This window comes from Cynocephalus volans, chromosome 12 (assembly GCF_027409185.1).
Source record: "Cynocephalus volans isolate mCynVol1 chromosome 12, mCynVol1.pri, whole genome shotgun sequence".
NCBI lineage: Eukaryota > Metazoa > Chordata > Mammalia > Dermoptera > Cynocephalidae > Cynocephalus > Cynocephalus volans.
The window spans coordinates 49,638,010-49,759,905 of NC_084471.1; the positions used below are offsets into that span (position 1 = coordinate 49,638,010).

At 35.5% G+C, this 121,896-nt stretch overlaps 3 protein-coding genes across 5 annotated transcripts; 1 reads left to right on the top strand and 2 right to left on the bottom strand.

Annotated features, from left to right (window-relative positions):
* Window positions 1-26,107: 26,107 nt before the first annotated feature.
* Window positions 26,108-48,014, bottom strand: TMEM19 (transmembrane protein 19). 3 transcript variants are annotated; one of them, XM_063075948.1, is made up of 7 exons: window positions 47,996-48,014; window positions 47,344-47,494; window positions 45,544-45,657; window positions 34,728-34,865; window positions 34,085-34,339; window positions 32,954-33,163; window positions 26,108-31,530 (listed from the first exon to the last, which is right to left on the bottom strand). In XM_063075948.1, the coding sequence occupies exons 2-7, from the start codon at window positions 47,471-47,473 to the stop codon at window positions 31,367-31,369; spliced, it is 1,011 nt and encodes a 336-aa protein (XP_062932018.1). In that variant the 5' UTR covers window positions 47,474-47,494; window positions 47,996-48,014; the 3' UTR covers window positions 26,108-31,366. The 3 variants fall into 3 exon arrangements, with proteins under 3 accessions (XP_062932018.1, XP_062932019.1, XP_062932020.1); XM_063075949.1 differs by lacking the exon at window positions 47,996-48,014 and adding an exon at window positions 47,627-47,757; XM_063075950.1 differs by lacking the exon at window positions 47,996-48,014 and having other exon boundaries at window positions 33,113-33,163; window positions 47,344-47,552.
* Window positions 48,015-52,306: 4,292 nt separating this feature from the next.
* THAP2 (THAP domain containing 2) lies at window positions 52,307-64,873 on the bottom strand. Its single transcript, XM_063075951.1, has 3 exons — window positions 63,302-64,873; window positions 58,458-58,653; window positions 52,307-56,236 (listed from the first exon to the last, which is right to left on the bottom strand). Exons 1-3 carry the CDS (start codon window positions 63,370-63,372, stop codon window positions 55,847-55,849), a joined length of 657 nt encoding a protein of 218 aa, XP_062932021.1. The 5' UTR covers window positions 63,373-64,873; the 3' UTR covers window positions 52,307-55,846.
* ZFC3H1 (zinc finger C3H1-type containing) lies at window positions 64,009-116,977 on the top strand. Its single transcript, XM_063075947.1, has 35 exons — window positions 64,009-64,863; window positions 69,466-69,882; window positions 79,142-79,206; window positions 82,335-82,533; window positions 82,794-83,017; window positions 85,197-85,320; window positions 86,684-86,781; window positions 88,206-88,415; window positions 88,614-88,778; window positions 89,753-89,890; window positions 90,486-90,607; window positions 91,027-91,176; window positions 93,832-94,006; window positions 94,267-94,398; window positions 94,782-95,324; window positions 95,413-95,522; window positions 96,497-96,628; window positions 96,734-96,855; window positions 97,791-97,892; window positions 98,110-98,229; window positions 99,651-99,834; window positions 101,139-101,325; window positions 102,610-102,798; window positions 103,661-103,898; window positions 106,306-106,411; window positions 106,492-106,690; window positions 107,675-107,769; window positions 111,464-111,574; window positions 111,844-111,948; window positions 112,081-112,246; window positions 113,333-113,433; window positions 114,894-114,995; window positions 115,616-115,655; window positions 115,906-115,968; window positions 116,098-116,977. The coding sequence occupies exons 1-35, from the start codon at window positions 64,260-64,262 to the stop codon at window positions 116,233-116,235; spliced, it is 5,976 nt and encodes a 1,991-aa protein (XP_062932017.1). The 5' UTR covers window positions 64,009-64,259; the 3' UTR covers window positions 116,236-116,977.
* Window positions 116,978-121,896: the final 4,919 nt, after the last annotated feature.

The following is a 121,896-nucleotide window of genomic DNA, read 5'->3' on the forward strand; positions in this document are numbered from 1 at the left end:
TGAGGGAGGAGCGTTTACAGAGCAGCTGTAGTGTAGAAAATTTCTAGAGGTCACAAAACTTGGGTATCATTCTAGTGTCCGTCAGACAGAGTGGAGATACCTCATTGAATAAATGGGTCATTCAGTACCCAGATCCCAGAGGGTCCCACCTTAATACTGGAGCTAATATAGTTGTGCAGCAAAGGCTACATATACTCACCTTAAAACACTTAAAATCAGACCTTGAGAAGATGAAGTTGACCCAAAAGTAACATAACTACCTGCCAGAACAAAGTTCAACACTGTGTAAAGGAATACTACAAAAACTTTTAAAGGGATATTACAAAAAAAAGTTATGGAGGCAGAAATCAGAGTTCAGACAGATTGAGGCTGCTAACAGACTGTGAGATAGAGAACTGGAGAGTAAGAATTGCACGCAGAGAGACTTCTGGAGAATTATAGAGGGGTCCCCTCAAATATTTGACTGAGTACTGATTTGTGCATGAGTAAGAGGAATCTTGGAAATAGACACGGGAAAGGAGTAAGCAGAACAATTACTGGCATGTATACAGAGATCGGTTTGTGTTCCCACCAGTCAGAGTGGAGAGGACTCGTCACACACAGGGCATTGGGTACAGCCCTCAGAACAGTCAGGCGTTAGTAGTGGGGATAAATAGCCCAGAGTAAAGTCTTCTCTGGACCTGCCCTAACATGTTTAATAACAAGCCTCAAATAGATCAAGCTGATCCTCAGGACAAAATTCAATACTCTTTAAAAGATACAACAGAATTTAATACTCTACAATGTAAAGTTTACCATGTCCAGCAGCTAATAAAAAATAACTAGTCAGGGCCATCCCGTGGCTCACTTGGGAGAGTGTGGTGCTGATAACACCAAGGCCATGGGTTCGGATCCCATATATGGATGGCCGGTTAGCTCATTGGGTGAGCATGGTGCTGACAACACCAAGTTAAGGATTAAGATCCCCTTACCGGTCATCTTTAAAAAAATAAAAAATAAAAAATAACTAGTTATGCAAAGAATCCATGATCCATATCAGGGATAAAAAGCAAAATTTAACACAAGTTTATGTTTAAAACTCTCAGCAAACTATGAATAGAAGGAAACTTCTTCAATCTGTTAAAGAACATCTACGAAAACCTACAGCTAATATGATAGTGGTGAAAGATGAACTTTTTCCCCTTAAGATCAGGAAGAAAGCAAAGATATCTGTTCTCACCACTTCTATGTAACATTGTACTGGAAGTCCTAGACACTGCAATAAATCAATAAAAAGAAATGAAAGCAAAAATACTGGAAAAGAAGAAGTAAAACTGTCTTTTATCATAGAAGTCATGATAGTTAATGTAGAAGATCCTAAAGAATCTACAAAAAGGCTATTAGAATTACTAAGTGAATTTAGCATGTCACAAACTACAAGATTTTTAACGTCAAAATCAATTGTATTTCTGGAAATCGAAATTAGAAAACAATCTCATTTACAATAGCATGAAAAAAAATAGACTATAGAGGATACATTTAACAACATATGAGCAAGACCTGTTCACTGAAAACTACAAAGTATATCTGAGAGAGATAACACAAATGTAAACAGTGAAATATACGATGTTAATGTATCAAAAGACTAAATAGAGCTAAGAAGTCATATTTTTTCTTTCTTTTTTCTTTTTTTTGCAAATTGCTATTTAGATAAAGCATAACCTCAGTCAAAATTTTAGCAGATTTTTTTTGTAGAAATTGACAGGCTGATTCTGAAATTTTGTCATACAAGAGGAACTTTTTGTTTTGTTTTTAAAATTCAAATATATTTACCATTTTTCTTATGGTTTCAGAGTTTCCATTTATAGTTTAAAAAGGCTCTCCCACCACTAAATTGTACATGTGATCTCTTTTTCTCTTGCAATATTTAGAAAAATTAAGACATCTAAATCTTTATTGTCTTTAGAATTTGTATTTGAATATAGTAAACAATTGGTTAAAATTTATTTACTTTCAGATGGACAACCAGTTGTGCCACACCATTTAAAAAATAATCTATCCTCTCTGTGGTTAAAAGCTATTACCTTTTTCATATGTTAAGTTCATATATATGCGTATACATGCACACACTCATGCATGCGCGCAATACACACACACAAACACACACAGAGTGAGAGAAGAATTTTTCTCTTTTCTAGGTCGTTGATCTTTTTGTGTTTTCCTATTGTAATATCATATTGATTTGATAGAGTACTTGTATTAAATGTTCAAAAGCTCCCCCCAGACACCCGCAGCCAGCCCAGCGTCTACCACCAAGCTACCACAGGAAGTGCCCCAGGCTCTCCCAAGCTGGGGTGGTGGGGGGGCCAAGGGCCTTGGCCACACCCCTCTGACACGTGCAACAAGGCCAGCGATGACCACCAAGCCACAGCAAGAAGAGCCTCGGTTCCCGAGCTGGGACAGTGCAGGGCAAGGGCTTTTGCCACACCCCTTCACATCTGCACCCAGCCTGGTGATGACCAAGCCACCGCTGGAACTCCCCCAGTCTTCCCTGATGGTAATAAGGGAGGTGCCACAGGCCTCAATCCTTCCCCTCCTCCTTCCTCCATCTTCCATCCCATTTCCTTCCCCTTTTCCCTCTTCCTGTCCCTCCCAACTGCTCTGCAACAACATCCTAGAATGTAAAAAACATTTTCTTTAAATAAATAAATAAATACATGTTCAAAAGCTAATAAAGCAAATTGCACTTCATTGCTCTCATTTCTCATGATTTTCTTGGCTATTCTGCAGCATTTTATATAGATGTTAGGGTTATTTTGTCCAATTATAAAATAAATGTAATTAGGATGACAACTAATTAATATATTACTTTTGGGAGAATTGCCATTTTTATTGTATGTATTCACCTTACCAATTTCTTTTATTAATTCTACTAGTATTTTATTGGATCTCTTAGATTTTCTAGGTATACAGTGTCACAACAGAAAGAGATCATTTAAACTGTTCTTTCTGAACTTTTTGTTACCAGTTATTTCATTTTCTCATCTTATTGTATTCATTAAAACTTCTAAGACCATTTTAAATAAAGATGTTACTAATGAGATTTATGCCTAGTTTCTGGTTTTAATTTAAGTTGTTTACTTGGCTTGCCATTTAGAATACTATTTGCCACTATTTTTTGGTAAATGGCCTTTGCTATATCTAGGTAGTTTCCTTCTATTTCTATTTCCTTAGGGTTTTTATTAAGATGGCTACTAATTTAGTCAAATCACTTTTTGGCATTTGTTGATACCAACATATGCTTTTTCTTATTTAATTGTTACAATTAATTGTTAATCCATTGATTACGTTGGTACATTTCCTGAACATTCCTAAAACAATTCTTATTTGAACCTAGCTTTTATTTTTATCAATACATTGATGAATTCTATTTGCTAAATTTGGGGAGAGAATTATGCATTTATATTTGTGATTTTGGAGTACAGTTTTTACTGTTAAAAATAGATTTTAAATTTATTCTGGCATCCTAAAATAAGCTGGAAAGCTTTCCAATTTAAACAATTATTTTTTAAAAGAAACAGAATTACGGGCCGAGCCCGCGGTGCACTCGGGAGAGTGCGGCGCTGGGAGCGCAGCGACACTCCCGCTGCGGGTTCGGATCCTATATAGGAATGGCCGGTGCACTCACTGGCTGAGTACCGGTCACGAAAAAGACAAAAAAAAAAAAAAAAAGAAAAGAAACAGAATTACCTGTTCTTTAAGTGTTATGAATCCATCTGGTACCAGGGCCTTTTTCAAGTGATAGATTGTTTTTAAAAAATAATTTTTACTATTTGTCTTAGTCTGCTCAGGCTGCCATAAAAAAATACTACAAACTGGGTGGCTTTAATAACAGAAATTTATTTCTCTCAGTTCAGGAGACTGGGAAGACCAAGAATAAGATGCTGGCCAATTTGGCATCTTGATTTGGCCAATTTGACTCTCTTCCTGGCCTGTAGATGGCCATTTTCTCACTAGTGGACAGAGAGAAAGCTCTGGTGTCTCTTCTTCTTATAATGCACCACTCTTATCAGATTGGGGCCCTGCCCTTATGATCTCGTCGAACCTTAATTACCTCTTTATAGACCCTATCTTCGAATACAATCACATTGGGGGTTAGAGCTTCAACATACAAATTTTAAGGAGACACAATTCAGTCCATAGCATTCCACCCTTTGTCCCCCAAATTTATAACCTATTGCATGCAAAATACATTCATTCCATTCCCAAAGCCCCAAAAGTCTTAACTCATTCTAACATGAATTCTAAAGTCTGAAGTCCAAAGTCTCATCTAAATCAGATATGGGTGAGACTTCAGGTATAACTCATCCTGAGGCAAAATTCCTCTCCAGCTGTGAATCTGTGAAACCAGATAAGTTAGGTGCTTCCAAAATACAATGGCGGGACAGACATAGAACAGACATTCCCATTCCAAAAGGAAGAAATTGGAAAGCAAGAAGGGTGATAAGTCTCAAACAAGTCCAAAATCTAGCAAGACAAATTCCATCAGACCTTAAGGTTTGAGAATAATCCCCTTTTGTTTGATGCCCCACCTTCCAGACCCACGAGGTAGTGGCTCCACCTTCCAGACCCATTGGGGTAGCAGCATCACCCCCATGGCTCTGGAGGGCAGCCCTGCGTCCTGGGCTCTTCCAGGGACCTGCCACTACGGTTTTCAGTCACAGCCCCTTTCACATGGCTCTCTGCAAGGGACCCACTCTCTGAAACCCAGAAGGAAAGACTCTTGTCTCCTGGGCCTGTGGTGGTAGTGGCAGCCCTAATGATCACTGAATTGCCTTTGGGTCTTTCTTTCCTTTTCTTGAAGAATAGCACACATTTTCAGCTGAATACCTGCATGGTCTGTCCTACGGAATCCAAAAAATTCATCAGCTTTCTTGCATCCTGTTCCATCTCCATCCTCTTCAGTTCAGACTTGCAGCATTTCTGCTCATATACTCTTACTTGGGTGATAATCCAGCCACATCCTTGGTGTTCTCTTTAAAATACATTTTCCCATTTTTTGCAATATGGACAGGCTAAGAATTTTTCAAATATTTAAATAGTTGTTCCTTTTTGCTTAAAAATTTATTCTTCAATTCATTTCTGTCCTATCACATTTTACTGTAAGCACTCAGGAGGAGCCAAACTACTTCTCCAACACTTTGCTTAGAAAGCTCCTCAGCTTAATATTCCAATTTAATTGCTGGCAAGTTCTGCCTTCCACAAAACACTAGAACACAGTTCAACCAAGTTCTTTGTCACTTTTGTAGCAAGGATTGCCTTTCCTCCAGTTTCCAATAACATGTTCTTCATTTCCATCTGAGACCTCACCAGAATAACCTTTAATGTTCATATTTCTACCAAAATTCTATTTATGATTATTTTTGTATTCTCACAGAAGATGGAGGCTTTCTCTCTAGCTCTCCTCTTTTCTTCCATAGCCTTCACCAGAATAGCCTTTAATGTCTATATTTCTACTGTGAAGCAGGTTCACTAATAACCAATCCCAAGAGAGGACTCCCATTGCATAGAGGTTAGCAAAGAGCATCGCTGTACCAACCACCAGGAATAGGAATCTCAACACTTCTACTCACTGTACTCTGAGTTCAGTTTACAAATTGCCTGAGTCTGTTGAGACAAAATACAGTCACACACAATAAGTTATAAAAAGAAAATTTATTATTTAGAGATAGGCAACAAGGGACAAAAAGTGGTGTTCCACTGCATTAGAAATACCAGCATGATCCCTGGGAGGGCAAGGGACTCACTCTGGTCAGTGACAGAACAAGGTCCAGAATGGCAAATCCAATACTATTTCAGGTTTCCCATGGTGATCATAGATTGGGAAACCCTAACAAAAGTGTTATGCTTCCAGGCCTCTGCTGCCATGACCCCGCAGAAGGAACAGATTGATGGGGAAGTTTAGTGCTGTTCCCCCCCACCCCCACCCCAGGATCTCAGTTGTTCTCTACTTATCAAATAGGGGTTGAGCTGATTTGGTGTAGCCACCTAGTCTGTCTGCCTCTGTCCCAAGGCCACTACCTCTGCAGGCACCCACTGTTCTTATTGCTTGACTCAGAACTTTTGGCCTCAGGCATCCAGTCCAAGAAAGGAGATCACATCTGTACAAACTTGACATGTCTGATAACGTCACCCACCCCTGCAGGATCCCATAGAAGAAGCACCCAGGGAAAGAATCATCTCTAGTTAGAGTTAGGGAGCCCTGTCTAGGGTATTATGGTGGCCTGAATCATGAACCACTCACAGGACATGCACTCTAAAGTGAAAAGGAAGAATGTTTGGGACTGGGATTTCACAAGCACAGCCTAATCAGGCAGCTGTCTGGTCTACTTCCATCCCAATCAAGCTCAGTGTTTCCCATTAAGTGCTGCAGATCCGTGTTTTCCTTGCACTGGAGTGCAGTGTTTAGTGTCCATACTGCCCTTGTCAGATGAGGTTACCACCCCACTACAAGGCAGTCTTGATGCCCTTTCTTCAGTTGCTTTGTGAGTCGGCTGCTCCATTGGTCTGCAGATAACAAGGTGCAAGGAAAGTCCATCATATTCCATGAGAGTGTGCTTATTGTTATGTTGCTGGGGCAGTTAAGGATGTTCTTTGGTCAGAGTGAATTCCCATGAGGTTTCCAAAAACATGACACAAGTTGCTCTCAGAGGCAGCTATGGTAGTCCCAGTGTCCACATGAGTGACATATATTTGTTTCCTCTAAGTAGCAAGCTATTGCCATAGTCCTTGCTCCCACACAGGGGAGCCCTTTAATAGTCCAATTACTCAGTTGCCATTTTCCTGACCAGTTGGTTAGGCCATTGGCAATATCCCATGAGTTAGTAAAAGTGTAGCAAGCTATGGTGGTAGGGATGGCCTGCATGGCAAGTGCCCGTGCATGTAGTTCAGCCCATTCGGCAGATGTTCATGTTTAGTTTCAGTCAAAAGATGCCCATAACTTGCCACATGGCAGCACAGCCTAGTGTACCCCAGCTGCTTGCTGTTTTGCAGAGTTCTCAGTAAACAAGTTTGTACTATCAGTAGGCATATCTCTGAGTCTTGGGCACCAGGTGGCCACATGAAGAGCCAAAACATCCTTTATGGGTTGCTTGGTCCCTTCTGGAAAGCTAGCCATTTGTTCATAGAAGCTATTCACCCCTTGGGGTCCCAGATCAGCCCAATCTTGAATGTACCATTTCCACTTGGTAATTGAGCTCTGTTGAGCCTGTCCAATTTTATTGGTGGGATTTGTGATTACCATGTGAGAATGGGCAGCTCAGATCACATATAACACCTTGGCTGTAATTTGTTCAGTTTCCAGCAGTGTCCAATATCAAGTAAAGAGTTGCTATTCAAAAGGGTTATATCTGGTGGTGCCTCAGGCAACTCATGTGTCCCAGATCTGATAGGCTGGTACACCTCAGTGGCAGTTTTCTGTTGCCACAGACTCCAATCTAGGTGCATGAAGGTTGTGGATACCCATAATTTCAGAAGGCTAGCAGGCTCTACAGGTTTTAAAGGCAGTGCCTGGACTTGTTGAATAGCTTCCAAGGCCTGCTGCTGCAAAGAACCCCATTGAAAGTTGGGAGCTTTGCTGGTCACCTTGACTAAGGGAGACAAAAGAACACCCAGGTGGAGTACATGCTGTCTCCAGTACCCAAAGAAGCCTACAAGCTTTTGAGCCTACTTTTTATTAGTGGGTGCCAACAGGGTTAAAAAGTTTTGCTTGACCATATCTGGGATACTCTTTCTTTGGCTTCCCACCCAAGTGGCCTTGGCACTTAGCCTGTGACAGTCTGTTGTTAGTCTCTGTACCTTGTAAGTTTTTAACCAGCCAAACTGGGCTGTTACATAGTGACAGGGTGGGTTGTAATATTTTTGTCTGTAGCGATTTTTAAATTAACCCAATCATGTCTTGTTTTCCACTCAGTATGCAGAACTGCTTTTGTCGAATAACCCAGTGGAGGCTAGGTAGCTTAGGTGGCAAGTAGGAGTGGATATGCCCCCCTGTTAATGGCTTGAATTCTTAGTTATGAGGAAGCACACCCCATCAGGAAGTGGTGATGTACTGTGCCACAAGTGGCCAAAATATCTATGCCTATAATACACTTGGTGGTGGTGACCACAGTCACCAGTACACACAATGGCTCAAAAAGTCTCACCTATAAGCAGATAAACACCATAGGTCATAATTCTCCCCAAACTTTCAATATTAGCAGTTTAATTTTTCCTCTTTTATCTTGACAGAAATATAGGGCCACTGGCCTCTGGTGGGGACTACCTGAAGACCTTGGCCCTATTCCTAATTTCTCCATTCCTTTTGGGACAGCAAAATGTTCTGTTCTCCCTCATTAGCTATCCAAGATAGCCAAGATAACATGTCCTTTCCTAGTTTTTGCCCAGATTTGTGCCTTAGATCATGTATCTCACTCTTTGAAGGTCCATATTGCACATGTTGGTTGCCTCTCAGATGCCTCAGGGACCATCTCAGGACTTCTTCCTTGTTTGCAGTGCCTCAGGTCCTTCTGAGTACCCACTTCCTGAGCTCTCCAACCCCATGTACTGTGCTCCAGCTTCCACATTCCTTTCTCTCTGCTCCAGTCCGTGCAGCCAGCTCACTCACATCTGCAGGGTGGGGAGTGGCCTGGGATGTGTGTGACCGACGTCCCACATATCACCCTTCCTTCCTCATAAATCATCCAGCTGAATGCCCAGCCCCTGCACCTCCAGGCTGATGTGTCTGCCCTGGGCCCCATACTGGGGGGTGTCCCTCTCCCTCTTCTCCAATTAGCCATTGTTCTGTCAAACTGGACGTTGCTTATGACACTAATTTTGTGAAGCAGGTTCACTAATAACCAGTTTCAACAGAGGCCTTCCACTGTGTGGAGGACAATGAAGTTCATTACTATGCCAGCTACCAGGAAAAGGAGTCTGAACACTTCTGCCCACTGCAACCTGGGCTGCAGTTTTACCAATTGCTTAAGTGTGGTGAGACAGAACACACTCACGAGTTATATGAAGTGGGTTTATTACTAACAGGTAGGCAGTAAGAGACAAAAGATGCCTAGGATCGCTTGTGAGATGTTCCCCCAAGGCTCAAGAAAGCTGCCTGGGATAGATGGAGTCTTGACTGTGTGTGCCCCACTTGCGCTTTAGCTGAGGAGCCCTGAAAGGCAGCCTGCTCTATGTATGCCTCGGGGGCAACAGGCACTGGCCAAAGCTTTGAAGAACATCCTGTTCCCAGGGGAGAAAGAAACAAAGCCCAGGTTGTCCTGGGAAGTTACCTCCTAACTCACAATGTTATGTTCCCCAGCAGGGATGGGAATAAGGCCTAGGCTGTCCTCCAGCCTCTGCCCATTACCCAATTCCAAAGCCACATCCACATTTTTAGGTGTTTGTACAGTAGCTCCCCACTTTCGCTACCAAAATCTGTCTTAGTCTGCTCCGGTTGCCATAACAAGATACCTCAGACCAGGTGGTTTATTTTATTTACCAAATTATGCTTTATTAATATTATTTAATTACAGTCTATGATGTTGTTGCAGAGCAGATGGGAGGGAGGGGGAGAGGAGAAAGGGGAAGGAAATGGGAAAGAAGAAGGAAGGAGGAGGAGGGTAGGATTGAGGCCTGTGGCATCCCTCTCATTCCCACAGGGGAGACCAGGGGGATTCCAGTGGTGGCTTGTCATTGCTGGGCTGGGTACAGATGCCAGGGGGGTGTGGCTGAAGCCCTCAACCCCACCACCCCAGCTCGGGAAACTGGGTCCCTTCTTGCTGTGGCTTGGTGGTCGTCACTGGACTGGTTGCACATGTCTGAGGCCCCCGGCTCTCCCCACTTTCTGGCTTGGTAGCTCAGGAGACTTCTGTTCCTTCTAGGTGTTCAGACCAGGTGGCTTAAACAAAAGAAATTTCTTTCTCACAGTTCTGGAGATTGGGAAGCCCAAGATCAAGGTGCCAGTTGATTTGACTCATAGTGAGCACTTTCTGGTTTGTAGATGGCCACCTTCTCACTGTGTTTTTACATGGCAGAGAGAGAGAGAGGAAGATAGAGCACCCTGGTGTCTCTTCTTAAAGCATCAGCTCTATCAGATTAGGGCCCTACACTTAATTATCTCCTTATAGGCCCTATCCCCAAATACAGTTACATTGAGGCATAGGGCTTTAACATATGAATTTGGGGCAGGGAGGAACACAATTCAGTCCATATTACTGTCTCTTTTGTAAATATTGCAATTTTATACAGAATATCAATTTTTGGTAATTTTTATTTTGCTGGAAAATTATCCATTTGCTTCTGACTTTCAAATTGCTTGCTGTATGGGCTGGCTGGTTAGCTCAGTTGATTAGAGCCCAGCCATGTAACACCAAGGTCATGGGTTCAGATCCCCCTACTGGCCAGCCACCCCAAAAAATTGTTGCTGTAGACTTGATGAAATTTTCATGATTCTTTTCATCATTGTTGAATATGTAGTATGTCTTCTTTTTCATGCCAAATTATGTCTATTTTTGCTCTATCCCTTTTACTTTATCAGATTCATGAGGAGTTTATCTATTTTGTTTTTAAGGAACTAATTTATTAATGTACACTTTGTATTCTTTCTATTTTTTTCTGTTTTGTTGATTTCAGCTTTTAGGTTATTTTTTACAATTCTGGTGTCTCAGTATACTTTGTTAATTTTCTGATCTTTTAAGGTGAAAACTTAGCTCCTTTATTTTAATTTTTCTTATTTAATAATAAATTTATTTAATGGCAAACATTATCTTCTGGATTCAGCTTTCACATGTCCCATAAATTTTGGTATGCAGTCTTCTTCTTTTCACTGTTTCTTAAATAGTTTATATTTAGATTTGCTCTTTGATTCAATAGTTATCTAGAAGTGTATGTCTTTGTTTCCATAAAGTTATGTTTTTGATCACCTTTATATAATTTTTCCCCTAATTTTTGTTATGATCAGTGAAAACAGCCACTAATAGCTCTATTTTTAAAAAATTTTTACATTTTTTTTTTTTTTTTGTGGGCAAATACATGGTAGAAGTAAATGTTTCAAGGGCTTATAAAAAAAGAATATTGTCTATTAGAGGAATATAAGATTATGTAAGATTCTATATATAGCTACTTAAAGAAGTTAATTTATTGTTAGTTCCCCTAGAATTATTCAGTTCTAAGAGGGATATATTTAAGTCTTCCACTAAATATTTTTTGTCATGCATTTCCAATGTTTTTACTTTACGTATTGGACAACCATAGTGTTTTGTGTATATAATTTTTAAATTACATCTTTTTTGCAAATTGTGCCTTTTAAAAGTTACATAATGTTAATTTTTATTCTGTTTGGTGATTTTAATTTTAAATCTCACTTAGTCTTATATTAATAGTGCCATTTCTTCTTTTTGTTTGTATTTGATTTCTTTTGCCTGTTCCCTTGTCAACTTTACCATTTTGATCATGCTTCTCTTAAACAGCTTTTCTCTATAAATCTAAATGTAGTGTAATAACTCCTATACTAGATTTTATGCCTTCCTTCATACTTTATATGTAATATTTACATTTTACTTTTCTATATATATTTTCCATATTTTAGCTAGCTTTGATTATGTCACTATTTATTCCAGTTTTCTCTTTTCAATATTTCTATTAAAACTTTCCGTTATATTTCATAATCAGACATACATTTTCCTACAGTTACTTGAAAGCAAAATACCAAATATTGCCCCCATTAAGACACACTATTTCCCCATTAAGTTACCTCTGCTGCTCTCCAACGATATGCTAAAATCTTTAGAATAATTCCACTTCCTTCTCTTTCCTTCCTCGCCTATGAAGGCTTAGGAATTTTTAATTTCCCTCTTCTTCTCTTATTTCTTCTTGGATTTTGAGAGTTCCATACTTTCATTTCTAAACACCAGTTTTCTTCTTTGAAGTTTCCTTATTTATATAACACATATATATTACACATGCCCCGTCTATTCTTACCTATTTACATATAACTATGCATATACATGGCAAGTGTATTGCTCATTCTGTTCCTTCTCTCTCCATTTGCCACTATTTTGAGGTGCTATACACAGATTAATTTGTTGTCTTTTCTTTAATACCTTTCTCAGATGAGTCATATGAGTGATCCTCTGAATTATTGCATATTCTCTAGGACCTTTTCCCCCCTGACAGATTATATCATAGCTAGGTAAAGAATTTTGTTTTTTCTCTCTCTAAAGATGCTATTCTACTTCCTTCAAGCTTCCAACATTAGAGACAAGAAGTCCAAGCAAGTAGGATTCCTTTTCTTTTGTGGCAATTTGCTCTTTCTAAATGGTAGCAAATAACATTTGCTATTCATCCTTAAAGTTCAAGAATTTTACTTGGTTGTGTGTATATCTCATATTATCTGCTGGAATTCTAGGAACCCTTTTAATTTACAAGTCTTTTAGCTCTCCTGTAATGTGTTCCTTTTATATATCTAGAATACCTATTGCTCATATACTAAGTCTCTTGCTTTTTCCCTCAGTTGCTTATCTTTTTCCTCCTGATTTCCATCTCTCTTTATTTTTACCACGTGCTTTGAAAGAGTTCTTGCACTTGACCGCCTAGGCCACTATAGTGACCAACCTCTTTATCAATTTATCTACCAACATAATTAGATGGAAATTAATGTTTTTTATATTTCTGTAATTTTTCTTCATGACATTTGAATTTCATTTTTTCTTTCTTTTTCTTTTTGTAATACAATTTGTTCCTTTTTTGGGAAGGATTATTTTGTTTATGATTTTTCCCCTATGGTCTCACTATATAGGTTTTCTTTCTTTCTTTCCTTTTTCTTTCTTTCTTTCTTTTTTCTTTCTTTCCTTTCTTCCTTCCTCCCTCCCTCCTTCTCTCCCTTTCTCTTTCTTTCTCCTTTTTCTCTTCTTATTCTTTTCTTTTTTTCTTATTAGGGCTGAGGTCTGGTTTTGGGAGGACCTGAAATACAATAAGCAGATTTCCACCCTTGTGCTGGCAATGTACAGAGCAGGCAAATTTTTACCTCCCTTCTGGCTCTGTAAATAGATGTTCTATAACAAAGTGAATGAGAATGAGGACTTTGGAGCCAGACTTCCTGAGTTCAAATATCAGGTCTCTGTTTACTAGTGATGTGGACTTGGGCAATTTATTCAAACTCTGTGTCTCAATTCAAATATCTTGTGGGGTTGTTGTGAAAATCAGAAAAATCTACCTTTATGACATACTGAGAATGGTTTCTAGCAAGCATATTAGCTGTTTTTAAAAATTTCTTCTGAAATTGGATATGAAATTTTTCTCTGAAATGGATGTATATGTGATGGAATAAAAACTGTTAAAACTTTGAGCTTTCTATCTTTCCCTCCTAATGGTTCTCAACCTTGGCTGCACACTTGAACCACTGAAAAGCATTTAGGAACCCTCCTCTCTTATCGTAGACCAGTTAGGTCAATTCTCTTAAAGGGGGTCTCAAGGCAATAGGAGTTACCAAACTCCCCAGATGATTCCACTCTGCAGTGAGCATTGAGAACCATTGCTTAAATCCTACACCAAGGAAAATTCAATTTTTGTCTGTTGACCTACTCTTGCATGAGTCATTGCAGATAAATTTCCTCAGACAAGTTCTTTTGCTTTGCAGAAAGCATATCTTAAAGATAGGACTTTAGAGGGAGACTAAATCTCAGATTCAAGGAAATGTGGAAAAGCTTTCAGTGATTTCACATTGCTCTAAGACAGAATCCTAAATTCCGACAAGGCAAGGCTCTTCGGGGGTTCAGTCCCTGTGTGCCTGCTGCTCCTGCCTCCTTGCCTCACCCCCTACCCCCCAAAAGCTCATTATGCTCCCGCCAAAACAGCCATCTTACCCTTCCTTACCGTGCCAAGCTCCTTCCTGCCTCAGGGCTTTTCTGCTGGCTGTTTCTTGTTCCAGGAATGCTCTCTACTCCCTACCTTTTACCACCACCCATTATCTGCTTATTGCCTACTGTCATTTCCTCAGAAAAATATTCCTTAACCTTCCTATAAAATCAGGTTCCTCTAGATCTCTCTATTGTAATCATTCACCAACACTATAGTTTCCTTCACAACATCTATCACATTGTGTAATTTATTTACTTGTGTGATTATTTGGCTTAATGCCTAACTCTTAGCTAGTCTATAAGCTTTATTTCGTTCTAGTTGCTTGTCTCAATGCCTTATGCCTAATACTGTGCAGTATACCCAATAGCTCATGAATATTTAATGAATGAATAAATAGAAAGCTGTTAGTTCTTAATCTGGATCAGTAACTAGAAGATTGAAATATACTCTCTTGGGCCGAGCCCGTGGCGCACTTGGTAGAGTGCTGCGCTGGGAGCGCGGCGACGCTCCCGCCGCGGGTTCGGATCCTACATAGGACTGACCGGTGCACTCACTGGCTGAGTGCCGGTCACGAAAAAACGACAAAAAAAAAAAAAAAAAAAAAAAAAAAAAAGAAATATACTCATTTTATTTTTTTAATTAATAAATTATTTTTATTTTGTCGATATACATTGTGGCTGATTATTGTTGCCCATCACCAAAACCTTCCTCCCTCCTCCCTCCCCACCTCCCCGCCACCAATGTCCCCTCTGTTTGCTTGTCGTATCAACTTCAAGTAATTGTGGTTGTTATATATTCTTCCCCCCCCATTTTTTTTTTTTTTTTGTGTGTGTGAATTTATGTATTAATTTTTAGCTCCCACCAATAAGTGAGAACATGTATTTCTCTTTCTGTGCCTGACTTGTTTCACTTAATATAATTCTCTCAAGGTCTATCCATGTTGTTGCAAATGGCAGTATTTCATTCTTTTTTATAGCTGAGTAGTATTCCATTGTGTAGATGTACCACATTTTCCATATCCACTCATCTGATGATGGGCATTTGGGCTGGTTCCAACTCTTGGCTATTGTAAAGAGTGCTGCGATGAACATTGGGGAACAGGTATACCTTCGACTTGATGATTTCCATTCCTCTGGGTATATTCCCAGCAGTAGGATAGCTGGGTCATATGGTAGATGTATCTGCAATTGTTTGAGGAACCTCCATACCATTTTCCATAGAGGCTGCACCATTTTGCAGTCCCACCAACAATGTATGAGATTTCCTTTTTCTCCGCAACCTTGCCAACATTTATCGTTCAGAGTCTTTTGGATTTTAGCCATCCTAACTGGGGTTAGATGGTATCTCAGTGTGGTTTTGATTTGCATTTCCCGGATGCTGAGTGATGTTGAGCATTTTTTCATATGTCTGTTGGCCATTTGTATATCTTCCTTAGAGAAATGCCTACTTAGCTCTTTTGCCCATTTTTTAATCGGGTTGCTTGTTTTCTTCTTGTACAGTTGTTTGAGTTCCTTATATATTCTGGATATTAATCCTTTGTCAGATGTATATTTTGCAAATATTTTCTCCCACTCTGTTGGTTGTCTTTTAACTCTTTTAATTGTTTCTTTTGCTGTGCAGAAGCTTTTTAGTTTGATATAATCCCATTTGTTTATTTTTCCTTTGGTTGCCCGTGCTTTTGGGGTCGTATTCATGAAGTCTGTGTCCAGTCCTATTTCCTGAAGTGTTTCTCCTATGTTTTCTTTAAGAAGTTTTATTGTTTCAGGGTGTATATTTAAATCCTTGATCCATTTTGAGTTTATTTTAGTATATGGTGAGAGGTATGGGTCTAGTTTCATTCTCCTGCATATGGATATCCAGTTATCCCAGCACCATTTGCTGAAGAGGCAGTCCCTTCCCCAGTGAATAGGCTTGGTGCCTTTGTCAAAGATCAGATGGCAGTAAGTGTGTGGGTTGATTTCTGGATTCTCTATTCTATTCCATTGATCAGTGTGTCTGTTTTTATGCCAGTACCATACTGTTTTGGTTATTATAGCTTTGTAGTATAGCTTAAAGTCAGGTAGTGTTATGCCTCCAGCTTTATTTTTTTTGCTCAGCATTGCTTTGGCTATGCCTGGTCTTTATTATTGCATATAAATGTCTGGATAGTTCTTTCCATTTCTGAGAAAAATGTCTTTGGAATTTTGATGGGGATTGCATTGAATTTGTATATCACTTTGGGTAGTATGGACATTTTCACTATGTTGATTCTTCCAATCCAAGAGCATGGAATATCTTTCCATCTTCTTGTATCCTCTCTAATTTCTCTCAGCAGTGGTTTGTAGTTCTCATTATAGAGATTTTTCACCTCCTTGGTTAACTCTATTCCTAAGTATTTTATTTTTTTGGTGGCTATTGTAAATGGGCAGGCTTTCTTGATTTCTCCTTCTGCATGTTCACTATTGGAGAGAAGAAATGCTACTGATTTTTGTGTGTTGATTTTGTATCCTGCTACTGTGCTGAAATCATTTATCAATTCCAGCAGTTTTTTTGTAGAGGTTTTAGGCTGTTCGATATATAGGATCATGTCATCTGCAAACAGGGACAGTTTGACTTCATCTTTTCCAATCTGGATGCCCTTTATTTCCTTCTCTTCTCTGATTGCTCTGGCTAGTACTTCCAACACTATGTTGAATAGGAGTGGTGAGAGTGGGCATCCTTGTCTAGTGCCTGTTCTTAAAGGAAAAGCTTTCAGCTTTTCCCCATTCAGGATGATATTGGCAGTGGGTTTGTCATATATGGCTTTAATTATGTTGAGATACTTTCCCTCTATACCTAACTTATAGAGGGTCTTTGTCATGAATGAGTGCTGAACTTTATCAAATGCTTTTTCAGCATCTATAGAGATGATCATATGGTCCTTGTGTTTGAGTTTATTAATATGGTGTATCACATTGATTGATTTGCGTATGTTGAACCAACCTTGCATCCCTGGGATGAATCCCACTTGATCGTGATGAATAATTTTTCGTATGTGTTGCTGTATTCTGTTTGCTAGTATTTTAGTGAGGATTTTTGCATCTATATTCATCAAGGATATCGGCCTGTAGTTTTCTTTTTTGGTTATATCTTTACCTGGTTTTGGTATCAGGATGATGTTTGCTTCATAGAATGAGTTTGGGAGATTTGCGTCCGTTTCAATCTTTTGGAATAGTTTGTAAAGAATCGGTGTCAATTCCTGTTTGAATGTTTGGTAAAATTCTGCTGTGAATCCATCTGGTCCTGGGCTTTTCCTTGTTGGGAGCCTTCTGATAACAGCTTCAATCTCCTTTCTTGTTATTGGTCTGTTCAAATTTTCTACGTCTTCATGGTTCAGTTTCGGGAGCCTGTGTGTGTCCAGAAATTTATCCATTTCCTCCAGATTTTCAAATTTGTTGGCGTATAGTTGTTCATAGTAGTCTCGAATGATTCCTTGTATTTCAGATGAATCAGTTGTAATATCGCCTTTTTCATTTCTAATTTTTGTTATTTGAGTCTTCTCTCTTCTTTTTTTTGTTAGCCATGCTAATGGTTTGTCAATTTTATTTGTCTTTTCAAAAAACCAACTTTTTGATTCATTGATCTTTTGTTTTGCTTTTTTGGTTTCAATTTCATTCAGTTCTGCTCTGATCTTAATGATTTCTTTCCGTCTGCTAACTTTAGGTTTGGATTGTTCTTGTTTTTGTAGTTCTTTAAGGTGAAGTGGTAGGTTGTTCACCTGCCATCTTTCCATTCCTCTGAGGTGAGCATTTAATGCAATAAATTTCCCCCTTAATACTGCTTTTGCAGTATCCCACAGGTTTTGGTATGATGTATCCTTGTTTTCATTAGTTTCAATAAATTTTTTGATTTCCTGCTTGATTTCTTCTTGGACCCATATGTCATTAAGTAGAATGCTGTTTAATTTCCATGTGTTTGTATAGATTCCAGAGTTTCGTTTGTTATTAATTTCTAGTTTTAATCCATTGTGGTCTGAGAAGATACATGGGATAATTCCAATGTTTTTGAATTTATTGAGACTTGATTTGTGACCTAATATGTGATCTATCCTGGAGAATGATCCATGTGCTGATGAGAAGAATGAATATTGTGAGGTTGTTGGATGGAATGTTCTGTAGATATCTGCCAATTCCAATTGGTCTAGAGTCTTGTTTAGATCTTGTGTTTCTCCACTGATTCTTTGCCTAGATGATCTGTCTAATATTGACAGTGGGGTGTTCAGGTCCCCTGCTATTATGGTATTAGTGTCTATTTCCTTCTTTAGGTCTAATAGAGTTTGTTTTATAAATCTGGCTGCTCCAAAATTGGGTGCGTACATATTTATGATTGTTATGTCTTCTTGATGGATCAGTCCTTTTATCATTAAGTAGTGTCTCTCATTGTCTCTTTTTATGGTTTTTAGTTTAAAGTCTATTTTGTCAGATATAAGAATAGCTACTCCAGCTCGTTTTTCTTTTCTATTTGCATGGTAAATCTTTTTCCATCCTTTCACTCTTAGTCTGTGTGACTCTTTATGGGTGAGGTGGGTCTCTAGTATGCAGCATATAGTTGGGTCCTCCTTTTTGATCCAGTCAGCCAGTCTGTGTCTTTTGATTGGGGAATTTAAGCCTTTTACATTAAGAGTTGTTATTGAAAGGTGTTGATTTATTCCTAGCATTTTATTGGTTGTTTGGTTGTCTTAGGTGTCTTTTGTTCCTTGCTTTCTGATTTACTGTTTGGTTTCTGTGTTTCTTGGTTCCTTAGGTTGTAGATAGCGTTTTTGTTTGCATGTTTTCTCTTCATGAATGCCATTTTTATTATACTAGTGGGTTTTGATTTTTCTTGGGTTTTTATGGGAGTGGTAGTTATTTTTCAGGAACCAAACCCAGTAGTCCCTTGAGGATTTCTTGTAAGGGTGGTCGTGTGGTAGTGAACTCCTGCAGTTTTTGTTTGTCTGAGAAATATACTATTTGCCCTTCATTTCGGAAGGATAGCCTTGCAGGGTAGAGTATTCTTGGCTGGCAATCTTTGTCTTTTAGTATTTTGAATATATCATCCCATTCCTTTCTAGCTTTTAGGGTTTGTGATGAAAAGTCTGATGTTAGCCTGATTGGGGCTCCCTTATAGGTGTTTTGACGCTTCTCTCTTGCAGCTTTTAAGATTCTCTCTTTGTCTCTGAGTTTTGCCAATTTGACTATGACATGTCTTGGAGAAGGCCTTTTTGGGTTGAATACGTTTGGAGATCGTTGAGCTTCCTGGATCTGAAGATCTGTGATTTTTCCTATACCTGGGAAGTTTTCTGCCACTATTTTGTTGAATATGTTTTCAATGCAATCTCTGTTTTCCTCCCCTTCTGGGATACCCATGACTCAGATATTTGAGTGCTTAAGGTTGTCTGATATCTCTCTCAGATTTTTTTTAATGTCTTTGATTCTTTTTTCTTTCTTTTTGTCTTCTTGTGTTATTTCAAACAGCCCATCTTCAAGTTCAGAGGTTCTCTCTTCAACTTCGACAAGCCTGCTGGTTAAACTCTCTGTTGGGTTTTTTATTTCGCTGAATAACTTCTTCAGTTCAGCAAGTTCTGCTACATTTTTTTTCAGGACATTGATTTCCTTGTACATTTCCTCTTTCAGGTCCTGTATACTTTTCCTCATTTCATCATGATGTCTAGCTGAGTTTTCTTGTATCTCATTCAGTTTTCTTAGAATTATCACTCGAAATTCCTTGTCAGTCATTTTAAGGGCTTCTTGTTCTATAATATCTAGAGTTTGAGATTTATTAACTTTTGGTGCTGTACTTTCTTGATTTTTTATATTTCTGTTATCTTTTTTTTGATGTTTATTCTTTGTGGCAGGGGGTTTCACAGTCCACCAGTTTGAGACTACTGACTAACTAAGATGTTGCTGTGGTTGCCAATTTGGTATGGCTACCTCTGTGACTGCTCAGTTGGCCTCTAGTGCCTTGTGTGTATGGTTGCCTCAGGTCTTGGGCCTCTCCAGGGAGCCACCTCTCTGGTCAGCTTGGACTCTGCTGGGCTGCTGGATCATGGGGCGGTACCACAGGGTGTGTGATCTCTGCTGAGCTTTCACTTCCCATGCAGGACTTCTCCCTGTTTCGTGCGCTCTGGCCCGGGCTGTTGGATCGTGCAGTGGTGACCCCACAGGGTGTGTGGTTTCTGTCGAGTCTCTGCCTCCCTAGCCAGACATCTCCCCGCTGTGTGCGCACTGGGCTGGGCTGCGACATGTCTTCTGCAACCCTCGTCTATCAGCTGGGCCTTCAAGACCCGGCTCAGCACTGCCTCGCCCAGGAAGTCTACCAGGTTTCTGCTAGGTGCAGACGACCAGTCACTCTGGGTGCCTTTGTAGCACTGTGTAGATCTTTCTCGGGACTTATCACCTTCCTCCTGGTATCGCGGTTATTTGTGTACTTGTCTTATCTCCCACACCAGAGCGTGAGCTCCTCAGGGGAGGAGCCTGCAGCACACAGTTCACTTTTGTATCCCCCCGGCGCGGACCGAGTCCGGTGCCCGCCCGCAGTCAGCTCTCCGGCAGGTTCAAGCAGACTTGGGAACTCTCCAACCACACTATTCAGGGCTGTGGTCGGGCGGCTCCCTGTCTGCCTCTGCTTTGTCACCTTCCCCGTTCTCGGCACCCGCCATCTCGGGCTGCTCGCTCGGTCCCACGGCGTGGCTCGGGTGCTCCCAGGAATCTTCTTTTATGCCGGCCTGAAACCTCGAATCCTGAATAGGCCAGCTGGCTGCCTTCAGCATGGCCTCGGCCTCTGGGAGCCTGGCTGCATCCACAGCAGCCCTGGCGCCGTGTTCCCTGCAGCGCTGCTCCCGGGTCCCCGCTCAGCCAACTGATTTTCAACAAGGGCACTTCAGCGTCACGTTGCACCACTTGCCCTGCCGCCGGATCTCCTCCCTGATGCCGTAGCCACGACTGACACAAAGCTGTATAATCTCAACAATTGTGAAGGCAGAGCTGTCCCACGACAGGTTATCTGCAAACTGGATGCTGGTAGCATGGTTCAGTCCAAGTCCAGAAGCCTCAGAACCAGGGAATCCAATGGTGTGATTCTTAGTCTGAGGCCAAAGGCCTGACAGCCAGGGGTGCCACTGGTGTTAAGTCCTGGAACTTTTTCCTTCCCAGCTCTGGCATTCTGTGAGCCTGCAGACCTAACACCACGTGGACACCACCAAGGCTTGAAATTTACTCTTGAAAAGAGTTTTTGGTCATTTGGTTCAGATTGTTTGTGGTATTGATGAAGAAACTCACACTTGAATATTTGAATAACTTGACCAAAATTATTTAGTTACTTAATGATGGAATTAGATCTCAGGCTCATTTCTTCCATTTCTCAGTCCAGCAAACTTTCTAGAACTAAATGATTTGCTGTCGCAGATATAACACAAGAGGATCAAAAAAAAAAAATACAGATATATGGAATGAATGAAGGCTTAATAACAGTCATCATTAAGAAAAGCAATTTTTATTATACACTAAACATAAAGTATTAGGAGGTATAAGAAACTGAAGAGTTTTAGTTTTCAATTAAAAACAGTAGTGAATAAAGGTTTAGTTTAACCATTGTGAACTAAATCTAAATTTAACCTAAATCTCTTTGCAACTTCACAAAGCAGGGATTACTATTCACAGATTAGGGGATCCCTCACACTTTCCAGAATTTTACCTCTAGGAGCCATATCAAGTTCTCACTGTGAAGATTAGAGAAAAATCCCACTAGGGGGAGGGGAAAAGTAACCATTTTAAATAGGCCCAGAGCTCTCTGTTCTCTTTAAAAGGGCCTTGCCATAAAGGAAACTTTTTCACCAGAGCCTAACCAACTGTTGTTTTAACAAAACCCAACCTGCCTGGTAGAAGGGAAATACCCAATTCCATCAACCTCTATCCTTCAATGTGGGGGAAAGGAAGTATCCAACTCTAGCTTCCTCTAGCCTTTTACATGTGAAAATGGAAATATCCAACTCAGGCTCACTAAAAGACTGAGACCCAATTATAGGATTATAGAATACTTCTCCTACCCCCACCTCATCAATAGGATTTCTGCATAATAGCAGGGGATTACAGCTAAAAGAACTGCAAGCCTCATACTCTATTCTTAAATTCCTATTCTCGGAAAACCCAAAGACAATAGGGAAGACAAAAACAAAGACACTAGAGGAAATTTTAGCTTCTGACATCACAGCAAAGCAGTTAACACAGCATAACTCATAGCCAGATAAACATAAAACAAAAGGCCTACCTACCTCACTTCCTGTTACCTGATACATCCTATTTGGCTTTCAATAAAAAAGTTTTACATGACTTGCTAAAAGGCAAAAACAACAGTATGAAGAGACAAAACAAGAATCAGAACCAGAGTTAGATAGATTGTGGAATTCATTAGAACATGAATTTAACATAACTGTGATTAATATGCTAAGGTCTCTAATGGGAAAAGTGGACAATATGGAAGAACAAATTGGCAATTTAAGCAGAAAGAAGAAAACCCTAAGAAAAAGAAATGCTAGAAATCAAAAACATGGCAATAGAAATGAAGAATGCCTTTGATGGGCTCATTGGTAGACTGAACATGGCTGAGAAAAGAATCAGTAAGCTTGAAGACATGTAACGCAAAAACTGATAGAACTGGAAGGAGAAATAGATAAATCCAATATTATACTTGGAGACATCAACACCCTCTACAAGTAACTGACAGACGTAGTAGACAAAAATTGTAAGGCGATATTTGAACTGAACAGCACCATCAATCAAATGGATTTAATTGGCATTGATAGAACACTTCATCCAACAATAGCAGAATACACCTTCTTTTTTATTCTTCGTTTGTTTTTGTTTACTCTTAGAATACATCTTCTCAAGCTCACAGGGAACATTTCCCAAGATCAACAAGATTCTGGGAAATAAAACATATCTTAAATTTAAAAGAATAGATATCATACAAAGTATGCTCTCAGACCTGGAAAATCAAATACTTGGAGATCAAACACACATTTTTTTTTTTTTTTTTTTTTTTTTTTGTGGCTGGCTGGTACAGGGATCTAAACCCCTGAGGTTGGTGTTAGAACACTGCACTCTAACCAACTGAGCCAACTGGCCAGCCTAAACACACTTTTAAATGACACATTGGTCAAAGGGTAAGTTTCAAAAGCATTTAAAAATATTTTAAGATAAATAAAAATGAAAATATAATCTATCAAAATTTGTGGGTTCCAGTGAAAGCAGAGCTTAGGGGGAAATTTACAATGTTGAATCCATATATTACAAAAAACAAATATCAAAATCAATAATCTAAGCTTTCATTTCAGGAAAACTAGAAAAAAAGAGCAAATTAAATCCAAACTTAGCAGAAGAAAAAAATAATAAAAATCAGAGCATAAATAAATGAAATTGAGAGGAGGAAAACAATAGCGAAAATCAACAAAACCATTTCTGTAGCAGTATGAGAGTTCTAGCTCTATTACATCTTCTCCAACAATTTAGTATTTTCTATTGTTTTTCACTGTAATCATTTTGGTAGGTGTGGTGTCCAGTGTGGTTTCAGTTTGCATTTCTCTGATGTCTAAAGAAGTTAAGCACCTTTTCAGTTTCACCTTTATTGGCCATTGGATATTCTTTTACAAAGTGGCTGTTCTAGTCTTTTGCCCATTTTTCTATTGATTTGCAGGTGTTTTATATTTTGAATATGAATTCTTTGTTGGATACGCATGCAGCAAATATCTTCTACCCCGCCGTGGGTTGCTTTTTCACTCTTAATAGAGTCTTGATGACCAAAAATTATTAATTTTAATGTAGTGCAACTTCTTTTCTTTCTGGTTAGTACTTTTGTGTCTTATGTAAGAAATCTTTCTCCTACTCCAAGGTCACAAAGTTGTTCTATATTTTTCTCAAAAACTTTTAACCTTTAAATCTGTAATCCACCTGGAATTGATTTCCTGTGTGATATAAGGAAGGGGTCAAGGTATATATTTTTTCCCATGGATATCAAATGGCCCAGCACCACTTATTGAAAAGACCATTATGTCCCCTCTGTACTGTACTGTGATAATCAAGTGACCACTTTCCTTCCCTCTTTCTGCAAAAATAACTGCATTATTTAATTACAAAAATAATATTCACTGTTGAAGATTTAAAAAACATAGTTAAAATAAAGCAAATAATAAAAATAAAAGCAAATAAAAATAAAGCAAAAAATAAAACCCCAACAAACTCAAGTATAATTATTATTAACACTTAAGTGTATATATATCCTGACTTTTTCTATAGCTATATACCTATGAATATTTTTTAAAACCAAAATGGGACCATAGTGTCAATCATGGTTTTTGAACTACTTTTCACTTAATATATCATGAATATCTGTGATGTCAACAAAAATACATCTAAAACATTTTTAATAGCTAAATAGTACTCCTTTTTACATTGTACTCTCCCATGATATAGTTATTTTGACATCTGGTTGGCTTTCTCTTGGCATTTCTCCTTCTTAAATGATGTGTAGCTAGATTCACAAACCATGAGTGTGAAAGTTTTTAAGCCTGTTGTGAATCGCTTTAGAAAAAACAAAAACCTTAGTCAGAGAGCAATTAGTGAGGCTGTTGATTGGCAATAGCTCGATTCTCCTGTTGCTCCAGATAGCACAATTACCTGTTGGGCTTTTTCTTTTTTTGAAAAATCTCACTGCACTGGATAAACAAGCTATAGCTTTGCTATTGCAACACAAATAATTCCCCAAACTCTTAGTATTTTCTCTTATCTTTAGTTAATCTGAATCTATCACCCCTGCTTTATCATTTAACTTTTTTGAGCTCAGTTTCCTTATTGGTACAAAAATGAATAATGTACCTATCTCACAGTGCTTTCATGGGAATTTAATGAGTTAATGTTTGAAAAGTGTATAAAATAGTACCAGGCACAGAACAAACTATACTTTTCTTCTGGAAGACTATATAGACTATGTAGTTTTCTATGTCCCCCTTCATGATTTCTTTCTTATAAATTAAAAACAAGACACCATTTAAAAAAAATTTAAATGGCAAAGATTAAGGAACCAATGATATTCAGGGCTGCTTGGGTTGCAGTGAGACTACTACTCTCAAACACTGATAGTGGTTCTAGAAACTATTAAAATCCTTCCAAAGTGTGACTAGGCAATGCTCAATAGCCTTTGACTCAAGAATTCCACAAAGTAGTCAAAGATGTTTCTACACAGTAGTCATCACTGTGATATTTATTATAAAACATTTGGAAAAAACCTAAAAGGCCCAAATAAGGAATTAAAATATGGTGATCTCTAAGCTGACTGCCCAGTCATTAAAAATGTGTTCATATACCTTTTAATGGCAAGAGAAAATGTTTACACCATAGGGTTAAGTGATGAGAGTGAAATGTAAAGCTGTAAATACAGCATGATACTGATATGGATTGAATTGTGTCCCCCAAGTTTTATGTATTAGAAGCTTGATCCTTATTGTAACTGTTAAGGGTAGGATACCCTATTATGGAAATTGAAAGGTGGGGCCTCAAAGAGGTAATTGGATTCTTAGGATCATGCCCTAATGAATAAATTAATAATGGTGGTCACAGGCGTGGTCCTGAGGGTTAAGAGCATGTGCGTCTCTGTCTGCTCCACCATTTTCTACCATGTGAGACTCCTGCATTGCTGTAAAGCCACCACCAAAGGTGGCCCTCACTGTAAGTGTTTCTCAGGCTTTGGACTTCCCAGCCTCTGAAACTGTAAGCAATAAATTTCATTTTCTTAACAAAGGACCCAGTTCTAAGTATTTTGTTATAAGCAACAGAAACAGACTAATACAGATACTAATTATCTGTAAAAAAACAAAACAAAACAAAAAACCTGAGATAAAAGAAGGGAAAAAAACATATATTAAAATATTAATTGTACTTGTCTCTGGTTTGAGTAATAGAATTATGAATCTTTATTCCCTTCTACACTCTTTTCTTATTTTCTAAATTTTATGTATTATTTTAAAAATCTGAAAAAAAAGGTTATTTCAAAAACTATTTCTACATATGATAGGGCACAGGGCATGTAAAGAGAAACTGCTTGCCAATAATTGAGAAAACATACTTGTGAATAGCCAGGCTTTAGATACAATTTAGCATATCACTTAAAGAGAAAAGATTGAGAAATTATCTTGTTCAATAATATCTTAGTAGTCTGTTTCAAAGACTGACTTTAGGATCGGACTTTATTTTTATTTTATAATTGAGTACTACATGCAACAATACATAGATGATCACAACAGAAATGTGGGAACCTGTACACAGCATACAGTTTCTAATGCATTTATTCTCTGATAATCCTAGATGGTATTATCATTTTAAAAAGTGTGGCTTGGGGCTAGCTCAGTTGGTTAGCTCAGTTGGTTGGTGTGGTATTACAATATCAAGGTCAAGGGTTTGGATCCACATACAGGCCAGCTGCCAAAATAAATAAATAAATAAATAAATAAATAAAACAAAAACAAAGTGTAGCTTGATGAGATCAAGAGGAAATAATAGAATTGCTATTATTATTCTGGCCCATGAATGAACTTAAAACCATATTTAGTTCTAAAGAAAAGTTTAGAGCCTTTTCTGCACTGGCTAGTGTCTTTGCAATACGGAGATTAACAGTTTAAAGAAACAGGTTAATAAATACATTGAGGGTATTTTTCAACAAATGTTCATTGTGTGATAACTGCTATAAAGTATAGAATGTGTAATGGAGATATTAACTCAGCCTGAGAGGGTCTGGAAAAGCTTGTCAGAAGAAGTACCACTGAGCTGGTTTTTTAGGGATCAATGAGGAGAGGAGGAAGTAATTTCCAGGCATAGTGGACAGTGTATGCAAAGGTGAGGAAGCATAAAAGAATTAAAAAGGATTATACTCACTCATAAGAGATGATATACGTATTTTTTAGCTTCAAATCTGGGCAATGAGCTGAGAAGTTTCCTTACGGTTCTTTGTTCTAGAATTCTATGACAACATGTTGAGAATTGTGACATGCAATAAGGTGTTTGCCACGTATAATTCCAAATAGCTAAGCAAGATGAGAAGAATTTAAAAAATCAGCAAAAATCCAGTCTGAAACAAGATTCACTACAAGGGCATGAAGATTTGTGATACTTTCTTTAATTTCTGCAACAATCTGAAAATGCCTTCAAATATTCCTTTGAATATCCACTGTTACTTTTCATTATGTTACACTAAAATTCCATTTTACTCTTAGTTCGTTGCTAATGTGATAATTTATAAAGAGAAAGAATACCATTAAAACAATAATATGGGGAAGGGTGAATGGGAAAAAGGGGTAATTCCCAGAGATTATTTTGTCTGAGCATTTTTTTGATTCACAGAAGAAACACATTCAATTGTAGACTTTCTAGAAAAACACTTAAAACTAGTTTTGTATTTACATTTTAATAGCTTTATTGAGATATAATTCATATACTTAAATTTTTTCAACAAAAGTTAAAAACATCTGTAATCTTGTCAGATAGCACATTAATATTTTGGTATACTATATATCCTTTTAATCTTTTTCCCTAGATTTTTCTTGGATGTAAGCATCTGACCTGAAGCAACAAAAAGACAGTACTAATTATAACAATTTTATTGATTAAAAAAGTGTGTACTAAAATATACCAAGACAAATATTATGTAAAAATATCCCAAATTTCTATCAGTAATTACCTTGGTGAAGACAGGAGGCCAGGGTTGTTGAGAGGGTAGTGGGAGCAAAAGAATATTTTAGCTTTATCTCCAATATTCTAATTTTTTAAAAAGAATACATTCAATGTATTACTTAAGCAATTAAGCATTAATAAAAAACAAAAAATTCAAACATAAAAAAAGTTGCCACATCTATAAAATAAATTTTAAAGGGGGCCGTTATGACAGATGGAAGAGAATTAACGTTTGGTTTTGGCAGGGAAAATAGTTTTAGGAGCCTTGTTGTGCCACTACTCCTTCACTGATACAATAATTTCCCGACTCGGTTGTTTCAAAACTATTGTTTCATATGATTGAGAAATGTTGGAGTTATCACAGTGCTCAGAAATTAAGGTAGCCAAACTGGTTTTTATTTTTTTATTTTCCTCCAGGAATATGTTCCTGATTATCAAATTTCAGTGACTCTTAAGGATCTTAAACACCCTTTAGAGTCAAATAACTAAATTCAACAAACACATATTGAACACTTATTTATTTTTAAAATATTCAGTTACAGCAACAGATACTCCATAAGGAGATTAAATAATTAAACTGCATAAATGTGTTTTCATTTTTAAAGTACACTTAATTCACCTGAGACTTGGAGGCTAGTATAGTTCATTCTCATTGTGATGACACTGGGAGTATCAGGAAGATCAGAAGATTGGGCCTAAGTATACTCACCATGCATAACAGGCAGCAGCTGTTCATATTACAGGCATGCTACAAAGTTTAAAAAATCTCATTTCACATGATTTTTCTCTATACTAGGCCTTTATCTAATTGGGGTGGGGTTGGCATTTCTGCAGCCAGCATGCTACATACATAGCAGGTAGAAACACGAAAGATATGAGGCATAGATAATCCAAGTAGTGAGGAAAGCTAAGAATGGAATGACCTGCTGTGTCAATTTCTGCTCTCCTGATGGCCCCATCTGATGTGTCTTCAACATGCTACTCCTTGAAGTCTCCTTCAGGAGCTGTCCTGAACCACATACACTTTGCTCTCCTCTACTGTGTAACAATATAAGAAATAGTATATCCACTTGTATGCTCCCTAGGTAGGCAGCACACATTATTTTATTTTACTGTTGCATGGAGCTCTTTCTATGAAAAGTGTTTTTAACATAAACTGCTCACTCAGCAAAGAGGAAAAGGTTGAATTAGTTAAATACCCAATTACAAAAGATGTTACAGTAAAATATAGCTAAGATTAAAAAAAAGACAAAACCAAAAAAAAAAAAAAAAAAACCCCAAACAGAGCCATAATTCTTTATCTTATATTCTTATATCCAAAAGATATGAAATCAGAAAACTTGTTCATAAGTTTGGTGACAAAACCTGACCTGACCTATCTAAGGCTCTTTATAGTTTTTTGTTATCATACTCACAATTTGACAATGAAGTCCTACTCCAGACTTTTTTAATGGTTTTGAGTGAAATATTTTATATAAGCCCTATGAGTTTTCTAAAGTCTGAAAAATTTTGATTCTAAAACACAACTAGCCTTAAGTTTTCAAATAAATGATTATAAAGCAATATTTCCCCAACACATAATGATACGATGATTCAACCAAATCCAAAGATGATTACAAGAAATATTTTTGTCTCCTACTGTGTCATGAGGATGAGTCTCCAGGAAAAGAGAAAAGGCATGTTAGAGCAAAGTGTAGGCTGCACAAAAATTGACACAGTAATGATTTACTAAGTGATGCATCTTTAATACACTGTATAATTACCAGAAGCTATTAATCCACAAAGACAGCATATAACGCTGCTGCTGATAGTTGTCTCCTTAAAAATGAAAAGTCCCATTCTTTTGAAACTTCTTTTAGATATAGTGCTTTAGGATATTCTTATTCAATGGGTTCTCAACATTAGAATCTCATCAGTGGTTAAACATTAGAATTTCCCAGAGAGCTTTCTAAAAACACCCATGCATGGGCCTCACATTCAGACATTCTGCTATGCCTGATCTAGAAAGAGGCCTTGGCAAGTGTTTTAAAACTCCCTACATTATTCTAATGTGCAGCCAGAGCATTGCAATGTCTCAATACCCAAGCTGTACTCCAGATCTGGTAAATCAGAATTTCGGGATGTGAAGCCCAGACACGAGTATATTTTTTAAAACACACCTAGGTGCTTCTAATGTACACCCAAAGTTAAAAACTAATGGTTACAACCTACTGATTTCATCAGTTTAAGGAATAAGGATATAAACTATTTTGTTTTCTTAACTGAACTCAGTCAGCTCTAGATTGTCACTATGATAGTGTCACTAATAAAAAATTCTAAGTTTTATCCACTCTGGTGGTGGCGTATTCAGGGACTTCTTCCTCAATTTAAGAATGTAAAAGGGGCCGGCCCCATGGCGCACTCGGGAGAGTGCAGCACTTGGGAGCACAGCGGCGCTCCTGCCGCGGGTTCGGATCCTATATAGGAATGGCCAGTGCACTCATTGGCTGAGCACGGTGCGGGCAACACCAAGCCAAGGGTTGCGATCCCCTTACCGGTCACAAAAAAAGACAAAAAAAAAAAAAAAAAAAAAAGAATGTAAAAGGAGCAGGGGGGAAAAAGGTAAGAAAATCACATAGAAAATACTTAAGAATACTTTTTTAGCAAAATAAGCCATACCATGTCAAAACTCCTTTAGCACACAGTAAGTCATGGTGAAGAAAAAAATTGAAAAGCAGAATTCACTGTAGTTGAGGCTACAATGTAAAGGAGAGCATAACTTAGAAAGTACACAGTAGGAAATCACAGCATTTTCAAGCAACATATGACAGCAAATTAAAAAAAACAATAATTTTTCCTTGACTCTTTAACTGTTCAAAATGCCAGTGCTAAACCAGATTCCTGTACATATTTCTTTTTTTTTTTTGTGGATGGCTGTTATGGGGATATGAACCTGTGACCTTGGGGTTACAAGGCTGCACTCTAACCAAGTGAGCTAACCAACCAGCCTAGATTCCTGCATATATTTCAAAGAAAGCTAGAAAATATATTAAAAATATTGAATTCAAGATAGTCTCTGTTCAGAGAGCAACTGAAATATATAGTAAGGTGCACATTTTTAGATATAAGATCAATTTCTTTTGCTTTTAGTTAAAAATATGTTTTTTCATGCTTTCTAATGGGTACATGAAAAAAACATTTACTATTTTTTTAAAAATTACTAACCCTGAGGAAGAACCAATGTGGAGTAGGCCACACAACTCACTACGGACCAATCTCCACACTTTTCACAATGGTGAAAGGGAAGATAATGGGAGAAATCCAGGATACTATACCTTATTTAGACTTCCACACACATCAGCTTAAACCATTTGAAACAGATATAACATTTGGGTAACTGGCACAGTGGCATTCTCTGCCTCCACTGAAAACTGTTTTAAAATATCATCATTTTTAGTCCCTACACTGTTTTAAACAAACAAAACAAAGCAAAATAAAACTTGACATCGACTACTATGTAGACATTTTCAGTTCAATATATAGCAATATATAGGGACAATATAGCATCATTGTTCAAGAACCTCCATTCAGCAGAAGAAAAATATTCTTAAGTTCTATGAACTCTTTCACTAGAAGGATGTTAGCTGTTACAAGGGAGATGAGAGAAAAATGTGGAATTCCATAACAATGGAATATGGGAGGCATTTCTGCTTTGCCATTACAATTATTATTCTTAGGATGAAAGATGGAATCGCAAATTTAGCTGAACTCATCAGTTTCAACCTATGGATATGAAATAAAGTTCACTCCCTGGGCCAAAAACCCCAAGCCACTGTTGGTAACAAAAGGGCAATAACGACAGAAGAAAACAGATTCACAGCATTATTATCAAGAATGGGTTTCCCTGCTATGTGCTTTGCCTCATTCGTTGGCCTGTTGACCACCATGCCAGTGCTTTCATCCAAACCTGGAGTGGAAAAAAAAGCAAGTGAGGTAGAAAACCCAAATGATTTGATTTAAAAAAGAACAAATTAGTTTTTTTTCCTCCAAAGAAAACAACTTTTGAAAGATTATCAGTAACTTGTAAAATGACATTAGTGGATATTTTATCTGATGAGAGATATGGAACCCTTGATTGCAAAAATCCTCTTTGAATAAATGAGTTTCAACACATCTCAATTATGTTCTGTCAGTACCTCTGGAGTTGCTTCAGAAGTGGAAGGGAGAACAAAAAAGGCAGAGATGGCATGAAACTGACAGGGTGGGCCTGCCTTCCCTGTGACTCCCTTCCAAGACCAACCAGGGAGGCCTTTGAGAGTAGGGATCACATCTGTGGCCTTGGTGATGGATACACAGGGCCCAGCACAGTGTTGGCATAAAGGAGGCAGACAAAGATTTACAGAATAAATTCATCTCCCCTACTGCCCACATTGTTTTTCCAACTCAGTCAATATGACCAGAAACTTCCCCAGTTAGAGCCCAATTTAGGCTTTTTAGAAAATATGTGTACTGTTCGTGTGTGTGTGTGTGTGTGTGTGTGTGTGAGTGTGTGTGTGTGTGTGTGTGTGTGTGTGTGTGTGTGTGTAGAGTTACTGACACTTCAGCGTGAATTAAAATCGAGCTTCTTCCTCCTTCGCGTCTAGATGAAACTAACGAAACCAAGAGAACAAGCATTGTGACCAGTGAGGAGGACAGCGGAGAGGCAAGTAGGTAATCTTGGGGCATGTAGACCACTGGGAGGACTGTACTCAGGGAACCCTTCTCTGGCCTCCCAGCCTCTTCATAATGTCAGTCAAAGGAGAGAACACAGGTTGGTGAGAGTGTGGAGTAAATGCACACCTAACAGAATATGTCAATACACTGATAGGATGGGAGAGCCTCAGAAGCAGAGCACAGAAAAGGTGAAGGAAAACTGACTTGCACATGTCTTGAGTGGCACTAAAAACTCAGTGGCGATAACAGCAAGCATGATATCGCAGTGGGTAGGTAGGTTGTGTGTGTGTAGTCAGATTAGTACAATAACTCTCTCTCAACTGGACTTGAATAGCAAATGGAAGGAGGTGCAAGAAAATGATCTGATCCTAATTGTCCTGATTTCATGGGATCAGGTGGCAGCCCACTAGCAAAAGCACTTGTTCCCTGCACTATAGTATCCTTCCCACACAGCTTCTAATCATTGCTCTGCAGGACTAATACTCTTTCAGTTAATTTAACACAAAAGAATAAGAAAACCAAAATTGTAGAAGAGACTTTGCCCTATCATTTCTGGTCTCTCAACACCTGGTGTCTTTGGGTTTGTTTTCATTGTCACATTTTTTTTTTCTTTTCCATATTTCTTCCCCATTTCTTTAATACACCAATAAGTTGCAATAATAAGGGCATGTTCTTACCAGTAAATTGCATTGTAGCCCCTAAATATGAGTCTACAATTGATCCTAGTAATCCAGCTAGACCCCCAAATACAATAATTGGCCACTGGGGTGCAGAAATGTCTAAATCATTCACAAAAACCAACTGTGTGAGGAAGTATGCGATGCCAACGAAGGTACCTCCAAGGAGACTGGAGGCAAGGCCCACCATTGTAACCCCTCCGTTGGTCCCTGAAGAAGAAACATGGATAAAATCATCTGATTAACAATCAGCAAACACATAAAGTCAGAAAAGCAAAAAATTTTAGTACCTGTCTATCATCAAGGCTAATTTAAAAAAGGGTCTCTCTTTAATGCAACCTAAAGACTGTAGCCTACATACAAAACAATCTTTTCTCCTCAGTAACTTCTGATATTCTAAGCAGCGTAGTGGAATGGTTCAGCAACGTCAAATGGTTCAGTGGGGCCAGATTGTCTGGTTTCAGTCTTAGTTCTGCCACTTTCTAGCTGCGTGACTGTGGTTAATTTATCTACCTTCTCTGCACCTTAGTTTCCTTATTTGCAAGATGGAAATAATAAGAGAACCAATTCATATAATTATTATGAATACTAAGTGGTAATCCATATAAAGCAAAACAGTGCTTTGCACATAGTAGGTATTCAAAATATGTTAGTTGTAATAATGACAATGATGATAAATGAGGAAGAAGAGGAAGAAAAAAGGAGGAGGATGAAAAGGCAGTGCTGGAGGAGGAGAGCATGAGGGACGAAGTGATGAAGAGGAAGAAGAAGAAGAAAAAGAAGGAGATGACAAAGCAGCAGCAGCAGTAGCAGTAGTAGTTGATAACGGTAATGGGAAAGGGAGATGTATGTTAAAGCACCGATTACATAAAAAGCCCTCAAGAAATACTCCATTGTTCTTTTTTTCCCTTTCCCATTGATATGTTTGTGGGTCAATCCTATGTTCCTGTATGGTTTATCTAAATCTTACTAACATTTTCTGGAAGTATTATTTATTCACCAATTAAATGGCCTATAGCACTTTTCCAATTTAGACTAAATATAAATAAAATTCTTAAAAGGCTCTTAAATAAGAAATACACTAAATTAAGAGGGGTGTTTTTTTTTAAAAGAAATTCAAGTCAAACTCACCAACTGGAACTTTATCCCAGGTTGTTATCAGCCTTGGTGGGCTTTTACTCAGAACTGTGCCAACTTCGGAAGCCCATGTGTCTCCAGCAGAGCAGGCCAGTGCAGCCAAGAGAGACAAGCACATCCAGGAAGCAGTGTACTGCTTGGAAAAATCGATTGGGATTTCCCCAGGGCCATTTTCTATCATGTACAGCAGTGCCAGCTCTGTGGGCACAGCTCCGTTACAGAACACCTGAACCCAATTCCTTTGCCCACCTGGAAACAAACAGATGAAGAGGACAAGAAATGTTTTCTTCTCAGAAAGAAAATCATGCACTTATAGAAACTTATATTTTATAATTTAAGAAAAGAAAAATTACTAAAATCTTTTAAAAAAGACTAAAAGTGGTATGGCACCTTTGCCCACATTCTATACTATTATTAACAACTCTAGAATAATTAATGATAGACCAGTACTTCTAAAATCCTGCTGTTATTTCCTATTGTAGTGAAATAAATGATAAACTAAATTAGGCTACTAAAGTAATTATCATTTAAGATTTATCTATTTTGATAGTCTAAATGACATGTTCTGAGTAAAAGCTTATGTTAGGATAAAACGAAGTTTACTACTTTGAGTAGTATCAAGCATAATTAATTTTACCTTCCTTATATTCTGAATCCAGACGCTTTTTTATTTCTCCCTTCCATTTAGTGAGTTTCGAAGAAGAAAGGAAAAACATCAGCAAAGAGGTAAAAAAGCTGAAATTTGCAATGGTTAGGATAAATCCAACCACCAGCCCTGAAAGAAACATATATAAACACAAAATTATACTTATTACATATATTAATGCTGTGAAAAAAGAATGGAGTTTTTCATTATTTTCACATTATAACTTGAAATGTACATTTCCAATACATTTTGCACTTTACCAAGTTATTATCAAGCAGTAAAATGAATGTCATTTTGATTAAATTGAAAAAAATTTTTTTCCCATATTTTGATCTCTTTTCAAACAATGCCATATAAATGTAAAATATTATTTTAGACAATTTTTTATAATTAAGTTGCAGAACAGAATGAATAGTGATTTCATTATCACTAAACAATATGTATTATACACATTATATATACTATTTGGATAGAAGACTAGTCTGAAGAATTTTCAAACTAACTATGGCTCTCTCCGGGGAAGTGAGATCATGAGTTTTTCAAGTTTATATCTTTTACTCCTGCCCACCCCCATAGCCTGAGGTTTTTTCTTCTACTTTATAAAGGAAATTCAAAAGAAGATAAGTTTTTTGTGCTTTTCAAAGAACTTTCAAGTGTCACATCTAATTTAATGTGAAATTGAGAGTGGAATATGTTCTTTGAATATGATTTAAGAGTTCTAGACTTTTCCTTGTCTCTTTAGATTTTGTTCAGGCAAACAAAGAAGAAAGAAGGAAATATCCTTTGTTTTTCAATGAGTGATCAATTTTAAGAAAGGCTTATAAAACCTGCAGTTCAATCAAGAAAACAAAGAAGGAAGCTTACATTTCACTGATACAGAAGAGAAAACAAAGCAAAAGAAAGATGCACTCTTGATATCACAGCAAGGTGGAAAGAGGCCATTGAAATTAACTGCTAAATTAGTCAACATGCATGAGACTTATGCATAAGCAAATTCTGTGGGTTGTTTAAGAAATTATAAAGCCTCTTAGTAGGTAATTCTATAAGGAAAGTACAATATATACTGAAATGGGCTTTTAAAATCATCCGGATAAGGCCATCTGTTAAAATTTGAACATGTTCTTGTGAATAAAACTTGGTGGTAGAGAGAGCAAAGTATCTTCATTTATTACCACACTGGTTAGTTAATCCTACAAGAATTAGAGTCAAAATATGAGTGAAATTAGCCATCTATAAAAATGACCAAAACCAAAAGATAAGGCTTTGACTACTGAGAATACACAAAATTCAATCAAGGTGACCTCAAGAAGCCAGCCGTGGATGTGACTATCCCTTAGAACACTCCTTAATCCAAATGAGTGTACCATATTGCATTTGAAGAAAGGATGTGCTAACAGAGAGATGGAGGTAGTCTGAACAGCAGCTATAAAATGGGAGTTTCAAAAACTGAATTTGTCATTATGTCTTCAGCACAGTACAGGTAAAGGTAACTTTCCCCATCAATTCCAATGTTTGGAATAAATTTATTGTGGACACAGCTTTAATGTCTCTGGTCATTAAATTTCCATAGCTAATTCTTCTCATTCTGACTCTGCTCACTAACCTAACAAATTTTTAAAAATTTTTATTTGGAAATAATTTCAAACTTATAGAAGTTTGCTGTGAAGTATGCATAAAACAAATGCACTTCACAGGGCCTGGTTTTCCAAAGCCTTGCTGTTTCAAATATTGACCTTGCAAAGGGCAGGAAATTTTCCCCAGGCTATATATTCTCTGTTGTAAGATAAAGAATTGTAACATAGCAAGGTTGCTGGCTCAAAGACAGACAGGTTTGATTGATATGTAAAAATACTGGGAAATTGCTGTAAGAAGAGAATGTTTGCTAAAATCAAGCTTTTGTTGCAAATTGCATTATAGAATGTCACCTTACTGAATGCTATCAGCTTCTATTGTTAAACTTGTTAAACTGTACTTAGAAAAAATCCCACCTATGTTCTCTTCCTGTAACTTCTTGGTCTAGAGAATAAATGTGGGAAGAGAACCCCAATTCAGGGTTAATTTCCCAAATGGAAGGAATGCCTCGCTCTTGAGGATTCCGGGAGATTAACCCCTTTTTGGGGCTTCTCACTGCTCAGAAGAGATGAGATTTGAGTAATCTTTGGCGGCTCCATCACCCAGGGGAAGAGGGGTGACAAATCCGTGGGAGGCAAAGCAACAATTAAATTTACATAGCTAATTCTTCTCATTCTGACTCTGCTCACTAACCTAACAAATTTTTTAAAAATTTTATTTGGAAATAATTTCAAACTTATAGAAGGTTGCACGAATAAGAATAGTAGAAGGAACACTCATGTATCTTTCACCCAGATTCACCTACTGCTATGGGTGGGATATACAACCAAAAGTCCATTTGTTGAAAACCTGATCCCCACTGTAATAGTGTTAAGAGGGTGGGAAATCCCATTATGATATTTGGAAGGTGGGGCCTTTCAGAGGTGATTGGGTCATGAGGAGTATGTGCTCATGAATGAATTAATCCATCCACTGAGTAATGAGTTATCATGGGTGTGGACTGGTGGCTTTATAAGGAGAGCACATGAAAGAGCTCATGCCATGCTTGCCATGTGATAAACTGTGTTATCACGGGACTCCAAACAGAGTCACCACCAAGAAAAAGGCCCTTACCAGATGTGTCCCCTGGATCTTTGACATCCAAGCTTCCAAGACAGTAGGAAACAAATTTCATTTCTTTATAAATTACCCAGTTTCAGGTATTCTGTTGTAAGCAACAGAAAACGGACCAATATACATATTATTAACATTTTATCCCATTTTCTTTATGGTTTGGGTGTGCTGTCTCTCTCTAAATACATATACAGTATATGTATAAAATATATTTTTTCTGAACCATTTGACAGTGTTATTTGAGGTACTTCAAAAAGTTTATGGGAAAATGGAATTAAAGGATAATATGAATCCTTCTGTGAACTTTTTGAAGACTACTTATATATATCATGGCCCTTTACCTCTAAATACTTGTGTATGTTCTAAGAATAGGGATACAGTCTGAAATAATCACTGTATAGTTATCAATTGCAGTAAATTTAACATTGATACAATACTTCAATCTACTATGTGTATTCCAATTTTGTCAACTAACTCAATATTATCCTTTATAGCATTTTCCCTTGAAGTACAGGATGCAGTTTAGGGTAGTTATTACATCCCTTTAGCCTCTTTTAGTGTGGACCATTTCTACAAGCCTTTCTTCTTTTATGGCACTGTCATTTTTGAGAATACAATTGGCCCATTTTTAAAAAAACAGAAAGTTTCTCATCATGAGGTACTTGATGTTTCATCACTATTAAACTCAGGTTATACATTCCTGGCCTAGATACTACATAGATGATGCTGTGTCCTTCTCAGGGCATAACATCTGGAGGTACTTGATGGCTACTCTCTTCTCATTAGTGATATTAATTTTGATCACTCATTCAAGGTACTGTGCAATTTCCCTTCCATTTAATTACCATTTTTTCCTTTAGAATAAGAAGCTGTTCATGGGAAACATTTCAAAACCATGCAAATATCCTACCCCTCATCAAAATTTCCCCCAGATTTAGTATTTGTTTATGATTTTGCCCAATCCAGTCTTTACAATGATCGTTGCAATGCTGATTTCACAACTCCAGTACTACTTCCACATTTTCCAATAGACTATTGGCATTCTACTGTAAGAAAGATATTTTCTTCTCAAACAAAACGAAACAAAAAACTATCACTGGTATGGACTCACAAATTTCTATTTTTTTCTAATAGCTTATAGTACCCTACTATACTTTACTGCTGGTGCTCAAATTGTCACAGATTTTGTCAGTGGGAGTCCCTTTAAGCTGGCTACGCTGCCCTTATGACATGGCCCCATCTTGTTTTTTTTGAGCATTTCCTTTCATTTTGGCATAAAAAGATGTTCTAGGCTCATCCCAAACCCACCTTGCCCCAGACCTGGGAGAGCCATTTCTCCGAGAAGCTCTGGTTCATTTTAGTAGGTAATAGATATTAGACACCAAGATCTAGGATCTCAGTGTGTTCATTGTTACTGGTGCACCTTTGCTATTTGTGGACAGGGCAAATAAATACACACACACACAAACAACAAATATACACACATGCACAGATATACAACTCCCAATTCCAATCCATCACCATAGGTTCTCTCTTGCCTTTCCCCATTCCTTATTGGCATCCTTCTTTTTCCTTAGTAAGAATCTTGGCTGCCAACAATGACGAATTCACTTAATTGCTCAATTCTATCTTACATCTAAAATTGTTTTAGAATTCTTCACCCACACTACAACAAAAACAAAACTACTAAAAAAAGGATTTGTTTGCTATTTTCCCCTTCCCTTCCCTAAGTCTGAGGATATGTAATTAAATACTGTATTCATATGTTAGTTTTTCTTCTTTTTTTCTTTCAACTTACCATACTCATTTGACATGCAATTGGGTTCATTTCAGTTTGTTTTCAGTTTTAGATTCTCCCTATTCCTATCCTTACTGATTTAATTTTATTTATTAAATATGTAGAACATTAACATGCTTCCAAAAGTCAAACTTATACAAAAAGGTATACTTAGAGAAATGTCACTTCTTCCCATAGCCCTTTTGTCTCTCCCTTTATCTTTTGCTCTCCTTCCATCCCTTTGTAACTAACTGCATTATTTTCCTTCTTGTTTATGTTGTATTAATTTATCACTCCCAGTTTCTTTTCATAAAGATAAGAACATGTATGCATGTTTTCTTATTTTCCCTTCTTTCTTACTTAATAGGTAATACTCTTTATATGTTCTTTTGAACTTTCCAGCAAACTTTTGATAGTAATTTTATAGTCCTTTCAGGAAGATAATGTGCTAATCTGCCAATGAACAATGAGGTCACTATCACCAAGAAACTGACATTCTGCTTTGTAAATTGGTCTCATGAGCATGGCTGGTTTGAGCCCAAACTTGAGAAAGCTTCCAGTGTGGGGATCTGGTAAAAATGTAACTTCTGGTCCTGCAGGGTTGGGGACCATTTTTCCAGAATGTGATAACTACACCAAGGTACTGTTATCCTTTTGTGGCCCAGTCTAGTCTGCCTGCTGTTATCCCTAGTTTTCCTGTTTTACCTCTAACTACAAACTGTTCCACCCCTAATTTATTCTATGGTTGACAATTTCTGTTCCCTGTAACTCTCAAAAATATATTCAGTTTTGCTAAATAAAGAATTTTATTAAATAATACATTAAACAAAATTTTATTAAATAATAGAATAAATATTTAACAATACAAGACATTAAATAATCATTTAATACTTATTTAATTTAAGACAACATGCTTTGAAGGAATGGTTTCTTTCATACAGTCTAAAAATATCTTGGAACTTTTGGCAACTCCCAGCTATTTTTAGAATTAGTAACTGCTATCTCCCGTTCTTGTCTATTCCATCTCCCCACCCTACTCTGTGAATCTCTAGTTATCATTGATCAGAGGTTCATATATATGACAATGGCGTGCTCCCAAATAACTTGAAGACTCAAGGATTATGGTTGCCTTCTGAGCCTAAAACAGGGAAATTCTGTACCCAACAGATGCCATCTGAGAAAGTAAAACACTGTCTACAAATGTCTGATGTGGGAGTAGAGTTGCACCAAAAATTCCAACCAAGATGACCTGGGTAATCTCTGGAAAGCAGAAAAAGGAAAGGCAGAACTGGAGTTTCATAGTAATTTAATAAACTCAAATCTAATCTACAATTTCACATGTAATCTGCTTAGAGAAAAACTGCAAGAATCAAAAGAAGGCTGGTTAGCCCAAAATACAGAAAGCAAAAGCCAAAAGATCCAGAGGCTGGCAGACTTGTTGAACCCTGTCCAAGGTAGGGGACCTTTTGACCTGCAGATTGCATTGTTTCTCAGATTCTGTACTCACCCAAACAACCTTCTAATTATAATCTGATTCCTCAAATGGCCTGACTACAAGAATAGGGCATGCCTGAACAGTGATGCCTGTATTTTGAAATGTCTGGTTCTACATTTTATTGGATTAATAAAATAGCATTCTGGCTCATATATCAATTTCTCATAGCAATAATAAACATTCAGCCAATTTTCTTAGCTCTGATCAACCCTGGGTACCTGACAGAGTGAGTTTTCTACTTCAAAAAGACTGAACACAGACTTGAACTACGGTGACCAAAAAGATGTAAGGCCACCCTTGAGAGACAATGAAGAGCACTATCACTGGCCTTTCCTGAAAATACCCTCTCCTTGTTGTGTACTTTATAGCGTCTTCTTCTGGGGATTAGATACCTCAAACCCATCTTATTTATCATCTGCCCCCTTGACTAGAAATGTAAGGTCTGTGACAGTAGGATTTTTATCCATTTTATTCACTGTTAAAATCCTAAGTGCCCAGAATAGTGCCTGGTATAAAGGAGACCCTCACTGAATATTTGTTAAAAATGAATAAAAAATGGTAAACCACTAAGCTTGAAAGTCTTAGCAAATGACATTAAATTTAAACTTGCCAAGTCAAAAGCCTGATGACAAGTTTTTCCCCTTCACATGCTCAAAGGAAAACTTTCAGTAACTAGATGGACTATGTTAACAATCAGTAGACAACACTTCCTTGGAGTAAATCAACTGCACAATGCTTTATAGTTTACAAGTACTTTCCCATACATCCCCTCATGTGACCCTCTTCTCATTCTGGGAATACTCACACTCTATCTCTAGGAGACCAGAGCCCTCTACTTCAGTGTGCACTTTAAGCATTGCTTCGTCCCGACCCCCATTCTATCAACATCCAGGTATGTGTTCCTGTGTCATGGAGGGCTCTAAAAACCCGAATCCTGAGGAAGTTCTGTAACTCTTACTTCTCAATCCCAAGCATGCTAAAAGCATGATGTGGCAAACCTTAGTAAAATTTCTATGACTGTGAACAGTAGAAGTGCAAGGAAAACAATAAAACTAACATTTATAAAATACTTGCTATGTGTGCCAAGTACCATGCTAAGCAATTTACAAGGATAATTCCTTGTGATAACTCAATGCTACAGATACTATTATTCTTTCCTGTTTTACAGATGGGAAAACGACAACACTGACAGTTTAACTGACTTGCAGTCACACTCCAGTATAGTATTTCCATCTACTATGATATACTTTGAATCAGCATTATATATAGTTTTTATCCTTAAGGAAAAAAAGCTCCAAACAAAAAGACACCAACATTTCATAGAATGAGATTAGGAAAACAATACATCTATTTCCTAAGCACAGATTATGTGTCTAGCACTATTGAAAGAAACATGGGACACAGAAGGATAAGATAAAGGAGTTTATAATCTAGTAGATGTACTCTATTCTCAAGGAATTGCATGGCATATTATAGTACCAAGATACCATTTAGAAACATACTTATTATATTTTTGATACCTGACTTTAAAATTATCAACTACTGAAAAGGAAGTTAACAGCATGCTTCCATCTATCCATCTACTACATTTGATCATTTCTATCTATTAGGACTGGCAGCAATATAATGACTTTATTAGGTTTGAATCCTATTCAGTGAGAATGCGGCACTAAGTACCTTAGAAGTCTAGAACGATATAACCAAAGTGAGAATTCTTGATTTAATCTTAGTCTAGGAGAGTCTAGTTTCAATTTTCTGCAGCTTTCACTGTTTTCCCCTGAGAACTGTCTCATTATCCTTCAAACCTTCTCCATTAACGTGGATGATCATCTACCTCAGCATATGATGAGGGAGAAGGGAGGTGGGGGAGGGGGAGTAATATAAGTAGAGATACAGAGAAACAAAATGTTTGTGGCAATGCCAATTTAGTAGTCATACACACAGAAAAATATGTTAAAAGTAGATAATTAATCTACTTTTCCTGTAGATTAATTAAAACCACAATGAAATCCCACTACTTACTTATCAGAATAGCTAAAAATGTTTAAAGTGACCATTACATGTGTTGGAGAGAATGTGGAAACGCTGGAGCTCTCACACATTGCTGGTAGGGATAAATGGCACAATCACTTTAGAAAACAGTTTGGCAGTTCCTTAAAAACAGTTGAACATGTACCTGCCATATAATCCAGCCATTCCTCTACCAGGTATTTATTCAAGAAAAATGAAACTTTCTGTTTCACAAGAAAACTGAGGCATAGAGAGGATATGTGACTGTCCTAAAGCTATAACTATTATTCAAATTCATCCTGCCTGATTCTAGTACTTGTTCTTTTACCAAACATCATGCTATCATGCCTCCATGAAAGTCTGCTCTAGTTTATAAAACTTTATGAAAAACATCTGCTATACATGAACAAAGAGGAAACAGGATGTGTCCGCAGTGCATTAAGGGCGAAAGATCAGTAGCATTTTGAAAGTAGGGTAGGTGGCTTCAAGACCTGCCAGTTCTAAATAATCCTCATCTTGAAGTGATCTCATCCTATAGTATATTTCGGTGGAATCTTCATGTCTTGGTACTTATAACACTGGTAGTATATGAAAGTTCCAATGTCAAATCGGATCATGTCACTCCCTTGATTTGAGGCAGAGGCATTCCATCCCTTTTGGAATAAAATCCTTACTGTGGTCTACAAGCACCAATATGACTTGGTCCTTGCCTATTTCTTCAACTTTATCTCCCACTACTTTTCCTTTTCTTACTATTTCCCAATCAAATGAGCCATATTCTCACTCTTGAATAAGCCAGGCTTCCACATATCAGGGCCTGGAACATGCTTCTGTCACATCTTCTCATTGCTGACTTCTTCAGGTCCCAGCTCAAAATCACCTCCTTAGAGAACAAGGTTATCCCTGACTGTATCTACCGAAGAATGACCCACATCCAACATACACACTTTATTATCTTTTAATTATTCTCATAAACTTGATCATTATCTGAAAAGTTTTATACATTTATTTATTATCTATCTGCCTTAAAGAATAAAAGTTCCATAAAAACTGAAACCTTGTTCTTCTTGCCCATAGCTATATCCCCAGTTTCCAGAACAGTGGCCCACGTAGTAAGTGCTCAACAAATATTTGCATCGACATAGTTACAGCCAAGTGATCTTCAACGAAGACATAGAGAACATACATTGAGGAAAAGACAGCCTCTTCAATAAATGGTGCTGGGAAAACTGCATATCTGTGTGTAGAAGAATGAAACTAGATCTCTATCTCTCACCATATACCAAAGTCAATTTAAAATGGATTAAAGACTTACATATAAAACTTGAAACTATAAAACTCCTAGGGGAAAGCATACAGGAAACACTGAAGGATGTAGGACTGGGCAAAGACTTTATGAATAAGACCCCAAAAGCATAGGCAACAAAAGAAAAAAAAGTAAACAAATGGCTTTACATCAAACTAAACAGCTTCTGCATAGCAAAGGAAACAATCGACTGAGTGAAAAGACAACCTACAGAATGGGAGAAAATATTTGCCAACTATACAGCGACAAGAAATTTATATCTAGAATACATAAGGAACTTAAACAACAGTAAAAAAAAAAACCCAAATAATCTGATTTAAAAAATGGGCAAAATCATCATGTTGAAGGTTTACCTACACTCCCATGTTTATTGTGGCTCTATTCACAATAACCAAGATATGGAACCAACCTAAATGTCTATTAAGCAATAACTGGATAAAGAAAATATGGTACATATACATAAAGGAATACTACTCAGTCATAAAAGAGAAGGAAATTCTGCCATTCACAGCAGCATCGATAAGCTTGGAGAAAATTATGTTAAGTGAAATAAGCCAGGCACAGAAAGAGAAATACTGCATGTTCTCACTCATGAGTGGGAGCTAATAAATAGATAAATAAATAAAACCCAAACAATAATAATAATAAGTTGAACTTACAGAAGGAGAGAGCAGAACTGTGCTTACTAGAGGCAGGACAGGAGAAGGGGGGTAGATAGTGAGAGGTTGGTTAATGGACACAAAACAGCTAGATAGGAAAAATAAGTTCTATTGGTGTACAGTCAAGCTAGGCATTGATAATTAACAATAACTTATTGCATGTTATCAAATGGCCAGAACACAGGAGATCAAATGTCCTCATAACAAAAAAATGCTTGTTTTGTAATGATGAATCTGCTAATTACCCTGATTTGATCACCACACACTGTATACATGTATTGATATTCAACTCTGTACCCCACAAATATGTACACTCAATACATTTCAATTAAAAAATATTTGCTAAAAGAATAAATAAATTGCCTGTTCCCAATTCAGTTCTGAAAAAGTAATCTAGAACACTAACTTTGGAATGCTCTGCTTGAGATTACTGATAACGATTTCCAAGAGTTATTCTTTCCAATTTCTCCTTTATTTTACACCTAGATGTGTTCTAATGTTTCTGTTAGTAGGAGATTAATTAATCCAACTAAAGGAGCAGAATAGGCAAGGTCCTCAAGAGCCTATCCTATTAATCTACTTTATATTACAAAGTTAAATTTGTATGTTGCACTAGAAGTGTATGTTTATGTTAGTTTTTGACAGAATATGAATACTGAACAAAAAGCATAACTTTATCATCATTTAAAAATATATAACAGGTTTGGATCCATACTGGCCAGGTGCCAATAAAAAAATATATATATGTATATACACACACATATAATATTATGATTTGTAGTCTCATATATTCAGAATTTAGAAAACATGAGTTTAAATTATACAAGCAAGCACTTATTATACAGTTACTTTAGACACTCAAAACAAAAACATACCTCCTAAAGCCCCACTGTGATCTAGGCTTTTCTTTTTAAAGCCATTAGAGACAATCAAAACAGGAACAATGACAGAAAACAGCCAACGCCAAGGAGAAATAGGCCGTAAATTACCTGAAAAATTATAAAGGTGAAGTACAAATTGTGTTAAATCTGCACAGGTTAGTCTTGGCAGTAAGCTTTGATAACAGCTTTCTGAATTAAAATACTGTCATAAGTAGACAAACCAAGATTAAGTCACCAAAGTAGAATATTTATGTTGAGACCTGTATATTTTCAGAGGGGTAATATTACTGGCAAATGGCCAAATAGGTTATGCCCAAGTTTTGAGAACCATTTACAGCCACTTATGATAATAATGTGTATTTCAAATATGGGTATTTGGAGATCTGAAATGAATCTCTGGTTCCTCATTTTTTTTTAAGAGGAGACACATGTTAAATTTTAAGGACTACATAGAATAAACTCTTTCCTTAACAAGATGTAATTATTCCTCTCTCTGGCCTTTCAGAGAGCTCTTTTTAAACAACATTCTGATGGGCTACACACCTAATTCAATGGTCAGAAACTGATTTTTCCAAAGGCTGCATCCAGTTCACAGATGTTTTGTTTGGCTAGCATAATGTTTTCAAGCAATTTGAGTCAATATTTAAAGATTAGGAGATTTCGTATAAAAATCCAAATTTAACTAACTCATTTAGACAGGGCATAGCTTTCCTGTTTAAAACCCTCACCACTCCTGACAGACTCCTAAACACCAAGGCTGAGTGATTTCTTTGTAGTAAAGAAAAGTGTGAACTTCTACTTGTGTCCATGTTTCTACCCAAAATGGGAAAATGAAAGACAAAGGGGCTGAGTGTTTGACAAAAATGAGAAAAATTCTATTTCTGCAAATGAAAACTATTGCCACATGTCTAATTTGCAAAAAACTGTACAGATTTATTCATTTGCATTAGGTGCCTGACGCCAGGAGGAACACTTCAGTTCACAAATCCTGGTTTATTTTATTTAGTTAATACTGGCACCAACAAGAATCTTCTCCTTTCATCTTCCTCCTCCTCTGAAACCCCCATCCCTTACCGTGAATCACTGTGAACGAATAGCCCTGAGATCTATACCCTGGAAAACACCTACGTAGTTATTCACATTTCTTTGCAAAAGGACTAAGGTCTGAAATGGCAATCACTTCTTATATAAATAACCATTTATAAGAGTTCACTTTCTCACTTTCCTTTTCACTTCTGCCTTTGTTGTGAACTGACCAGTATTTTGTTTTTAAGGGTACCAAAGATTATATTCTAAGGCAGCTTCAAAACCTTAAAGATCTGAGTCCGGAGTACCTTACACTCATATTTGCAAAGTGGCTCCAAGCTTTAAAGAAGTCTGTTCTTTTAAAGCGACCAAACGGTAGACAAATTCTTCAAATCTCCAAATGTAAACATTATATCGTCTTCAATTTTTAATTATTTTTACAGGACACATGAAAATGATAAACCACATTACCAATATTCTTATTCAAAATTATAAGCACCACTGTAATTGCATTACAAAACTGTTTTATCTCACTTATTTTTCACCAAGATAGATGGAGTAATTACATAAAACAAGGACATTCTGAAATAGGCATAACCAGTATTATCACAACAAGCATTTATTAAAGGCTTTAAAACATTCAAGGCACTTGCTTATATTATCGTGTTAGGAAATTAAAGAGGATATCAGTTTTGGACTTTACAACGGCACAATTTAAAATTCCACCAATTAGATCATAGAAGAACAATTTAGGACATTCATACTTACCATAATAGGTGCTTGCAGTCATTGACATAATCCAGAAAGCTAAAGAAATGCAAATGATCAGGCTCAATATAACTACATTAGTTATCATCCTTATATATCTTTGGCATATACTGTCGTCAAGATGTGTCATGAAAATTAAGGCTATGAGCACCTGAGGGAGAAAATATATACCGTTTCTAAGAGAAATAAAGTCATGTAAGTTGCCAGCAAAACATTCGTTTAGAGGCAAACATAAATGCCAACATCTTCCATCGACCGAACAAAAAGAAAAAATAATATCAACCCAAACTCCTTCCGGACACTGCTGCCGGTGGAGCGCCCACGGGCGAGGTTAACGCCTCCCTGGAAAAGCAAAGCGCACGCCCTCGGAGCGTGAGGGCCCCAGGGAGGGGAGAGGAGGGCCCAGGCAGCCGGTCGGAGTTCCGGGCCTGGCCAGCTCCGCCCCCACCGCCCGTCGCAGTCCTCCCACACGCCGACTCGGGACAATCCGCGGCCGCACAGGGGCAGCGTGGAGCACCCGAACCGGGCCGAGCCTGGGCCGCGAGCCCGACGCGGCCGAGCGCGGTCACGTGCCGACAGCCGTCCGCGCCACCCCCGCCGCCCGACTCGGATCCAGCCCACCAGGGCTGAGACCCCTGCAGCTCAGCCTCACCACGCCTCGGCTTCCTGCGGCTCACCTCCTGTACGCATGCGCCACAGCCGACTGAAGACACCGCCTCGCTCACGTGAGCAGTGAACGGGCGAGCCTGGCGTACCTGTCCGTGGACTGCCGGACCGCAGCCGGCTGCCTTTGCAGTTCTCTTCAGGTTGTGGATACCTGGAAGCTTAAGTCCTTGCGTTTGGGGACATCCTTAAACGCCCCAAAGTTAAATCACCACCAAGGTAGTAGTAGGATAACAAAATGCAGGTGAATTTAGGCCCAGTAAGTTCGTTGCAAGTATAATATTCGAATGCTGCTTAATCTATAAGGAGTTTATGCCAAATAATGTTATATGGGGGGAGGGGGGAATATACTGTGTTGTAGAAACGGAATTTTGTGACTTAGAAAATCACTTAAAACAGTACTATTTGGTACCTATAATGTGCCGAACTCTGCTGGCTGCTAGATGTAAAAATGAAGCTAAATATATTTCTTCCTACTGCGCTCTCAAATGATTTTTGTCATAACACCACTTACATTGTGGAAATATCTATCCCCACACTCCTCATATTTAAAGTGTTTGCATTCAGTCTATTCATTTAGAAAGCAGAACATGTTAGGATTTAAAATCTGAGTTTTGTGGCCGATTCCATGTTTTATTTGAAATTAACTTGTTTGCCTGGGTTAATAGTAACTAACTGATAATTAGATCATATTTTTTATTTCTTTTCAGTTAATTTTGCTGATAGTGTAAGAAGAGACAAGTCAGTTTCAGACATACAATTGTGTTCCAACCTCTGGGTATTTGCTTTTTAAAAACTCATATTTTAAATTTCAAAATACATGCCAAGACAACTGCCCTTTCCTTTGGTAAGTATCTAACGAGTTAACTAAGGACCAAATCTGTGAAGTAGGACTAAATAGTAATGGCCTTCTCTTACTAAACCACATGCATGTGAGGATACTTCAAAAAGTTCGTGGGAAAATAAAAGATAATATGAATCTTTCCATGAACTTTTTAAACCACTCATATATGGTCTTTATGCAGAAATTCATCATGTGCCTACTATATTTTTGTCTCAGTCTGTTTTGCTTAGGTAATTAATTGGATTACCTCACCAAGCTGACTGGACAATATCATTGTTACCAGAATATTGGGTAAAGTTATTAACAATAAAAGCTAATGCTTTTGTGGTTTGCATGGTGACCTTGTTTTTGTCTCTGCTTAGACAAAATTATGAACTGGTCTTTTTTTTTTTTTTTTTCTTTTTGACTTCATCACAGACATAGGGTGACTTTGATCAGTTGGTGTTCCATGAGATAACCATGGCCTTGGTGTGTCAGACAGTCTCCTAAGAACAGTGTGATATAGCTGTATCAGGTCAGTTCTTGGATTTCAGGGATGATTTCCTCTTATGACTATTAGATCTGGCTAAAATTGCATATTAAATAATAGTGCGTGTGAACTGACCCTTCAAATATTTTTCTTCCATTTTTTCCAGTGTTCAATTACTGGGGTTGTACTCCATAAAACAAATTATTCTAGCTTAAGACTGAAACAATTTGGGAGAATTAATGTAGTTAAAATACTGTAGCCTCACATCTGTGGTTCTGCTTTCCACAGTTTCCGCTACCTGCAGTCAGCTGTGTTCCAAAAATGCTAAATTAAAAATTCCAGAAATAATTCATAAGTTTTAAATTCCATGCTCTCCTGCTGCATACCACCAGACACGAATCATCCCTTTGTCCAGCATATCCCAACTGTTACTTAATAGCCTTCTCGGTTATCAGATCGACTGTAGAGTTCAAGTAACCCTTATTTTACCTTTATTATAGCATATTGTTATAATTGTTCCAGTATTAGTTATTGTTGATAATCTCTTACTGTGCCTAATGTATAAATTAAACTTTACTGTATGTATGTCTGTAAGGAAAAAAACATGGTATATACAGGGTTCAGTACTGAGATTTTAGGCATCCACTGGGGGTCTTAGAACATATCTCCCACGGCTAAGGGGGAACTACTGTATACTTCTCTTTTAAAAAAATCATGATTTTACTGTCATAATTTTTATAGGTAGACTACTCTGATCTTAAAAATTTCAACAAAGTCTTTGTTTTTCCACTTACTTTAAAAGCCATTTTCTAGCAACAGTTTTTTTTGCTAAGCATTTCCTAAACTATTCCTCAAGTTATTAGTAGGTATGCTAAACACACGCCCCAAAAACACCTCTGATCAAATTTAAGGTTGGGAAATTTTGTATCCTCATAGGACAGTGAGAGTTCATTATTAAAGCCTCTGAGAAGTTAAAAAACTTGAACATAATTGTTTAAATGTTTCCAGCAGAGTTAATTCTGTCTTTACCACAAATTCCTTTCTGTAGAAAACATAACAGTTTGAGACTTATTGTTGCAATCATAGAACTGACTGAAAATTCATTGTTTCACTGAAAATCTTTCAATTTCGTAATATTAATACCTATTATGTTTAAGTGATCTTTGGTATAAAGAAGTTTGGATTTTTCTAGGATAGACATTTGGTACTTAATACTAATTGCAAAAATTATCCCAATGGCAAAAAGCACTTACTGTTTGCTAGGAAAAAATCAGTGGATTTTATGTACAATCCCTTTGAATCTAAGCCAAGCGAGCGGTTTAGATTTTCTGAAATCTGCTAATATTTGAGTGCCTAATACATACATCTGACCCCTGAGGTCCTTCCCTACTCACCCAAAAGAAAAATCAACACATGCACACGTAGTTTGTGCCTTGAAGGAACATAGAAGATGAAAACAGACAGGTAGACAATTACATTGTAGTTAAGATGATGACTTTGTCTAAGTTATGTATAAAATAGGACTCAAGGAGAAAAACATTTATGTCACTTTGGTATGCTTAGGGAAGGTGTCACACATGAGAGGGAGCAGCTGTGCTAAGACTTGAAGGATGACAAGGAGTTTGCTAAGTGGCAAAATGAAGTGAAAAAGGGTTTGTAAAGCTTTGATGGATAAGAAAAGCATGAAAATTGGAAGTTCAAGAGAATGGAGAAGAATTAGAGATAACAAGATTTGGAATATTTACTAAATAATTAAACTGAAAATCTGGGAGATAGGCACATACCTGCCTTTTTGACATTAACCCCCCCCCCTTTTTTTTTTAACTTCTGGAGCACAATTTTAAAAGGACAGGCAGCAATTTGAAGACTGATTTGTTGTATCAGATTCAACTCATTCTAAAAGGGCATTAAGGAGAGGGTGGGGGCAGGAATAAAGAAATGGAGTATTTTTTTCCAGTGGTCTTAAGGACAGGGACCATTTCCATCTGATTCATCCTAGGTTTTGCTCAATGTCTCTTAGTGAATGTTAAGATGGTATTTTTTTCAATTATGTTTCAAAAAAAAAGTTAAAAAATAAGATAGTATTGTTGTCGAACAGTACTCCAAGAGAGATGTTGGGAAATGAAGACACGATCTTAGCTGGGATCAGGAGTACCCTGCAGGCTGCTGGGCCTGCAAGTCATCTTAGTTTATTTTAAGTTCCTTTTTATAAGCCAGTGAAATAACAAATCACATTGATTAAATCAATTATATCTGCTACCAAGCTATTTATAGAACAGAACATTTTCAGCTGCCACAGCGCTTGAAGATTCATAGCTAACTACTTATCAACAAAATAAGAACGTAAGTTTCTCATTTACAAAGCTTCCAGGGTCCTGGGTTCAATCAAAGGTCAGACCTCAAAGGAAGGAGAAGGGGGAAGTAGGCAAAAGGGATGCCAGCCTTGCTGGCTTCCCTAGAATAGCAAGGACTTTGTCAACTTGTTTATTCAATACTCCACATAGTAGTTTTTTAAAGTATTAAAAAAAAATTTTTAATAAGAAAAAATTATTAAGAAAAATCAATCTTCTTTCCTTTTTGTTATTAAAATGATGCTTTGATAATTTACAAATAAGTCTTTGTGTGAGCCTCAAATTACTGTCAGGATAGACTCTTAGAGAATTTTTATAGCCCTTCATTTATCTGGTCTAGATTGTATAATCAGTATTTAAAACAATGTAAAAAAACATAATCTATGTTTAGACATAACTTGAGCAACAAAAGTAAAAACAATTCCTCTTCAAGACGTTACATATCTTTATTTGGCTTAACAATTTGGTTCAATTTAGGGAGAAGAACTTCTATAGAAGTCTTTTAGGGAGTCATTTTAGGGGAAGAACTTACACAGAAATATTTGTGTATTTTTTTTTGGAAATAACAGGCATGACAGTAAATTCCTTAGAAAAAAGTTTTTAATATCAACATACTTACAATACATTTTTGTGAATACAGTATGCAATGTTGAATATACATTACAAAATCCTGAATTTTAGAAAGCTTCTAAACTGTCCAGATATCAAAAGAATCCCACATTCTGGTATAAAGATGAACCATTTTCTATATTATACACAAATTAAAATTTACCCGTATTCTAACATTGAGAAATGAGATAAAACACCAAACATTATAAAGTCTGCCTAGAAAAGATCAACAATGACCTCATAGACTGTCTTTACTACAATATATATAAAATTTTATCTTATTTTCATTTTTTTAAGACATGATTTGTCTTATTTTAATAACATGAGTCATATGTTAAATGGAGGGTTAGAATATGGAGGACAGAGGGGATTTGGAGGTGGAAGACCTGTGTTCAATCTAGAACATTCTAGATCATAGGCAATCCCATGTGCAAGTTGGCACATAGTAAATGTCTGAATGAATAAATAAATTGCACATAGTAAATGAATGAATAAATAAATTACATTAAGTATTTCTTCATATGTAATACCACCAGATATACTTCAGAGATAATACCACCTACTAACACAGAATAGTTGTAAGGAAAAAGTAAGAATGAATGGGTGCCAAATTGTTTTGTAAGACTCTGAGTTAAATTATTTTAAATATCTCTGTTAGTGGGGTTTATTATCTTGTAGAAATTATCAAATTTCAAATAAACTCCAGTACTTGGCTTTGATGCAGTATTTTATTTATAGCTATGTTTTCCTTTTAACAACAAATTTGTTCAGTGTTCATCTTAAAAGGTAAAAATATCTTATAACTCATTAAAAATTAATAACACTGTAATTCAGGTCAAACACCAATGTCCTACCTCGTTTGGTAAGTCATTTTAAGACAAAAATGTTTTGTTTCAAAAGAAAACCATTTGATTATAAGAACACCTAAAGCGTATTTCTCTTTGAATTCCAATCCTCAACAGTGTTTTCCAAAGAAAGCACTTTGCACCTATTTCTTTTATAACATTTATCAGATTGTATTATAGTTTCTCTCAGGAAACTTTGAGCAACTTGAGGGTAGAAGATTATGTCGTATTCATTTTTATGTCAAGTTCCTATCCTTTTGCTGGTTCTTTGTAGAGCTTAGTGCCCTGGAGATGCAGAATGAATTAAAAGAGGATGTGCTGTGTCTAGCAGAGGAAAAAGAGCTATTATAATTTTGATTAGTTTTATGATTTATGGTCAGAGTGATAAGAAATCTATCAACAACTGAAAACAGAGGTTAAGAGATTCCTTTTAGGTTTTTCTCTATGAATGAAGCTGGTTTTAAGGCAGACAGATGTATGCTAATAAAACAATTTGATGAAGGGAGGGTTTGGAGTATGTTATCAGGACAATAACATGAAAATGACACAGAAAACACACAAAAATTTACTGGTGGTTTATTCAGTGGTGTCAAATAATGAAGACTAAAAGCTTGCTGTATTTTACAATGTTTTATTTTTATGATTTTTAAAGTGTTATATTAAGAAACCAAGATATTATTGTAGATGAGAACTGGGCTGCATTAATTAAACTGTTTTGTTTTGTATTTGGGGTGGGGCGTGAACCACATGAGAGTCTATTGTTTGAAAATATAGTTTGAATTCAAATGATTCTTTGCCTACCTTATTTTGAGTTGTTAAGTAAATATGGTCAGTAAGTGCTGATGATTATATACTGGTGAAAAGGTATTTAAAGCCATGTTAGAAAAAAACACGTAATAATAATTCTAACAAACTATGTCCATTACTTAAGATAAAGAAAATGATGAACAAGTTTTATACCATCCACGAAAGTATTTTTGTAAATATTTGAGACTTTTCCTACATTTACATTTGCTTGGGAGGTGTTCCTTACTAAAAGAGTACTAATGCTGTGAAAAGATTGCTGCTAGGATTCAAGCAAATATTTAAAAAAAAGCAATACAAATTTTTTGTTTTGTTTTGTTTTATCATGAAGTAGCTATTACTTTATAGGATAGATTTAAAGCAGTTTATGATTAGGTATATGCTTCTTTCATATGGTAGTATCACAGGCTTCACTTAGGGTTAAACAACTTGATTATATATTAATAAATTTTTATAATTTGGCCAAAGCTGTTTGAAGGAAAGGGTTCTTATTAAACATTTGGTGAAATAAGGCAAACCCTTTAATTGTTCAAGTGGCAACCATAAGAATAGTTCTGATATTTTTATTTTATAAAATAATTAGCATTTGCATAGCTTTGTCACAGACATACATGTATTTTTACAGAGAACTACATTTCATTTCCCTTATGCAGTATGGTTGCTCTATTTGACTCACTAAAAAAGGAGATAAAAACAAGAGATAAAAAGCTGATGTGTAAGATAAATTGATTCTATTTTAAGTTACAAATAGTGATTAAATTTTACCGTGGGTTTATGAAGAGGGGGGAAAAAAGCCCACTATACTGTTATGTTATTTCTGAGGTATAGAATGTAATTGTAAAGTAGTTAAGAAAGAAAAAAAGCTTAAGAGTTTTAGTATTAACACACATGGAAACAGGATATGCCTAACATGGAACTTGGTAACATGTTTGCTTATTGATGCACCAATTTTGAAGTTGGAAATTTAATATTTTTATTATGAGAAAGAGTAGTATACATTTATCTATTTTTTTTTTTTTTTTTTTTTTTTGGCAGCTGGCCGGTATGGTGATCTGAACCCTTGACCTTGGTGTTTTAACACCTTACTGTAACCAGCTGAGCTAACCAGCCAGCCCTCATTTGTTCAATTAAGGTAAAAAGCTAGATCCTAAACTTTGCATTATTTCACAACAGTGTTTTCTTAGAAAGTGAATATCATCAGCTACTAGTTTTTACTAGTCTGAGGTACTTGAGGCCTTACCTAGTTTGGATGACTGAAAGGTACTTCACATTCAGAAATATTATTTCCAAAAATTTTACAGCCTATTTTAAAATCTAATATTCTTATGAGGGAGACCATGATAAGCTCACCTTTACTGGTAAAAGAAAAATCAGAAAGTTTAAATAAAAGAGCTTGCCCTGTACCTCAGGTTTTTTCTATGAATTTTTCACATCACAGTGCCAATAATAATTAATACAAAACCCAGCGGTTTTAAGATCACATTTAATGCTGGTTAACTCCTACTTAGTATCTTATTTAGAATGTAATATACCAACTTTGGTGCAGGAAAAAATTTTTTTCTAACATAAATTAAACATAATACTTGTCATAGGCTATTCTTTAATAGTAGTTTAAAAAGACAAAAACACAAAACACCTTGCAAACACATAATATCCTAGCAAAAATTTTACGTATGTAATTCTCATGTAAGGCACTTACATTCATTTTCAAATAAAATTCTCATAAGAAGGATTTTATTTTTTTTGTAATCAAGTCTTCATCAGTTATACAGTAATAATATTACTTCAAGTAAAAATTTATTAAATACTCAATTTTGGCATAATTGTAAATATCTTTACCTCTGAAAAGAATGAAGGATGGGCATCAAGTTCTATGCAAGCTAAACTTAAAAGAAGGTACTCTCAGTATGTTTTAGGATTAGATAATTGGTAATGTTTTATCTTGTTCATCTTGTTCAAGAATCTTGAAATCTTCTAAAGGAAGGTTACTTAAGGCAGGTGGTAAAATGTGTTCTGATTTGCCCTTAGGTGATGTGTTATTTGCTTCTAAATTCTTCACCAAGCACGTGGCTTTGATCCATCTTCGAGTTGCTCTGCGTTCTTTTTGTAGGCAAGTTTTCATTTTTCTTCTTAAGCTTGCTATTTCTTTTTCCAGTTTAATTATCCTCTTTTTTGCCTCCATAGGATTCCTAAAGGCGTAACTATGTTCAAGTAGTACTTGCTGACTACTACTGTTTGACTTAAAATTAGATGGTCCAGCTGGAGTACAACTATTGTTTTTCTTCAAAAGATTCCTTGACTTGAGTTTCTGAGCCAAACAAAATTAGAGGGTTGAACATAAATTAGGGAATATCATAAATAAGTAAATGCTGTCCAGTTTTGGACAACAGAGTATTTAAATTGCTCTTGTAGGAACCAATTTTAAAAGTTTGATAGTAAACAGCAGCAGTCCATTTCATGTAATAGTGGATTAAGTTTCCATAGTTGAATTAACTCGTCACAAATTTCTTTCTGTCCTCTCTTTTCAGAGAGATTCAAACACTGATTTGAAAAGACTATGGACTTCCAAGGTCTCTTCCAAATTACTGAGTATGATTCTATGGAGACTTTAAAAATCATTTGCAATTTTCTTACTAAGGCCAGTTTAGACTGTATTTAGGCATTTTGTTTATCTGTGATACTATTATGATCCCTCTTTTAGTTAAATACTATTTTCTCAATTTGATGAATATTTCAGACCCGGGGTCCTACTTAATGAAAATTGAAATATTCATAGAAACATATTCTCAAGCATTAATCTTTTGTTAAATGTTCACCGTTACATCTTCAAGAATTTAAAATCTGGCTAGGAACTTTTTGCCCAAATCAGAAACCGGAGAAGCCTTTCTTATCTTTATCTCTTTCATTCAAATAGTCATCAAGTCCTATTAATTCTACAGCATAACTATTTCTATCATGAATCCTCTCCTCTCTGTCATTCTTAATGCCACCACCTATATCAGGCCAGTATCATATCTGGCTTGACTATGTTGTTCTTTATTGATCTCTCCACCTCATTTTGATCCTCATTAATCTGTATTCTGTCACCAGAATGATTTTTCTAGCAGATTTGACTTTTCTATTCTGGCTAAATTTCTCTTTTCCTATCCATTATCTAAAGGGAAAAATCCCTTTACCTGGTATACTAATATCATTAGGATCTTGCTCCATTTTGCCATCTTGGTTTATATTCTAGCAATACTAAACCACTTACAGTTCCCAGATTAAATCATACCCTCATAATTTGTGTCTTTCATTCATTAAATAAACATTTATTAAAACACATACTGTGAATTCCTGGGGACACATGGTGAACAAATAAGAAAACTATGATTTTTGTCTTCATAAAACCTACAGTTGGTCCCTCTGTTTAAGGAATTGGCAGGAACTTTTTTGATCTTTATATCCCCTGCATCTAACTTAGATTCTGGTAAAATGTAAAGTTTAGTAAGTATTTATTGAATGAATGAATGATCAAATGTCTAAAAAAGGTGCATTTCAAATTCAACAAATATTTGAGTGCATAATATGCCCCAGGCACTATTTGAGGTGCTGGGGATTCAGAAGTAAAAAAGACAAAATTCTTGCCCTCCTGAAACTTTTCTAACATCTTTTCTAACATCGGTGATAATTAGTTCACAACTCCTCTCTCATTCAAATAGCAACTCATGTACATTTACAAATTTAACTGTCACAAATAACTCAAGAAAAGCTGTGATGTTTCTTCTCTCAAGAGAAAAGATGTCTGTCCTTTTAGACAGTGTTCATTCTATCCCTTTTTACTTTTTGGTGACCCTGTCTTTCTCAGCTAGGTTTCCTCTTTGATCAGATCTTCCCTAACTAGATAAAACATTTTAATTCATTCATCCTATATCTTAATTCTCTCCTTCCTTTTAAACATCACTTGTTAATATTTGGTTATTTCCCACTTACCACTCAACCCATTGGCTTTTGTTCTTACCACGCAGTTGCAATTGTTCTGTTCAAGGTCAAGAACCTCACCTAATTTCCAAACTCCCTAGTCCTCAGGCCCAGCGTAAATACCTAAACTCTATGAAGTTTTCTATTATGCCTCCCACTGAACTTATATTCTTTGGTGTAACTCTGGGTGTGCTGCTCTTAAAGCACTTAGCATATTATTTGAGTGTCATATTAAAATCAGAGCAGAAACCTCCTAATGCTGGAGGTTTCGTTACTCATATGATTTCTCAGTTTTACCAATGGTGCAATTACTGATAATAATTGTAGTAATGTAAAATTCCAATATAGTAAAACAATTTGGACTGGGGAAAGAATCCCAATCTAATTCTAATTCTAGCCTACACCTAATTCTTATTGCATGAGAGGAAGGTCTGCAATTTTCTTGAAGCATATCACTATATATGAATTTCAGTATATTTTGAATTGCTCCATTGCATAAACGAAAAGAAATGGGTCCCAAAATTGGTTAAAAAACCCAAAAAACAAAAAAGGAGAGTAACATTACCTACCATAGACTTTATGTGGGTACAAAAATCAAAAATAGTTGGAACAGCATCCATTTTAAGTCGCCGAGTTTGTCCTGTTAGGTCAAAACAGGAGGCTTCAAAGTGCTTTGAACAAAGAAAAGTATGTTTTCCTGGCACAAAATCTTTGCGCCTAACAAGGCGAACCCATTCTTTTCTTCTTTTAGGATCCAAAGGAAACCTTAAGAAAAAAAAGACAACTCAAATTCCAACTATCATACTTTTGGTTACACCTAATGGTTAAAAGAAATTTAAAAGGTGATAATTTAAACTGTCACCCATTTACACAAAAAATTTTTACCTTACAATATCCAGACACTAGAACAGAAATCAAATCATGGTAATATTTATGTTATAAAAATATTAGTAAAAACTGACTTGAATGGTTTTATTTTTAATGGCTTTCAAGAGAGACATTTCTTCCCAATCTAGTTCTTAACACGGGCAGTAACATAAAACATGACTAAACTGATCTAGATCAAGTTTATGTAAAACCATTATAAGCAGGAGTAATTTCACAATGCTTTGATATGCTGCTAGTGTATATATATGGTCTAGAAAAATCAGATATCTAAGGATTAAATTTTACCAAGGAAAGCCTATGCAGATTCTGGTACTCCTTCCTCTGTGTTCTGTCACTATGACACTAACTACATTGTTTTGTGATTTTTCCATTGTAATAAATTTCCAGTGAAATAAAGGATTATAAATTTCTTGAAGACAAAGATCATTATCGTATCTTTTCATCTGTCTTTGGCACAGTGCCTTTCGAACAGTAGGGACTCAACAAAAATTTGCTAAATTAATATGAATACAGAATATTTAAATTAATAATTCATGATATTACTTCCATGTAGTTAAGCTGCATATGTTAAAAAAAAAATCAACTCAAGTTATGTAGTGCAGCAGAAGGCATAATTACAAAAAGGTAAAATGCTTTGTAGCAATGTTTTTCCTTTTATACTTACGTTTATCTTTTTTCTTTAGCTCATTTTTATTTTTATTTGTTTTTTTCTTTAGTTTCTTCTTTCTCCTTTCTTATTAATTTCAAATGCAAAATATATGAGTATGCATTCACTGTACCAAGGAAGTTTTCCATGATCAGAAGACTGAGTTAGATGTTGCTATGCAATATAGCACTAATATCACTGTATTCTAATTGTTTACTTTATTTTCCCTATTAGAACTGTAAGTTTCTCTAGGGTAGGGGCCATATTTTTTCACTACTTTATCCCCAGGTCTTGCATTGTATCTATCATAGTATCTTTTAAGCACTCAATTAACTTTTCTGAGTGTTTCAGTGAATGAATGAATGAACTAATGGGGTTAACTGGACATTATTAAATAATCTTTAAATTATTTGTGCTGAAATAGAGTACGAATAATCAGCACATAAATATGTACAATTATATCAATAAAAAAGAAAAATTTTATATTTTATTTTGGTATAATGACTTTACACACCACTAACCTTAATCATATTTTGCATGTGTTGTTTGGATTTTTCTCAGCACATTCAAAGGGTGGGAGATGTAGCCCATAAGTTTAATCTAAGTAATAACAAGTCATTCTACAGATATTAAAAAATTAACATGTTGGAAACAGATGGATATATTCCTGTCTACACAATAATAGAACCAAGCTTTCATAAACATTACATGTTTTGGAAAATCACTATTTTAAACAGTGCTATTTTGCTTGTGTCTTTATTAAACAGTTGAATACCTCTTATATTTCAAGCACTGTCCTGGGCACTGAAGACATGGTAGTAAACAAAACAGACATGATACCTATCCTCTATAAGTATATTCTGTAATGGGGGAAGATAGAGAATTGAATAGCTTGATGCAATATAACAGGGCTCCAATCCTGTCTCCTTTGAGTAACAGCTGGGTGATGTTGGCAAATTATTTAAACTTTTTAGGTCTCCTTTGTATCATCATTCTATAAAGTCATGTAAGAATGGTACCAGTGTGTTTCTAAGGATTAAATGAGAAAATGTGAATAAATGCTTCCCAGTACACAGTACATGGTAAATACTAAATAAGTGTTATTTATTATTATTATAAAAGTAATTACAAGTGTCCATGGAGTTTTATAAAAGGATAAGTACAGGGTTGCATGGAACCATAAAATAGGAAAAACTAATCTAGTCAGGAGACCTTAAAAGAGTAAGAATTAGCTAGGGAAGTTAGATGGGAGTGGTGAAGAGTGTTAAGAGTATCTTGGGGACAGGGATGAGTATTATGACATAAAATGATGATGGATGGCCTTCTAAGTCAAAGAGAAATTTTGAACTGTATCCAAAGTGGCATTGGTATGCCGTTAAGGGGCCAAATTGTGAAAGCTGATTGTTAGAAAATTTTTGAATATGTTTAACATGTTGTTAAACATAGCTATTATTAAAAATTAGATGATATAAATTTGTAATTAGATACATCAAAACCAAAGGTAATAAATAGTAAAAACCCATAACTTCCTAATTATTTTACTATTATCTATACTCTTAAGGTTATGTCTGTTGTATCTGTATGATGGAAATACTAAAGAGTAGTGTGATACTGTATATTTCTTTCCAACTCCATGATCAGGATGCCATATTGGTAGCTTGAAACCAGCATCGGAAGGAGTATTTATATCATGGAAATTGGGCAATCACTACAAATCAGGGCTTTTTCCCTTCCCTGGAGAGCCAGTTAAACATTTAGTAACACACTATTGATTATAGAAGTATGGCTAGGTGTACACGAATGGAAGCAGTGAACCAGTTAATAGGCTGTTGTAATAATCCAATCAAGAAGGAATGGTGACAAGTCAAGGGAGTATGACTTCCAAGTTTCTGGGTGGATGGTGTTTCCATTTACTAAGAAAGGGAATACAGGATATGGTGTATGTTTGAGGGAAGGACAGTTCATCAACACAGAAGTTGAATCTGGGGAACTGGAGAGAGACCAGGGAAATACTGAGTAGATACTTGGCCTGTAAGTTTGGAACTTCTTAGATATGGGCTGGAGATACTCATTTGGGAGGCATCAACGAGTAGCTGTTAACTGAGACCACAGGAATAGTTGAAATTATTTTGATGAGAGTGTGAAGACCTAGATTAGAAGTTGGTAAGAAGGGCTGCCAGAAGAAATTGAAGACAGGTCAAAGAAGAGGAAAATCACAAAATTAGTGTCACGTATTTCAAAAGTAGATAGTATTTCAAGGAGGAAATTATCACATGCCGTGAAAAATGTAGAGAGATATAGAGGTCATGTTAAGGGCAGTTTCAGATTATTGGAGAGACTTAGACTAGATAGAATGGGCTAAGAGATAACAAAAATGGAGACAGTAAGTTTAGGCAACATAACTTGTACATGGGATAAAGAAGTCTGCTAATGTCCTAGGAGGACAGGAGTTAATTAAATACTGTTTGTATTTATGAAATAGTAATGTATTTTTATTATAATTAATGCTATTCTGAGACTAAACATAAAAATGTTAATTCCATAACAGCATGTTCTTGTACCATCACTGTGCATCTCTTAAACAATGTTATTGGTGCCTGAAGTCTTCCCTTTCTCTAATCTTCCAAATCATATTACCAAATTCAGTAGTTTCTCCTCAAACATTTCTCAAATCTGTCCCTTTCTCTCCATCCCTATTGTCAATACCACCCTAGTCTGGGCCACTGGGTAGACTCCCCTTGTTTTACTACGGCTTCCTAATTAGTTTTTCTTTATCAATTCTCACCTCCCCTAATCCAGTGCTGGTTGTGCTAGTCACTAAGAGTAGTGTTTAGTTCAGTTGACCAGGATTTCCTTGTGGAGGAAACAGTAAGTAACTTAATATTCTGTAATGAGCTCTTTTCTCATCAAGTTCATGTCTAATGATGCTTGAAACAGCACTTTAATCCTATAATTCTCCACACTGCAGCCAGAGGGCTTTTTAATAGGAAAATTTACTCATGCCATTCTTTTTAAACCTCCACTACAGCTTCTCAAGTACTCTTAGGAAAGTGTAGTATACAGGACCAAATGTATGTCATCCTTTGGTCTCATTTGAAATGTCACATCTTTTGAGAAGTGTTCTTTGACATTCCAACGCTGTTAGGTTTCTCTCAACGTCTCTTTTGTGGCATTAACTGTCATTATGTCTTTCTCCCCCACTAAACTCTAAACTCCAAGAGGGTGAGAAATTTATGGATCCTTAGCACAATGTTAGCTAATTAGGAACACGGTATATATTTCTTGGATGAATGAATAAAGCACTACGTTTGCATGAAGTAGTTTAAAAACAGAAACATCGCGAAGTTTTTTTTTTAAATGGTTATCTTTTAATAAGGTAATTCCATGGCTATCAGTGATGACTCAGTTCCTCCGCAGAGTTACTGTGTGTGCCTATTAGAAATCTAAATGCTTGTCACGTCAATTAAGCTAGTGAGAATTTCCAGATTTTAACGGGAACACAGCAGGCTTTTAAGGTGATTGATGACTTGAACGGGAAGATCTCTCTCCCTTATGGCGTCCTTCATGTCTAGACACAGTCTAATATATAGGAGTAAAATAGAAAAGGAAGGTATCCTTCTATCACTTTTTCTTTAAGTGGTAATCACTATCCAGTACTTGGATTTCTTTTTTTTTTTTAAGAGAGTGAGCAAAGCTTCCCCAAAGGGAGAGAAAAATTGAACAGATTTGAGAAACATACACAAAGAACGAAAATGATGTTTTCCTGCTACCCGCTGGGAAAGTTATTAGAATTAGTAGAATCCTCCTGTTCCTTCCACACAAACGATACCCAGACTAGGGGCTCCCGTTTCCGTCACCCCCACTCCTTGCCCAGGTTACCTGTGGAAGCTGATGTTAATGTGCTTGTTGTAGGTAGTAGCACAGCCCGCCGCGGCGCAATTGGTCGGCATTTCTCTTTCCCCCTCATTCGGCGCTGTCTTAAGCCTGTTCTGAGGCGCTGGATGCTAAGCTTCCTTCTGGTAAAGGCTGGACAATCGAGGCAGGCGAAAGGCCCACTGAGCTTAGTCGTGAGAGTTGTGTGGGAAAAAGGGGTGTGTATGTGGAGGGCGGGGGGAGGACGAGGAAGGGTCAACCTTCCCTTTCTCTTTATTAATATGGCGGACTTGAGCCAGCGGAGCTGACAGTCGTGGAGCTCCAGTCGCCTCCGTTTGCCTTCACCAACATGGCGGACACAACCCGTTCCCTCTCCTTACCCCCAAAAGAGAGTAGGTCCACTGCGTCTCTTTGGCAGCGGTCCCCGGAGCAATTAAAAGGAAGAGGTTGTTTTCCCCTCCGATTATGTACTATGAAACTCTCGGAAGGTTACAGCCAAGAGCAGATCTGCAGACCCCTCCACACACCTATCTGTCCCAGTCCAGAGCCTGGAGTGGGTGTGAATCGTAGTCCAGAAGAACAAATCCGGTGAAAGACAAAGACTACAAATCCCAGGAAGCATCGCGTTGGCCTCATTGCTATCGCGTGAATGGGAGCTTCGTTTCCTGCGTATCGCAGGAAGTGACGTCTCGGACACAGCCGCTTTAGAACCCCTTTCTCGCGAGGCGGAAGATCCCCGATCGCTGAAGTGCAAGGGGGCGCTAGGAGGTGGAACTGGGTTGCGACGGCCCGACGAGAAAGAGCTGGGGTGCGGGGAAGTTGGGGAGCAGAGCCCGCTAGTTGTCCGTATAGGGGTAAGGCCGCAGCGACCGGGTCCGTTAAGAAAGGGAGCCGAGGAGAAAGGGAACCGTCGGGCGGATCCCAGGACGGAGGGTAAGGTTGTGCGGAAGGCGCTGCTCCCCGGATGGCGGCTGTGGATACTCCGGCCCCGGCCTCCAGCGGCCTCTCGCCGAAGGAAGAAGGGGAGCTTGAAGATGGGGAGATCAGTGACGACGATAATAACAGTCAGATACGGAGCCGGAGCAGTAGCAGTAGCAGCGGCGGCGGGTTGTTACCGTATCCGCGGCGAAGGCCAACTCACCCGGCCCGGGGCGGTGGATCCGGCGGAGGCGGTGGCTCTTCCTCGTCATCGTCCTCTTCTCAGCAACAGCTGAGGAATTTCTCACGCTCGCGGCACGCGTCGGAGCGGGGCCACCTCAGGGGACACAGCAGCTACCGACCCAAAGAACCGTTCCGGTCTCACCCACCCTCCGTGCGGGTGCCTTCGAACTCACTGACCGAAAGCAGCCCCCGGCCGTCTTTCTGGGAGCGGAGCCACATCGCCTTGGACCGTTTCCGCTTTCGAGGCAGGCCTTACCGGGGTGGGAGTCGCTGGAGTCGGGGGCGAGGAGTGGGTGAGCGAGGAGGCAAGCCAGGCGGCAGACCTCCTCTGGGAGGAGGAGGAGGAGCAGGATCCGGATTCAGCAGCAGTCAGAGCTGGCGAGAGCCCTCTCCACCTCGGAAGAGCTGTATCCTTAATGTGGCGGTCTGCCCTGGGTGTGTCACTAACTAAAATTCCCTTTAGCATCATTACTAGGTCTGTGAGATGAGTGTAACTTTTGTGAATCATCAGACCGCTTATTGGTCCCTGTGTCCAATGCTTAAAGTAAGTCGTTCTTTGGTAATTCCCATGTGTCACAGTATAGCGTGTTTCTTAAGATTTATTGCTTTTTAACAGCGTGTTATGGATTGGAGTAAGGTAGTGGAATCTATGACAGTCAAATTAGATTTGTAGTAGTACATCAGAAACTCAAGTTTGATTAGCATTTGTATTTTGCTGGTACTGGAGGTTTGTATTTTATTTGAAGTTGACTTAGGTTGTTAAAGGGAGAAAAAAGGCATAAACAGTTTGGGAAATACTGTTGCTTATATTATATTGCATTTTGACATTGAAAATTGTAAAGTTTCGTTATGCATAATCCTACTGTTCTTGTGATTTTATTTTTTTATTTTTTATGTTTTATTTTTTTACCTTTCTTGATTTATTTTTCCCATTGCTACCTTTTAAAGTGGGAGGGGGAAAAAAAACCGGTGATTTTACCAACCCTGTTAATTCATAACTTTTTAATTCATATATCTTTTTGGAAAGCTTTACCTCCTTAATGTCTCTATTTCCTGTGTTCACTTTTGAATATTTTGTAACTCTTAGTGCTGACTAAATGTTGGCCAAAGAGAGAAAGATAAACTTATCAGCTTTTTAGTTTTAATATATTAGAATGGGGAGTGCGTATGGGAGGGTGGAGATTATGGACAAATTGAGAAAGAAAATAGCAAAATATCTGATTGTTGCTCCCTCTAACCTTATTCTTAGTTATCTTTAATATTATTGAATGTACTTAGGATTTATACAGAGGAATCGGTCATCTGAAGGTTTCCTGTTTTATGGTGGGTTTGTAGAACTATGTCTTGACATACTCTGCAATTACTGCATAAAAATAGTTTCCTAAGGACTTTCATTACTGATTGTAATTTCCATAGGGTAATAATTTTTAAATATGTTGTATATGAAATTTACATGTAACAATACTTATTTGGAAGAAACTCAAAATTATTTTTTATAGAATACTTTGGGGCAGAATGGTCTTTCCCAGATGTCATGGTGTAAAGGGGGCAAGGAATGTAGGTTTAGGTAAGAAACAGCAGCTTCTGATGCTAGTGCCTTGATAAAACTTACTTCTCCAAGCAAAAGTTGGGTTAGGAGCATTTCAGGATTGTTACAGAGAAAATCATGTAACTTTTTAACTTTTTGACAGTGAGTGTTCTTTCAAGAAGGTTAAAAAAAACCCTTTGCCCAAGATATTTTTTTCTCCGTGGATTTGTTAGCTGTCTATTCTGAATCCAAAAATAGAAAAGATGTTTAAGTGTGTGTGAGTGTTTGTGTGTTTTAAGGATGCAAAGATAAAACTAGTAATTCGTGTTGGGGAGACAAACGAAAATAAATAATTACAGTTTACTTTAAAAAGTTCAGATCGGTATGTAAAAAGTACTGTGGGAGCTCAAAGTGTTTTTAAAATTTATTCTGTGTTAGAAAAGGGGAAGATGAGTGGGCTTGCCTGCCTCCTGCCTGTGTCTTCTGTCTGACCATTCAGTACCAATTTGAGTCTTTGCTGTATACCTTTGTTACCTTTGTTAATTGTTAAGCTTACATGTCTTTATTAATAAACAAGCATACGATGTTGTGAAAAAAGTACAGGAAAATATCGTTTGCCTATGTGACTTTGATTTCTGTAGTAACTTGTCAGAAATGAGCTATCTTTCTGTTTTTCTTTTCAGAGATGGCTGCACTTAAGAAAAGGATGCTTGTTTTGGTCCTCTGTTCATTGTTTTCCTCATGAAGTATCACTGTTCCATCCTAGAGGTGGTGTTCTTTTTAAGAATTTGAGAAGGAAAACGTAGTTCCCAGCTACTTTTGTATAACGTGAGCAAACAAAATTTGTAATACAAAGCTTTATTAATTCAGATTTTTTTAAAATTAAGATTTTACTGTTTAATTCATATTTCCACTGTATGCTTATAATAATGGCTTTTTTTAATTTTAAAAATAGTATATAAAGAGAGAATGAGGGTTATTCTATAGTTTATTTTATAGTCTTTTAGTGAAGTAGCCTGAATCAAGGGTTTTTGTTTTTGTTTTATTTTTTTTGCCATAATTTCTTTCTCTGCGATAATTAAGATGTGCTAGTTGCAGCTTTAAAGAAATAGAATAAACTAGATTCTATTGCAGTTCTTATTTTCATTCTTAATTTCTCTTAAGATACTTTGTCAGTCTATCTTAGTGTAAGTCTCCCTTGGGTGACTACTGTTTTAAACTTTCAAATCTGATGAGTGCTAACATAGGCCAGTGTCTCTTATCAGTAAAAAGTCGTTCATTCCATTTTCAGCTGCAGCTGAAAAGGTTGAATAATTTTTTTTTTTTAATCAGGATTCAGTTAGAAATTGCATCTTGAAAAGCTTAAAATTAAATCTAATAGGTGTTGGTTTGATCCTAGCTATTCTGTATATACAGGAGTGGAGATTTCATTTAGCCTTAAAGGAGTTTACTCAGTTACAGTTGTAATGAAGTTGCTTTTCCTCATTTTTCTGTTCTTCAGTTATTTTATTTTTTGTTGGTGTACTGAATCTTTTCCTTTTGCAAATGTTTCCAAGGTCTTTCGTCTTTATTTTTTTTTATATTATTGCAGTTGTGCCTTTAAATGTGTTCGTTGAAAAGTCAGATGTAAATGCATGTCATTCCAGAATTTATATAGAAAGAGTGCTTAAGAGGGGAAAGGGGAGAGCAAGTTACTCTTTTGCTTCACAGAGGGGGGTGACAGTTGAATTGGGGTCAAATTGAAGAACAGAAACCTAGACACAAAGTTATGTATAAATTGTGATGAGCTGGGAAAAGATAAGATTAGAAAGGTAAGCACAGGTCAGATCATGAAGGCATTATATTCATTCTAAAGATTTTGGACTCTATTCTTAACGAGATTTAAACAAGGGGAGTTATCTGATCACATTTGTATTGTATAGAAAGATTACTCTGTCAGCAGTATGGGGGTGACTTGTGGGAGACAGAGAACCCAAAATATCTTATTGTCAGGCCAGACTTCTCTCCTGTGGTAGGTAAAACTGTGGGAGTGCATTAGAACACTCAATATGAAAGGAGAAAGAGGCTAAGTAGAGCTCACTGGAGAGCATGATTATTTCAGGAATTGGAGAGAAAGTAGTCGTGAAGACTTAAAAGGAAAAAAAAAGAGTTAGGGAAACAAGAGGAGAGTGGGAGTTACGGAAGCCAAGAGACAAGTGGTTTACAGTGTCAAATGCTACAGAGATCAGGTAAAATAAGATTTGAAAACATTGGTGGATAAACTCAGCCAGAGCAGTTTCTGTGGATTAATGGGACAGCAGCCAGATTCCATTTGGTTTAAGAATGAGTAAGAAAGATATTGAGAAACTAGTAGTCTTTCAAGAAACTTGGCTCTGAGGAGAAGAAAACAGAGAACGAAAGATTTACTAGAACAGTTTTGCTGCAGAACTGTTAGATTTTCAGTTGCAGTACTTAGTTTCTCAAATATTTGGTGGTAATTCTCATTCTTGAATTAATTATCAGGGGAATTTAAAAATCTTTGCCAGCTGCTTGTCTTGTGAGATGTTAAACAGAGAAGAACCATATTTAGGGAATATGTTATATCCTAGCCAATTCAAAGTGATCTATAAATGATCTATTGTATTAAAACCAGAGGTACTTGGCTTTTCTCTTAATTTCCAGGTAAGAAAAATGAGATGTAACAGCTATCACATGTATGAATTGTTGTGAATAAAAATTGTAGTTGAGGACTTTGTAGCCATTTCCAAGGAAGAAATTATGTTCTGTGTATCACTATGTTAGAGAAAAAAATAAAAATAATTGATTTTGGATTTAGATATCCTTGTCTTTAGGGGAAAATTAGTTTAAAGATACATTTTGAGTACTATTTAAAAGTTCTGTTTTTAAAAATGGTATAATTGCCATAATTATTTTTGTTGTGCATATGTTGGATGTTCGTATACTTTGTGAGCTCTAAACCTATGTATTAGATTTTTAAGAAAATGTCTCTTATTCATAAATTAGTCTACTAATTGTCAGTGTTCATTTTTATCTCTTTATTTTTTAAAAATTTGAGATGAGAGGAAACTAAAGAGAAGAAACATTTTCTCCTGATTATCTGCAATATAAATTTCCACATCTGTGATAAACCAGTTTCTCCCATCTTCCTTCAGAAAAGAATCTTTAACATCCAGCTCATTATGGGCTTTCCTGGCACCTACAGAAGGAAAGATGCTATAACCTAACTAGGTGGACTACCCATGGATACTAATGATAATTACTTATGCTAGTGATTTTGTAAGTGGACTATTTATATGGATACTTGTTAAATTCAAATATGGGCACATAGTGAAAGTGGACATTACCAGTACACATATTAAATGGAATTTGGTAATTTAAAAATATCAATTTGTCTTTCCTGAAAATTTATAATTTATGTTTTTTTTGTTAAATTTAACTGTGGAAAATTCTTGGAAACTGGTTTCCTTAATATGCTGTTCAGCCAAAAGTTTTGGAAGATCTCCATCAAGAAAACAAAATTATTCATCAAAAAGTGAAAACTGTGGGGAAGAAACTTTTGAAGATTTACTCTTAAAGTATAAGCAAATACAGTTGGAACTAGAATGCATCAGTAAGGATGAAAAACTAGCTTTGAGTAGCAAAGAAGAGAATGTGCAGGAAGATCCTAAAACATTGAACTTTGAGGACCAAACAGGCACTGATAATGTCAGTATTACAAAGGACTCAAGTAAAGAAATAGCTCCTGAGGAGAAAACACACGTCAAAACTTTTCAGGCATTTGAATTAAAACCACTCAGGCAAAAATTGACTTTACCGGGAGATAAGAACCGGTTGAAAAAAGTTAAAGATGGGGCAAAACAACTTTCCCTGAAATCCGACAGTACTGAATCTAGTCAAGGTAATGGAATTAAATGTTTTTGTTAGTAATAAGACTCTTCTTTCTCTAAAGGAGTAATTAGTTGTTTTGGTAGTGCACATTGTTAAAATTATTCTATCTGTGAATTATATTATCAAATAATGACAAGTTTTGTTTTCTTCTAATCTTTAATCTGTGTTTTATTTCCTTTTTTGGCCTGACATGCTGGCTAGGACTTTTAATTCAGTATTGAACATAAGTGACAATATTGTACACCTTTGTTTCCTAACTTAAAGGGAATGTTTTTGACATTTACTATTTAACATGTTTGTAAGTTTTTTGTAGGTACCCTTTGTTAGGTAAAGGAAATTTTTGCCCTGTTCCTAGTTTGAGATTTTCAGTGTGAATGGGTGTTGAAGTTTATTAAGTCTTTTTTTCTTTGTTGTTGAGATGAGCATCTAATTTATCTCCTTTAATTTATTAGCATATTGAATTATATTGATTGATTTTTTAAAAAATTTTATTGAATCATAGTTGATTATACATATTTTGGGGGTTCAGCTTGACATATGTTGATCAGATCAATATTACTAGCATATGTATTGTTACAAATCATACTTATTCTTTATGCCCCTTGTCCAGTCTCTCCGTATCCTTCTCTCCCTCCCCCTCCCCCCTGACAACCCTGGATTTCTTCTCTCCTGAAAGAGTAATGGTTACTCTTGATTTGTTGCCTAGATGATTGCTCCAATGCTGAGAGGTGTGTTCAGGTCCCCCAGTGTTATCGTAGAGCAGATGCTTCTTCTGTCACTCTGGAATGAGCTTTGCGGAGAGAGACAATCTCTTCTTTTCTTTGGTCTCTGCTGGTGACTCTCCTTGTGTCAGTGCCCTCCAGTGGCTGGTGGACAATCTGTGTGATGGTTGTGGCGTCTAGCCGCTTTTACAGCAGCTGTGGTTATTGTGGTGGCTGTGGTGGGCCGCCCTCATGGAGGTGATGTTTTTGGCATGCTCCTTGGCACTGGTGGTGTGCCTGGTTGTGGGGTGGGGGGTCTGGTCCCGAGCTCCATGCCTCAGGTCCCTGAGCGGGCCCCAAGGCACTGGAGGTGTGTCTGGTTGTGGGAGGGGTGTCCAGTCCTTGGCTCCATGCTTCAGATCCCCAAGTGGGTCCCAAGGTGCTGGCACTGTGCCTGAACAAGAGCTAATTTTTTGTACTTTGCTTACTTCTAAAATGGGGGAACTTCCTGTGGGGGCCAGTACTTGAGCTGTGTGGTTTAGCTAAATTGCTGCTTTGCTGCTGCTTCCCTAGGGAAGACTTTTTGTGCAGCTCAGGTTATATTGGTTGACTTTATAGGTACTTCTGGCTCTCCAGAGACCCGATGCACCTGGATTGTGTAGAAACTCTGATGTGGGCCTAAGTCTTTTAATGAAACTGCACCGCATGCAATTCTGTATTCCTGACCACTCTCCTCTGGGTGGTCCTTCACTGACTGGGGTGCTGGTCAGCTGTTCTTGCTGTGCATCAGTGTTCCCCCGGTGGTCCTGTCTCTCCCACCTCCTGTGCTGCAAATACTTCCCATGGGACAGGCCATGCGTTGGTCCCTTGCGATGACTCATTGGCCTCTGAGTGTCTCCTTTTTTTCAGTTGTTGTGGCTATTCGCTCCTTTGTGGGTTCACGGGAACCCTATTAGTGGTCTTGCTGGCCTGGGGGCCACCAAGGTCCTCTTCTCCCCTGCCACCTCCAAGCAACTTCATCTGAAGGTCACAGCTGCGGCTTTTGCTGGCTCATGCTCCGTGCACTCAGCAGCTCCAGGCTTAAACCAGCCGCAGCACAAAATAGTCAGAGCAGTTTTTTCTTTCTCTTGTCATGGCTTCTCCCACCTTCATGCACTCCATCGGTCTCTCCTCCTCTTCCCCTGAGCTCTAGCGGCCCAGCTTGGCTGTTGTTGCTTTTTTATAGTTGTAAATTGGTTGATTTGTGGGAGACAGTGACTCAGGGGACTGTCTGTTTTGCCATCTTGACTGGAAGACTATATTGATTGATTTTGCAGTGTTAAGCCACCCTTGTATGCCTGGGTTAAATACAGTTCATGATATATTATCTTTAAATCATGAATTTGGTTTGTTGATATTTTCTTTCTTATTAAGATATAATTTATATATTGTAAAATTTACCCTTTTTAGTATATAGTTCTTTATGTTTTGACAAATGCAGACAGTTTGGTAACTGTCACCAGCCACCCTGATTTAAGATACAGAATAGTTTCTTCAACCCCTAACAATTTCCCCATGTGTCTTCATAGTTAACCCCTTCCTACGTCACTAGGCCCGCTTAGTGACCACTGTTCTGTCCCTATAGTTTTTGCCTTTTCCAGAATGTCACAAAAATGGAATTGTAGAGTATATTGCTTTTTGATTCTAGCTTTTTTCATATAACATTGTACAAGTTGGTAGTTTGTTCTTTTATATTGCTGAATAGTATTCCATTGTATGGCTATACTATAGTTTATACATTTCCCAGTTGGGAAACATTTGGCTTTTTCCAATATTTGGTAATTATAAGAGTGGTTAATGTTTTGTTTAGAATTTTTCATTTGTCTTTACATCCCGTAGTTTTTTTCTCCTTTTTTTCTTTGCCAGTTCTTAGTATTAGGTTATGATACCCCTAAAATTAGCTGGGGGTGGTTTCCTCTTTGATCTCTTGAATAGTTTAAGTTTGGAGTCAGTCCTGGGGTATTTGGTGGATCTAGCTGGTAAAAATTCTCTGGAACTGGATGGAGTTTTTCTTGGGAAAGTTTTAAGCTACTGACTGTTCAAGTTTTTTGTTTCTGTTAAAGCAGTTTATGTCAACTATATTTTTCTGGTAATGTGTTCATTTCCTGTAAGTTGTAAAAGTTATAAAAAGTTATTCTTGAGAATATCTTTGCCTTTTTATTACTTATAGCATTTATAAGTTACGTCTCCTTTTTTCTCTCTCCTTTAATTTTCCCAGAAATAAGTCCATAGGTTTTAAGATCATTTTAGGCCATAAAATTTTTACTTCAACTGTATCTATCTCAAGTTGAGATATATAATTTTTTCATTCATTCTGAATACTTTCTGCTTTTGGTTTTTCTTTGACTTGTAGGCTGTTTGGAAGTGTGTTTTTTAACTTCCACACATGTAGGTTTTACAGCAGAATTTTTTGTTATTGGTATCACACTGTCACATAACATTTATGTGATAACTAACCTTTCAAAATATTTGCAGAGACTTGCTTTATTGCCTAGTATGTGATTGATTTTTATAAATGTTCTGTGTTTTTTTTAAAGGAATGTAAAGATTGTTTGATCAAGCTTTTTATGTTGTTCATAACTGTTTTTTGGCTGCTGGCCAGTGTAGGGATCCGAACCCTTGACCTTGGTGTTCATATCTTTATTTTTTGATCTGCTTAACCTATCAATTACCAAGAGGTTTGTTAAAATATGCTACTATGATGGCAGATTTGTGATTTCCTGTTTTTACTTTAAATACTTTGAAGCTGGGGAATTTGACTCATTATTATGTAGTGACTTTCTTTATGTCTAATAATGTTTTTGCCTAAAAGACTATTTTTTCTCATATTAGTCATATTATTTTTCTTTTGATAAGCATATTTGCCTTTTGTATCATTTTCCATCCTTTCAGGCTTTCTGTATCCTCTTGTCTCAAATGTCATTTGTACATACCATGGACCTGGATTTAATTTGTAATTTAGTCTGACAATCTTTGTCTTTTAACTAGAACATATAGTTCATTCACATTTTTTTCTGATTATTGATATTTGGATTTATTTTCCTTTGTTCTTTTTCCTTTCTAGCTTCTCATTATTTGTCTTCATTCAGTTTTTTTCTTCTTTTGCTGGTTTGAAAGTTATGTTTCTAGTCTCATTGGTTCCTCTAGGAATAGTAACATGAATTCTTATCAGTGTTTAAAGTTAAACAAGAACTTTACCTGTTCCCTGATATAAAAGGACCAGTGTTTGCTTAGCTTTGCCCATATATTTAACACTTTCTTTGCTCACTCTTCTTCCATGGCTAGAATCACTATGCTTAAATACATTCTTTAGAATGTTTTTGATGTGTGTCTGCTGGGTGGAAAACTATTTCTCTTATTCCCTTTTAAAGATAATTTCCCTGGGTTTAGAATTCTGTGTTGGTTAATTATATTCTAACTATACTGAAGGTATTTTCTGGCTTTCATTGTTGATTTTGAAAAGTCTTAATAGTTTCTAACATGAAAGTATCATGTCTTCTTTCTCTGGTTGCTTTAAAGATTTATTTTTGTCTTCGATATTCTGTAGTTTAACTATGGTGTGTTGATTATAGATTTCTTTTTATTTCTCCAACGTGGGATTTGTTGTGCTTCTTGAATCGGATTTGTATCTTTCACTGGGTCTGAAAAATTTATCATTCTCTGTTAAAATTTTGCCCCATTCTCTCTCTTTTCTGGAACTCTGTATAGATGTGTGTTAAGTCATCTTACTTTATTATTCATGTCTCTTAATTTCCCTAAGTTTCTATGTTTTTGTAACTCTGCTGCATTTAGGAAAATTTCCTCTGATATGTCTTTCATTTTACAGATTTTCTCTTCAGCTGTGTCTGATCTGCATTGAGTCTACCTATTGAGTTTTACATTTCAATTACAGTTTTTATTTTAGTATTTCATATTTTTTTGTTTTACAAATCACTTTGATCATTCTTTTTAGTTTTTTTCTCCCTGCTTATATTTTCAAGTTTACCTTTATTTCTTTAAACAAATTAACCATAGATTGCTTTCATTTTATTTCTCTTCTGTGTCTGCTAATTTCCAACATCTGTGGTCTTTGTGGGCCTAGAGTTTGATGTTTGTTGTTTCTGCTGGCTCTCATTTTTGTATTTTCTTTTATTGAACATTTAGTGACTTTTTTTTTTTTTTTTTTTAATGAGAGGTGCTTATTTCCCTTGAAATTTTTTTGGTAGGAATTTTTTGAGGACTGGGACAAAGGTGGATTCCCCAGAGAGGATTTTCTTTTGCCCCTGTCAGGCACCTGAGTAGACTTCTGCTCTGGGATCATTTTATATTTGAAGTTCTCCTCCCATATGGTGCAAATTTGGCTGCAAACCAAATAAAAGGACAAGTTAGAGTTGGATTGGAAAGGGCCTTGAATATCTTGCTGAGGAATTTGAATTTTGTTCTTTAATCGATCATTGGGTGGGCCATCAGCTGTTTTTCTTTTCTATTTTTTTTTTTTTTTTTCTTTGTTATACCCTATGAACATTCATATCAGCTATTTTGAACAGGAAAATGACGTGGTCAGATGTATGTTTTCAAAAAATAACTGGCATCAGTGTGGAAGAAGGATTAGAGGAAAACCAAAGACGCCAAAACTTCATCTAAATTAATGAATTATATACACAAGTGTTTCTGCATGTGCATTCCCCCTGAGTCCTCAGCAAAACTCTGCCATCAAACTTGTTATTGGTCACCCTTTTTTTCCATTTCTCTCAGTAACTTTTCACCTTCATAATTTTTTTTTTCAGGCCTTTTTCTCAACCCTTATGCATAATTTTCAGCATATGAGCTTACTTCCTACTTGAGATGATCTTACTCAATTACAATTTTTAACTTTCTGACCATAAACTTGTTATCCATATTGATTTTCACTTCAGTTCTTCTACTCTAAGGAAGTGATGACCCTCTTCTTGTTTATGACTACTTTGTTTTAACCTATATTCCTGGTCCTTTTTTTTTTTTTTTTTTTTTTTAAAGATGACCGGTAAGGGGATCTTAACCCTTGACTTGGTGTTGTCAGCACCACACTCACCCAAGTGAGCTAACTGGCCATCCCTATATAGGAATCCCAACCCGCGGCCTTGGTGTTATCAGCATCACACTCTCCCAAGTGAACCATGGGCCGGCCTTTATATTCCTGGTTTTAACTTCTCTCACTTTCTCTGGGACCTTGCTCCATCTATTGTTTTATTCTTTAGGGGGTAAGAATTTGAGTTTTCCATCCAAAAACTTAAATAGCTTCTTCTTCTTATCCTGTATTCTCCCTTAACTTCTGTCAAGTATTTCTCCTTTTAACCGGGTTTCTGGAAAAGCTATTCTGCACCAGCTCTTTACTTTACTTCCCATTCCCTCATTAACCCAGTACAGTCTGCTTTTCTACCCCCATTGCAATACTGAAACCACTCATGACTAGGTTATCTGTGACCCAGTTGCAAAATACAATGGATTTTTTTTATTTTTATTTTTTAAAGGATGACCAGTAAGGGGATCTTAACCCTTGACTTGGTGTTGTCAGCACCACACTCTCCCACGTGAGCTAACCAGCCATCCCTATGTAGGGATCTGAACCCGTGGCCTTGGTGTTATCAGCACCACGCTCTGACCACATGACCAAGTGAGCCATGGCCTGGCCCCCAATGGATGTTTTTTATTTCATTCTTTTAGTTGAGCACTTTATTCCAGGCTCTTGGAAATACATAAGTAGACAAAATAGAAAATCATTTATTCCTTCATGGGCTTGCATTTTAGAAGGGGAAACAGTAAACATGATGAGAAAATTAACTGTTATAAAAGAGAAAAAGTATAGCAGGGTAAGTAGGCAGGGGTAAGGGGGTATAGGTTGCAGTGCTAGTAAAAGGTGGTCATGATAGGCCTCAATTTGAATGTGATATTTGAACAAAGATTTTGAAGCCAAATGGGTATCTGGAAGAAGAGGTTTTTAGGCAAAGAGAAAGTAGAGCAGTGATTTTCAAAGTGTGGTCCCTGGGGTGCTGCATTACCTGCGAACTTGGTAGAAATGCAAATTCTCAGAGCCTACCCCAGATCTACTGAATTGTGAGCTCTGGAAATGGGGCCCAGTAATCTTGTATTTAATGAGCTTTTCTGTTGATTCTGATACACACTAAAGTTTGAGAATAGCAGAACTAGAGTGATGACCCTAATGCAGAAGGATGCCTGGCATATTCGGAGAATAACAAAGAGGCCTATGCTACTACAGAGAGTGAAGAGAAGAGAAGAGATCAGAGATTGTGGGTGGAGGCAGATCATATAAACATTGTAAAAACATTAAAAAAAAATTCTGAGTGAAATGGGAAGCTCTTAGAGGGTCTTGAGCAAAGGACTGACATAATCTGTTTTACATTTTCAAAAGATCACTCTGGCTGTAGTGTTGGAACTGTGCTATAGTGGGGAGACATCTCTACTATATTCAGTGATGTTTTTCTTACCTTGAAATTGTGGGTTTTCTGTAATACTCTACCCATCTGGATTTTCTTATAACTTCCTTTTTCTTTTTTAATTGAAATGTATTGATTGTACATATTTTTGTGGCGTACAGAGTTGAGTATCTGTACATGTATACAATGTGTGATGATCAAATCAAGGTAATTAGCATATTCATTAGCATTATCGTTTTTTAGTGATGAGGGCATTTGATCTCTCTTCTAGCCATTTGATAACAAGCATCTTATAACTCTCTGATTTTCCTTTTTTTTTTTTTTTTTTAAGAATTATTTTTCCTGTGTAACTTAATTTTTCTTGTCCTCAGTGTTTCATTCTCCTTTGAGTGATGGTTTTAATTACATCTGTATGCTGATGACCCTATCTCCAGCTCACTTTAGAATTCCAGTTAATAATTTTTTAAATACTGTGTAGCTGTACAAGATCAATTTTTCATTTTGGAGGTTTTGAGTAAAAACTGAAATAGTAATTTTATTGTACAGACCCATGACAGTAATAGGGCAATGCCTGTCTACCCGTTTGGTCAACTTAAACAATAACCTGCAAATATAATCTTTGTGTAAAGTTAGATTTATTGTCTGAAACTTATGGTTTGTGCTTGTTTTTTAAGGTAGCATTGTGCTCATGAGGTACCTGTTAGGTTAATGGATAGTTGCTTTTATGCTACATCAGAGGGAAGTGCTGCCACCTTTTGTAGACAAGTGAGATCTTAATCAGCTAATAGATTTCTCATGACCTAATGAAATTCATAGATTTCTCATGTAGTAGAAAAATTTAGTGCTTTCTACATTTATATTGGAAGGCTGTTTTTGTCCTTTTTCCTCTCTGTTTATTTTTGTCTGGTAGTTACTACTATTTTGGTGTTCTTAGAAGTTTGGTCAGTTTTGCTATAATGGGACACACATTCTTGAAAATCACCACACTGCAAAATTGTGCAGTAAAATCCATGGAGTGTATGGGGAACATGGGATTAGAGGAACAGCACTCAAAAACTTTGTCAGTTTTTGAACATGAAGAAAAGATAAGAATTGAGGAAAACTGGTAGCACAGCTTTACATGTTAAATGGATTTAAAAAAACACTTGAAATAAAATGAGTATGTCATTTTGTATCGAAAAAGACTTAAGGTGTGCTTATGGAAGTGAAAGGTTTGCAGCTTGTGAGTTTTTATGAAGTGGTGCAAAGAGTGTTATCTGAAATCAGACAGGAAGTTGTAACACCAGATGTGGATGGGTGTGGCTCATAACATGTAGACTGAATGAATTACAGTAGCTGGTAGGTTTTTGAAGTGTGTGTGGTTTGTGTATTCCTACATGGCTTGGATCACTTGGGTGTAGTTTTCTTCATTCTCTTAGTGTTTCTTTGTGATAAATTGTGCATAGTAGGTATGAAATTTGTTATGCTCAAATTATGTTCTAATATATCAATCATGTTGCAATAAATTCACATTTTCAGAAAAAAGCCTTATAGCAGAACTCATCTATTTCAAAGTTAGTTGATTGCCTTCTGTTTACTTAGTCTGGGGAGCTTGATATAGTTATTTCTCTTTATTGAAGGAGTTGCATGTTCTTTCACCAGAAGGCCCATTTGAGCAATCAAAGTAGGATGTTTGAAACATTGACAGTTGTGGTATTATGGAAAAAACATGAGGTTTGGAGTTTAGATCTATTTTTAAATCCTAGCTTTGCAACTTCTGTTGTCATCTTGAGGAAAGGTTTCTGAGTTTTTAACTTCATCTGTTTTAACTACAAAAGTATCTATCTCAATACTGTTGTAAATGTACTATAACTTTATTAGTTGATTTGTAAAGCTGTCATAGATTAGATAATACATAAATGCAAGGTTTTGTATACTACTTCATCAGAAATCTGGGCCCAAGGCTAGAATTCTGGAAAAATGTGTGAATGGACTTAATTTTGTTGAGAGATTGAGAAAATGAAGCCCTTTATTGGCACCCTATAAAATAATTGCTACTAAATATTATATAGCATTTTATTTTATATGATTGTGGCTATCTTTTAGAGTATTAAAAAGATGCTATTTTATTTTAAAGGATTAGAAGATAAAGAACAAAATTTAACAAGAAGAGTCAGTACCTCAGATATTCTATCTGAAAAGGTAAGATACTGCTTTGTGAGATTGGAAATCTCTGTAAGACTGATTCTTAGATTGCTTTAGTCTGTTATTTTGAAAGGGAAATTCTATTTACCTTGCTTTTTATTCATTTTCTTTCATCATTACTATAATCACATTTGGACATATGCCTCAAAGATAAGAAATTCCGGAAAGACATCTTGGAGTCTCTTTCCATTAGGTTCTGCATATTATACTTAATTGAAGTGTTATACATATCCATAGATATTCTTTTTGTTGTTGTTTTTTTTTTTTTTTTTTTTTTTAAAGATAACCGGTAAGGGGATTTTAACCCTTGAATTGGTGTTATCAGCACCACGCTCCCTGAAGTGAACCAACTGGCCATCCCTATATAGGGATCTGAACCCATGGCCTTGGTGTTATCAGCACCACACTCTCCCAAGTGAGCCATGGGCCGACCCTACTGTTTGTTTTTTGAAACTGATTTCAATTTTGATCCAGAGATTTTCTTTTCCTATTTTTTGTGGATTATCTATCCTGTGTGGGAAAGCTTGGGAGTTAGATCTTCACCTGGTATCAAATTCTAGCTCCTACTCTTATTAGCTGAGTGACCTTGTATAAGCTATTTGGCCTTTGCTTGCCTCTTTTCTTTTCTGCAAAATGAGTTTAATGTCATCTATTCTCTGGGTTGTTGTGAGCCATCAGTAGAATAAAGTAGAAGCATGAAGCACTGTGCGTGATATGTAATAGGCAGTCAATAACCAAAGCCTTTTTTTGTTATTGAGTTAGAGATCTGAAGTAGCTGCAGTTTCTTCTATTGAGATTTCAGTTTGTTTTCATGAATAGATTGAAATGATTCAAAGAGCCTAGGAGGTTTTGGCAAAATACATGGTACTGAATTTAGGGATGATAATACTGTCATGTGCTGCATAACAATGTTTGGGTCAACAATAATGGACCACATGTATATATAACAGTGGTCCCAAAGGATTATAATGGAGCTGAAAAATTCCTATTATCTAATCACATAGCCATTGTAACATTACTCACATAGGAACAATAGAGTATGTCATGTTACCTAGATGTGTAGTAGACTATACCATTTAGATTTGTGTAAGTTTCCTGTATGATGTTTGAACAATGATGAAATCACCTGATGCATTTCTCTGAAGGTATCTCTGTCATTAAGTAACATAACTGTATGACAGACACAGACACACATGTTTTTTAATATCCTCACAATAACTCTATGAAGTAAGTTGACATTAAATATGTATTATCGATGAAGTAAGATTCATTTGGGGAGATTAAGTGACTTGCCTAAAGTTACATAGGAATTAAATGTCAGAGCAAGTAGTTGAATGAGGTTCTCTGACTCCTAGTTCAGTGCTTTTGCTGTTCAGGTAGCTGCTTCAAGTTGTGTGACAGAATCAGAGTTTGGTTTCTTATTTTTTCATTCCAAAAGGAGTAGTTGAAAAAGTAATCAGATAGTTTTAAGTCTCAGTGGAAAAGTCATGATAGCTTTATTTTAGTTAAACTCTCTAGATTGGTACTTTCTAATAGAATTTTCTACAGTAGTGAAAATATTCTATAGCTGCACTCTCTGATATGGTAGCTATGAGCTACATGTGGCTATTATGAACTTGAAATGTGATTAGTGTGGCTCAGGTATAAGTTTTTTAATTCAGTTTTAGTTCTAAATGGCCACATGTGGCTCACTGATACCATATCGGACAGGATTTCAGTATCAAGCAATAGAATTTGATATGTGTAAATAAGTGATTTATAATTAAAAAGAATCATGATGATGTTATTTTCTATTTATTTAGTCTGTCTCTTAACTCAAGATAATTTTTAAATATATTGCTTACGTGTATTTCCCAGCAGTGAAAAGGGTAACTGTATCGTGGTTTGGTTAAACTGAAGTACTAAAGTATATAATGGTATTTCAATTAGGGATTTATAGTAGTTCATATGAAGGTGAAACCATTAGGTAGGATCCACTATTTTCTTTATGCCTAAGAATAGAAATAATTTAATTGGATTTTAGAGAAAGTTTAATTATAATTTATTCACCTATAAGAACAAGTTATTAGGTAAGCGGGCCTTAACCTTTTAGAATCTTAGACTCTTCCCTCCCTGTTGGTACAGACGCATAAATGAAAAACATACAGTTTTGCATTTAACTTCAGGAATAGCGAGGCCAAAGGACACCTCCCTTCTCACCCCCCAACCCATAGACTCCAGTTAAGAACTTCTGCTTAGGGAGCCTGACATTTTCACTTGTATTTTAACTGAAATGTGGAGAATAGTTTAATTTTTCAAATTATCTCAAGAAAGATAGAATGAAAAAATTAAGAAGTTATTTCAATTGGAAGAAAGTTCTCAAATGTCTGCTTTTAACATATATTCCTGTTTTAGCTTCCCTGAAGAAATCTTGGGTGTTCGAGAAATTTTAATATTCAGATAGATATCTGTAGCTTTAGAACACATAATATTCAAATGTAAGCAAATCTACAGATTTTTTTTCTTTAACATTAATTTAAAGAATTAAAAAATGTCTATAAAAAAGTAGGCAAATTTGGATCTTGACATTCAGTGTATCTGTTCTGTATGTTACTAGTGAGGCTACTAAATTATATGATTATAGAACTACTTTATTCTTTCTTTACCTCTCCTGGGTTCTTGATTTCTTCTTACATTTGCTGCTGTCAGATTTTTACTCTTTCAGGTTTAAGAAGTCCCATTAAATGCTAAACTAACTTCCCTTTTTTGCATTATCCTGTTCTGTCAGTTGTACTCTTTCCCTCCAACTTTATGTCTTTACATGTATCCACAGATTGATATTCTATTTGTATTATAGGAATTAAAATAGGATCTTGGGCTGTAGTAAGTAAATTAGTTTCCTTATTTTATTTTTATTTGCCTTTTAAATATTTGTCTTAAAAGTAACTTTAATTTTTTTTTTTTTTGTTGGCTGTAGAGTAGGGGGATCCAAACTCTTGACCTTGGTGCACTCTAACCAACTAAACTAACTGGCCAGCCCCAAACTAACTTTACATTCTGCTCTTATAAAAGATTTGGCTTGGTGAAATATTTAAGGTTAAATAATAGAATTTTAAAATTTTAACTGTTTTTTCTTGGTTTTAAAGAAACTTGGTGAAGATGAAGAGGAGCTATCTGAATTACAGCTTCGTCTTTTGGCCCTTCAGTCAGCCAGTAAAAAATGGCAACAAAAAGAACAGCAGGTGATGAAAGAAAGCAAAGAAAAATTGACTAAGATGAAAACCATACAGCAAAAAGTTAAAACCAGTACAAAAACACATTCGACCAAAAAAGTTAGCACTACAGGTGATCATTTCTGTTAGATTCTTTTAATTAAATTTATATATCAGTATAGTTTACAGATTTTAATTCAGAAAGTTTTTTGAGTTTGGGAGATTATATGTCCCTAAAATGGAGGACAATCCTTTATAAACAGAACTTAGAGGAGGAACTTTATAGATGACTCAGTGGTAATGAAAATAATTTTTAAAACTCTTATTTTCTTTTAGCACCTATAAAATTATAACTATAACAGGTACTAATTTTCCTGTATTTTTTATTGAAAGCTAAACAAGCACTGCGGAAACAGCAAACAAAGGCATGGAAGAAACTACAACAACAAAAAGAACAGGAAAGACAGAAAGAAGAGGATCAACGGAAACAAGCTGAGGAAGAAGAGAGAAGGAAAAGAGAAGAAGAAATCAGAAAAATTCGAGATCTCTCAAATCAGGAAGAACAGTATAATCGATTTATGAAATTGGTTGGTGGAAAGAGGAGATCAAGAAGTAAAGTAAGAAATGCAAAAATGCAAAATCGAAACATTACTTAAATTTTAGTGCTCTTATAGTCTTATTTCATAGATACAGTCAATCCTGAAAAACTATAAATATCTTTTGTTTGATGGAGCTTATTATATAAATAACTCTTGGGGGAAAGGAAGGTAGGTTATAATTGGGAGTGAATCTTTTATTACTACAGGTGTTAGAAATAGAAGAAATGAAAGAGAGACTAAAATTATGGTTAGCAAAGATTACTTTTAGGTTTTTTATTATTTTCTATTTAGAAGAAAGTAGTATTCCTAAGCTGTGGTGAGGAATTTTTCTGAAAATGGCTGTGTCTTAAGTATAGGGGCAGAATTTTATTAGTTTTTTATTATTTTGTAATGTGGAATGAGAATCATGTCACGATTGATTGCTATGGACTATTTTAAAGAATGTTAGATCATGATATAGTAATAACCTTAGTGCATGTGGCTGTTTTGTATTTAGCCACTGAGCATTTATTGAGCATTTACTATGTGTAAATCATTGACAGTCAATGAGTGAATCATTGTCTTTTATGGATGGTGTCAGGAAGTAAAGTGGAGATTTAATATTGATCTAGTGCTATTATCCGTGACAAGAGTTTTTGGAATTTTGAGTTTTAAGAATACACTTGTGAATGTACTAATGAAGAATAGAGGAATAATAAAGAGTAAGTTTTTTTTTCTTTTCGGGTGAATTATGTTATTATTTGAATTTACTTTTCAGTTTGGGAGAATGTCCATATTAGAGCAGATTACAAAGGAAAGTCCTTTGGCCTAAGCCTCACATTAACTGTTTCAATTTTGTATTTTTGATGTTGTCTCCAAAAGAGGTATATATAGTCACTGATATATACTGATAAAGATGAAAAGTAAAAAGTCATCATTATATAATTCTAAACTTGTGCCACTGTACCACTGTAGTGCACTGTAAAATTAATATTTTTTTGTAAATCTTGAGTATATTGTGAATAGTAAAATTTGACATTGTAAGATATAGTACATTGCAATTGAAAGAAATAAACCACAATTTTTTATATACTATTTTAGAATGTCTTCATTTTTTTTTTTTTTTAATCCACTGGGAACCTCAAAAAATGCAGGTGACCCACACCTCTGGGGGGCCTTGAGCATAATTATCACTTTATCTTTAAAATGTGATAATTTTAAGTAGAGGCCTGAAACTAACGGGTTGTGCATAACTTAACTATATGAACACCTAACAATAAGCTACTGTCTACTAGACTTACTGTTTCTGCTGCCATGTAACTGGTGCTCACAAAATGACCAGCTTTTAGAGCAGGGGTTCACAATCCCAGCTGCAGGTCAGAACCACCTGCCTTTTCCTGGACCCCGCTTCAAATCTCCTGAATTATGTTCTCCAGGGCTAGGACGTGGAGATTCCTATGCTCAGAAAGCTCTCTACTTAAGAGTAAGAGTTCTTTAATTGGAGAGAGTCAGCAGTTAGGTTTGCTGAAGCAAGCAATATTATAAATATTCATACTTTGAACTATTTAAAAGCACTTTGATGGAATCTTTTTCTAGAGATAAGTAATGTATTATTTGCACATTACTCTTTTATCTCCATCTGGATAGGTTTTGCTAGTTTTTAGTTTGTTATAAACTGTCTATGTGAGTAAAACATTGTAAGAAGTAAAAAGGGAAACAACATGCAGTACAGAAACACATGAACCAAGAGTTTATAGTTTTCAAGTATCATTAATTTATTCATAATTAAAATGTTATTGGATTATTTTGAAATATTCTAAATACAAGTAGTCTCGGTGACATAAAATATGCATTTATTCCTCTAGTTGTGTAATCATACAGAAGCCATAAGTATTCAAGAGCTCAGTGTCATTTTATAGAGGAATAGCTAATTATTTAGTGGCTCAGTGAACTATGGGGGATTTCATCTGTATAAATAGGTTACTTGTGAGATTCCATTTTCTGTCTGGTGATGGAGTTGTAAAATGTTAACTGCAGTGTAGCTGTCATGTAAACTGAATTTCCCAAATCAGATGTGATAAACAGGTCTAACTGAATCACCGTGATTTTTGATACTGTTCCTTAGAAGAAAACTATCAGTTCTTTTGTGATTGTAGCCTGAGAATAGCCTAAGACAGAAAATGCTTTGAAACTAAAAAAAAACATGTCGTGTACTTAGTCTTCAGATCCTGACCTGAGGCGATCCTTAGAAAAGCAACCTACTGATAGTGGAGGAGGCATTTATCAATATGATAACTATGAAGAAGTTGCTATGGATACAGACAGTGAAACCAGTTCTCCAGGTATGAGCCAAATCTTGAAACATTTGTGTATTCACTGTTATTAAATAGAGAAATGGTCATTAAGCTATCCAAAACCTTGAAAGAAACATGTAATGGAAAGTGAAATTTACTGATGGATTGTACAACTACAGACATTGTTTGGTGTTATAAACAGAGAGCAAACCTCAAATGTATAATATTAAGCTTTATTTGCAAGTGTTTCTTTTTTGATAGACTTTACATAAGAGAGCATTGTTTAAATTCTGTTAACTGTTTGATTTAAAAAGTGAAGATTGTGGGAAAGATGGGAATACTGCTCTTTAAAAAACAGCAACAAACTCTTGATCTTTATATTCTGCTTCACTCAAAAAAGAAAGATCTTTTTTGCTTTTTGGCTTTCTCCCTCCTTCCAGTGATCTGACTTTGTGGGAATTTGGAGATGGAAAGTAATACTAGTGGTATCTCAGGAAAGGCTGGTTAGAACTGGTCAGGGCTTTGCCTACTTTAGGCTGCATAGTCTAGAATGTAACCCTTATGTTTAAGGGTTTTTGTTGATATTCAAGGGTTATTGGCTGTGAGAGACCTATTTTCTCACTAATTTAAAATACATAAGGCATTCTGTTATCTGCCTCAGTCTTGGCATTCCAGGAACTGGAGTACAATCATGTATCACTAATGACAGTGATACATTCAGAGAAATGTGGTGTTAGGCTATTTCATTGTTGTGCGAACATCGTAGAGTGTGTACTTGCACAAACCTGAATCATATAGCCTACTACACACCTCCAGCTCCCTTATAATCTTATGGAACCACTGTTTTATATGCAGTCTGATGTTGGCTGAAACACTGTTCTGTAGCACATGACTGCACTTGAAAGACCGTATAATTAGTGTAATTCTACTTGTGGTCATATTGTGAGACCAAATCAAAACTGGAATCTTGTTTTGGTGTGTCTAGACTAGAGACAAAGCAAAATACATATGTTTGGGTAATGTTTACCAAAAGTGCTCATTTTCAGGTTATGGTTTTAGGGTGCTGTTTGATAATCTCAGATTTTATTACGTTTTGATTTCATAATTTAACTCTTCTTTGGTCAGTCTTTAACTTTCTTATTTTCAGGTCTTGATTATAATTTCCAAGTATTGACAATATTATTAATACTCTGTATTTCTATAAAATAATTTTATGATCCTCTGAAATAATTTTGTAAAATATTATACAGAGAACATAGTCTCCATTCAGCTTTGTGAAATTTTAACTTCTTGCCATATTAACTACAGATATTTATATTTTTAAGAAGTAAAATGTTCTGAAGATCAATTTAATGTATTCCTGTTGAAGTATTTCTATTATTTAAACTCCTACCAAAAAAATTTTTTGTAGCTCCTTCACCGATGCAACCACCCTTCTTCTCTGAATGTTCATTGGGGTATTTTTCTCCAGCAACATCTATTTCTTTGCCTCCACCACCTCAGGTTTCTGTAAGTCAGAATTGTTAAGATTTCTAAGAAAAGTATTGTATTGTCTTGTATCTTTTCTAATTTGTTTTGAAAAACTGGTTTGTAATTAATGAATGGTTACGTTTGAAGAGAGATTAAGAAATCAGAATTGCTTACCAGAATTAATAGCTATGAAATAATATTGAATAAACAGTTGATGTTGATTTGCTGTCAAGCTATCCATTTGGTAGAATTTTTTTCATAGCTAGTTTTTAATTTTATGTTGACTTTTTTTTAGTGCCTGGCATGTTTTCTCTTCTCTGTGCTTCTCAGTCAGTAGCTACTCAGAAAATGTTTCCCAAAGCAGGATAAAAAGTATCTCCTTTTTTGGATTATCTTTTTTGGGGAATTGGGGTTTAAGTGCACTAGGATGCTTCCAAAAATTAATTCTTTCCTTTCTGCTCTGTTTTTAACTTGAAAATCCCAACAAAAGAAAAGCATTGCCTGTGGAAGTTAATTTTTTCCTCCATCTTCCTCTTAAAAGAACTACCAATCCCCCATTTAAAAAAAAAAAAAAGAAAGGAAAAGAAGTGTGGGAATCACAAAGTAAAAGTTTTGGAGTTATTTCTAGATGGAGAGGACCTAGAGATCAAACTGAGTATCTTATCTCTCAATAGGTAAGAGGGAACTTTTTCATTTCACATTTCCTAGGTAGACGTCTGGTGTCTTCCAGCTTGTGGTGAGGGGGTCTATTAGAGCAGAGCAGTGTGAAGGAGGAAAACGATATTTTTTTCTTTCTTGAAATATTTTCTTTTGGGAAATGGAAAATGAATAAGCCAAATGTGAAGAGAAATACTGGAAGGCATTTGGAGCAAAAACATATCCAAACTCAGGGATTTGTCTAAAATTACTTTAACATAATCTCCTAAGAAGCCATTTTATAAGGATTTAAGAGAGTGAACGGTGGTGATTCTTCTTGACACTTAATTAAGATACTCTAAACTATTATTCCCAAAATACTTTTGGTTCCTAATTTTTTTTTTTTTACTTAAATATTACGTGGTTTTGGTTTCAGTATTTTTACTTGTTTTCAGGTAGTCATCTGGAGGGAAACCCCTGTATAATTTGATTTCTATGTCTTCTAGAATGCTAAATGGAGACAAGAATGGGAACAGAGAAGTTTATATAATTACCTTGACATTTATAAATGTTTCAAATATTGTTGATTTTTCTAGATTGCAAAAAAACACTTTTTCATGGTTGAACATTGAATTCTGGGTTATTTGAGATTTACAGTATATTTACTTCACTACTTACAGCTGAAATAATAACCTAAAGTTTACTATTTTCTCATTTATAAATAGATACATAAATATCTGTTTTCTAATATATAAATATATTGCTCCAGAGATAAACATTTGGAGTTGATAAAATTTGCATTGAAATTATTTCTTTTTAAAAAATAGTCTCTGCCACCTTTGAGTCAGCCTTATGTGGAAGGCTTGTGTGTTTCTCTTGAACCTCTACCTCCTCTACCACCTTTGCCACCTCTTCCACCTGAAGATCCAGAACAGCCTCCAAAACCACCTTTTGCAGATGAGGAAGAGGAGGAAGAAATGCTGCTTCGGGAAGAACTACTTAAATCTCTAGCAAATAAAAGAGCTTTTAAGCCAGAGGTAATTTAGATGTCTGAACCTCTAGGTGGTGCTGTTGAGCTTAGTTTTAGGGTAGTCCTTTTTTCTGATTACTTGGGATTCATTGGGCTTTTCAGCAAAATAGGGATAAGTCTAATACTAAATTGCTTAAGACTTTTGAAGACGACAGAAATTTCTTTTTATTTAGAAATGCTTCATTTTTGTCTCTTCCTTGTTTAGGAAACGTCCAGTAATAGTGACCCACCTTCACCTCCACTTCTGAACAATTCACAGCCTGTGCCAAGAAGCAATCTATCAATAGTCAGTATTAATACAGTATCTCAGCCTAGGATACAGAATCCAAAGTTTCACAGAGGACCTCGTCTTCCACGAACTGTGATCTCGGTAAAAACAAAAAATTTAATACTGCTTTTATACAAACAGCTTGTGAGAAATTTGTATGAAATTTTGCTTACCTGTTCCCTATCACATAGTTTATTTATATACACACATTATTCATATATAAATACAAATTTTATCTATTTTTTATTTTTTAATGATGAAATGAGAGCAGCATCTTCACTTAAAAACTGGTAGAGTTTGGTGATAGTGTGTTTGGGGAAGTATTATTCTTATCAGAGTGGTATTCTTTCCTCTGCTATTTCCTTAGCTTTTTTCCTATAGAAGTGGGCCTATTCAGATTTTGTATTTTTTCTGGAGTCAGTTTTAGCAAACTGTTTTTTTTTTTATTTTTCACATCTTTTTTTATGCTTTGCTCATGTTTTCCAGCTAGTCTCTATACTGTAATGGAAGAATTTTTTAATGATGTTTATTGCTGTTTATTAAGGAGTTTGAAATGACAGTTTCTTTCTACCTTGTTTTCTAATAGCTTCAAAGTAAAATAAATGGAGCAAAGCCAAGTTGAAGTCTTGCCTCTGTTAGGTCAGTCAGCTTTGGCCACTTACCCTCTATATGTAACCACAAAACTACAGTTTTGTTAGTTATTATATAGAATTATTAAAATAATTTTTCTTTGGTTTTGGAAGAGTTCATTTAGATGGCATTATAGTTCTTTATAGAAAGTTAGAGAAAATGAAACCTAATGAGGAAGGTGATCATAGTAATGTCTAGAAAGACTTTTAAGAATATAGAATATTTTATGTTTTTGGCATATGACCAGCAATGGTGGAGTGGGACACTATTATGTAATATAAACACAAGGAGCCATAGACTGTTTACTTAAATCCCATTATTTTTGTGGATTGAAATTCAAAGAAGTTAAATGACTTGTCCAAAGCCACACACCTAATTGTGGTAGAGCCAAGAAAATAATATACATACTTTTGTCATTAAGAGTAACAAATGCATTATCTTTGTAGCTTCCAAAGCATAAATCAGTGGTTGTAACACTAAATGATTCAGATGATAGTGAATCTGATGCAGAGGCTTCCAAGTCAACAAATAGTGTTTTTGGTGGATTAGAGACCATGATTAAAGAAGCAAGACGAACTGCTGAGGTAAGTGCAATAATGACAGGTGAAAAGAGATCTGTGGACAATTGTTAAAGTTTTTTTTTTTTTTCTGAAAATTAGACCTTAGAGTTACAGATTTTTAATACATTGATTTGTGGAAATATTTTAAGTATTTGTGCTATTAGGATTTTATATAATGAAGCATTTATAAATTTGGATAGATTTTACTGTTAAAAGTCCCCTTGTGTTTTCAATTAACTAATCCCTTTTTCAGAATAGTAAAATGGGTGTACTAAGGAAATTCATTGTTGTTTTAGAATTGTGTTATGTTACCAGAAAATAGTTTTTATTAAAGTATGTTATCTAAGTACAACTTTTTCCTTTTTGCTGTTACAACAGTTGTTTAGATATGATTTAGTTCAGTGATTTTCAAGCTGTAGGTCTTGACTACTTGGTGGATTATACAATTAATTTGGTTGTTAGCAATTAGCATTGTTTTAATAAAAAGTAATAGAAAATAATGAAGATATTCAGTTATTTCTAAATATATTAGTATACACTATGTTGCAATGTAAAATATAAATCTTAAGTGTGGAATATTTGAAAGCTGTTGATCTGGATGAATTCTACTGTTTTTTAGCAAGCTTCAAAACCGAAAATACCTCCAAAATCTGAAAAAGAAAACGATCCTTTGCGAACACCTGAAGCTTTGCCTGAAGAAAAGAAGATTGAGTATAGATTATTAAAGGAAGAGATTGCCAAGTAAGTGACATTTTATGTTATTAGCTTTAAAGGTATTTGCTGTTTTCAAAACTTCTCTTAGCCTGTATAAAATTTATTGGCACTGGGAAATACGTGATGATGATTTTATCCTAGATGCACAGTTAATGTTTTTATAACTCCCACAGAAGGGGGAGCCAGATGATCATCCATATACTTGAATACAATGATGCACTGAGATACAATCAGCTTAGAAAAAGATAAAATCACTCAAAGAGAAGAACTACACTATCAACTTTGAATGCCAACGTGTGTCATGCATGTTGGTTATCATCATTGCTATTGATTAGTCAATGTGATTAGTATTTTTACTTTATTTTATGAAATAGAATACATTTTTAAGAAAAATAGTTTCCATTTATTCTTTGATATAATACATCTGTCTTTATTGATTATTTTAGTCGTGAGAAACAGCGTTTGATTAAATCAGATCAGCTAAAGACAAGTTCATCATCACCAGCAAACTCTGATGTGGAAATTGATGGGATTGGTAGAATAGCAATGGTTACTAAGCAGGTTACAGATGCAGAAGCAAAACTTAAAAAACATAGGTAAGTCTGATTACAGATGCAGAAGCAAAACTTAAAAAACATAGGTAAGTCTGATTATCTTCTCATATCTATTTGTTCCTTTATTAGAGGGATATATTTTTATGATGTATGTCATTAATAAATGTACTATAGGATTACAAATTCTTCCATATACTTGGTAGAACTATAGAAGCCTATCATTTTGTTGAATTATATGTTTACATAAAGTAATAGAATTAATGTTTAAATAAAAATATCAAGCCATCAAAGGAGAGTTGTCCCCTTCACATTTATATATGGCTTATCCATTGTTAAAAACATTTATGAAAATCCTTTTTAGAATTTTCTTTAAAACCTCTGGCATGTTGTTTGGAATACCTTTGTTGGAAGCATGTTTTTTTTTCTTAAAGGTGTACTTCATTATTGGAAATAGTTATTACCTAGTCTGATCAGTAAGATACATGGTCAAATTATGATGGTGTTATAAAATGTGAATATTAAGTTATGATCATAAACTTCTTATATGTTTTGTGAAATTGTACTGTTCAAGTGGTGTTTGGAAATTTTGAGATTATGTGTAAAATTTCATAAGGTGAACATATTGAATGATAGAATTAATTTGAATTCATTAGTATATATTTGGTAGAAATAATTATATTATGGGTATATGTTTTTTCCACTCTAACTACCTTGAAGTCATTAGTTGATGAGCAAAATGGTTTTAGTTATCCGTAACATTTTTGAGCATTGTCCGCTTTTAGGTTTACAAATATAAAGGGGAGGTTCTGTGCAAAGATAGTAAGACTTTTCCTGTCCCGATTTTGGTAACTGACTTAACAAGTTCGTGAACTTTAAACTGTGATAGTGAAAAATGATTACAGTGGTGAATTAACTCTTAATGTTGAAAAATTATTAATAATAATTAAACAATTTAATGGTTTTCAAAACAAGCTTCAAAAATTTATTTGTCCATAGTTAAGGAAAAAGAATAGAAATTTACAGCCTCATTTCTAACATAATAGTTACCTTGGATTTTTTTTTTTTTTTAAATCATGGAAAAAGTAATTTGGGGTATTTTTATAAGGCAATAGAGATAGATATCTCAAGGAGATAGTAACTGCATAAAGTTTTATATTAAATATACAAATGTATATTCTGTTTTCAATTTAAGAACAAGTCATTAGATATTAAGTTTTCTGAACAAATAAAATTCATTTTAAAATAGTGTTTATAAACATCTTTACTTCTGAATATTTATCTTGCACTAACTGCCCTATTTCATTAAGATGTGCCATCATTTTATGCTCTAAGAAAGAAAAATGTTGCTAGTTAAGCTATGATATGCAATAATGTTAAGGTACATCCTGATTTTAGGGATTTCAAAAATGTTTTATAGATGAAATATGAATAAACTTTCAAAAAATGTTTTTTATTTTACCATAGTTGATTGTACATATCTGTGGGGTACAGAGTTGATTATCATTACCTGTGTGCAATGTGATGCTCAAATATAAATTTCCAAAATTACCAATGAGAGATTGTATGTTTATGTTTTAAAAGTAAGAGATTAAAATAAGTTCTTTTAGGGCTGGCCCGTGGCTCACTCGGGAGAGTGCGGCGCTGGTAGTGCCGAGGCCATGGGTTCGGATCCTATATAGGGATGGCCGGTGCGCTCACTGGCTGAGCGTGGTGCAGACCACACCATTCCGAGGGCTGCGATCCCCGTACCGGTCAAAAAAAAAAAGTTCTTTTAGATTCTATTTCTTTAATAACTTTTATAACAAATGAAGTTTTTAAAAAACTTTTAATGTACCTATCTTTCTGTCTCCTGTCTATCCTCTCTACCACATATTTATCTGTCTTTATAATTCATTCTAGAAGTCAGTAGTTGAAACTTAGTATCTTTCTGGAAAGATCTCTCTTTTTTTTTTTTAACTGAAGATTTAAAATCTTTTAAATTTATTCATAGCCATAAATTTGTTTTTTTGTCCTGTTTTGTTCTCACTTTCAAACTTCTGTATATGTGTGTGATTATTTAATAATTATGCTTTCTTCCCCCCTTTCCTTGCATTGGAATAAAATGAGTGAGAGATTTAAAAGTTAATTAAATGTGCTTGATTATGTTTATTTGTATATGTCTTAGCATTATAAATGAAGCTAAATATCTTGGCTTTCTCAGTCCTCATTGTTCAGGATACATATAGGGTTAGATTCAGCCAACATTGAACATTTACTATAAACTTTTCAACTATAATTCATGTTAAGCTCAGGTGGGTTTTTTTTTTTGTCTTTTTTGTGACCGGTAAGGGGATCACAACCCTTGGCTTGGTGTCGCCCGCACCGCGCTCAGCCAGTGAGCACATCGGCCATCCCTATATAGGATCCGAACCTGCGGCGGGAGCGCCGCTGCACTCCCCCGAGTGCGCCACGGGGCCGGCCCCAGGTGTTTTTTTTAAAAAAAGATCAGACCCATAGTTGCTTTTATAAAATGTGACAGTGTCAGTTTAAATACCTGTGTGATTGAAGAACATAAAAGTATTCATGCATTTAAATTCTCACCTGCATATTAAAGATATATTTTTTAAATGCATCACTACTTTGAAAACCTTTTCTTCTGATGGTGTCAGTCTGGTAGTTTAGAAAACATTAGTAAGAATTTTGTTATTTCCCATTTAGGATTCTCTTGATGAAAGATGAATCGGTTTTAAAGAATCTAGTGCAGCAAGAAGCTAAGAAGAAAGAATCTGTTCGAAATGCTGAAACAAAGATTACAAAACTTACAGAACAGCTTCAAGCAACTGAGAAAATTCTCAGTGTCAACAAAATGTTTTTGAAAAAGCTTCAGGAACAAGTAATGTTTTTTTCTTTTTTTATTACGATATGGTAGTCTTGAGTTTACATTTTTATAGGCCAAATTTTCTGAGACAAACCCATAAAAGTAAAGCCATAAAAATATCAAAAATAATATAAAAAACTTAGTTTTTTCATTGAGACATAATATTGGAATATTTTTATTTTCAATTGAATACCCTAAAACTGCTGTGTTTGAGAGAGAAGTAATATCTTCTTCTAAGGTTTTCTTACATTTTCAGAATTATCCTGTACTTTCAGATTCACAAAGTTCAACAACGCATTACAATTAAGAAAGCTTTGACTCTAAAATATGGAGAAGAGCTTGCTCGGGCAAAGGCAGTGGCTAGTAAAGAAATAGGAAAACGTAAACTGGAACAAGATCGCCTTGGAGTAAGTTATTTGTAGAAATATTTCATTTTTGGAAGGCATGAGGTTTTTATGATACTTTTGAGGGTAAGAGATGTATAAAATAACTCAAATGTTTTTTTGCAAATTCAGAGAAAATAAGATTAAAGCTTTGTTTTTAAATGACATCCACATTTTTGGATGCTTACTTTTTTATTTTGTTTTGACTTTTTTTGGTTTATTTGTAGGTCATAGATTAACTAGCTAGCAAATCTGTTAGAGACTTAAGTTAAACTCTGTTTTATTCTCCTTATTGATTTAGTTTTATAATGTTGGCATTGTGTTATAGGGATAGCACAATTATCTTACCAAAAATTGTTTATAAAATCACAGTAATGTAAAATATTTTTGTCATTTTTCTCCCCCAGCCAAACAAAATGATGAGAATGGATAATTCTCCAATATCAAGTCCGAGAAAGCATTCAGCAGAACTAATTGCTATGGAGAAAAGAAGATTACAAAAGCTAGAATATGAATATGCCCTGAAAATTCAAAAATTAAAAGAAGCCCGGGCGCTTAAAGCAAAGGAACAACAAAATATCACTCCAGTTGTGGAAGAGGAACCTGAATTTTCTTTACCTCAACCCTCACTTCATGATCTGACGCAAGATAAATTAACCCTGGACATTGAAGAAAATGATGTTGATGATGAAATTTTGTCTGGTTCAAACAGAGAACGAAGAAGATCCTTCTTAGAATCCAATTCTTTTACTAAACCTAATCTTAAGCACACTGATACACCTAACAAAGAATGTATGAACAAACTTACTAAAAATACTGTAGAAAAACCAGAACTTTTTCTAGGGTTAAAAATTAGTGAATTGCAAAAATTATATTCAAAAGCTGACAGCTTAAAACAGCTGATTTTAAAAACCACCACAGGCATTACAGAAAAGGTTTTACATGGCCAGGTAACTGAATATTTCATATTCTGTATAAAATCTAGAATTCACCCCAGCCTTATTTACCTTATATAATTATTATTGTTTTCTTTCGCAGGAGATTTCTGTGGATGTGGATTTTGTCACTGCACAGAGTAAAGCAACAGAAGTGAAGCCGTGTCCTTTTAGACCCTACCATAGCCCTCTTCTAGTTTTTAAGTCCTACAGGTATAAAAGACTCAATAAGCTTGAATTTCAGGACTACCCTTTGGGTCTTAATGATAATTACCTTGAATATTAGATGAAAATGAAAAAACAATTGAGTCGTGGTCACTGAAAAATATACTTGGTCCTTCTATGGAAAACAAAAAATTGTCTTACTGTTGGCTTTCAACCATATCAGGAAGTGAGGTTTAGCTCACTCGAGTTTATCAATTCTTATCAAATTCCAATTTCTGTCTACTAGTGGAAATGTAGAGAATTCTGGATTTCTGTCTGTTAGGGATTTGGGGAAAGATAATCAGTCTTGTGAGGATTTTTTATTTTGGGTTTTTAATTTTATTGCTACTCAGTCTAATGAGTACTAGCCAGCCTTCATAAAATTGATTTAGACATTTTCAAATGATTAACCTTTTAAATTCCACAAAGTTTTTAGACTTTTAGAAGTTATGAGACTAAGTGGGTATGATTTTATTGTAAAATTGTAAGGCACCTGCCAGACAGTATAGACCTTTTTCCTAGTTTTTTATGTTGGCTGGTAGTGTGTACAAGAAATACCAATATTGGCCGAGCCCATGGCGCACTCGGGAGAGTGCGGCGCTGGGAGCGCGGCAACGCTCCCGCCGCGGGTTCGGATCCTATATAGGAATGGCCGGTGCACTCACTGGCTGAGTGCCGGTCACGAAAAAGACAAGAAATACCAATATAATATAGCATTTTATCATGTGACAAAAAAAATAGTATTTTTGGAATAAAGCGGGTTTTTTTTTGTTGTCTATTTCAAATCTTTTATGTTCTTGGTATCAAAGTAGCTTGTTACTATCACTTGGTATTCTGGCTGTTTTGTAGTGTTAATTTTGTTATTAGGTGGATAATAAGCTCAAAGTATAGAAATTTTAACTTAGAAAGAAAAATTAAAATTTTTCTTGTTTCTGAGGAATGTTTATGGAGTGTAATGTGCCTGTCTATTCTTGTCTTTTTAGATTTAGTCCATATTATAGAACCAAGGAAAAACTTCCCCTAAGCTCAGTATCATACAGTAATATGATTGAACCAGATCAATGTTTCTGCCGTTTTGATTTAACAGGAACGTGTAATGATGATGATTGCCAGTGGTGAGTAGTTTTTATTTTGAACATTTTATAATTTAGAAGAAGGATTTGGTTGCTTAACTTTGATATGTACATGGTTATGTTTTTTGTGGTGTTATTTTATTTTAGGCAGCATACACAAGACTATACGCTTAGCCGAAAACAGCTCTTCCAGGACATTCTGTCATATAATCTATCTTTGATTGGTTCTTCAGAGACAAGCACTGATGAAGAAATTGCTGCTGCAGCAGGTTTTAAAGACTTCTTGTTTTTTTCCAAGTGAAAATTTGAATTTAGGCAATTTAAAAATTTTATATTCAGTTAGTGACTTTCAGTAGCTGCAAAAATTCAGTACAGTCACCTGGGACACTTTGCCTAGATCTACTGTGTCCAATACATTGCTATTTAAATTAATTAAAATTAAATAAAGGTAAAAATTTACTTTGTCATTAGCCACATTTCGAGTGCTCAGTGGCACTTGAAATGGCAAATGCTTACCATTAGGAAAGCATAGATTTAAGACATTTCCAATATTGCGGGAAGTTCTTTGGACAGAGCTCATCTAAGTAGTTCAGTTTATTTAGAAAAAAATATTAACCTGTTTGTATAGAAATTTTACTAATTATTTTAACAGACCTTTATTTTTATTTACTGTTTTAGAAAACAGAGGAGGGCTGGATGTTAAGATGGCTATTGTTTCATATTCTGTAATGAAATTGAAAGGAATATATACAATTTAACATTGTATAGATTACTGCCAGATGTTGTGAGCAAATATTGTTAAGCTGCTTTCTAGATTTGGTGCCAAGTAATAAATCTTAAACTACAAATCTTTTGGGAAGTAAGGGAGTTGGTATTTACTAAATTCAGTGTTATCATTACCCAGAGTGATTGTAGTCACTGAGTCTATTTCATCATTCCCACTTTAGGGCTTTTAATTTTATTTGATTGTTTAGTTTGTTTCAAGAGTTATTTTTTTTCACCCAAATTGGGTATATACCGTGGTAAGATTTGCCATAGTAGTTAAGATAATGTAGGCTTTGCCCTCTCTAAAGCCATAGGTGTTATTGACTAGTACCTTATACTTTTCTTTATTTGTTAATCTGTTCTTTGCTTCATACTCTTTAATTAGCCTAGTCTCTGTAATTAATGTTTTTTAATGAAGATAACATTGTACTTATTTCAGAAAAATATGTTGAGAAACTTTTCGGAGTAAACAAAGATCGAATGTCAATGGACCAGATGGCTGTTCTCCTTGTTAGCAATATCAATGAAAGTAAAGGTCATAGTAAGTATATGTGTGTATTTGTCTGTCTGTCTGTCTCTCTCTCTCTAAAAATGACCTTGTAGTTTCTATATGATAGCAAACTTTCTGGCATTATGTTCTTAATATAAAATATATATCCTTTCTAATATGATAGAGTGAGTATAGTTCTTTTAAAGTATTATTTGGGTAGCCTTGAAAACAAAAAAACTAGTTATGTCAATTCTCCTGTCTACTTCAGCACCTCCATTTACAACCTACAAAGATAAAAGAAAGTGGAAGCCAAAGTTTTGGAGAAAACCTGTTTCAGAGAATAGCTTCAGTAGTGATGAGGAACAGTCTACAGGACCAATTAAGTATGGTAAGAAGTTACATGCTTTAAGATTTAGAATTATTACATTGTGTTGTTCCATCTTTGTCTGACACTTTGCTAATCTTTTGGTGTATCTACTAGCCTAGTTTTAAACATGTTTTATTTTCTTAAAGCTGCTGCCATTGGTGTTTTAGGCAATATAGGTATTTATTGTGCAGGATTGCCCCTGACATTGAAGAATGTTTTGCATTCATGGCCCCTACCCAGTAAATGCAAGTAGTACTCCTTTGTAAATATGACTGTTTCAAACATTTCCAAACGTACTTGAGTGGGGTGAAGGTGGCAGTACTGCTCTCACTTGAGAAACACTGGCTAGCCTGTGTCCTCCTTAAGTGCAGGTGTTCTATTTTGCTTCACTTTGAGTCTGTGTTTTCTGACATGCCATAGGTACGTAAGAGGAATGAATGAACTGATTAACAAAATAATGTATGAATGAGTGCCTTATTTTCAGGCACATCTTGCATTCTAATTTCAAGTTTGCACAATTTGTTTACTATTTGTGTATTAGCAAGTATCCAAGAGATGTGTACTCACGTTTAATGTAACACTTTTTCTCTAGTTTAGATACAGTAGAATAAATTATCTTCATCAGTTGTAACTTTCAATTAATTTCTTAGTAACAGTTTACAGTCTAATGAATGTGAGTTGTCAGATTATGTCAGTCACCCTTAAAATAGGAAAGACCATACTTCTAGTTTGCCAGCAGAGTCCTAATTTACTTCCATCATCCTAATGTAATTTTTATTTTTTAATTTTAAAAATTTTGTATTTTATTTTAATTTATCAATATACAGTGTAGTTGATTTTCATGTCCCTTTACCAATTCCTCCTTTTCCCCCCTCTCACTCTCCTCTCCTCTCCTCCCCATCAACGTCATGTCTGTTCTCTTGTCTTAACAAGTTCAAGGAATTGTTGTGATTGTTGTGTCTTCTCCACCCCCCACCCCCCCGTTTATTCGTTTGTATATTTATTTATTTATTTTTATTAGCTCCCACAAATAAGTGAGAACGTGTGGTATTTCTTTCTGTGCCTGGCTTATTTCACTTAATATATTTTTTTCTAAGTCCATCCATGTTGCTGTGGATGGTAGTATTTCATTTTTTTTGTATAGCAGAGCAGTGTATTCCATTGTGTAGATATACCACATTTTCCTTACCCACTCATCTGATGATGGGCATTTAGGCTTGTTTCCAACTTTTGGCTGTCCTGGTGTAATTTTTAACAGCACCCCTTTTCATTTTCAAAAATGTCCTGGTTTTGATGATAAATTATATGATAGCTCAGCCTTAAAGCTGTGAGGTACTGCATGTTATTAGACTCCTTCGGTTTTTAGATTATTTTAATGATGAGACTTTTCTTAGGTCCGTGGATTAAAGAGAGTATGAAGCTAATAATACTTTTCCTTATAGCCTTCCAGCCAGAGAACCAAATAAATGTTCCAGCTTTGGATACAGTTGTCACTCCAGATGATGTCAGATACTTTACAAATGAGACCGATGACATTGCTAATTTAGAAGCAAGTGTGCTTGAAAATCCTTCTCATGTACAACTTTGGCTCAAGCTTGCATACAAGTATTTGAGTCAAAATGAGGGGTAGGTCGACTTCAAATCTTTGGGTAAACTGTTGCACATTTATATTTTTATGTTTGCGGTGTATTTCACCTATGGTAGTCAGGTTTCCTTTCTAGTAGTAATGGAGTCTTTGTTTTTTGACAAAGCCAAAAGCATTTTATTGTTTCAAACCTATTAGAAAAGATTAGCGTGCATGGTTCAGTGTATGGGTAATAAATTATACTAAAGTTTTTAACTCCAGTAGGCTCTTATTTCAAAGTAGGATTAGTTAAAATAGTAAATTCTGAGTGGTGAAAGATTAATTGTTGGACTTTTAAAAAAATCAAGTAGTCATAGTCTCAATAATTGTGATAAAGTAACAGTGGAACATGTTAATTTGCAATGGTGATTTAAAGCTTATCTAAGAACCTCCAAATTCTGGTGAATTGTCTCTTTTTCAGTGTATGGTACTAAATTATGTGTATTCAAATAAGGTAAATAATAATTTATCTCACAACTGATAGCCCCTGTTGCAAATTTCATCTTCTGGCTTCTTTTCAATAGTGGAGATAAGCCAGGAATAACCTTTTTATAATCATAATTTTAGAGTTTTAATAATTCAGGGTTTATTTTACAGGCAGCTCTGATATATCTAACTATCTTAAAACTTAGTATAAGCTTTTAAATAAGGCAGCATTGCAGAGTGCTAATAAAGCACACATGCCTGAATATGGTGCTTATTTAACTTTCCTTGTGTGTATCATTTCCATGTTAATGGAACAAGTTACAGTGTTTTCTTTTCTGACTCATTTACTGACTGAAGGCCAAAAGAACTGTACATTATTTTATGAATAGGACCATGAGAGAGAATTATCTTCTCGAGGAGATAGCAAGCCCTTGATCATTGAATAGAACTATTATATTGAAAGCTTTGATATTTTGTGCTGGCAGTAACTGGCCTTGAGAGAGTGTTAAACAACTCTCTTTCTTGGCATTCTTTTCCCGTGACCGAACAGTGTAAATCATAAAAGGTATTGCTGAATATGGACATAAAGCACATTTGAAGTTGATAATCTTAGTGGTTTTATAACACTTTTTATCTGTGGTAAATGCTTATGGAACATCCACTTAAAAAGGAATTGTTGGGTCTATGGAAAATTAGGGCCTTTTTTGGACAGATGTGATTTAAAATCCTAATCTATTCTCCCTTGTCATAAGTGATCCTGGATTCTTGGTAGGTTCTAATAGAAAATGGAATTAAAAATTTTACTCATTAGATTAGCCCTATTTAAATTTTCAAGCATTTTTTAAAAAAACCACCACTGCCTTTTCTTTTAAACATATAGGCTATGTTCAGAATCCTTGGATTCTGCTTTAAATGTCCTGGCTCGAGCATTGGAAAACAACAAAGACAATCCAGAAATTTGGTGCCATTACCTCAGATTGTTTTCAAAAAGAGGAACCAAGGATGAGGTGCAGGAAATGTGTGAAACAGCAGTTGAATATGCTCCCGATTATCAAAGCTTTTGGACTGTGAGTAGAAAATATAACATAGTCCTGTGTGTGTTTTCATAATTCTTTGAGTCATCATAAATATTGATGGCTTAATAGATTAAATTCTTTTTAGGTATAGATAGAATAACCTTACTTTCAGTTTCTAGTAACCTCAAAACCACTTCTTCTGGGTTAGGATTAATTTAGACTAAGCAAGAAGAAAATATTTAGTGAAGAGGTGACTTTGTTGTTAACTTTTATTGGTAAGGAAAAAGTATAAAATGATTAAATATTCTGCACTTACCTTTTTCTACACAGTTTTTGTTTGGGCAAAGTTAGGTGTAGTTTTTGCAAAACACCTGAAAAAATTTCTCTTTTAGATTTCCTATGCTTACATAAAATTACCATGAATGCCTAGGAATATCTTGGTCTTTTTGTTATTTGTCTTCGTTGCTTATGGAAATAATTCTAATCTATAATTCACACTAATATGAAACCTTCCCAAGATACAAAGATTTGGTGAAAAAAATGGGTTCTTCCTCTTTCTCCAAGAAAGATGTTTTCTATCCAGACTTAAAACTGTAATTGATCCACTTATGAAATAAAACAAGTATTTATTAATATCTGAACTTTTATCTGCTGAACTCAGGAACTATTAGATTCAGATAAATTTTCAGATAAATCTGTTGCTATCAGATCTATCATTTACTTGCTAACAAATTCAGAACCAAATAGATTTGGATAACGTGTTATCCCTTAATGAGTGAACTTGCTACTGTATCTCTTACTCTCTGAACTCAGCTACAGAATAGATTTGGATGGATGCGTGATTTTTGACCTGGAACCTTGTACCAATCTTAATTGTGTGGAATATTCAAAAGATGTAATGTTTTTTCCTTGAGGTTGGTCTTTAATGTGTTTTGCCATGCATTTGTAATATAAATGCTATTTTCAAAGTTTTTATACAGTCACAAACCTAAGCAATGCAAATTGTATGTGATCATAAACGTACTTTTGGATATCTATCATGGCCTTGCTGTGATTTACCTATTGATTCAGGGAAAGGAGAGATTAAATTGTGTCAGTGATGATTCAGGGTACCTCTGTATTGTTTTAGTTTTAATCTGATTCCACTGTCCAACATGTGATAGAGGGAAATCTAGGTTATAGTTCTGGAAGATGGATTTATACATTTTTATAATTATCCTTTTTCCAGAAATGGAAGATTTGGTATGAGACAGTTTCTTAATGAAATGTTAAAAATCTGTAGTTTTAGTTTATTCCTATAAAGAAGGATTAATTATATGAAACCCCTTTGGGCAGTTTCTACACCTAGAAAGCACCTTTGAAGAAAAGGATTACGTATGTGAGAGAATGGTGGAGTTTCTGATGGGAGCAGCCAAGCGAGAAACATCAGATATTCTGTCCTTTCAGCTTTTAGAGGCTCTTTTGTTTAGAGTTCAGCTGCACATATTTACTGGAAGATGCCAAAGTGCACTTGCAATTTTACAGGTAAACATTTGTTGAAGCATTTAATTGTATTTTGTAGAAAATGTTTAAAAGCTCTACATTATAGGTAGCATTTTTAAATGGTGAGAGCACAGGCTTTGGATTGGAAACCTTGTTTTGCCACTTACTAGTAAATTGTATTACATTGAGTAAGTTTATGACTTTATTTTCTCATTTGCTGGTGGGGATAATATCTTCTCTAGAGTTTTTATAAGGTTTAAGTGAAAATATTTTATGTTAATTACCAACCAGATAAACTTCATTATTCAAAACCATAAGAGAAAAAAAATCAGTCCATAATGAAATCTTCTATATGGTTGTGGGGTTTATATACTTTTTTACTGTTTTGTCTTTATCTTACTAGGTTTTAAGTATCAGGACATTTAAAATGTACAAATAAATTTCATCATTTTTTATTAATTATGTTATAAATTTTATTTTATTTTTTTCTTATCCTCATCACCGTCAGCCTGGATTTTACATTACAAACTTTAGCATAGTAAAAACTATGTTAATCTGGTACCCACATCTCTAAAGAGTTTTTTTGTAAAAAATATTGGTAACTATCAAAATTTTCACTTAGGTATTTAAGAATCATTCCAAAGAAATATAACACTTTTATTCTTCTTTACCTTTACGTTTGAATATTATTATGAGTAGTAGTCACTTTTTTTAATGGAAACATTAATTATATGTATTTGTGGGGTACAGAGTTGAATATCAATACATGTATACAATGTGTGATTATAAAATTAGGGTAAATAGCTAATTCATCATTACAAAACTTAATCTGTTTTTGTGATGAGGATATTCGAACTAGGAGTCATTTTTTAAACACATTTAGATTATTTTTCATTTTTCCTAGAATGCATTGAAATCACCTAATGGTGGAATAATAGCTGAATACCTTAAAACAAGTGATCGATGTTTGGCATGGCTGGCCTACATACATCTTATTGAATTCAACATTCTCCCTTCAAAATTTTATGATCCATCTAATGCCAATCCTTCAAGAATTGTTAACACAGAATCATTTGTAATGCCATGGCAAGCAGTTCAAGATGTAAAGACTAATCCTGACGTGTTGTTAGCAGTTTTTGAAGGTAAGGGTAAATGTTTATAAATTATAATATGAACTGTTATGACATCAGTGTTTAGAACATCAGCTTACCCATTATTATGATCCTTTATAATTAAGTGGAACAAATTTATATCTACATATTGCAAGTTGTAGTTTCACAAATTATTATGTAAATGCTTAAAAGATTAATGAGTGAATAAGAGAAGATGAAGTTGGTATCTGTGAAAACCAGGAATTGTACTACTATGTTATGTAATTTATTTTTCTGATTATGGCAAGGAATACCAGCTAAATATTTACATAAGGTAGATAGTACAGATTTGATGAGTTGATTGAATCAAAGAACTAGGTACTTCTTTTTTTAGCAACTCATTAAAGTAGGAGTTTAAAAGGATATGTGCTGTCTTTTCAACTAAATACTTTCTTCATCAATCAGTGAGTTTGATTGCTATTATATACTAAATGATGTATCTGCTATGGAACATGCATAAGGCATAAAGCCTGTTACTTCCTAAACAGAAGTATATAGCCTAGTAAGAAGATAAAATCTATACATTTGACAAAATTATTAAACATACAAGGCTGAATAACTGTGTATTAGTATATAGTTTTAGTTTAAATTGTATGCCTCAGAAGATACTAGGATCTGTGATTTATAGAATTATTTGGTACAAGCCGTGAATCCAAAGGGAAGAGATAATTGTAGGTTGGCATGATCAAGGAAATCTTCATATAAGAATTGGGACTTGTAGCTGGACCTTGAATAACAGCTATGATGTGACATAGTGGGCTTCCTCAAAGATGGGGGACCCTTGTCTTATTTATCTCTCTGTTTCCCAAGGGACTATAATGAAGTCTGGCAATGTATTAAGTGCTTAGTAAATACTTGTTGAATAATCCAGTGAAGAAATGAAGGAGAAGAATGGACATTCCTATTAGAGGAGCTAAGTAAACGAAAAGGAACAAGTAGATAGGAATTTGTGCAATGGATTTGAAAGGGGGATTGGAAGAAGAGAGAGTTCTTATCAAAATAAGAATTCTGTGCTGTACAGTGGTAGGGATTAAGCTTGGTGAGTGGAATGATGCCAGATTTTCAAGAACTCTGAAAGTGTGGTAAACTTGATAGCAGTAGAGGTTCTTTTAGAGAGAGATAGTATACTTGAAGAGAAATTATACCAAAGGCAGGAAAACCAACCAGAAGCTGATAGCCGTAACTGGCATAAGAAAAGTTTGGGAAAGAGAGTATTATGTTAGGTGCATTTTAAGTTATCACATAGAGATGTGGGGGACAGATTAAATGTCAGGGAAAGGGAGAAGGAATAATCAAAGATGATTTTAGGATTTTGAGATTGGGAAAAGGAAATGTCATTAATAGAAAACTGGTAAGTTGGAAAAACTTGATTTTGGTAGTGGTAGTCGTATTTATGAATGGTAATTTGGTCATACAAATGGAAATGATTGTTGGCAGAAAGTAATAAGGAAGGGGACCTTAAGTGGACAATTATGGATAGATAAGTGGATTTGAGAGTTCTTAACAAAGAAGTTTTTGTATTGCAAAGTGCTTTATAGTTTTTAATGTGCCCTCAGAGTAAATTATTTAGTGGTTGAAGCTATGCTATATTTTCTCTGAGGAAATGAGATTTAAGAGCATAGCAGCAAGGGGTAAAAGAGTCAGTGAATGAGACTGAGAGGAAACAGAAACAGTCTCTTGGAAGCAGAGGCAAGAAGAAATGAAAAAGAATGGAAGAGCATTGTCAAATACTAATTAAATAAAATGAGGATAGAGGGGAGCTTTTAGGTTTGATTAGGTATGAATCCTTGTAAGTGAACTTCAAAAATGCAGTTTCAGAATGATGACATTCACTTTTAACTCCACAAATCTGGGAATCATACTACCTTGGGCAAGGAGGAAACGGCAGTTGTGCAGTGTAAAACATTGTTTCATTCTATAAGCAGCAGCATGATCAAGTAAAGGACTCTTTACAAGGGAAAAAGTGTATTTTGAAGAAGGAAAGGATCTAGTTTAGGGGGCGACATTTAAATGGCTGTGGAGCAACAGAGCAAGACCCCTTTGAAGTGGTAAGGGAAAGATGGAAAAATAATTTGCGCTGTGTTTTTTTTTGAGATGAATTGTAAGGAATTTAGGATAATTGCAAAGATACTTATTTAAGCGAAAACATTGATAAATGCAAGAGCTCAGATGGGATGGTTTTATTCTTATCAGAAAAGTGAGGTTACCCTCACTTGGATTTGCATTTCAGGAGTTTGGAGATATCTGAAATACCTCCTTTGTGTAAAAGCCAGGAGTTCAGTAAAGATGAATAAGATGGGATAGGCCATCTTTTCCCATTGGTCTCTTAGAGACTAAATAAAATAGTCAAATAATTCATTTCATGTTTGATTTATGTTGTTTTGATGCTTTTGGATAGATGCTGTGAAAGCTTGCACAGATGAAAGCCTTACTGTTGAGGAAAGAATAGAGCTCTGCCTTCCACTTTACACAAACATGATCGCTCTGCACCAGCTCCTAGAGAGGTAAAACTTAATTGGCAAGCAGCTAACCTTGTGTTAAAAATCGATCTTTTCACGTGTATAGCCATTTTTTTCTTGTTAAGGTATGAGGCTGCAGTGGAGCTTTGTAAATGTTTATTGGAATCATGTCCCATGAACTGCCAGTTGTTGGAAGCCCTTGTAGCTTTGTATTTACAAACAAATCAGCATGACAAAGCCAGAGCAGTGTGGCTTGCTGCATTTGAAGAAAATCCTCAGAATGCAGAGGTTTTTTATCATGTGTGCAAATTCTTCATCTTGCAGGTAAAAAAATGACTCATAATTATCAAATATGATGTTTTTCTTATCAGCCTTTCCAGGAAGCATTCCCTGGTCCTTTTGCTTTTTGCAAACTGTGTTAGGTATTCCTTCTTCTCTGCCATAGTTCTATCATTACACTTATTACAATACTTTGTAATTTTGTTTATATGTACTTTCTTATATACTATACCAAGAACTACTTGAGGGCTGGGACCATGCCTTCTTACACATATTTACAGCCCCCAAATGTACTACAGTGCCAAACATGTGAGAGACACATGATAGATAATTGGTGAATGAAGTTTGAGCCTGTGGTCATATTGGATGTTAAGCTATTTAATAGTTAGCTGAATTTAATTCAGAGATTAGGAGTTATTGGAATGTGCCTCAAATTTACCCCCACCACCTTCTACTCACCCAATAAACTTCATCTAATCAGTGGTTTTTTTAAGACTTTTTCCTCCCTTGTACTTTTTTTTAAAACACATATTTCAAATCTCAGATTTGCCTTTTATTTTTTATTTTAAAATTTTTTTTAAATTTTATTTTGTCAATATGCAATGTGGTTGATTATTGTGGCCCATTACCGAAACCTCCCTTCCTCCTCCCTCTCCCCTCTCCCTCCCAACAACCTCATATCTGTTTGCTTGTTGTATCAACTTCAAGGAATTGTAATTGTTGTTGTGATGAGTGGATATGGAAAATGTGGTATATCTACACAATGGAATACCTCTCTGGTATAAAAAGGAATGAAATACTGCCATTTGCAACAACATGCATAGACCTAGAGAGAATTATATTAAGTGAAACGAGTCAGGCACAGAAAGAGAAATGTCACATGTTCTCACTTATTTGTGGGAGCTAAAAATAAATAAATACACAAATAAACTGGGGGAGAGGGAAGAAAACAACAATTACAGTTCCTTGTAACATTTTAACTAAACAGTGTAAGCCTAATGTATACCCCCCTCCCTCTTTTTAAAATAGAATCAAGGTGATAATCTTCTTCCATTTTTGCGGAAATTTATTGCATCCTTCTTTAAACCTGGGTTTGAGAAGTATAGCAACCTGGATCTGTTTCGGTAAGTTGCACAACTCTTGATTTGTAGAGGAATAAGAATTAGTACAGTTCAGTGGAAAGATTACAATCTTTTGTGGACCGATTACATTTTAGACTGATTTTTATACTTGAACGCCCACTTAACAGAACTGTTGAGGGCAGTAGAATAAATAGAATAATAAAAAATGGAAGCAAAATGTAAAATGCTTTTACATTCTTTGGATTAAAGGCACTATACAAAGCAAGGCTTATAATAATATTATAGTAACTCATTCTTTTACTTTATTGTTATTGTTAATTTTAGTACTTAATACTTTAGCAACTAATTATCCTGAGATAATCTTAGTGATTTTGAAAAAATAGGTTTTAATTTATTTGGTGATCAAAGGTAGATGTTAATAAAATATGCCTTTTTCTTTTTTATTTACTTTTTTGTTTTGTGGCTGGTCACAGGGATCAAACCCTGGAACTTGATGTTATCAGCACCATGCTCTAACCAACTGAGCTAACTGGCCAACCCTTTTAAAATTAATTTTAAAGAGAAAATGTTGAGTAGGAAGTTTTAGAAGATTCTTTTCTCAGCCATCAGTTTCTCAGCAGCTCAAATAGAGCTCTGTATTTACCATCTTTGTTTGCTTTGATGAGAGTTCTTGTTACAGCAGTAAGAGGCCATAGCAGATCATGAAGAATTATTTTTTGGGGGAGGCTTTTAAAGTTCTCTTCCCTTCCTCTTCCTCATCTGTCTGTAGGGTTCAGTAAACTTTTATTCTTAAGAGCCAGAAAGTAAATATTTTAGGCTTGCAGGACATGTGATCTATCTCTACTATTCGGCTATGTTGTTGTACTGAGAAAGCAGCCATAGACAGTATGTAAATGAATGGGCATGGCTGTGTCCAAATAAAACTTTATTTACAAAAATATGCATAATTTGCTGATCATAAGTAAAGCATCAAAATGAAAATATCATGTCGTACTCTATTATTTTATGTGGTTTTATGTTAGGAAGAACTGAGAGAGGGAAGACAGCTGAATATCTCTTAAAATTTGTGGAAAATGCCGATAAGTAGAAATGAAACCTTGGTGTAGTGATGGCAAGCTGAATGCTTGCAGGTGTTTTTCTTTTCCTAGGTGCTCCCTTCCTACCCACTCCCCACACCCCTACCCCACACTCTCAGTATAGCAGTGTTACATAAAAAAATTTTCTAAATAACCCAAATTTTGTTAAGTGATTCATCTACCCGCAAATTTTTTGTGAACATGGCAGTTTAATTTGAGATTCAGGGATCACCATTCTTTCTTAGACTTGAGAATATCTGTCCTTTCATGGTAGCCAGTTTATTGACATAGAGATTTTAGCACCTTTCCTGAAATTCTTTCTGCTATGTGACATCCAGATTAATATTTTACAAGTAATTACAAATGAAGTAATTTTATTCTTTTTTTTTTTTTTTTTTTTGTAAATGTTCATATCAGATTTATTTGTATTAGCCCCAGACTGGAAATATTCCAATATCTATCACAGGTGAATGTATAAACAAAAATACTTGTTAGTGATAAAAAGAAATACATTCTTGATATATGCTACAGTATGGATGAATTTCAAAATACTTATGCTAAGTGAAATAAGCCAGAAAAGAGGAGTGCATATTGTATGAAATAATTTTAAATGCAAATTAATAGAAAAGAATTAAACTGTTTGGTAAGGAATTTAGAGATTGTTCAGTTTCCCCATACTCAGTTTTTCCGTTGTTTAAATTAGATAGCCTTAACTTTCTCATACTCAAGCAAAGGATAAATTCAAGGCTGGACTGAACTCTTTACAGACTTGCTTGTTCTGGTCTTCTCTTGGGTACAGCAGTAATTGGTTTAGCTTAAAAGAAAATGCTGCCAGTTTCTGCTGTGATAACTAACCAAAAACCTTCAGATCCTCTTGATGTCAGCTTAATTAAGCAGAATAAATAATGGCATCAATAAAAATTTGAAAACTAGTTGCTTTTAAATCTTATTGTTTACTAAGTCATCTTGCTTTATTAAATTCTTTTGTGGAAATAGTCATAATTTATAATTCATTGAGAAGAGAAAAAAGTATCCTGTGCTTAGTTTATTTAGACAGTACTGACGCCCTTGTTTACAAAAAGATTGTACATTTTTGTTAATTTAGGAAATCTTTTTTGAGTTAGGAGAATGGCAGTAGATGAGATAATTTTTGGCCTTGCCATGCTTATTGTATATTGATATAAGTTTTTTAAATTTATAAAGTTAACCAAAGTTTATTAATAGGAAAAATCAGTGCTCTTAATAGGTTTTAAAATACCTCTTATATTTTATGTGTGGAAATTGTAAAGCAAAATATTTAGCACTGTAATATTTATGTGGAGTTGAATTCTTTCAACTCTCTTTCAGTGTGACATTTAGTTTAAAGATGGCAGGCAGAAAGAACTAGATTGGGTAATTTTCATGTGTTTTAAGTCAATTTAAAAATTAAGTGGATAGCCAGAAAAAGTTAACTGGGGGATTTTATTTCAATTCAGTAAAGTGACCTTTCATTCACTTCTGTAAAATGAACTAACTTTATTGAAGTTAGCCTAGGAATTATATGAGAGTATTTCAAAAAGTTCATGGAAAGATTCGTTTTGTTGTTCAATTCTGTTTTTCCATGAACTTTTTAAAGTACCCTCATAGAGTCTTATAGATTAGATTTGAAATCATCTCTTCTGATCCACCTGAGTTTTCAGTTGAGGAAACTAATATCCTTAGAAGTTAGGTGATTAACTCATGGTAATGTAGCTAGTTATAGCAAAGACAGGATGATAAACCGACTTCTAGATGTCCTATTTCTTCCCTTTTTTGTGTTTGCCCCCCCATACAGCCTGTCTAATCCATTAAAACTTGTTCTTTTGCAGTCGTTTTAAAATCCAAGGTAAATAATTGTATTTGATTGTCATTTTTTTTCCCTACTGTAGTCGTTTAAATTGTTGTTTTTGAGATCAGTGTATTTCCTTTTAAAATATTGTTCTTGAAGATGCTGGAAATTATTATACACACACATATTCAACTACATTGGGAGGAAAACTGAATTAGTCAAAGTCAAATAGATTTCTTTCCTGATTGATTTCTTAGAGTCTTTAATATACTAATACGTGTTGTGGATTTTCAAGAGGGAGCTATAATTTGCAGTATTTCCCAACTTTATTTGATCATGGACCTCTTTTTTGATAAGTGCCTTATGGGCCAATGTGTTATAGAATATACTTTGATGTCACATCTAAAATTAAACCTAAATGTATATGTTTGTAAAGAGAGAGGTTATTTTCAGATATCAAATTTTGTTAACCTTAAAGAACCTTTTTTTTTTTTTTAAATAAAGTACAGATTTTGTGGGAAAATTTCAGATACTTGGTAGTCTTATTTGTTCTTTTCTGTTTTTAATTAGGTTAAATTAGATGATTATGGTAATTTAATTTTGGAGATAGAATAAAAAATTGATTTTTAGGAGGGGTGTTATGCATGTAGGTACAACAATAAAATTCTAGGTAAATGTGTCATACTGGAAATGTGACCAAAGAGATATGGTATACAAGTGAAAGGAAAGTCTTGTTACTTTATAAAAATATTTTAATGAAATTTAAGTTGAAACTCAGGATTTAAAAAAAAATATTTGTAGTCTGTGTGTGTATAGGCATAGCTTCAAACAATATTTGGGTTTTTTTTTTCAGGTATCTCTTAAATATCCCAGGTCCACTTGACATTCCAGCCCATTTATGTAAAGAGAATTTTGATGATGACATGTTTAACCACCAAGTTCCTTATTTGTGGCTGATTTACTGGTGAGACATTATCCACTGTGGAGAGAAATGTTACCTATTAGGCCTGCGTTTGCTATTTATTACTGAATTATGCTGTATTAAAATTAACTTGATGTTAAAGTCATTGAAGCAAAATTGAAGAGATGCTGAAGTTTAATACATACTGAAGAAGAAAGTTCAAAAGAAGGATTCCATTGTTATGTCTGTAATGTTTAAATTATACTTGGTCATTCCTTTACGTAATGGAATTGAACTGTAGACATACACCTGTTCCTTCATTTTTTAAACAGCCTTTGTCATCCGCTTCAATCAAGTATTAAAGAGACAGTGGAGGCTTATGAGGCAGCATTAGGGGTGGCCATGAGATCTGATATAGTACAGAAGATTTGGATGGAGTAAGTTTAGTTTCTCTTAATAAGAATGAGATTTTGGAATGGGGATATGGTGGGGAAAAGGGGTGATCGGCTTTCTTGGCGAGAGAATTACTGGCTTAATTATTCTAAATTATAATATTTTTCTTTTGGCAGTTATCTTGTCTTTGCCAATAATAGAGCTGCTGGATCCAGAAACAAAGTCCAAGAATTCAAATTTTTTACTGATTTAGTGAATAGATGTTTGGTTACAGTCCCTGCCCGATACCCTATTCCTTTTAGCAGTGCTGATTACTGGTCCAACTATGAATTTCATAATAGGGTAAGAACTTAAAACTTTTTGTCTTTGGATGTTTGTATAAAACAAAGGAACTTTAAAAATGACAGTAAAACTATTTTATATTGAGAGCTTTACCTAGGATCACTGTCCTAGCATTCATTATTATTCTTGATCATGTTTCTTATCTCTTCAAAGTTTAGGAACAGAGCCCTTGAAGACTTAGTTAAGATAAAACGTGCATATTGATATGTTATATTTAAGGAAATTTAACATTAAAGGAAAATTGAAAGGACGTTAAAGTTTAATACATATTAAAGAAGATCAAGAGAAGGATTCTATTGTGATAATATTCGTGATGTTTTGCTTCAGTAATTAAAAATTGTACTGAATGAAAAGTTCTTTAACTTTAAAATTATACATTATAACTGCTCTTTTTGTTAATATTAAGCAAATATAGCTATACACAGGGCATAAGAAAGCTGAAATCAGGTGTGTTTAGAATTTTAAGAGAAGAATCTGATTAATGATGTACTTGTTAGGTTATCTTATTATAGATAATGAAGCAAAGGTTTTTTTTTTTTTTGGAGACCCCTTCGAGTCAGTACAGTGTAGGCTAAAAGCTCCTCCTACTAAAGCTCATTGCATACAAAAACATATATGTGTGGTTTTTTGTTTTTTGGTAGAGTGGTTTTGTTGCTAATCGGGATAACCAATTATTATGCTTTGTACTTCTATGCCATTCTTTATCCCAGGATCTCAAACCACTTTATGGACATTAAGTCATTTACACACGAGCATTCCATGAGCAAGATGTGGCAGGTATTATTAGCCCTATGACTTGCCCAGCTATACAGCAAGTAAAGGTAGATTGAGGAATGAAAACCCGGACTCCTGGCTTCTTGTCAGTGTTCTGTCCATGGCTCTCATCACTAGACCATATTTCCTAATTCATATTTGAAAAGTTACTAATATAATTAATGGTAGGAACTGTAACTCACAGTATCATACATTATTATAATTTATACATTCATATCTTAAAGACCATTTTGGTTTTCTAATTAAAACACATAGGTAATTGGGTTTCATGTTTTGGTTGCATTCATTTTTCCTCCCCCTCAACCTTTACAGGTTATTTTCTTTTATTTGAGCTGTGTTCCAAAGACCCAGCATTCCAAAACCTTGGAACGGTTTTGCTCAGTTATGCCAACTAATTCTGGACTTGCACTGAGGTAAGAAAAAATAAATTTCTTTTAGTCCTCAGCTCAATAGATAGGCTCTTCATATAAAATTATTCTTGAAAACTTGATAAGAGCAGTCTGTTTTTCCACTGTTTCCTCATAGATATATACTATTATAATTTTAGAGTTCTTAAGCAGTATTTAGCTATTCATATAAAAGTCAGTATGAAAATCTTGTTTTGAAAAACTGCAGATTATAAGGGGGCAAATAATTCAGGTAAAGTTCATGTGAGTTCCCTAAGCACGTGTCCATCCGTAGAATGTGGTTATAAGCAGTAACCACGTTTTACATGGCAGGGAAGTATAACTTAAGAGGTTTTCATATTTTCACATAGGTCAGTTGCTGTCCAATATTAGCATGCATTAGAATCTCCTGGGATGCATGCTCATTTAAAATGTAGATTCCTGAATTTGAGCCCTCAAACCACGTTTGAGAAGCACTGATCTTAGGGATTTTATTCATTCAATAAAAGGATATTCATGAGCATTTTTTAGTCGTTTTTCTGCTCTGGTAGAGTAAGCCCATTTTCACTCTTAAGAATTGTACCTTTTAATTAAAAAAGGTACCCTGTACACTAATGCTTTGGCTTCCACTTGTGCAGTCATTCCCACTGCATCAGTTGCATCTTATGATTGTAAGTTTGTTTTATGTATCATAAGATGCCTAATGTATTTATCAAACATTCCCTTGTGTTTTGAAGTATTTACATTACACTTAGCATATGTGGAGAAATACTGTAAGAGTTTGAAAAAAATTCACAGGCCTAAGGTTGTGACAAATAATACTACTGGTGTTTTATAATTAAATTTCTTAGCAAGCATGCTAATCTGCAGAAAGATGTTTCATAATTCAAATTTCTGATATTATAAATTTGAATTATGAAATATCACCTTTGATAAAACATGTGAAATAGAAAATGTGGTCATGTTTCAACTAGTTTCTATTATGATAGGAATTTTAGAATATAGGCAGTTTGATTGTCAGTTCTGTTGGTAAATCTCCATTTCTGTGTTTTGATATGTATTGTCTTGAGGTCATTCCTGTCACTTTTCAGGAGAATAGAGAACATAATAATTAGTTACTGTGCTTACATTTTAGTTGAAGAAACATTCAAGATCAGGCATACTCTAAGAAACAAAAATACAGAAAATTGCATTAGTTTTTAAAAATTTCAGGTGGGGGAGAGTGTTATTTAGGGAGAATGCTTTAGTATCCTATAGGAATACATGGGCCTTATTTTAGTTTTTTGAATATAAGCATAGATCTTGACTGGATCTCTTGTCAGTTTGCACATTCCTGTCCCAGTGTAATTTTTGTAAGAGGCATTCTGCAAATTTTGCTGAATAGCCTTGATGGAATTTAACTGACCAAAATTTTTACCTCATGAAATGTGCTCTAGGTTTCCTACACTTGCAATGCTTTTGTTCATTTTCCTGAATGTGCTTTACAGGCTACTTCAACATGAATGGGAAGAAAGCAATGTTCAGATTCTGAAACTTCAAGCCAAGATGTTTACATATAATATCCCAACATGCCTGGCCACCTGGAAAATGTAATGCAACAATCATGTACATGTTTTTATAGCTATTGTTTTTACTTATAAGGTTTGCTCCAGACAGGTAAATCTGAAATGACACTTTTTTTTTTTTTTCCTGGACATACCTCTACACTAATTTAGATTTGTTTTTTGCACGTGCTGGGGTTAAGTACTGAGAGTGAGTGGTCATTAACAATTGCCTCTAAAAGCAAAATGGATAGATGTTTAATTTTCTTGGAAGGAGAACATTTAGATAACAATACTATAATAGACATTTTAAGACCATCTCTTAAAATGTGGGGTTCCCCCCTGCATTATAGTTTGATTTCTTCTTTCTTTTAAAGATGTTAGTGCCAAGTGTTTTTAACTAGTAATTATGAGTATTTTTTTTTCATGAACTTTATTTATGTTCAAAACACTGGTCTGGTTTTTCTTGTAAAGTTGATAAAAATTGTTGAATTTTTCTTTTTTACTGTAGGTTACCCTCCTTGGAAGTTTAGCCTGTTACTTTCAGGAAGTTTTGTACTCAGATTCCCACAGTCAATATTCTGCCAGTGGTGGTATTTCATTTTGTTCAAAGATATATAAATTTTTTTTTTTCCTTTTCTGTATTCCTTTTTTTTTTTCCCCCTTAGAGCCATTGCTGCTGAGATTGTTCTAAAGGGACAAAGAGAGGTAAGCCATGATTGAATATTAGATGGGTCACTTTTTAAAAAAACTATTCTGTCCTTTTTGTTGACTTCTCAATTTAAAAGGATTAAAGCATAGAAGTTAACGTTCCAAGATCTCTAAATGTTTGGAAACTCCAAAACCCAATGTAATCATTTTATGTTGAATGTTCTTGTATTGTGAAGTACCAGATAGGATTATGAAGGTGTTTTTCATCATGTCGTCTGATGAAACTGTGTGTATATCTATCTTATAGGTCCATCGTTCATATCAGAGAGCCTTACAGAAGTTACCTCTTTGTGCATCACTGTGGAAAGATGTAATGCTTTTTATCTTTTATTTTATCTTGATGTTTTCCTATAAATTTTCTGCATGTGCCATATCCATTGATGTGGTAATGCTCAGACTCTAGCTAAGTCTTACTTCTATGCTTCCCTGTCTTTTACAGCAACTCTTGTTTGAAGCATCAGAAGGAGGTAAAACTGATAACCTGAGAAAACTAGTTTCCAAGTGCCAAGAGATTGGAGTCAGCCTAAATGAGCTCTTAAATTTAAACAGTAACAAAACAGAAAGCAAGAATCACTGAACACTGGGTGCAGTCAGTTCTAAGTCCTTATAATAATTGCCAAAATTATTTGAATGATTCTTCAAGATTAGGCTGGTCCCTGGCTAAGGTCTGTGTAAGGCAGACAAGCATTATTGATCATATCAAATCCCGTACAATATCCTGTCCTCAAAACCGGAAGCAATGAACATGGTCCTCTTCGGTTGGATAAATGAACTTCCTGTTTGGCCTGCTTCTAGGCCCTGCCAGATTCTCATAACATCATGTACGTAAGTATAGTTCCTCAAAGTGACTGACATTTATTTTGATTTTGCTTTGTTTTTGTTTTTGTTTTTTTACTTTCCCCGTTCCTTTATGTTGTGTTATTCCTGATTCACTTGACACTCTCTGATGCCTGAGAGATTCTTGTTTGGGATTTAATTTCCAGGGCTGTGTTTACAGTAAAAAAGCAGGCAGTCTTTTTTAGTTCTTCTTTTTAAATCTTTTGAGATTCTTCATTTCAGGATTTAAAACTTAAGCAGTCCATCTTAAGGAAAGTGTAACTGCCATGGCCACAAGTCTGCTAGTTGCACTTGAATGTTCTAAGAGGGTTGTTTATTGCCCTTTCTACGTTCTGGACTCCTTGACGAGACTGTTTAACTTGAAGATTAAAGAAACTATTGCAAATGCCAGTGCATCAGAACCTAAGAGTGGTCAAATATTATGTGCAATTTTTTTGTAAAGAAATTTTAATTTATAATAAAGTTTAACAGTTTAAAGAACAGTTAATATTTGAACTGCTTTGTATTGAAATACTACTTTGTAGTAAAATTGTTTATATACAAAATATTTTTAATATAAGTTAACTTTTTAAAAAATGTTGCTGTCTTTATTCACTTTTCACACTCCGGTGGGACAGGGTTGAAGTAGGGCATAAGAATATACACCATAATTATATTAATATTTTCTTATTCTGAAACTGCTTTCCCATTTAAAAAAAAAATTCAGTGACTTTTTAATCCATGAGAAGACGGGGTCCTCTTTTTTAAATTTTTAAATTTTTTTTCTGTTCTGTTTTGAGGGCAGTGAACAGATAGGTTTGCACTACCATTAAATTCCTTGTTCTCAGAATCACAGTGTTTAGCAAGTGTCTCCCAGCTATAGTTTGAGTGATTTGCTTAGTGATATGCTATCATGTTGAATATCAACAAGACCAAATATAAAGGAGACATTGCTTTTTTGTTTTGTTTTGTTTTCAGTTTATATTAGGTTTTTTGCACCTTGGTAGAAAAGTTGTTAATGCTACAAATCTGATCTTACAGCTATATGCAATCTAATTGTTGGAGGCAGAGCAGCAGCCCTACGAAATACCAGGCAAACTTAGATATCTTTACATTTGTATAAAGCTTACTCAAAATAAAACCATATTTTTAGTCTCTCTATGTGCGTACCAGACAGTGCATATTTGGATAGTAAGTGCTGTTTGGTGGGGTCAAGAATGGAACCCATTTGTCTGGTGTCTTTTATTTAGCCAGAAAGAAAGCTGGAGGCTTATTAGTTTTTCTCAAAAACCAAAGAAATATGGGTGGATGATAATAATCCCAGAGAAGTATTCCTTCATTTTATGTGTGTGACTATTTAACCTTAAAAACTTTTCCTGCTCTGATTGTAGTCATGCGCCACATAATGACATTTTGATCAAGGATGGGCAACATATAACATTATGGTTGGTGCAATAGGCTGTACCATATATAGTCTAGGTGTGTAACAGGCAATACCATCTAGGTCTGTGCAAGTACATTCTGATGTTCACAATGTGAAGAAATTGCACTTGTTAGAATGTATTCCCATCATTAAGCGTAACATGACTGTATTTGAAAACAGTTGTTAGTTGCTTGGAAGAATATTTCCAGTCTGTCTCCCCATAGTGTAACAGTTTTGATAATAACTGAAATGTCTCAGTTTTTAGGAGGTAGTGCTAAGTTTGAACTTTTATTGTATTAACAATTCCATCAGCAATAACTATTTTGCTTTTTTTTTTTTTTTTTTTTTTTTTAAGTGTCCTTTGCATTGGTGTATGCAGAGCTCCAGTCGGGCTGTGCATGCAACCCCAGAGTCCTCTGGGCAGTCTGTACACTGTAACAACTCCAGGACTCACCATTCACATGCCACACATAGTCATGCAAGAATAGGCCCTGTTTCCTTTTTGGTCAGTTGTCATATTGCTATTTAAAACCATGAAAGTATCTTATAAAAATTATATTGCCTTAAAGATACACTCTTATGTCACTTTTTCTTCCATCATTTTACAAACTCACTTTAACCTCCACATACAAATAGCAAACACTGCTTAAAGTGAGGTATATCTTCCTGATATTCTTCCATATTCAGTTTCACATGTTTTTTAATGAAGTGCTTTCAACATGGAATAATTAAAATTTTAAACTAAATTTTGGGTTAAAGTTGATATGCTTATTGTAGTAACATGAATGTAAAACTGTTTAACATACTATATGACTAAAGTCTTTCTTTGCGTAGAGAAATGTTATACAGTGAGAAAAGACTAGTCATTGAGGACTGCAATCCCTTGTGTTTGCCCTCTGCTGGGGGCAGAAAGCGCGCGCGCCTGCGTGCGCGCTCTCTCTCTCTCTCTCTCTCTCTCTCTCTCTCTCTCTCTCTCGGCGTTTTAGGCTTTGGAGTTTTACCTCTGATAAAGTAAACAGTGGTAGATTACAGTGTATTTTTATATGTTTTTCTTCATTTTAGAGAACAGCCTAATATTTCTATTTGCCTTTTAACGGAAAGTGGACCTTGTAACATTGTTGTCACTGGATTATCTAAGGCGGTTTGCTTTCAATTAAAGGGCATATAAACCTACATCATAAAGTAAGCAAGAATCTCCAGGTGCAACATCTAAGAGCTAAGAGTTCTAAGCAGACAAGCAAAAAGTGATTAAGAGTGACAACAAATGTAGAGGGACTTTGTTGAAGATTATAGTTCAAATGTTTATTTTTCAAGGTTGTTGAAAAAGTAGGAACATATGGCTAGAATACAAAACAGGGCCAATATTCTTGGTTAAAGCTGTCATGTGTTCACAGATAAGTCATAATTTCCTTAAGTCTGCTTTCGTATCTGTGTGTTAATAGTGCGAGGGAAGAATGGGGAAATACAGTTTTAGTGACCTTTCAGGTTTGGGGATTATGCCTGCCAATGTATCATTGCCCCTCATTGCAGGTTAACTGTAATTATATACAGAACATTTTGGAAAAAGAGCTGTTGAAGAAAAGAGACTTCTAAGGAACATTTCTGATATTGTTTCTTTTTTGTTCCTCACAATTTCCCAATTGGATCTGTCTTTCTAAGCCTTGGTGCTACTAAATGTAGGTGGTAGAGCTGAATTGAAAGAGTTTTTTCTTTCATTTATTTATTTTTTTAGGGCTCTATTCCATAAGCCACCAAAATTTCCCATCACTTTCTGGAGGTGTTCTCAGTTTGTGTTTCACTATGGGGGAGAGGGGCAGCAAACAGCCACCTAAGGACATGCTGTCACACCCTGCCCTTATTTCCATTGTCTACCCTCTTGTATAACCTTCCTCAGTAATAGCTATGCAGTACTTTATGAGCACTATTTGAGATATCTGCAATACATGTGAAAAGATTTTTCAATTTTTTCGTCTGACATCTTTGAGGTAGATAATGGAATATTTGTCTTCCACAGATGGTAAAATGAATATAGAATTGGTCTCTACTTTTAATTTAATGATCTTCATGAGAGGGACTCCACAACACATTTTTCAGGGGCCTCACAGAGGAGAAGGAGGCATTGTTTCATTCTAGAATCCATTTGAGCTCTGTGCGAGGCACTCTCAATACAGAAACTAATAAAGGGGTCCCCAAGAATACTTACAGTCTAACAGAAGCAGAAGGGTATATGCAGAGGAATCATCTCCAGTGGAGCTCCTAGCTTGAATTGGAGGTTGGGAAAGGCTTCCTGGATGGAAGTGATTTATTAACTAAGTAAGTCATAAAATGGAGGAAAAATTGAGGTAAATGTTATTTTCAAAATTATGTGCCACTTCTGTATATTGTAGAAGGATTTGCACATGTTAGAAACCTGTGCATTTAAAAAAACTTCCTAAAAAGCTTCTTTACATTGTGCAGATTCATCACAACTGACAATTTGTTAGACATGAGAACAGGTAAGACGTTTAAAATTCCATAGCAGCTTAACTATCCAGAAGAGAGTCCTCTTGGGGGTACCTTGTGCTTCGAAATTCACATGAGCCTGACTGACTAGGACTAATCTTATCAGACCCAGTAAACAGCCTTGATAAGGAAAGTCTGATTGGAATTACAACTGCTGGTACTGGCTTTACTTTTTTTCCCCTCTAACTTCTTGGGTAATGCATGAGTAAAGAGTCATGGTTATTTTTCTCTCTATATAGAACTACCCAGAGATGGCCCAAAGCGTCTTTAATGCTTTAAACTTTTTCCAAATGACATTTTAGCCCAATACCAGAAATGTTTGCAATCAATGTGTAAAGCCAGGAATAAAATGGTTCAGTTGGAGAACAAAAAAGATGTGCACAAGCTTGAAAGGAATGTGTGCTTCCTGGTTTTATCAAGAAAGCAAAGGTTACAGAATATCTGAGGCTAATACAGTTGGTCTTAAATGATATGACTGTGGTGAATGTTGTTGCGTTTGGATTTTTCCTCCAGTTTATAGACAAAATTTACTGCATAGAAAACAGTGAATAGAATGCTAAGAATATGTGAGCCAATTATATTCCAAACACCGTAGAATAATATGAATCTTTTACCTTTAAGCAAGACTTTAATAAATTGTGAATACTGTATTAGTCCGTTTGTGTTGCTAAAACAGAAATACCTGAGACTGGGTAATTTGTAAAGAACAGAGGTATATTTTGCTTATGATTCTGGGACAGCTGCATCTGGCACAGGCCTCAGGCTGCTTCTACTCATGGTGGAAAGCAGCAGGCAGCTGGAGGGTACAAGCAGATCACGTGGTGAGAGGAAGCAAGAGAAAGAGAGGAGATGCCAGCATCTTTTAAACAACCAGCTCTCATGGGAACTAATAGAGCAAGATCTCACTCAGGACCCTCACCCCCCCAGGGAGAGCATTAATCTATTCATGAGGGATCCACCCCCATGACTCAAACAGCTTCCAGCATTGCCACATTGGGGATCAGATTTCCTCATGAGTTTTCAGGGGACAACACATCCAAACTCAAAGGCCATCCAAAGTGTAACCAAATATGATTCTTCAAGGGCCTTCTGTGAAGTAAAAGCCTAAATCCAAACCTGATAACTTCAGGCAGCCATTCGTAAAGAGTATATACTGCATTTCTCCTTTGCTTATTAATCTGAAAGCTTCAAGACTGATCATCAAGTCAGCCAAAATCAAAGGTGGGTTTCCAGTATTGTTTGGTGAATCAAGCAAATTAAATTTCGCAGCTGTTCTTACCTAGTGAAGTAAGCCTTATGAAAGAGATTGATAGCCAATAGCCTAAGGGAGCTGAATCAATTAGGAAGAGTGGTAGTGTACTGGCGAGCTGTTTGTAGTAGTGATGATAATCAGGGTATCTGCTCCCAAGGCCAAAACAAACAGTCAACTTGGCACATCACGCAGTCAAATTTATGAGACTGTATGTGGATAGACTGATATATCATACTGGTTGAAAA

What these genes read in the sequence shown, in the direction of transcription:
- TMEM19 (XM_063075948.1), bottom strand. Translation starts at nt 47,473, where the DNA reads ATGACACATCTTGACGACAGTATATGCCAAAGATATATAAGGATGATA. An exon ending in CTGGGATAAAGTTCCAGTTG is followed by an intron (nt 33,164 to 34,084) that starts GTGAGTTTGACT and finishes TTTCTTCTTCAG; the next exon opens with GGACCAACGGAGGGGTTACA. An exon ending in GGCTACAATGCAATTTACTG is followed by an intron (nt 31,531 to 32,953) that starts GTAAGAACATGC and finishes TTTCCACTCCAG; the next exon opens with GTTTGGATGAAAGCACTGGC.
- ZFC3H1 (XM_063075947.1), top strand. Translation starts at nt 64,260, where the DNA reads ATGGCGGCTGTGGATACTCCGGCCCCGGCCTCCAGCGGCCTCTCGCCG. An exon ending in CTAGTTTTTAAGTCCTACAG is followed by an intron (nt 95,523 to 96,496) that starts GTATAAAAGACT and finishes TTGTCTTTTTAG; the next exon opens with ATTTAGTCCATATTATAGAA. An exon ending in TACAGGACCAATTAAGTATG is followed by an intron (nt 98,230 to 99,650) that starts GTAAGAAGTTAC and finishes TTTTCCTTATAG; the next exon opens with CCTTCCAGCCAGAGAACCAA.
- THAP2 (XM_063075951.1), bottom strand. Translation starts at nt 63,372, where the DNA reads ATGCCGACCAATTGCGCCGCGGCGGGCTGTGCTACTACCTACAACAAG. An exon ending in ATTAACATCAGCTTCCACAG is followed by an intron (nt 58,654 to 63,301) that starts GTAACCTGGGCA and finishes TTTTTTCTTAAG; the next exon opens with GTTTCCTTTGGATCCTAAAA. An exon ending in GTACCCACATAAAGTCTATG is followed by an intron (nt 56,237 to 58,457) that starts GTAGGTAATGTT and finishes TGTTTGGCTCAG; the next exon opens with AAACTCAAGTCAAGGAATCT.